The 137,830-nt window shown below is 46.5% G+C and overlaps 39 protein-coding genes across 39 annotated transcripts; 15 read left to right on the top strand and 24 right to left on the bottom strand.

Moving 5' to 3' along the window:
- Nucleotides 1-630: 630 nt before the first annotated feature.
- Nucleotides 631-4,052, bottom strand: LAJ45_04088 (uncharacterized protein; the record flags this gene model as incomplete). The annotated part of the gene is made up of 6 exons (XM_046113669.1): nt 631-1,949; nt 2,004-2,349; nt 2,415-3,182; nt 3,275-3,401; nt 3,519-3,712; nt 3,843-4,052. The coding sequence occupies 6 exons, from the start codon at nt 4,050-4,052 to the stop codon at nt 631-633; spliced, it is 2,964 nt and encodes a 987-aa protein (XP_045973398.1).
- A 519-nt stretch (nt 4,053-4,571) lies between these two features.
- Nucleotides 4,572-5,207, bottom strand: LAJ45_04087 (uncharacterized protein; the record flags this gene model as incomplete). The annotated part of the gene is made up of 2 exons (XM_046113668.1): nt 4,572-4,907; nt 5,016-5,207. The coding sequence occupies 2 exons, from the start codon at nt 5,205-5,207 to the stop codon at nt 4,572-4,574; spliced, it is 528 nt and encodes a 175-aa protein (XP_045973397.1).
- Nucleotides 5,208-8,545: 3,338 nt separating this feature from the next.
- LAJ45_04086 (uncharacterized protein) lies at nt 8,546-10,081 on the bottom strand (the record flags this gene model as incomplete). Its single annotated transcript, XM_046113667.1, has 1 exon — nt 8,546-10,081. The coding sequence occupies one exon, from the start codon at nt 10,079-10,081 to the stop codon at nt 8,546-8,548; it is 1,536 nt and encodes a 511-aa protein (XP_045973396.1).
- A 14,199-nt stretch (nt 10,082-24,280) lies between these two features.
- On the bottom strand, nt 24,281-25,919 carry LAJ45_04085 (uncharacterized protein; the record flags this gene model as incomplete). Its single annotated transcript, XM_046113666.1, has 9 exons — nt 24,281-24,292; nt 24,433-24,723; nt 24,811-24,951; nt 25,006-25,088; nt 25,143-25,215; nt 25,278-25,463; nt 25,522-25,589; nt 25,646-25,682; nt 25,746-25,919. 9 exons carry the CDS (start codon nt 25,917-25,919, stop codon nt 24,281-24,283), a joined length of 1,065 nt encoding a protein of 354 aa, XP_045973395.1.
- A 2,021-nt stretch (nt 25,920-27,940) lies between these two features.
- On the top strand, nt 27,941-30,017 carry LAJ45_04084 (uncharacterized protein; the record flags this gene model as incomplete). The annotated part of the gene is made up of 8 exons (XM_046113665.1): nt 27,941-28,192; nt 28,308-28,416; nt 28,479-28,652; nt 28,719-29,089; nt 29,169-29,444; nt 29,536-29,687; nt 29,751-29,920; nt 29,977-30,017. 8 exons carry the CDS (start codon nt 27,941-27,943, stop codon nt 30,015-30,017), a joined length of 1,545 nt encoding a protein of 514 aa, XP_045973394.1.
- Nucleotides 30,018-32,013: 1,996 nt separating this feature from the next.
- Nucleotides 32,014-33,717, bottom strand: LAJ45_04083 (uncharacterized protein; the record flags this gene model as incomplete). The annotated part of the gene is made up of 7 exons (XM_046113664.1): nt 32,014-32,174; nt 32,683-32,776; nt 32,826-32,981; nt 33,049-33,108; nt 33,155-33,169; nt 33,624-33,629; nt 33,691-33,717. 7 exons carry the CDS (start codon nt 33,715-33,717, stop codon nt 32,014-32,016), a joined length of 519 nt encoding a protein of 172 aa, XP_045973393.1.
- A 1,962-nt stretch (nt 33,718-35,679) lies between these two features.
- Nucleotides 35,680-38,324, bottom strand: LAJ45_04082 (uncharacterized protein; the record flags this gene model as incomplete). The annotated part of the gene is made up of 7 exons (XM_046113663.1): nt 35,680-35,879; nt 35,947-36,385; nt 36,444-37,268; nt 37,474-37,581; nt 37,639-37,743; nt 37,833-38,146; nt 38,228-38,324. 7 exons carry the CDS (start codon nt 38,322-38,324, stop codon nt 35,680-35,682), a joined length of 2,088 nt encoding a protein of 695 aa, XP_045973392.1.
- A 4,969-nt stretch (nt 38,325-43,293) lies between these two features.
- On the bottom strand, nt 43,294-44,710 carry LAJ45_04081 (uncharacterized protein; the record flags this gene model as incomplete). The annotated part of the gene is made up of 5 exons (XM_046113662.1): nt 43,294-43,424; nt 43,671-44,041; nt 44,109-44,271; nt 44,332-44,357; nt 44,433-44,710. The coding sequence occupies 5 exons, from the start codon at nt 44,708-44,710 to the stop codon at nt 43,294-43,296; spliced, it is 969 nt and encodes a 322-aa protein (XP_045973391.1).
- A 1,692-nt stretch (nt 44,711-46,402) lies between these two features.
- On the top strand, nt 46,403-46,875 carry LAJ45_04080 (uncharacterized protein; the record flags this gene model as incomplete). Its single annotated transcript, XM_046113661.1, has 5 exons — nt 46,403-46,470; nt 46,529-46,647; nt 46,702-46,722; nt 46,767-46,772; nt 46,865-46,875. The coding sequence occupies 5 exons, from the start codon at nt 46,403-46,405 to the stop codon at nt 46,873-46,875; spliced, it is 225 nt and encodes a 74-aa protein (XP_045973390.1).
- Nucleotides 46,876-54,153: 7,278 nt separating this feature from the next.
- Nucleotides 54,154-54,757, bottom strand: LAJ45_04079 (uncharacterized protein; the record flags this gene model as incomplete). Its single annotated transcript, XM_046113660.1, has 4 exons — nt 54,154-54,244; nt 54,328-54,368; nt 54,461-54,540; nt 54,685-54,757. 4 exons carry the CDS (start codon nt 54,755-54,757, stop codon nt 54,154-54,156), a joined length of 285 nt encoding a protein of 94 aa, XP_045973389.1.
- Nucleotides 54,758-56,427: 1,670 nt separating this feature from the next.
- On the top strand, nt 56,428-57,618 carry LAJ45_04078 (uncharacterized protein; the record flags this gene model as incomplete). Its single annotated transcript, XM_046113659.1, has 4 exons — nt 56,428-56,697; nt 56,804-57,006; nt 57,087-57,175; nt 57,245-57,618. The coding sequence occupies 4 exons, from the start codon at nt 56,428-56,430 to the stop codon at nt 57,616-57,618; spliced, it is 936 nt and encodes a 311-aa protein (XP_045973388.1).
- Nucleotides 57,619-60,440: 2,822 nt separating this feature from the next.
- On the top strand, nt 60,441-61,513 carry LAJ45_04077 (uncharacterized protein; the record flags this gene model as incomplete). Its single annotated transcript, XM_046113658.1, has 2 exons — nt 60,441-60,623; nt 60,695-61,513. The coding sequence occupies 2 exons, from the start codon at nt 60,441-60,443 to the stop codon at nt 61,511-61,513; spliced, it is 1,002 nt and encodes a 333-aa protein (XP_045973387.1).
- Nucleotides 61,514-62,160: 647 nt separating this feature from the next.
- On the top strand, nt 62,161-63,035 carry LAJ45_04076 (uncharacterized protein; the record flags this gene model as incomplete). The annotated part of the gene is made up of 4 exons (XM_046113657.1): nt 62,161-62,269; nt 62,334-62,352; nt 62,582-62,761; nt 62,948-63,035. The coding sequence occupies 4 exons, from the start codon at nt 62,161-62,163 to the stop codon at nt 63,033-63,035; spliced, it is 396 nt and encodes a 131-aa protein (XP_045973386.1).
- A 2,394-nt stretch (nt 63,036-65,429) lies between these two features.
- Nucleotides 65,430-65,767, top strand: LAJ45_04075 (uncharacterized protein; the record flags this gene model as incomplete). Its single annotated transcript, XM_046113656.1, has 2 exons — nt 65,430-65,605; nt 65,671-65,767. The coding sequence occupies 2 exons, from the start codon at nt 65,430-65,432 to the stop codon at nt 65,765-65,767; spliced, it is 273 nt and encodes a 90-aa protein (XP_045973385.1).
- Nucleotides 65,768-66,071: 304 nt separating this feature from the next.
- LAJ45_04074 (uncharacterized protein) lies at nt 66,072-66,637 on the bottom strand (the record flags this gene model as incomplete). Its single annotated transcript, XM_046113655.1, has 3 exons — nt 66,072-66,193; nt 66,396-66,417; nt 66,482-66,637. The coding sequence occupies 3 exons, from the start codon at nt 66,635-66,637 to the stop codon at nt 66,072-66,074; spliced, it is 300 nt and encodes a 99-aa protein (XP_045973384.1).
- A 1,880-nt stretch (nt 66,638-68,517) lies between these two features.
- On the top strand, nt 68,518-69,921 carry LAJ45_04073 (uncharacterized protein; the record flags this gene model as incomplete). The annotated part of the gene is made up of 5 exons (XM_046113654.1): nt 68,518-68,630; nt 68,682-69,080; nt 69,161-69,228; nt 69,281-69,347; nt 69,396-69,921. 5 exons carry the CDS (start codon nt 68,518-68,520, stop codon nt 69,919-69,921), a joined length of 1,173 nt encoding a protein of 390 aa, XP_045973383.1.
- A 1,006-nt stretch (nt 69,922-70,927) lies between these two features.
- On the bottom strand, nt 70,928-72,621 carry LAJ45_04072 (uncharacterized protein; the record flags this gene model as incomplete). Its single annotated transcript, XM_046113653.1, has 2 exons — nt 70,928-72,081; nt 72,138-72,621. The coding sequence occupies 2 exons, from the start codon at nt 72,619-72,621 to the stop codon at nt 70,928-70,930; spliced, it is 1,638 nt and encodes a 545-aa protein (XP_045973382.1).
- A 1,791-nt stretch (nt 72,622-74,412) lies between these two features.
- LAJ45_04071 (uncharacterized protein) lies at nt 74,413-75,416 on the bottom strand (the record flags this gene model as incomplete). Its single annotated transcript, XM_046113652.1, has 5 exons — nt 74,413-74,430; nt 74,498-75,125; nt 75,178-75,238; nt 75,293-75,344; nt 75,402-75,416. The coding sequence occupies 5 exons, from the start codon at nt 75,414-75,416 to the stop codon at nt 74,413-74,415; spliced, it is 774 nt and encodes a 257-aa protein (XP_045973381.1).
- A 771-nt stretch (nt 75,417-76,187) lies between these two features.
- On the bottom strand, nt 76,188-77,356 carry LAJ45_04070 (uncharacterized protein; the record flags this gene model as incomplete). The annotated part of the gene is made up of 6 exons (XM_046113651.1): nt 76,188-76,231; nt 76,299-76,552; nt 76,612-76,739; nt 76,875-76,914; nt 77,106-77,199; nt 77,317-77,356. The coding sequence occupies 6 exons, from the start codon at nt 77,354-77,356 to the stop codon at nt 76,188-76,190; spliced, it is 600 nt and encodes a 199-aa protein (XP_045973380.1).
- Nucleotides 77,357-78,360: 1,004 nt separating this feature from the next.
- On the top strand, nt 78,361-78,843 carry LAJ45_04069 (uncharacterized protein; the record flags this gene model as incomplete). The annotated part of the gene is made up of 1 exon (XM_046113650.1): nt 78,361-78,843. One exon carries the CDS (start codon nt 78,361-78,363, stop codon nt 78,841-78,843), a length of 483 nt encoding a protein of 160 aa, XP_045973379.1.
- Nucleotides 78,844-78,893: 50 nt separating this feature from the next.
- On the top strand, nt 78,894-79,424 carry LAJ45_04068 (uncharacterized protein; the record flags this gene model as incomplete). Its single annotated transcript, XM_046113649.1, has 1 exon — nt 78,894-79,424. The coding sequence occupies one exon, from the start codon at nt 78,894-78,896 to the stop codon at nt 79,422-79,424; it is 531 nt and encodes a 176-aa protein (XP_045973378.1).
- Nucleotides 79,425-80,752: 1,328 nt separating this feature from the next.
- Nucleotides 80,753-83,304, top strand: LAJ45_04067 (uncharacterized protein; the record flags this gene model as incomplete). Its single annotated transcript, XM_046113648.1, has 3 exons — nt 80,753-81,947; nt 82,116-83,056; nt 83,125-83,304. The coding sequence occupies 3 exons, from the start codon at nt 80,753-80,755 to the stop codon at nt 83,302-83,304; spliced, it is 2,316 nt and encodes a 771-aa protein (XP_045973377.1).
- A 2,076-nt stretch (nt 83,305-85,380) lies between these two features.
- Nucleotides 85,381-87,932, bottom strand: LAJ45_04066 (uncharacterized protein; the record flags this gene model as incomplete). The annotated part of the gene is made up of 5 exons (XM_046113647.1): nt 85,381-85,664; nt 85,736-86,257; nt 86,441-86,821; nt 86,895-87,033; nt 87,924-87,932. 5 exons carry the CDS (start codon nt 87,930-87,932, stop codon nt 85,381-85,383), a joined length of 1,335 nt encoding a protein of 444 aa, XP_045973376.1.
- A 332-nt stretch (nt 87,933-88,264) lies between these two features.
- LAJ45_04065 (uncharacterized protein) lies at nt 88,265-90,694 on the top strand (the record flags this gene model as incomplete). Its single annotated transcript, XM_046113646.1, has 1 exon — nt 88,265-90,694. One exon carries the CDS (start codon nt 88,265-88,267, stop codon nt 90,692-90,694), a length of 2,430 nt encoding a protein of 809 aa, XP_045973375.1.
- Nucleotides 90,695-91,777: 1,083 nt separating this feature from the next.
- LAJ45_04064 (uncharacterized protein) lies at nt 91,778-92,957 on the bottom strand (the record flags this gene model as incomplete). Its single annotated transcript, XM_046113645.1, has 2 exons — nt 91,778-91,944; nt 92,000-92,957. 2 exons carry the CDS (start codon nt 92,955-92,957, stop codon nt 91,778-91,780), a joined length of 1,125 nt encoding a protein of 374 aa, XP_045973374.1.
- A 2,341-nt stretch (nt 92,958-95,298) lies between these two features.
- LAJ45_04063 (uncharacterized protein) lies at nt 95,299-96,014 on the top strand (the record flags this gene model as incomplete). The annotated part of the gene is made up of 3 exons (XM_046113644.1): nt 95,299-95,429; nt 95,485-95,805; nt 95,876-96,014. The coding sequence occupies 3 exons, from the start codon at nt 95,299-95,301 to the stop codon at nt 96,012-96,014; spliced, it is 591 nt and encodes a 196-aa protein (XP_045973373.1).
- A 911-nt stretch (nt 96,015-96,925) lies between these two features.
- Nucleotides 96,926-97,670, bottom strand: LAJ45_04062 (uncharacterized protein; the record flags this gene model as incomplete). The annotated part of the gene is made up of 3 exons (XM_046113643.1): nt 96,926-97,022; nt 97,083-97,397; nt 97,468-97,670. 3 exons carry the CDS (start codon nt 97,668-97,670, stop codon nt 96,926-96,928), a joined length of 615 nt encoding a protein of 204 aa, XP_045973372.1.
- A 2,492-nt stretch (nt 97,671-100,162) lies between these two features.
- Nucleotides 100,163-101,781, bottom strand: LAJ45_04061 (uncharacterized protein; the record flags this gene model as incomplete). Its single annotated transcript, XM_046113642.1, has 2 exons — nt 100,163-101,445; nt 101,502-101,781. 2 exons carry the CDS (start codon nt 101,779-101,781, stop codon nt 100,163-100,165), a joined length of 1,563 nt encoding a protein of 520 aa, XP_045973371.1.
- Nucleotides 101,782-102,885: 1,104 nt separating this feature from the next.
- Nucleotides 102,886-103,989, bottom strand: LAJ45_04060 (uncharacterized protein; the record flags this gene model as incomplete). The annotated part of the gene is made up of 6 exons (XM_046113641.1): nt 102,886-103,006; nt 103,068-103,214; nt 103,347-103,358; nt 103,664-103,674; nt 103,751-103,831; nt 103,912-103,989. The coding sequence occupies 6 exons, from the start codon at nt 103,987-103,989 to the stop codon at nt 102,886-102,888; spliced, it is 450 nt and encodes a 149-aa protein (XP_045973370.1).
- A 385-nt stretch (nt 103,990-104,374) lies between these two features.
- LAJ45_04059 (uncharacterized protein) lies at nt 104,375-106,274 on the top strand (the record flags this gene model as incomplete). The annotated part of the gene is made up of 5 exons (XM_046113640.1): nt 104,375-104,398; nt 104,622-105,308; nt 105,371-105,984; nt 106,035-106,177; nt 106,243-106,274. 5 exons carry the CDS (start codon nt 104,375-104,377, stop codon nt 106,272-106,274), a joined length of 1,500 nt encoding a protein of 499 aa, XP_045973369.1.
- A 1,767-nt stretch (nt 106,275-108,041) lies between these two features.
- Nucleotides 108,042-109,336, bottom strand: LAJ45_04058 (uncharacterized protein; the record flags this gene model as incomplete). The annotated part of the gene is made up of 2 exons (XM_046113639.1): nt 108,042-108,500; nt 108,632-109,336. The coding sequence occupies 2 exons, from the start codon at nt 109,334-109,336 to the stop codon at nt 108,042-108,044; spliced, it is 1,164 nt and encodes a 387-aa protein (XP_045973368.1).
- A 357-nt stretch (nt 109,337-109,693) lies between these two features.
- LAJ45_04057 (uncharacterized protein) lies at nt 109,694-110,783 on the bottom strand (the record flags this gene model as incomplete). The annotated part of the gene is made up of 3 exons (XM_046113638.1): nt 109,694-109,961; nt 110,015-110,388; nt 110,451-110,783. 3 exons carry the CDS (start codon nt 110,781-110,783, stop codon nt 109,694-109,696), a joined length of 975 nt encoding a protein of 324 aa, XP_045973367.1.
- A 478-nt stretch (nt 110,784-111,261) lies between these two features.
- Nucleotides 111,262-111,895, top strand: LAJ45_04056 (uncharacterized protein; the record flags this gene model as incomplete). The annotated part of the gene is made up of 5 exons (XM_046113637.1): nt 111,262-111,308; nt 111,381-111,514; nt 111,565-111,578; nt 111,757-111,758; nt 111,820-111,895. 5 exons carry the CDS (start codon nt 111,262-111,264, stop codon nt 111,893-111,895), a joined length of 273 nt encoding a protein of 90 aa, XP_045973366.1.
- Nucleotides 111,896-113,198: 1,303 nt separating this feature from the next.
- LAJ45_04055 (uncharacterized protein) lies at nt 113,199-114,390 on the bottom strand (the record flags this gene model as incomplete). The annotated part of the gene is made up of 4 exons (XM_046113636.1): nt 113,199-113,323; nt 113,381-113,944; nt 114,011-114,280; nt 114,342-114,390. 4 exons carry the CDS (start codon nt 114,388-114,390, stop codon nt 113,199-113,201), a joined length of 1,008 nt encoding a protein of 335 aa, XP_045973365.1.
- A 1,199-nt stretch (nt 114,391-115,589) lies between these two features.
- Nucleotides 115,590-117,820, bottom strand: LAJ45_04054 (uncharacterized protein; the record flags this gene model as incomplete). The annotated part of the gene is made up of 6 exons (XM_046113635.1): nt 115,678-115,801; nt 116,004-116,215; nt 116,280-116,474; nt 116,529-117,190; nt 117,252-117,507; nt 117,575-117,820. The coding sequence occupies 6 exons, from the start codon at nt 117,818-117,820 to the stop codon at nt 115,678-115,680; spliced, it is 1,695 nt and encodes a 564-aa protein (XP_045973364.1).
- Nucleotides 117,821-122,752: 4,932 nt separating this feature from the next.
- On the bottom strand, nt 122,753-125,460 carry LAJ45_04053 (uncharacterized protein; the record flags this gene model as incomplete). The annotated part of the gene is made up of 4 exons (XM_046113634.1): nt 122,753-122,870; nt 122,924-123,408; nt 123,465-124,775; nt 124,831-125,460. The coding sequence occupies 4 exons, from the start codon at nt 125,458-125,460 to the stop codon at nt 122,753-122,755; spliced, it is 2,544 nt and encodes an 847-aa protein (XP_045973363.1).
- Nucleotides 125,461-127,259: 1,799 nt separating this feature from the next.
- LAJ45_04052 (uncharacterized protein) lies at nt 127,260-127,665 on the bottom strand (the record flags this gene model as incomplete). The annotated part of the gene is made up of 3 exons (XM_046113633.1): nt 127,260-127,283; nt 127,340-127,349; nt 127,454-127,665. 3 exons carry the CDS (start codon nt 127,663-127,665, stop codon nt 127,260-127,262), a joined length of 246 nt encoding a protein of 81 aa, XP_045973362.1.
- Nucleotides 127,666-129,888: 2,223 nt separating this feature from the next.
- Nucleotides 129,889-135,570, bottom strand: LAJ45_04051 (uncharacterized protein; the record flags this gene model as incomplete). The annotated part of the gene is made up of 10 exons (XM_046113632.1): nt 129,889-129,980; nt 130,036-131,427; nt 131,486-131,826; nt 131,887-134,115; nt 134,177-134,317; nt 134,385-134,745; nt 134,882-134,945; nt 135,136-135,204; nt 135,471-135,508; nt 135,561-135,570. 10 exons carry the CDS (start codon nt 135,568-135,570, stop codon nt 129,889-129,891), a joined length of 4,737 nt encoding a protein of 1,578 aa, XP_045973361.1.
- A 1,182-nt stretch (nt 135,571-136,752) lies between these two features.
- LAJ45_04050 (uncharacterized protein) lies at nt 136,753-137,113 on the top strand (the record flags this gene model as incomplete). Its single annotated transcript, XM_046113631.1, has 3 exons — nt 136,753-136,759; nt 136,828-136,872; nt 136,965-137,113. 3 exons carry the CDS (start codon nt 136,753-136,755, stop codon nt 137,111-137,113), a joined length of 201 nt encoding a protein of 66 aa, XP_045973360.1.
- Between the last annotated feature and the right edge of the window lie 717 nt (nt 137,114-137,830).

Raw genomic sequence — 137,830 nt, 5'->3', positions numbered from 1 at the left:
TAAAGTAGGACTGGAACCCCGGAAGAGGATGACGTTGGAATTCATGATTGGGAGAGGGCTCTCGTAGTGATTTTGCTCGCCCTCGGGCGTAGAAAGGTGGGTTTTTAAATATCTTTAGATGAATTTTCGTGGGAATGGTGCACGATGGGAAAGACGACTGCGCCATGCACTCTGATTATAATATATTCATTGGACTCGAATGGCGTTCATTTCATTATTTGCCCGGGGCAGACAGTACTCATCCCATCCCACTCGCAATTACAGCAGCAGACGCACACACACTCTCTCTCTCTCACACAGTGACATCTCCATCACAGCTCATCACTCACCGCACTGCTCTCTCTCTATCAACACCCCAACTTCACAAAATGACCCAAACGCAAACCATTCCAAACCAAAGCTAACTAGAAACGCCCAACGCCCCCACTCACTCACCCCCACTCACTCACCCCACCCTCTACAAAACCACCAAGTTCCCCACCACCCTCCCCTTCACAAACGCCCTCCACCTCCACCTCACCCCCACAGCTCCGACCCGTCCCTCCCTCACGGCACGCACCCCTCTCCCCGCCACCATCACCACCGGCAGCGCCCACCTTCTCCCTGCCTCTTCATCCAGCAGCGGCCGTATCAGCTCTTCCTCCCCCCCTGCCCCACATCCGCATCCGCATCCACAATAACCAACAGCTTCACCGCCCGCACATCCGGCACATTACGCACCTTCTGCGAGAACGTGCACCCGCCCCGCCGTACAAACACAATCTGCGCATTCGCCGGCAGCAGCGGGTCAGGCACACACCCCGTCCCGGGCGAGAAGTAGATATTCGTGAATGCCAGCTGTCGCGGGTTCGCTGAGCCTGAAGAAACCGGTGATGATGCTGGCGCAAAGGGCTTATCCGGCGGTGTGTAGGCACTCAGGCCAGTCGCCATGACGGCGGGGATGGTCTTGTGCTTCTTTTTGGGCGGCTTCGGGATATTTGACGCTGCGGCAATGGGGTCAATGACATGCGTCTTCTTCTGGCGCTCCTCCATCGCGGCCGTCGACTCTCCGCCCACCAGGGCTAGCAGATCACTAATCTGTAGATCTAGCCCCAGCTTCGCCAGCAGCTCCCCAAGCGTACCCTTATCCACCAGCGGTGCATTCCTACTATCCAGCTCCGGGAACTCATACCCGCCATACCCATACCCATACCCATGCCCCTCCATCTCCCCCGCCTCCGCCTCCACCGGCGCCTCAGCATCATCATCCACCTCAATGATCAGGTCCACAAACTCGTCGTCCGCAGCAACCTGGAAGTTTGCGTCGTTCTTGGTCCCCTTGTCGACGAGGCCGGGCTCGAGGTATACCGCTTCGCCGCGGCCGAGGGACGTGCCGCCGACACTGGTGACGCGCAGGGTGTCATCGGGCTCTTTGAGAAGGCCCATGCGGATGCCGCGGATGCTGCCGGTGACCATGACGCCGTTGACGACGCGCTTTACGATGCCGGCGGTGCCGTCGCCGGAGGTGGCGGAGGAGGAGGCAGAGGGGAAAATGAGCTCGAAGGACTCGCGGCCTGGGAGGGGTGCGCAGACGGAGTCCGGGTGGATTAGGTGCGGCGGGAGAGTCCATGGGTAAAAGGTTGAGTTCGTGGGTGACCAAAAGTAGGAGTTCTCAGCATGTATATCAAGATCCGACGGCTGCAAAGGAGACAGGCCAAGCGGCGGGGTTTTGGGCAACAAGTGCAGACGGGTAAACTGCGCAGCATGGAATGTGTCCGGACGAGACGCAGTGGGCGAAAAGAATGAGATATCACCACGCCGGGGGTTCTCGCATGTCAATGATAGCGATGACGGCAAAGGTTTATACACCGCCGGTTTATTAGTAGGCGGCGCAGACGACTTTGGAAAGATGAGCGGATGGCCCTCGGTGGTAAACACCCACGGATCATCGCCTTTATGCAGCGGGTGATCTGGGAAATGGTCAGTAAACCAAGAAAATTAGAAGACACGGAAGTTCAGCATACCTTCATCAAACAGCAAAAACAGATAACTCCAAGTCTCGCCCAGCCAAAAGCTCTCCATGCGGTCCTGCTTCTCGCCCGTCCTAACATCCTGCAGCCCCGCCCACCCACACTTACTCCAGCACCGTCTCTTCAGATCCCTCATGATCATCTCCCCCACATGCAGATACCACGGATCCTTCGTCGCGCGATACAGCAAATACGTGCTCTCGATAAACTCCGGCCTCCCCGGATACCACCCAAGCCCGCCCTCCACCGTGCCAGTCCTGACATTCCACCTCTCCGGCAGCGCCGAGAACCTGCTCCATAGCGCCGTGTAGAAGAGATTACTCTTCACCGCCTCCTCCACCTGCCCGCCGCCCACCAGCAGACCTGGCCAAAACGCACTCAACGAATCGATCCATGCGCTCGCACCCATGATGTTCGCGCCCGTAGCCAGATGCACATTCCCCACCAGTCCGCCGGCGTATCCATCTTCATATGTGCCGCCACCGCGGCACTACTCTCCTCCCACACGTTCCAGAACCACGCATCCTCTCCCTTCTCTCCTCCGCGTGCAAAGAGTACAAACGCCTTCTGCGCATACTCAAAGAAACTATCCATCCCCGCGCCAATACCCGCAATAGGGCTATTCCACAGCCCTGTCTCCGCGTCGACCCCTCCGCCAAACAAGCCCAGCACACTGCGCCGCTCCCACACGGCCTCAAACGCGCGCTTGGCCGCCTTCTCGTACTTCGGGTCGCCGGTGAGGCGCGAGAGCGCTGTGAACTCGAGCACGAGCGAGCCGGCGCCCGCCGTACACGTCTCTGTGATCTCCTCCGAGGGGCTCTCGCGCGTGGCGCTCTTGGGCACCTTCCAGTTCTTCTCGCTCTCGTGCTCGCCCTGCGGCGACCAGGGCATGGGGTGCGGGTGCGGCGCGCGCCGCGGGTACTTGTAGTACTTTGGGTTCTTTGACTTGTTTGCCAGGCCGTAGCGCAGGTTGATGCGCGGGTATGGCAGCCCCGTCGGGGACTCTGTCAGTGCGGGCAGCAGCCGGGACCCCAAGTCTTCCGCGAGCGACAGCAGCTCGTTGTTGTATCTTCGGCGCGGGCGGACACTCTCCGGAAGTGATGGCAGCGAGCGCACGGCGAACTGGTGGGCTGAGAGTAGACCCCCGAGCGTCCGAATCGTGGTCTCGAATATCTACAAAACACCGCCGCCCGTGCCTCTCTTGTGAACTTCCGTTCTCATAATCCCCTTATATAGACTACCGGCAGGGGCGTGGTGATAAATACCTGGACCTTCGCATCGATATCAAACCCCCTTGACTCCCGACTGCGGTTCTGGAAGCGGCCCCACGAGCTCGTCTTCTCGTCGCAGTCCTCGCCGGCGCCCGCATCACACTCCTTTGGCTCATTATACCTATCCAAACCAGCACACCGTACACATCAGCCACCCATTGTTCCTCTCCCATCCCTTCCCTTCACCGCACCTCCCCCTCCCGGCACCCCCGGTAACAACAACGTGGAACCAACCAACCAATAAATCCTCACAATCTCCTCCGTGGTCCTCCAGAAGCGCTCCGCGTCCTCGGCATTGCTCGCCGCCATCACCGCAAGACTGCTCAGCGTGTCGACGGCCGTCAGCGAGAAGTCGCCCATTGCGTCGTTGCGGCCAATGTTCTTTGGGTCCTCGCGGTCGCGGTGGTGGGGCGTGCACGTTATCGGCTTGATCTGCAGACACACACACAACACATTCTCCATCAGCCCCACTATCCTTCTCCATCATAGCTTTCCAAGACAATAGCTTTGGTGGTGGTGGGGGGAAAGGGGGGGGGGAGGGGGGTGGGGTGGGTGATGGTACTTCGTCCTCCGGGAAAGCCCGCTGCATATAGTTCTCCCACCCATGTCTAAACATAGCGCGGGCCTCCTCACGCAGCGCCATCTTCTGGGACGCCGTCATTGCAAGCGCGCCGCCAGCGCACTGCAGCACGCACAGGAGCACCAGGAGCGGCCATAGCATCGGTTTCGGCGAGCTGTGAGCTCTCAGATGTGATGCCGGGGGTGGTGCCATAGGTGGGTTTTCATGGATAGAAATATGTAATAATAGAAAAAATAAAAATAAAAAAGAAAGGAGAATATGTATATATTATGCAGGAGAGGAAGAAAGAAGGATAAAGAAAAGGAAATGAAGCTATATAGAGACGCGGGGATGGGGGGGGGGGGGAGGAGAGAAGAGAGAGCTGCTTGACCGGAGAGATCGAGAGAGAAGAGAAAGAGCAAGACAGTTGCAGATGCCAGGTATCAGAAGTGCATGATCGAGCTTGATCAGGAAGATGCGACGGTTGCAAGTTGCGGGTAATTAATAAGCCAGGGTTAGGGGTGGAGAGGCCGAGTGATGGCCTGTGCTTGGGACTTTGCGAATGATGGCCTGTGAATTTGCAGATATTTTATATTTACATCCTGCTAATCCTATACATCATAATAATAATCACAAAAAATAAAAACCCATAATAACGCCGTTTTACTCCAGATCCCCAGCCATATTTTACCCCAAGCCATGCAATTGTCCCTTTCAATCCCCCATCTTTCTCTACAAGATATGCCCCTCCAGCAGAACATCCACACCCCCCTCCTCCGCCGCAGAATCACACCCAAAATACACCTGCCACACCCCCTCCTCCCCCCTCCAAACGGCCTTCGCCTGGACATCCCCATCCAGCGCCAGGATCCAGTTCCCATCCATCTTTTCATACCCCCACGGCCCCGCCTTCCCCTTCACCTCAGGGCCATACATCAGCCCCCCATCTTCAGCCGACTGGAACATATAGACGACTTCATCCTCATCCCCACTCTCAGTCACATAGTCCATGACCTGCGCACCGACAACGCCGTCCGCGCCCAGCTTGAGCTCAAAGCGGAGGCGCGTCTGGGAGGGGCTGGAAGTGTGGTGTTGGAGATGTACAACTATATTCCAGCGAATTAGCCATTAATGTACAAAGTGGATTAATTGCAGTGGGTAGAAGGGAGAGCTTACCGAGCCGGCTGCGCCGAGGAGGACCGGTTTGCCGGTGAAGGCGGGCCCGTTGGCGAGTAGGCCCCAGCTGACTTGGTGCCTGTCGCTGGTGGCGACTTTGCTTGCAGGTGTGGGCTTGGGCGTGGGCGCCGCGAGGGAGATGCAGAGGAGGGAGAGGAGAGTAAGGAGAGTGAGTGTGATGGGGAGATGCATGTTGTGTAGGTTTAATTGGTTGTGATGCGTGTTGTGGAGATTGGGGTTAGAACTGGCTCTTTAGAATTGATGGCTTAATCAATTGATATCGTGATAGTTTTTAATTAATAAAGAATTGAGAGAGAAAGAGAGCAGTCTTTATAAATTCTCAATTCAACATGTCTCTACAGACTTGGAGACTTAAAATCTAAATAAACTCCAGCGGCTCTCCAGCTGTGTCGCTGACTTTCCCCCCAAACCGAGCTCAAACTCACTTCACGATGTTTTACAGACTCCTGAGTCCTGACGAGACGAGACGAGAACACTGAGTACTAGTTACACGGGGGTAGTCTAGCCAGCTATAACCAAGTCCTCTGCCAGTGTCAATTAGCTGCTGAGTTTATATTTAGGTCGGAGGCGCCGCCCTAATTCGTTAGCTAGCTAGCTGACCCAAACCGGAAGAGACGAAAACCACAGAACCAAAAGAGAGACGGCTCACGATAACTTCACTTCCTCAATTGACCAAATGGAGGAATCGCCACTATGGGCTGATTGACAGAAAACGCAATTCAAGGAACTGATAGGACGTGTTTACCCCCCCGTTCTGTGCCGGGCGTGTACCGCAAAACCCACAACCTTAATCCAGCCACGCCACACCCCCTGCTCTCTCTCTCTCTCTCTCTCTCTCATCACGCCACCCCTCAGCCTCATCCCTCCTCTCCCACAACCAAGCTCCCAAAAACCGCACCTGCTGCCTCCCTCCCCCCCGGGACCCCCGGGACTCCCCAAAACCCCTTCACTCAACCACCCCAACCCCCCTTCTCTCCTGCTAGTGACCTCTACGTCACATAAAAAGGAAAGAAAAAAGGTGCGACGGCTACCGGCATCCAATAAAAGCAGTAAAAAAAAAACCCAACCGTAATCTGCGCCCGGCGCTTAACTAGCTGTCCAAAAAGGAAATAAGAAGGGAAAAAAAGGTGTGTCACGTGACTTTGAGACTGCGGGAGTGGTTTGTGGGTGAGACATCTTAGGTTTCTCTTTTTTTTTTTTTTTTTGGTTTTGGTTTTTTGGGTTAGATTCGATTCGCGGTGGGGAGGGAGAGAGGGTTGAGCGCGGAGCGTTACGGTCCGGTGGTTTGTTTGTGTTTTTTGTTTTACTTTGTTTTGTTTTGGTGAGTGAGTGAGTGAGTGAGAGTGCGTGAGAGAGAGTTAGCGGCCGCCAAGTCGAGTGATGGGTTGTGATCGGCAGTACAGTTGGAGGGTGCTAACTACATGTACATGACTCTAGGAAGCAGGTTTTTGTATGTAGGTCGATACAACATTGGGATTGTGGATCGTGAGTTTTACATCATACTGAGGTAGGTCTTTGTAGAGTGTGCATGTGTTGGAAGAAGGCGCTTCACGATATCGATAATCACTCGAATCGTATCAACACATCAACACATCAACACAAACAACACTCTGAACATCAAACACAAACTCAACCTTCATCCCCCCTTCATGCTGTTCCAGCAGACCCGCAACACAAACAGGTTCGCAAAAGCTTACCTCCACACCGAGGGAGGGGTTTGTTTACCAGAAAGAAACAAAGCTCCACCGGTACCGTAGGCAGGAAAGAACCATACCCCCCCTCCTCACATTTCCCCATACCATCACCTCTGATCTCACAAAGTCCACCATACTCCATCAATTCATCGCAGGTCAGCTCCGCCCCCCCCCCCCCCCAGTAACACTCTATCTCTTTCTCCACAGGCCCTTTTGGCCGGACTGCAGCTGTGGAGATGAAGCTTTATCTAACCTGCATATGCCCAGAGCTTGCCCGGTCGGCGGCCGGCCGTGGAAAAATCTTGGCCAGCCAGCTCAAAGAGATCCGTTCGCGGAGCGGAAAGCACATTACGTCGACCTGTTCAGCCTATCAATGCGAGCTAAGCTATCGATTAATTGTCATGGCTTCGTGATCAACTATCAGCGGAGATGACACACGGCGACAAAGTACTTGTGTATTTAGAAAATGATACTCCTGTGGAGATCAACCTTCATACTAGCGATGACTCTGGCCGTTTTCTTTTTCTGTGCCGGGAAGGCGGAGGGAAATACAATAAAGTCATTTCCCATCATAATATTCATCGATATAACTACGTATTTCCCTACTCTACGGGCCGATCGCGAGGAAGCACGTTGAAGCTCACAACGTGCTCAGTTACCAAGCCCGCACCATGCAATACCGATACGTCACTCCTATCCCACTCCCTGCTCCAAGCACCAAGCTTTTTCAAAACCCAAAGCCCTACGGTTGCTATCGATAAACCTCATAGCTTACTCCACCACAGTGGGTACAACACAACATCACCACCTGCTGCATCACCGCGCACTCACCATCCCTGCACAACAACCACAAACCCAAACCAAATGAAAACCGAAAGCGCCACGGTCAAAATAATAGCGATTTACGTAAGCCCTTAAGGTGGCGTGGCCGAGTGGTCTAAGGCGCTACGTTTAGGACATTTGCCCAAAACCGTAGTTCGAAAGAGCGCGAGTTCGAATCTCGCCGCCATCAGTATACTCAACTTCTTAATCCTTTCCCTGGTCTCCCGGGTTCGGATGACGAAGAGAATTTTTTCTTTCTTCGAGATTTCATTCATATATACATATAGAGATTTCTTTTCCCAGACGAATCAGTGAATGAATGCTGTGTTTGTACAATGCAATGAAATAAAAAACTACATCTTGTACTAAGGCGTTTAGTGAAAAGTCGCCCCGTTGCAACGCTTATTTTCACGACCTTTTACTAAACGCCTTAGTACATGCTTTCCAAATGCCCTCAAATCCTATGCCATGCCATGCCATGCCATCCATCCATCCATCCATGCGTCCATCCAATGCTATAAACATGAAGGAAATAATAAAAAAAATATAACCGTCCCAAGCGATATATATATACAAAACGAGCCTGTGTATGTAATTTATACAAAAGAAGAAAGCAATATTAAGAAGAGAGAGTACCAGACATCCCATTAGAAAGGAATCAGTAAAACAAAGGGGAAAAATGCAGAAAACACCAACCGAGTACTCGCGTACTTGCCCCCGTATATAAGTCCAAAGAGAGAGATGAAAGAGACAAAAGAAAGAAAATAAAGAAAATAAAGAAATAAAGAAAATAGGAAAATATACTTATGAAAGATAAAAAGAAATCCCGGCCGTTATAAAATGTAACCCATGAAATAAAAAACTCCAGTCCCAAGTAAAGAAAATCGCAAAACCAAAGGAAAAATTCCCGCAACCCAAAAATCAAAAAACCACACATAGGAAATTAACCAGGAAAGAAAAGGAAAAGGAAAAGGAATAATGGGATAAAATGGATCAAGAATCCATTGATCCAAGTACGGGTCCCATGACTTGCGACTCCCTCAAATCCCACCAATTCGCATCCTCCTCATACCAGTAGCAACTGCCCCTCTCACTCCAACTCTCACAGCTAGCGTTACAATCATCCTCTTCGCACTCATATACATAGCAGCACTCGCTCTCAATCCCAGTATCTCTTCTCCTACTGCTCCTTCTTGTGTCAACCCCTCTGCTTCTACTTCTGCTCGCGTTCCGTCCCACGGCGCCCTGCACTACTGCCTGTTGTGGCTCGGCATCGATGAGGGTATGTGAGGAATTCCGGCTCTTTCTATGGTTTGCTACGATTGCTGCAGCGATTGCGGAAGCGGAGGTCATCTGCGATACGGAGGGCGTGGGTGACGATGCCGGTACAGCTGGTGTTGCGAGGGGCGTCACAGAGTAGTAAGACGAACTAGGAGGATGAGGAGGAGGAGGTGGTGGTGGTGGTGGTGGTGGTGGTGGCTGGAAGTATTTGTTGAAGTCGGATAGTTCAGGTGAAGGCATTGGCGATTCTCTTGGTGGGAAGTAAGTGTAACGACCTCTTCCACGGCTGGGAGGCGAGATCACGCTTTCGCTGTCACGGGAGTAGAACGAAGATGTGGATGTGGTGATCGCATGAGGTTCAAGGTCAAGATCGAAACTCTTGCGACTGGGAGAGAGGAAGATTGGAGGTGGGCTGGTAGGATGGCAGTATACAAAGCTTGTTGGAGACGGGCGAGGAAGTGGTGGTGGTGGTGGAGGATTCCAGATGGGACGTTTGGGTGGCTCACGGCGCCGTGTATAGTAGAGTATTGACATCGACAGTATTATTGAGAAGAGAGCCACTCCAGAGATTATGAGAGCCAATTGAACAGTGGTGAGGCCGGTTTTGAGCATTGTTGGACCAGCTGCAGTAGAGGGCAATGCGGTCACGTATGAGGATGCAGTTGCAGTTGCAGTAGAGACTGGGCTGGTAGTTATGTTACTGGTAGGCCTAACAATTGTTGTAAGGGTAGATGAAGGCAGGAGGTTTGTATAAATATCACTCCCAAATGGCGTTGAGGTCGAAGTCACAGTCTCAGTTGTTGTGGTCTGGATGTCTCGGGGACTCGCAGTCGGTGGTGGAATACCTCTTGTAGCCTCAGGCACAAAACCACCCTCCACGCTAGCAAATCTGGTTTGATAGTACTCCGTGAACTCCGTATCCGCTGAAGCAGTTGATGGCTCGCATACGAAATTTCGATATCTGAGTAGCTGATCTCGCTGTTCATCGATGTTGCTAACCGCTGGATCGCAAGTCCTCAAGCAGGCATCCATGCGAATTATGTATTCTGCTTCCTCGCACCAGCATGTTCGCATCTGAGCTTGGTCGTGCCCAACGGTGCAGAACGATACCATCTGTGTCTGGCAATTATCACCACATGCGTCGAATTTAGGACCATACCCAACCTCGGCAGCTGTAGTGAATGTAAGGTCGAGCAAGAGGCAAATTATGCCCAAGAAGGCAACGAGGGATGGGTAGTTGGTAAACATATTGAACTCTGCTGGTTGAGATATTAATTGGAAGGACCGGCCTTGCTGAAGATATAAGTCTATGTAAAGGCCCAGGCCAAAGTCTAGAGATGATGTCTAGATGCTGAGAAACGAAAAAAGCAAAGGAACAACAGAAAGAGTGCAAATAATAAAACGCCGCCGGGGCAATGAAACGACCAAGTGCATTACAGAATTAACGGTGAATAGATACGGAAGTGGAAAATTGAAGAAAAAAAAGTAAAGAATGAAAGTAGGCTAGAGGATTAAAAAAACATAAGAGAAAAGTGATATAGAAGAGTCTTGGAGGAAATGGACATTGGACCGAGAGACTGTTCAAGTCTGTGAAGTCTGGAGCGAGTAAATTTCACCAGGACGGGCATGCAACTATATACACTCCTATCGAATCGCGTAATATTAGGTTCAATTAGTAGGAATTAGTGAGTGGGGTTCTAACAGGCCATGAAGGGGATAGGACCCACCGTGTCCGTCATTATTGGCGTAGATCAAGCGAGCATGGCACCTGTTAAATCCTGCAGCTGGGGTCTTGGATGCGTAGACAATCACCAACATGTGGAGGACCCATGCAGGAACGCCATCCATAAAAAGCAAGTGTTAGTCGAGGACAGCTTCCCACCTCTCAACTTTGATTTCCCCAGAGCGCCACGACGAAGCGAGCGTAGATCGACCGGTAAATAGAGTTGTTTGAGCGCAATCATATTTCGGTGAGTATTGTAGATATGGTGTGTGTTCCAGCAAAACTTTGAACCCGTTCAACAATGTCTTGCTTAACGAATTCCACATATATTTTCTGGAATCTATTGCGTATATAACATAACTCCATGATCCAGTTCACGTCATGATCCTGTACCGCACACCATATCAATGTACTTAGAATCAGTAAAAATATAATGTTAAGAAGGGAAAAACCTCTTAAACGCCCTCCCTTTCAACTGTTGACCCTTTTCCTTCTTCAAGAATTTAACAAGTTACTAGGGGGGAGATGCGTAGCGCTGCCACTGTGAATCCGTTGGTTGGTATGTGCAGCGTTCGTTAATCTGGACCGTAGTGCCGTTAGAGCAGATGGTGCATACATGTAGGTATCTCTCTCGGCAGCAATCCCATGCAGCTAGCCTTCGAGCCTCTACCTGGCCTGTGCTTTCCTGCCCCTGTCAAATATGGGATTATCACCTCAATTCCCTCTCCTGGCCTAGCGCGGACTAGATCTATATCGAGAGAAAACCTACCCACGTTCTAAAAATAACCCAACCCTGTACCTGCAGATCCTTACCCTGTCCGAGGGACCCTCGCAACAATACGCCCACCAGGCCAAAAATAATATTTTGGGAGATAGAAAAGGATCCATCATCCAGGTTAGTGTTTTTTATTTTATTTTTCTATTTTATTTTATTTTTTTTGATTTCCCACCCACGGAGGATAGAGATGTTGCAAGAATCCGATCTTTCTCGGGCAACGCGAACTCTAAAGGAACAAGGCATCCAAGTCAGTTCAGTTCTTGGAATGTTGAAGCCGCCTACAGGTCTACCCCCGCATAACCTCTACCAGACTTGGATCTATGTTTTTCCCTGAAGCGCATTTCTGCCTCCAGTGTTCCTCCTTACTTTAGCGAGAGAACGAGCGAGACTCAAGGCCACCGGGTTCAAGATACGAACGTACCTGATTCCGTTACGGGGTCACGTCAACAACAGGATACCAACACCGGGCGTTTAAGGCTGAAAGAGCCACACAACCCATGCACATTACTTAGAGCCGCTCATCGGCTCATCAGGGGTAATGAATCTATACCGCAGGTATTAAGAGATCCATCTATCTTTCCGCCGGTTAATTAGGGGGTAACCTAGTCTAGGTGTGACTAACATACTCCAATTTCGCCGCCTCGAAGACTCCGGTCATATTGCAATATGATATAAATATTAGAGATATATATCCACCATAATCATGGAATTCCGCGATTTAATCGAGCACCCGCCCATCACCCATCGGTGACGGACGAACAAAGGTTGATCCTGGCCATCGTTCGTTGATCACGGCTCTCGGATGATAGTCTAGAGTAGACGGTGCGCGCGTGTAGTAGCGTGGTTATCTGCACATGAAGTCACTCGTGGTGCACCGACATGCGCGTAATTCACCATGCGCCATCTCCGTGTAATCTGCATCCCTAGACACGTACCTACCACCTGCCATCTTGTGATATGGAAACACAGTGTCCCGCACCTCCAACATCGCAGAAACAGCTCGGAATACTTAACATCTCGAGTGGACCATAAGGCTTCACATTCGTTATCCCATGGTACTTCCCCTTAACATGCACAGGGCCCGTGTTAGCAACCACCTATTCATAAGATACGAACTGGTAGTTCTCTCTCTAACTCAATTAATCATGAGCGCTTGTACCGATACACGGAATCTGGAAGGCCGTCACGCCAAACAAAAGGTGGGGTTTCTGAATCTATTTCTTATTAGCCAAGACTACATAAGACAAAACAAGACAAGACAAGACAAGGCGAAATTGGATGCCGGGTCGAGATCTCAACTCTCCACTGTCATTTTCTGTGTAAAGGTCCAGACAGCGAATTTACTATGCAGTGTGTGTTTAACACGTTTCGTTTTCTGGTTTTGGGAATATGTACCTGGTAAAAAGAAAAACCAAAGTTGTACCTGCCTTACATTACCGCAATAACTAGTTATTACTAGAAGTGACTTATTTCATGTTGATATAAAAATACCGAGGTTTTGTCGTATATATAGTGAGGTGGCCAGCTAACTGACTCGGGCGAATAGATTCGTAAAATTGACTAGATCAAAGATTCTCAGGATAGACAATCGGCCCTAGGGGGGATTTCGGTGTCCATTCTCCGAATACCCTGTCCCCGCCTCTGGGAATAGATATTACATTATCCGAGAGAAGTTTCGGCTAGTATCTATCTACATGTAGGCAAGAATAATCGATGTATTTCTGCTGAGTATCATTTGATTTACCCCATGTATCATTTAGACGTGATTGATTTTAGGTTGAAGCTTACGGGCCTCCTGCTAGAATGAGAGATCTATCGAAATAAACACGCCGTATTCACTGGGAAGAAGATATTCGAATTTACCAGTAAGACCACGAGTGTTTTCTAGCTATCATTAACCAACTGAACAGGACGTAATGACTAATGGGCCAATGGTCGCCAAGATATTCTTTTGGTAATACTACTAGAAGAAACAATTATAGAACGTTACTTACAGTAGTTAAATGGTAACTAGAGTAAATAATCTAAGTATCAAAGAAGAGTGATTAGTGGTCGTGGCTTGCAAAAAAGTATGTATGTAATTTACGTGCCAAGCTGGCGGCGCTGCGCAACCACCGGCTCATCAAGGCGGCAATTCTAAGGCCAACCAGCTCACGTGCATCCACACCTGTGTGGGGCTAGGGTTTTTCTGTGCCTCCTTTGAACGTCTAGATCTAGATCTTCAGGTTCTGGGACAGGAGGGAAAAGAAATACCTTATCCTGACATCGCTCAGCCTCTCTATGTGTCGAATAAGATGATTCTGGGCCAATTCATCAATGAGCCAAAACAAGGAAAGATAAATTAAAAAATTCAGCTCTAACCTTTAATCTCGGAATCATATATAAAAGCTTCTCCCGGCAATCGCAGCTGCCTGTACTACGTACCAACAGTAAAATGCCTTGCGTAAATAATGCGTAACCGGAGCATTCTGATTTGCTTGACGCCTGATCTCCTTGTAAATTTTCTTTTTATGATAGGTATGATTTATGTGATATATTTCTTCCTCTCCGAAATTCAACTGCTGGAGTGCAGTCTGGACCTTCTCATGTTCACCGAATCTCAGGGCCCGGGCTAGACCCGAACGCCCAGTCTCTGAGTTCGGTATGCGGTGAAGATTTTGCGAGGATGGCCGAAACACCGACTCACAAGACCCGGATTTCCACCTTACCTGGTACCTGGCGGAATATTGTTTTCTTTTGCTTTTTGTGCGGTAACAGGTAGAGAGGTTACACTCCACCGGCCGGATCTAGGGCAGTGTTTTCCGTCCTTGGCACGGTAACGTATCATGCTTTTAGTCAATCATTGAACTTTAAACATTGCAGAAAGTGATTTTCGGTATGAGTAGACATCTAGATTGCTATCCCGAAACAAGTGGCGCGGTTTGAAGCGGGGAAAGGAATGCCGATTGTTTGATTTAGTGGTTACTGAGATCAGACCAATGAATTGAGAAACCAGTGCTCCACCAAAGTAAAAGCCCCGCTAGTAGATCATACTCCCACTATCGTATGCTGTTAATCATATTTAAAAGACGTGTGGTGATTCTATTAGTCAAAGAATGATCGATAGGTGATGGTTCTCTTTGTCAAAATATCGTCAATGCGGATTCTAAAGATCTAGAATGCTACTAAATTTACTGACCAATTGGGAGTTGTAGATACAGGGCAGTATTCCTTCTTGTAGAAGTACTGGCGTCAGCCTCTTAATATGGACTTAATTTTGAGGCACTCTTTGAGAATGAGATCGGATGTAACATAAGGAAAAGAAGACCGGGAGCTCCGATGGGGATGGAAATTACAAAGCGGTAGTGATGAACCGCCCTTAACTGAGTCACATTGCATCAACGAAGTTTGAATTTTGAGAACTGACGGATGGGTGGAGAGAGAAACACGATGAGCCTATGGCTACGTTTCGCTGGATGTCGAGATGTTGCTAGATGTCAACAGCAGAAAATCTGTTCTCAATTGCAACCTAGCACTCAAACTTTATTATTCACTAACTACATCTACTCTCAAACTTTATTTTGTTATTAGAAAGAAAATCTTTCTCACAACCCTGGTGCGGCTCCTCATGCGCACACATATCCAGATCGATCTAGTATCTTACTCCACACATGTAGTTTCAAACCAACACAACGAGCCCCAATAGGATAATAAGCCAAGACTAGCAAGATTTTCTCTTGGGTAACTTACTAACCCCTTTTTTGTTCGTCTTGAGAGACATGGTTTCAACTCAATCTCTTGGCCCATTTTCATATTATGTCAATTTTGCGATAACTAAATTCGAAGTTGTGATTTATACTCGTAGATTTTAGAGCAGAATCTGCGCATACATAAAGAGTATGGGACTGGTTAAAAGTCTGTAAATACAAAAAATAATCGAGAGCACAGTTGGCCATGGTACTCGATCCCAAAATACCCTCACAGCTTTTTCTTAAGTATTTATGCTAAGTTTCTAGGCGCATTGATCACTTATATGGGGCTTGTCTACAGCTCTAATACATTAGACTTGGGCTCGAATTGGTACATTTATGTGGGAATCACCATGGTACTTCACGGGCTCACAAAGTACATGTACTTATATAATTAAATCTTTTTGAACGATTATGCATTTTCCAGAGGGATTCAAGGTCTCCCAATTCTCTTTATGTATGTATACGTATGCGCGCACCAATATATCGTAATTTTTTCCCTAATCGCATGCTCATTCAATGGGCATGACGTATCGTGGTATCCAACCCATTCTACACCCTCCCGACCCCCTCCGCAACTAAAGCTTAAACTACAAATCCCAAATAACCTCTGGATCACATACTGACTACTCCTGGATCATCTTACTTCATAACCTACTACGGAAGCTTACTTACGCGCGCGATGTCCTCCCGCCCACCTAAACTGTCCGCCGACGAGATCCGCAAAGCACAAGGCGAAACCGAACTTTTTCAGATCCTCCTTACACTCCTTGCGTCCATGCTCTCAATCGGAGTCGCTACTGTTATCGTCCTTTATGGGGACACAATACTCCACACTGTGCCCCTTGGGCTGTTTGCGTTTGCGGGAGGGTGTGGGATCACGAGGTCAGTACTAAAGTTAAGGAAGAGTAATCGAAACTGATGGAGGAGAGAGGGAGAAGGAAGGGGTTATGATAAGAGGTTCTTCAAAAAGAATTGAAGGCAAAATACGGACAGTTGCATGATCTATAAAGAAGGCATTGTGCATCCCACGGGTAGTTGATTATCACAACCTCGAGTAATATTTCCTGTATCAAGCCGTGGTTTTGCAAAGACGATGTTTGTATGCACAGATAAATATTAGCAAATGCCTACATCTGATCGTACCGCAATACTTTGATGTTCCAGTGCTAGATATCATCATCGAGTGATCTCTCGTGATGCTAAACTTTCGTCAAACCAACCACGACTACTACCACAACCGTAGAACCAACGGAAGTATACAATACCACCCTAACCCCAACTATCCATTCAAATTCCTCCTATATACCGCATAATCCATAACATCGTTGTTATTATCAACGAAACCCTGAAGACACCACAATCTTTCGGGTCAAGAGCGTACGTCAAGATAAACAGACGTCTCTACCAACCATCTTTGTCCCCTTCCATTTCCAATCTGCCTCTATATCAGCGCAGCGATACAGTGCTTTAGTCCCTTAACCTATCTCCGGTATCCGACCTTCAGTATCGCATTGATACTATTCGCCGCTTATCTCATCAAGCTAGCTATAGCACTGCATCTGTCCGAGCTCATGTGGCAATATATGGCGTTATGGACTCAAATCGGGTTGTTTTGTTGGCCTTGCAGTGGAGTAACCACGTACTAGTATCAATCATACGCACGTACAGCTATAGGGTACGCTGCGTCCTATTCATGAGCGAGACTATCAAACTTTGAGGCACTAGCTATTGGCTCGTGCACTTAGTGCTCTATGAAATACACTATCAGCAAATCCCTCACCCCCCGGAGCCCCTCAAATATGTTCACGTGCACCTACCGGGAAAGATCCCCTATCTTCGATCTCCAAAGAGCCCTCATATATCGCGCAGTAGCACCATCATGCGGTCAGATGAACTCTGAGCCTTGGTTGCTGTACTACTCCGGGGGTATTTGTTTCAGCTGAATGATAATCCACTCTCACTTAGTACGTGGGATAGGAAACGGCTGCCTAACACTGGTAATCCAATCCGTATGGTTGACCTTGATCTTATCCTGGTGTAAGACCATGTCTTCGGATTTTAGCCATGGCCGAAAGTATTTACGCGTTGCCTTTTTGTATTACAGCATATTCGAGGCTGACGACAAGAATTGGTAAAGATTTGCCCCTAGGTCTTACCGAAAGTATTCCAGCCTGGGCTGACAAGAAATAAAACTAGATCACATAGGTCGGCCTAGAAGTTGAAGAAGGAAGAAAATTTCACCTAAGGATATCGATTTCATCGGCCCCACGACTAGTGTCATAGGCTACCCTATATGTTGAGATAAATCTCCAGGGATGATTCTATTCATCGGTCAATCAGACTTCCTGTAGAAAAGGACTAAGAGACTACATGCATTTGTTTATTTTATCGAGGAAGAGACAGACATACAATCTCCACATAGAGGTCCCATATCCACAGAGCTTTCCCGCCAAGGGGTTATCTTATCGAATATGTGCATGTGAACTACCATCTTGTGGTTCACTGCTGACTGTGGCCAGTAGCATTCCATACGGTAGGATGATATGTGTTGAGCGGGGATGTGTAACAGTCTGAAAGATAATAATAACAATTGGTTAACCATTTGGAAGAAGGATCATGAAGTTGATTCCTTCTCTACCAATAATAGCTAGTGGACCCGATTCTTCTTTACTGATCATTGCATAGAGAACAACCAAGCCTTCACAGCAGCTCTTCACATGAAGCAAATCCACTTAAACCCCGCAGCCTGCAGTTGCCCCAACTTGACTTTACCTGTTAATAGAATCTTCAAGCTTAAATTTATGGAAGTAGAGATTTCTGCATGTGTCTCCGTGCAGCCAGTACTGCAGGAAACAAAGGAGGTGCTTGCAACACATATAAATAAGCTAAAGGTGATAATGCGAGGGGTATACTAGTGGGACATCGACACAAAACAACTAATATTGCTTCTGTACTAATAATTGAAGTATCCGATACTTGATAGAATCTAGCCGCCAAAGGGGAGAACAGATCTTCATCATTGTAGTTCAAAGCCAGAAATGGGCCTAAGGCTACCAGAGTTACGAGGTCAGATATTTTTAAGGTTCTTAACGCTTCGACCCCGCTTCAAACCATGCACACCTTCAGTGGCAGAAACGAGTGATGTTTGAAAGTAGGCTAGGATTAACATGTTGCCACTGGTCAGAATGGCCGTTTACTGGTGGATTTCCATATCTCAGCTGCACGTTCCAAGCTCGGATTACAACCAATCGCTTGAAATAACCCACTCTTGGGATATACATAATCCAGAATAGGAAGTCCTAATAATCTATATCTTGGAGATTTCGATGGTCCCCAGACTCTATTCAAGGATGAAACTCTTCTGGGACTACATGTGTATCTTTTTCCAAAGGATGTTGGTGCCTAGAACCGGTCGGAACGTTTCAAATAAGCATAACTAGCGCTCTCGCTTGTCCTTGCTCAGTGCGATGCACTAGCGTATGGTAAAAAGATACAAATGACCAAGGTGAGAAGAATTAAATCCGCACGAGCAGTAACCCAGCGACTCTCTAAACAACCTTGAAACTCTGGGTGGGGGTTGTGCGGCTCCTCGAGGTCTCTCTATGGAGCGGCCAGACAGAGGGTGAGGTTAAAAGTCATAGATAATCCAGAATTTTTCAGAGCCGCTTTCGCTCTGCTAATATTAGATGTAATATTAACCACCATTCGGGCTAGCCTATTCGTTTAATTAGCAGGTAAATTAATAGAGTAGTTAGAATGCTTGGCATTTCAAACACAGCACTAAGGTCAATACCGGACTGTAAAGATGCCGAATTACTCGACGTATGCTAATCAAATATGTGGAATTTCCGATTTTCATTACTTTTCAAGCAATTTCATCCACGTTCTAGGTACGTGGCTCTCATCAGAACTGCCGTGGTCGCACGTAAATTCCATGGTGTGATAAGTACTCTAATATTCAAGGCTATTGAGTACGTGTAATAAAGGCTCATTGAAGTTCTTCGGGCTTCCATAATTTTAGTGTCACCGTGCCGTCGTCCCGGTATCCCTTGGACCGATGTACTTCCGCAGGTCGGTAAACGTTTTTTTTTTTGGCTAAACATTTCCCGATCAAGACCCAGGTACTCGGGAAAGAATTAATTGCCAGTACCTCGGCGATACCCCTAATATGGGACATGGATTGCAATGAGCCGAATTTTAGTCACAACTTATCACTCGCCCATCATTGCACCACGTTGCGTGTGTAACCAATTGCGATCATTGAACTGTTACAACGATGTAGACATAATCTTTCTTAGCGGGAACCATAATTGTTAATGGCTTCTTAATTCTTGTTGGAGAGCCTGCGGGCGGGGGCTTTAGCCCTACTAGCCATATAGGTATCAAAGCCCTCCATATGTAGCACGTCATTTGTGACCGTGAATTGTGGTAAGATCCAGAGTATATATAATTCACCGGGATCTTATTTTCTAGACTGTATTCGAATCCTTGAAGTACGAAGATATTTGGTAAAAACCCCAGCCACCCGGTCTAGTCTGGAAATTCCGATAGACATTCACCCCTAGGAAATCTTTGGGCCATTTATGGCCAAAGTAGTCTGCAATTAGGTACTGTAAAATTTACTATCGTATATCGCCTTTCTCTGTCTTCGGAATTTCCAAGCGGCCTAGAGTTATTGGAAGATATGAGCGATACTAATGCAGATGCTCAAGGAGTACTCGTATGTGGTAGTATAATTGAGGCCCTTATAGTGCCCAACGCGAGGGCAAGTAATATATGTAGAATATCATGCGCCGTTGACGATTCTGCTTTGATATAGATACAATTTCCTTATCCTGTTGGATCAAACAGGCCTCAAGTCATGCAGTGACCGAGAAGATGCTTTTATTGGAATTTTTCGGGACCGGCCAGAATTTATCCTAGGTTGCTCGGTAAACTACGATAGGTTACTCGAAAACGACCTTATTAACTAGATTGATTTCCGTCTCTGTTCTTGCATAAATATGCCAAGTTTCGTATCTATTGGCTGTACGTGGGCTTTTTTGTGTATTCATTTTTTCTCATTTTTTCTTTCTTTTTTTTCTGGTCTCAATATAGCACCGCGGCGTTGATTATCGTGGCATTGATTTTCGGAAAATATAAAGAATTTTAACCCCATATAAGAGATGGATATTAAACGGCCTATAGACCATCTATCAGTAGTAGGTACACTACTAATGAGCGTGACACGTGTTGACTTCTATCTCAAAGACACGGCATTACTTTAACCCGACCAAACAAGTCGGTCGGGAAGCCGCACGGGAGGAAAGCCGATTCGGGGAAAAGGCACATATCGTGCCATATAGGCACATATTGTACCACATGCCTAAAACCTCGGGCTTAAAAAGGCTCGGCTTTATATCCGGCGCGCGGTTTTGCATGTGCATGTGTAGACGGATGTCCCAAGACCTAGTGAGAGGTAGTGAAGTTGTTCTAGCGGTAGTCCGGGGCCTAGTTTTTTAAGCGGTGACTTGGTCTCCAAGAACACTCAATTTGATGTGAAGCCTCAGCATCGGTCCAGCTGCCTTGTAAAACCCGATGCGCGTCCGACATCTTGGGTGATATCTGGCGACCGTTCAACTCCAGCCATTCTACAACTACAGTGACAGTAACGGTAACAGTAACATCTTAATGCGGTTCGTGAACCGGGCCAGCTCAAGCTTTAGACTCATGGCTCATTGAAAGCAAGCCTTGTCTCCCTGGGAGCCGAGCTGTCTCAAGTCACTTACTCAAATTCGTGATCTTAGTCTTGAGCCGTAAGTGTTATGTTGTATGTAATACAATGAGATATGATATAGACTTCATTTGGGTGATTTAATGCCGCTCGAGCTGTGCTATGCACCTGCCCTTATAGCTCGAGCTCTGCAAGCTCAAGTCTCCAAGAAGCGGAACCAGCTTGAATTTATGCTCAGCTTACGGGTCACACACTACTCCAGTAGGTAGCTTGGGATCTCGCCATGAAACCCGTGATCTCCAGCATCATCCTCCCTTGGCACTCATAATTTACTACTTGGGTTGATTGAGCGACTCCAAAAGAAGTAAGTATCCGGGAAGAAACCCGCATCTCCGTTCTTTATCTCGGTTAGTAAATGGAACCCGAGTGATTCTACATGACCCACATATTAGTCAAACCAGCTAGAAAGATAGAAAAAGAACACCTAATGACCAGAGTCAACTTTTCTTCTACTTCAAACAACCCATGGTTTTCTATTGTGACGAGATCCATCGCCACCAAGGCTGGTGAAGCGGAGTTATAAATATTTTCCTATCGGTGTGCGAAGCGTCTCTATTTTGTAACTTCGCCTATCCCATGGGAACCGTGATCAGAAGTAACGTCTGCTCGCTTGAAGGGCTCAACTATAGATAGTCAGTTGGTAGGAATATCGTCCCCAAGGGAATCTGTGTTTTGTACATTTACAACCCTACTTTGACATTGCCGCGCCCCCGAAAAGGTTTGTACGCCTTATATAAGGGGTACTATGAGCCCTTAAATACCATGATAATAGAAAATATCATGTATAGTTTTTACTGGACAGTAAATGACGGATTGACTGATGATGAAGTAGCGTGAGTTGATGGTGGCTTACGGCTTCTGCATGGGGAGGTGACGTTGGAGAAAACGACATGTTATGCCAAGCCCTGACTACGCAAGAAAGTACTGGTGACTGTGTCAGAAGAAATAAACTTTTTTGGCGCATCGATACATGTAGCTGCAATCGATGTCCAGTCCATACCTCAATGTATCAGCTTCTTGAGAACTCAACTGATAGGTGCCTGGTCGCTGAGAGAAATCAGAAAGGGCAATCAATTGGCCTTGAGAAAGGAACCTTCCTTGATGGTATCAACGATATAGCGCACACACCACAGAGTAAAGAAAAAACCTCTCATCACGCTAAGCGAAATCAAGAATACTTGGTCATAATATATCACTCGAGTACACATGTTGTTAGGCACCAGCCGTAGTGGGCTTAGCTAAGGTAACGGGGTAAATTTTACACCACGACCTTGATTTAAAGCCAGCCGGGTAATTTCTTGAGATACTCTCGTGTCCATCCCCTACAAGCAGTACAATTAAACCAGCAGGGCATGGATCGAGCTCATCCTCAAGATATCGACTCATCAGCTTCCATGCTGCCCCCCCCCCCCCCCCCCCCCTCTCTCTCTTCTAGAGTAACGCGGCCGAGAGATACATGCAAGATAAGGGGCCATCTACATTGTAACAGATCCAGTCCAAATATTCGGTTCACTGGACAGCAGCGAGCAAATTCGGGTAAGCGAAATTTCGAAGGCTTCCAGTATAACAAAATCAACTAATCAAAAACCAGTCCAGCTAATCAAGAGGCGCTCCAGACGAAGTTGCTAACGGTCACCCTATTGTGTTGAGATGAATCTTTGTCGACCTTAGAAGACCCAATGCTAGGACATCTACCTAGTAACTACATGTATATGCCCTGGCTACAAACAACTTGCATGTCAAGATCCCGAGAACCGAGTGACCAATGGTGAGTCTCGGAAAGCAACATCCGGACAGGGTGTCAAACCAAACAAGTCCAGGAAACCTAGTCGGTTGGAGGTGCAACCGCTAAAGCTTATGACGACGTAGGAAACATTCATCTCAAGCGAGAGACAAATCCAACTGGTCCCACCTGAAATCCCTCTAATTCTACAGCAGCGAGAGGATATCCTGTCGTTCAGTATCAACAGCACATGTTGTTTCCAAACACACTACTCTTATCCCACTTGATAGGTCGTGCGCAATATCCTAACAGTCAAGCAAGGGAGGAACAAACGACAAAGTCTCATTGGTTGCGCAACTCTCGCACAGACATTTCCTTCACCAGCGCGTATCTCCAATAGGTTACTTTTGGTTAATAAGCTCAGCTAGGACCGACTCTACCGATCGGTCTAGTTCGCCCAGTGCTTGTGAGAATCGTAAGACTCTCAGCAGCAGCTGCCTGTCTGGAAAGAAAAAAAAAGATGGGGGAAATGGGAAGGGGAAAAGGGTGACACCGGGGAAAATTTCCCTGCCAGATAACGGAAGGACGGCCAAGGTCGTTAACCCTATCCGGCTTCTTGCCGAGCCTCATGATTGGTCACTCGGTCATCAGATTTGGACTAGGATCGCCAGCTCGCTGTTCAACATAAAAACAGCATGTCTCCATAAGCTTTGGTGGTGGCGCTTCAGCTGACCAGGTTTCCTGGACGCCTCCCTTTTTAACGAGGCCTTGGAGCGGGAACGCCAGAATTTAGAAAAGGGAGGTTGCGACCGCAGACGCGCTGCACCCTAATATATATGAGCGGCTATTTCTGCAGCTTCCGCGGTTAAACTAATAGAGCAGAATAGCCGATTAAAGTGCGCTGCCGGAGAATTTTTTTTATCTCCGTCCAACTAGAACAAGATTCTGAATTTGGAATCCGCGCCTAGACACCCGACCAAGAAAGTATGTACCCGCGCAACTAGAATTGGAAAGCGTAGAGTTGTTTGCTTATTCGACATCGAAAATCGCTCTTGTCGTACTACATGCACTTACATACACCAATAGCCTGTCCTGGTGCAGAATTCGCCGAGCGTTTCAAATTCCGGACCCGTAGCAAGCTGTGCCCTCTGCCTTCTGGGGTCCGGCCGACGGGAGATCACTCCGCTCGGCAGGTGGTTAGCCCATGATCACCTTAATCTTAAATTCTACCCTGGACGATAAGTGCGATCATGGAAATCATAAGAGCAGCGAACTAAAACATTCGGTTCCGCTGTGTTCATCTCAGGTATGACGAGTGCTGCGCTTGCAACGAATGATGTCGATAGCCGATTTTTTGGGGGGACGTTGGTGGGAGTGGCTTGCTTTTTGCTAAAGATTAAAAAGATTAAACAACTTGACCAAGAAACAAATAAGCTGACAGCATGCACCCACTCAGTGAGATACCCAGTAGAGCGTTTGCCTACTCATCTAGGCAAATTAAGGAGGTAAGGAAGTAAGAGTGAGTTAGTGCAATTACCAAGTGCAGATTCCCAAGAATCGCACACTGAGAGGCGACACATATGCAGGTGGTACATACAGAGGGAACGAAGCCTTCAAGGTAGGAAGGAAGCCATGAACGAAAGAGCCTCGTGTCTTTATTGGAATACTGTCGCCACAGAAGGAAAGGCCTTTCCTGCACCCGTTCCGTTGATTCATACTCTACATAATAATCTGACAAAAGAACGGGGGGGTATTAATATACACTTTTGCCCGAGGGGCTAACAAAGTACAAAAGAAATCGCTAAATTGAGGGCACAACTGAGGCATGTGGTCGGTGGTCGTCATTAAGAATGCGCACTAGAAATTTCTACCTGGAAATCTTTCTTCATCTGAATCCCATCCAAGCGATGATGAGCCTCTGGGGCCACCGCCAGGATATTCTCCTCGCTGTCGCAGTCACGACTAGCGCTGCCCGTGTGGGCACAGTATGCTGAGGCTCCCGAGCGCTTTTGCTCGCGGATGAACGAGAGCTCCATGGTACGCTTCGAGCGACGAGAGTTGTTTGAAACATAGCCGAGCGATGAGGGCTTGTTCGAGTGCTGGCTTCGCTCAGAAAAATACTTAAAGAACGGGGCCAGCGTAGGAATGCAAGTTGTGGTAATCTATGTGTGAGGAACGGGATTAGTATTGGGCTTTGGATGAACCGTGCCTCATTGTGCCAGTAAGCAAGTGATTCAGATTGGACCTACCCCAACGTTCATCTCGATTGTGCCCCAGAGGACCAGCATTGTAGAGTTTCCATTCTTTGCGATGGTTATGATCTGAACCATCCGCATGACCGAACAGACTGTGGTAAAGCTGAAGAGGGCAAAGAGACCAATGAGAGCCACCTTGAATCGGCGTTAGTGAATGACTCTTCAGCATGCGTTGATAAGTTGTCTTACCTTCTTTCTATTCGCAATCTGTGTTCGGAGAAAAATAGGAATCGGCAGAATGATGACGCAGATGTCAAAGAAGATGGTGTTTGCTATACTTGTGTAAGAACCCAGGCCATATCACCATATGATGGCCGAATACATACCTGCAAGCACATAGAAAGTGATGTCGTTACGAAGACAAGATCCCTCTGTTGCAGGAGCCCATGATTTTTGGACCTAACAAGTCAGTCAGTAATCATCCGGGAAACGGGTTCGAACGATCCGCTGGCGTTACTCACGGGTTTGCATTGAAACATCAAGACAAGAATGCCACCGATATGGGACAGCACGCAACCCCAGAGAATACACCAGGTAATTTGCCTATACGTCTTCTGCTTGCTCACAAGTCTGATGTACGCCAGACATAGAGAGACTTTGAATCCCGTGATGCCTAGCATGTAGAACGGCCGCCCGGCAAAATTGACCTGGAAAATCTGTCAGCCCCGCTTCAGTGCATGCAGAACTATAGAGTATCAAACAAACCTCCGAATATCTGTTTGCATTCACTTTTGGTCTGTCCTTTAGATCAAGGCCTAGTCCCCATCGTGTCTCTACAAATTCTTGTCAGACCCGAGTGATCAACGATGAAGATTCTTCATATACGCACGTTCAATGGTAAGGGCATTGTAGATGATACTGCAAACCTGCATGAACAACCAGATTAGCTGACGTACAATTGAGTTGCGGCTATCAATCTGTTAACTAACCACCGAGAAAACGATGACCCAGTCATCAGCTCCAAAGGTCTTCAGCATAAAAAGCCTCACATAGCACCGCAGCAATGTTGCTGCGACGGCAAGAGCTGTAAGAACCACACAGACCGGAATAATCATGGGGGCTTGGGACACAATGCCCGGTGCCAGGTTGTGAACCCACTGCATGTTTGTTGAAGGAGTGACTAGATCTGACTGTGGGTTTTCAAGAAGGAAAGGAAACTCGTGGGCTTGCTATATATCAATGATGCTCTTTCTCTCTTTCAGTCTGACTTCGGATTATCTTGGAAAAAACTAGGAAACCCGTTGATCTTAAACTAGTGCGAGATAGTAATAGACTTAGACAAGACTAGGGGGTTAACGGTCGGTCTGAGATTATCGATCACTATACTGCATGATGCGAGTACTCCCGGGTGATTTTTGCTTGATCCGGGGTACGGTTCGACCAATATTTTTTCTCACTTTCTGAAATTTCTCACATCCAACAGCATACAGTCTAGAGAGGGAAAGAGATAGAGAAAAAATAAACTGCAACAAATTGCTAGGATAGGCGACCCGGCCCCCAGGAACAAGGCAGGAAGGTGCTTAATACTTCAAAAGTTGGGATCTCAAATATCCGAGTAGGAAACAACTGGGTTTGGGGACGAATGAAGTGTGACAAGTGCGCATCAAAAGAACATTCCAAACCCCAAACTGAACTGAACACCCTACTACATAACAAATATCTGTCCAGACGACTCCTTGCTCCACAGTCCCGGGGCAAGGGGAGCAGTAGGAGGGGAGATTCGAAGAGGAAGAGGAAGATCACAATGAAGCTGTATGGAGGGTGGGAGACGTATAAGAAATTCTTCTGGCATGACAGAAACCTATCCTCGGCTCGTTTCAAGGATTGATAGGAAGCTAATCAAACTTCTGATCAGCTCCTCTACTCCTTGCTCTATGGCATGCATGAATGATAGAATATATGTGGGTAGGCCAATAGAGCTAGCGCACGGCTTAACTTGTGGTCCTGAATGTGGCATCCCAAAAGGAAAAGGCGATGCTCATCGAGATATATCGATATCTTACGCCACCAAAGTTAACTCGCCCTGTCGGTCGGTGTATGTACCTAGGTACTAGTGGGCAGATACCCAGAGTAGATAGGCAGAAAACATGCAGCACATATCATCCCCCCCAATTTACTACAAAGGCTAGTATTACAAGGTTCTTAGTGTAAACTTGCGCTCCCATTCGGCAGATCGAAGATTTTTTGATCGTCGCACCGCCCCGGTCGCAAAAACCTGACAGCCTATCATTGGCGGATTAGCTCCATTTGTTAAAGGGTGCGTAAAAGCCAATTACACTTTTGACTTGCAGGGATCCCCATGGAATAGCCGGGGGATTTGATCCCAGCGCCATTTTTGGTGGATATCCAGTACATTACCCTCCACCGGCACCAGAACCAGCTCCTTCCTTCTCCAACTCCCAAACGTTTTTCATGTCTAGCAAGTTTGAGGTATGAAGGAACAAAAGTTAGGATGTTCTATCTATTCGTTGCCGTGCTTTAATAACGGCCCGTGCATGATATATCCTCTATCCTGCAGACACCCAGCCCCCCCCCCCCCTCTCCCCTAGCTATTATACTTCTATGGGCTGATACCTAAGAGGAAGTTCGTAATATGTAGCCTCGTGTCTCTTTGTGCCATCTTTGCGTTATTTTCCCAAACTGTGTTGTAGAGATATGCACCTCGCGGCCGTTTATGCTTGCCATTGTAAGCGAGCGAGCAAAGTCTAACTACTATGTACAACTCTCGTCCCTCCTGAGCCGCGTATAAACGCATGCGCAATGCCCTTAGTACTACTCTAGCGAGAAGTGTAATGAGTAATGATAATTACCCTTGAAAGTGTGATTGCCAGCGGGGGGCAGAAAGCAATTATAGGGAAAAAAATCCACAAAAAGACTTGGAGTCGTCTCGCTCCAATGGTTGAATAGAGTTGACCTCCTTCTACGCTTGCTTCTCCCCTAATATATTACTACCTACATATCTTCACTGCCTACATCCTTCCTCTCTTTTTTATACTTATCCTGTCCCCCTACACTTGTCTCTTCCTTATCACCCCCCAGTCAGCAAAGAAGTGAAGAAGAAGAGAAAGGAAGAATAACATTTCATTGCAGAAAAAATATCACCACGTTTTTTTCTGAATTGCCTATGGAGAAGGATACGCACTCAGTGGTAGTTGGAGATGCATCCAGCAGCAGCTCACCCTCACCGACCACCGTCAGCCAATCCAAACATGCGGGCATGGATTCTGCACTGGCATACATCCAGAATGCCGGAAGCAATGGAGACGAGGCAACGGGGGCGAGTGACAAGTCTCTGCTGAGGAAGATCGATTGGAGGATTGTTCCCATCATGTTTGCATGTTACACTATGCAGTTTGTTGACAAAGTACTCATCAATGTGAGTCCCTTTTTGTTCTTATTTTTATATCTTTTGAAAAATTGTCCCTTGCATTTAGATGGATCTGCAAGAGGGAGGTTTTTACTTAGAGCTAACAGGTGTTGCCTTCATGTAGTATGCGGCTGTCATGGGACTGCCAAAGGACCTGAAGCTAGTGGGTAATCAGTTTACGTGGGCTGCAACTTCTTTTTTCATTGCCTACTTGGTTGCGGAAATCCCCACCGGTACGTATCACTATCAATGTTGGTTCGGGGCCTGAAAGAAAAGTACTGATAGTGAGGTGCAGGATACTTTCTTCAGAGGGTGCCGGCGGCAAAGTATTTGGCCATCAATGTAGCACTTTGGGGCGTTGCTACTGGCTGCACCGCAGCTTGCAAGAGCTTCACAGGTCTTCTTGTTGCAAGAATCTTCCTAGGCATATTCGAGGCTGCAATTGCGCCTTGTCTCACCATTATCACTAGTGAGCCCTTCCCATCTGCATTGTGCCCGAGAAAGAAAGATAGAAAGTACTGATATCAAAATGCAGGTATGTGGTACACCAAGAAGGAGCAGCCCGCCCGCTTCGGGTTCTGGTACTGCGGACTCGGGCTCGGCCAGATCGTCGGCGGCATAATCTCCTACGGCTTTCAGCACGTCAAGAACGCCTCGCTCGAAGGCTGGCGAGTCATGTTTATTGTCCTTGGGCTCGTGACCGTACTCATCGGCGTTTGGACATTCTTCTGCCTCCCCGACACCCCTATGAGCGCAAACTTTCTCGAGGAGAGGGAGATCGTTCGGGTACTGGAGCGGGTCAGCGAGAACCAAACCGGCGTGGAAAATAAGAAGTTCAAGATGTCGCAGGCGGTAGAATTAGCAAAGGATCCGCAGATCTATCTTATGCTTATGATCACTGTTTTGGTAGGCTTCCCTTGCGTTGGACTTTCCACTAGTTGTTTTATGCATTGCATGCTGATGTCTCTGTTTTTGTTTTTACTAGTGTTCGGTTTCAAGTGGTGTTATCACAACTTACTCGGCAACCCTGATCAAGAACTTTGGCTACACGTCGCCCATTGCGGCCCTGCTCAACATGCCCTCTGGCATCATCAGCATCGGAGTCACCATCCTCTCCGGTATTGCAGTGGGTATGAGCTCAAACAGGTGGTTGTGGATCGCCGGCTTAGCTGTTCCGGGAGCTCTTGGTGGAGCCTTGATGTCGTTCCTGCCAAATAGTAACAAGGGTGGTCTTTTAGCGGGTATCTATTTGGTCAATTCGGTATGTCTCTGATTCTGATTCCGATATGTGGGGGGCGGGGAATGATCGACAGTAAGAAGATGCATGTCTGACTCGACTTTTTTTTCGGTAGATCGTCGCGGTATTGATCATTGTCTTTAACTGGGCCGCTTCAAACATTGCCGGACACACGAAGCGGTCTATCGCCACGTCTCTGATTGCGGGTGCTTTTTCAATTGGAAATATCATTGGCCCTCAGACTTTCCAGGCAAAGGACGCGCCAAAGTATGTTCACCTGATACAGCGTCTTCGAAAAGAAAAAAAATATTGATGCTAATATTGGTATAGCTTTTATCCTGCAAAGATTGCGGTTCTTGTTACCCAGGCCGGTGCAGCACTATTTGCGGTCCTGCTGAGGTTCTACTATAGCTACCAGAACAGCTTGAAGGAGAAGTGTTCGCAAGAGTTAAACGAGCAAACTGATGACACTATTTCTGAGGAATTCAAATGGGGAAACAGTAAGTTCCATTCCCTTGTACTACATGTACTCTCCAGTTTTCTAACAGATATACAGTGACTGATAGGGAGAACACCCGGTTCCGTTATGTCTACTAATCGGTTCTTCCAATTTTGTATTTTCCGTCTTTTTTTCCCCTTTTTTCAGCATCGAACTATATGTTATCACTTACCTCTCTCTGGTGGTCTTCTTGTTTTTTTTTTTTCTCTCCTTCGGTTTTGGGTGATTTGCATGATAAAGGCCCCTTGTTTCTGAGCGTATGTATGGTTGTTTGTGTATACGGCGCGGTATATATTAATATAGATGATGATAGATAAAAAACTACCATCAAAATACCATATAAACAAAACTCCCCATGCATGACCATACGTACCTGCGGCGAGGCCCTCTAAGTGAAAGAGCTTGGCCAAGTACATGTAAGTATGCATATAGGTAGCAGATATGTTTTATATCATTCGACACAGCGCTAGCCAGCATCCTCGGACCAGAACTACATTGGGAGCCTTGCTTTATTAAAGGGCTCATTTAAACCTCGAGGGATGGTTCTCGAACTATTGTCAGGCTACATAGTAAAAAAAAACCCACCGGGGGGGTAGCAGTGGTATTTACCCACAATTCAAGGCGTGCAGTTTGATTGATATCCGCGTATGCTATTCTTACGTATGCAGGTGACAATGACTTGCGGTGATGGGGGGAAGATGCTTACATACCCTCCTTGCGTATGTAATAAGGGATGGGATGGGACGGGATAGGGGTATAAATGACAGGAGGATGTACCTCGATTTAACGTTCCATGTCGGGAGTGCTTAATTAATCGACAATCGAGGCGAGCGAAAGCCTCACATATCCCGACCCGCAGTATTCCCCGCCTCATGTGCGTACATATACACAATGTCATGTACATCCCTGTACCAATCCCGTCCCTGTCAAGAATCCTGGATCTCATCCTAAAGATTCCCAGTACGTGGGGGGAAGGCGCCATGGTGGTTCGGGGACAATGCATTGACCACTGGAGGTGGTTCGTGGGCCAATACCAGTACGTGTTTTCAAAGCTGTCAAGAACCGTGCGCAGGTAACATATTACGAGTAGCTATGTACCTAGGCCGGCTCCATGGATTTCTGCTTGTGATAATGTTGGACGGCATTGATCTTCTTGAGTGAATGTAATGTTTGATCCGTGTGTGAAGTTCGAGGGGGGTACGTATGAATGCCAGCGAGTAGATGCCCCGACCATTGCATGACATGTCCTGTCCGGCAATTCGGAATTGAAAAATGTTTCCCAGGATACTTCGTGTTCCCTGCCAATAATTTTTCCATACAGAAGTGGCTAGGCGAAGCTGCATGATTATCTGGGAATGGCAATGGTATTTTCCATACCGTAATTTTTTGATTTAACCAGAAACGGATTATTACTATTGCGGTACTTGCCGTTAAACTATACAATTATACTAAGATAGTAAATCCAGCCCGTCTTCATAGCTGTTTCGGCCAGCCTTGATGTCAAACATGACGCTCAAATATCCTCGGGGTCAGGATGTAACATTAGTATCCCAAATATTCGATATTGCCATACACAGAACCACAAATGCTTTATCATCTAGGTCCAATAGTAGAACCGTAATTTGGAGATTTGGAATTGCATGTGCCCCTTTTTGTATGAAATTCTCCAGCAATTCCCCGTTAATCTTGTTTTGAGGCGTTTTTGAAGGTAGGGCTTTTGATAATAAAGCATTCACGGTGGTTTATCTTTTATGCGCATGTGTATGAAAATCTTAAATGCAATAGCTTATGGCGTCTCCGTAGCACCATAACGGCACGTCAGCATCTTTCTCCGCGCAATCTGAACCCGAACCATCGGTTCAATCTCGTACGACTTGTCCCGAGGTCGAGTGACTGTTTGAGATCGAGATGCCCCTGCAGCAAGCTGGTAATTTGGACACAGAGACTGATCCAGTGGGTAGGAGTCGCTAGTGCGCATATCTGGAACGCTCGGGCGGCAGAAGTAAACGCTGATGTGTTCGACAAATAGCCGCTCTGTCTATCGCAGCAGAATACCGAGCAATTATAATCACGCCACCGTGTAGATACGTGTACTTATTGAAGGGCTTTCTTGCGCGATGATAATCTAACCTCGTTCTGCTCAGTATCTGGTCTCTGGACAATGGTCTTATTAATTATGATGTGAGCTGCAGCGGTTGATTGGGAGTTCTGAACAGAGTATGAGTCCATGAGATCCGAGTATGATTGTGAACCAACTAGATAAGAATATTAGATAGGAGCTTTAGGCTCTATGTCGATAGCCGCGCGAATAGGAGGACTAGAATCTATCCTTTGACAATTTGATAAAACCCATTCCAATTGATGACTGAGGAGGTAGACCTGGCGGGGTTAGTAGTTAAAAAGAGTGAAAGGGGATGATGAGGGTTTTGAGAAGATTCCATCGAAGGGCATGACTGTGTATATTTCTTGTGAGCCCTTCGAGAAAAGTTGATAAGACCATCAATATTCCGAGCAGAGATGGTTGTGGATCTTGCGGGAGACCGCTGAACAAGATTGATTGATGAAGCTACCGACACGCATCTCAAACAGCCACTTTGAATCTAGCCGTCAACTCCAACTCGAACCTCTACTTCGCACATGGCCCCTCGCGAATCTCCTTCCTCATATCTTTACCTACAAAATCATTCTCAAATACAGGCCCACCGGCACCTCATATTCGCACAGACTGCCTAAAATGCCATCGTAGGAGCTTGTCAGACATACAATGAGGATCCGCCTCATCACAACACACTGGATCCAAAGTCCATCCATCCATTCCATCCAGGTCTACATCAAACACCACAATCTTGTAGTTATCCTATTTAATAATCAGCGTTATGAATAAAAACCCTAGAAATTTAACTCACATCCGGATTCACTGAGACCAAATACTGATCAAATAATGAATGAACATGCTCCCTTAGAAGGAATCCATTCTGAAGCGAATTAATTTTCGACACTCTAACAGTATCCTTGTCCGTAATCCATTTCCCGTAATTCCACTCGATCCACAGATTCTCTTTCTCCAAAGGAAAGATATGAGCTACATCAAAGCTAGACCATCTATAGGAGCCCTTTGGTTCACCACACCGGATATAACACATCTTCCGTCTCGATTACGTATTCCGTCACGAAAAGTGTCCTCTCGACCTGAAACATTAGAAATTATGCGTTTTATCCACTCCTCGTCACTGACCTCAATAGAACATGGCTAACTTTAGACAAATACTATGAGCCCTCCACTGGGTACTCACTATCGCAGTATATATCGTATGCTCCAGGCTGCAAAGAATTGTCACTCATCGACACAATGTGACCAGAAGCTCTTTCCTGAACACGTATCGGAGTCTCCGTAACAAGAATGATCCCTAGTAATGATGGGCACGAGACTCACAGTCCCGAGACCTAACGAGACGACCCTGGGACAAGACGAGATGTCTCGAGAGTTTTTTTCTAAATCTCGAGATAAGTCTCGAGACCTCCGAGTGATGTTAAATGATTCAAAGCGAGGTGCTTCCTGGTATTTAGGCCTCCTCATGCCCAGGCTTCCTCATGCACCTCTTTTGAAAAATCGAGTGTGTATTTCGGCCCCAAATTCTATCCATCATTTCTTGCCAAGAATATCTAGTCCCTGTTCCAAAATGAGCATTAGTGGATTCAGGTACAAATTCCTACCTCAAACCCAGATTGAGTTTAGCTTATATCAATCTCGAGATTCGTCTCGAGACTTACCTCAGGTCTCGAGACTTCCGAGACCATGATGGGACGAGACAAGATGCCCATCATTAATCCCTAGCATCTCGAGGAAACTTGATTCCGTAACCGAGCCATTCTGGATGAGTCCACCGAGGGCATCGCCAGCCTTAGTAGAGTCGTAGAAGTGTACGTTGCGAAAGTGTGACCGATTTGACGCCATGAATAGATAGAAGACTAAGAGATTCCGTCCACTGATGGGGGGAATCCCCATTATATACTCTAGATGTGGCTCGTTCCAACTTGGGAACGTTCCCAAGTATAAGAACTACATAGGCGGTATCAGATATTTCACATTACACTCATAAAACTTGTCCAAAATAGGTAGCGAAGCGTTCCCACCCTCTTTTCCACTTCTTATACCAAATACCAAATCCCCCACTAAGTGTTAACCAAAATAAACTATTCACAGAACTAAACGTTCTATCCCGAAATCGACAGCCACGACATGGCCGTTCCGCTGTATTGAAATCTCAAAACTTCCACTCCTCCCACCACCAGCCATCTACAGAACCAACCAACAACAGCCACAAGCCAACCTTACACACAAATATTCACAGCGCGAAACTCCATCCCTTCAACCCAAGTTTTCACCGCAGTCACCATGTAGGCTCCTCTCGTGAACAAAGAGAATCCACACATAATTCCAGCGAGATGGAACTCTGGCTGTGAGCCAAAGCTGCTGGACACCAACCCCAAAGATTTAACCACCAGGTCAATCAAAGTGGCAGCTATGAACGGAACACGGATACAACGCCTGCATACATGTTAGGGTGAAAACACGACATTTGTGAGACATGTGGATATCCCCCGCATTAATAGGATTGAGACTAGGACTAGGTTAGACACCGGTAAAGTCAATAGCACAATCATCACCTGCAGGTTCAGCGGGCCATACCTAGAGTTGAAACCAGAACGTTTGAGCGGCATGGCTAGTGCCGGATGAGGTGGAAATTCAAAATTATTTACTAAGTGAGTGGAAGTCGTACGAGTGATAATTTATGATGCAAAATTGCCCGCCAACCACATGTCTTGGGATTAATGCCCAGTTGGATATCGTGAATATTTATGTGCTTCAGGGATATCCTCACAAAGAGTTTCCGGAAATTCTCTGACAACGACGCTGCCTTACCATTATGCTTGAAGTCAGACGATCTATAGATCGTTTCTGGGTCAATTGCAGAACTAGTCCGATTGGTCATTACCTTTTTATCTACCTCATCAATGGCCCAGAAACCACCGTATTAAGCAGACTCCGACCTTGATATCAGTATATCGTCCTTAATACTGTCACCCGGCTACACTTAAGCACGACCAGCGCACTCCATATTTGGTTGGTCCATACCGCTATGAACAAATGACGTACTCTAGATACGTACTTCAATTCCAGAGACGAAAGATCAAGGGTTAAATGGACAGGGATTGTTGATGTAAATACGGGAAAGGTCCGCTCGTTGTCGCACGGACCAGGTACAGGTATGTATTTAGAGTAGTAACTTAGTACAAATCAAGTGCTGTAGTACTAAAAAAAACCTATCGTACGTCACTCACTACATTCTAAATACTCTTCATCGTGAAATCTCTGATTCGCAGTAATTCGGTGTAGGTACAAGATTAATAATGCAGCAAGACATTAAAACATGGCAGAGAGTAGATAGAAACGAAAGGGCCGTGTTTCTGTTCCACACTGTTAAGTACATTGCGTAACTGCCATGAAAACGTAGAAATAAAGTAAATGAAATTGGATATGACGCAAGTACGATAAAAGGGGGGAAGAAACGATGCCGGAACAACCAAGCACCGCAAAGAAAGAAAAAAACACAATCATGCTACCGTAATTCAGATCACACCGCCCCAAACACCACATTTTGCTTCTTCAAAAATCAACTATTTCATACCCAGGAACCAGTGTCCTTTAAATTTCTCTAAAGATATCCCCATAAACTCTAAACAAACACTGGCACTTGTCTATCTGAATTTGGCGACACATCTACCCATGACCTCTCCTTGGCATACAAGCTCGGCATTAAATTCAGACCCGTCAAGAGTGAGATAGATATCGAAGTAAACCCTGTAGAATGTTCCCTGGGGCGTATCCATGCGCTCAAAATCTTTCTCGAGGTTCTTCCGCGAGAGATCAGAGGTGAGGGTAACGACTTCCTTAATACCTATTTGAGCGAAGGTATGTCAGTAATTGCTACCAAGCATCACAAGAATTATTTCAAGGGGACTAACGTGGATCTTTAGTGTATTCTGGGCAAACATCGTCGTCGCAGGCGTACAAGATATCCTCGTACATAAGTGTTGCACCAGGAGCAACCTGTCTGAAGAACGAGACCTTCACGGGCTCGCCAATCTTGACACGCTGTCCTTTGGTCACAAAAATCTGGCGGGTGTATTTGCAGCGATCCTTCCCATCAAGACTGGGAACACGGTATTGCTCGGGGTGGTGGCCTTCCTTGAAAGGTTGCAGGGTAGCCATAAGGTAATGTCTACGGGCCACACGAGATGTTACGACCTTCTCGGTGATACCGGCAGTAACGGCACCCTTGACAATGGCAGCTACGGAGTCCATGGGACGAACAACCTTTGACTGGAACTGTGGGGGTACGTGAAGCTTGATCTGCTGGAACAGATATTCTGATGCACCGAAACCACCGACAACCAAAACATTCTGTGGTATAATATCAGTAATCCGTAATATAACGAGTGATCAGTGAGAACAAGCCTACCTGAAGCTGTCTGTTTTGCGCTTGGATGGCAATGATTTGATTTCTAACCAACTCCAAAATTCTGTTGACGACAGGCTCGAAGCACTGTAGAATTTCTTCATTGGTGAAAGTCATGTAACCCTCCTCAATCCCGGCTTCTGGGAACTCAGCCTCGATACCCACATCCACAGCCCATTTCTGTCCATTATTCCTGAAATCCGCCTTGATACGGTTCTCAAAGTCCATGATACACTTTGCGTAAACCTTCCCGGCAGTCCTAGATCCATCCGGAAGCTTCATCTTCCGAATCTTGGCACGAAGAATATTTGAGAAATTTCTGTTTAGTGCTGTCGAACCACAAGAATCACCAGATCCGGCAGTACATTCAGCCACTGTGAATGGGACTTCTTCCTCAACCTCGTATGCAATCAAATCGACAGTTCCACCACCACAATCGACAATCAAAACTGCGTCATGAACTTTAAGATTTAATAGACCGGTCTTTGAGCAGAACATAGCGGCAGCCTCAGGCTCAGTAATCAATGTCAACCTATTGTCATTTTCATCTCTGAGGAATCCGGCCTGGATAGCAGCGGCCCTAGTCGCAGCCTTTCCAGCATCGTTCCAAATAGCAGGCACAGTAAGGAAGTAACGGATGTTGCGCTCCTCACGATTGAAGACCTCTCCTAGTGTCTTTTGCAGCTGAGCACGCATGGCTTGGCGCAACTTGAAGAGGTAATCTGCCGCTACATCGATCTCGGACTTTCCAGGAGGAAGTGGGGGAAGGTTAATGGGATCGATATATGTGTTTCCGGAAAGCATGAGTTGAAGTTTAAACCATTCAACCTATAGAATATGTCAGTATCTCATTTGTACAAGCAAATACAACCCAAAATATTGTTCCAAATTTCTCCATATACGTAAAAAAAAAGCTTAACAATTTAAAACCCTTCATGTATATCAAGATATAAAGATGTAGATAATGCTTGATAAAGCAGGGTAGTTTTTTATAGATCACGATCATAGAGTGGCTGCTGTGGATGATATATACCTTTTGCACACCAGGTTTAGGATACCCAGTTGGAGCCAAGGCATCGGCGATATCAGGACCCCAACCAACCACCTTTTGGTATTGGTCGTAGTAAAGAACCGTTGGGATCTAAGATGACGGAATTTAGTACTCATTTACCAAGCTTTTTAGAGGCTTAGGACCAACCTTGTTCTTAGTTTGGTTACCTGCACCTGGCCACTCTGTAATGATGTCCTCCTTGGCCTCTTGGTCTGTTGCGAAAGCGAAAGCAACACCACTAAAGGTTGTTCCCTATCACCAAAATCTACTTGTTAGCTTGATTTTCTCCCCAGTTCCGCTAAGCCGAAACGATATAATCGAATATTAAGATTATCACTGACAAAATCAATCCCGACAATCAACTGCGCCTTGCTCCTGTTTGTGCCTTCAACCTCCGCAGCTCCTGGCCTATGGTTAGGGTGGCCCATTGTGTTGCCATGGCTATCTCTGTGGTTCATGTGCGGCTGTCCTGCATACTGTGGGGGGTGGCCATATTGTGCAACAGCTCCTGGGGGAGGATGCATCATCCCTGGTGGGGGCAGACTGGGAGGAATGCTTCCGATCTGGCCAGGGCCGTATGGACCTTGAGGTGGCATCGGGCTTGTAGGTCTATTTGCGCCTCCGGGACCGGGATGTGGTACTCCTGGGGAAGGACCTTGGTATGGAGGCGGATATGAGGACGGTCGAACTACCTGGCCAACCTGACCAACGTTTGGAGGTGGTACGGAAGACTGACCTTGGTTCGGTGGAGGCGACGGATTATTATTAGCGCTACTTGCCTTCCGACCGGGAAAGCCGAAACGATTAAGACGGCTACTGAGTGGAGTAGACATCGTGTAAGTACGAGAGGGAGACGATAGTGTTTATAGGGTAAGAAAGAGGCAGTGGTGTAGAGAAAGATAAGTTGACAGGAGATGAGGGCTGGATGGTAATGGGAGTCGTCGAGTGTGGAGGGAGGGTTGACAATGGTGAGGCTGAAAGTGAAAGTTTAGAGATCGGATCTCAAGTGCAGACTTCCTTCCACAACACAACAACTTCAAAAACGATGTACCAAATGAAGGATACGAGAGGATTCAACGCAGAGAATATCCGCAAAAACAAGAAACCAGCGGTTTCTGGTTAATTGGGGGGTTAAGGGAGCACCAGCCAGAAATGGCAGCAGTGTTAATAGTAACCTCAATCTCAAGATGGGGAGCGAAGGTGATGACGGATCAGCGAGATATGATAATTCAGAAGGGAAAGTGGATAGGAGGAGATTGAAAGAAAGAGGGAGAGAGTGAGAGAGATGTTAGCTTTTTTTTTCTTTTGGCTCTCTTTTTTTGCTAGAGTTCAGCCGTGCGGCTGGACGACCAACTCGGCGAAAAGAGGGGGTGGTGGAGGGGAGGTGTGGCAGAGGCGGAGCAGTAGCTTCCACTGAAGAGACGCACAAGCACAAAGCCGGATGAGACAACCACTACTTGTTCTCGTTTCACAGGCGATAATTGGGAGGTTACACACAGGAAGCGAGCGAGTACGATCGTGAAGAGAGAGACCTACATGTATGTACCTTCTCTACATACAAGTCACTCATCCTGTGGAGAAACCAGAAGGCACGATATCTCTCTTCATGAAGAGAATCTCGAGCAGATTGGTACTGCTGACTGAGAAACCCCTCCGAAACGTATCTGCAGTATCTATCTCACTTGTGCATGCCGTAATCTACCTACACACCGAAAGGGCGGGGGGAGTACGAGAGCAGTGAGCTCTCTGGCCTGCAGCTTCTCGGTTACTCTATCTTTGGCTGCTGCCTGCTGGCAACCCAGGAACTTCCCCCCCCAACAGTAAGCAGTTACCAGTCAAATCAGCATGCATGCCAGGTCTCAGGAATTTGTGGTGGCTGTGCGGTGCAGTCCTGCAGCGTGGAGGTGGGGGACTACCTACCCCTTTCTGGAAGTAGGGCTGAGCGAGTGGTGAGGGTGCATCGTGAGTTTGTGCTTCTACGACTTTTTCATAAAGCAGCTTTCGGACTCAGTTCCCGTAAAAAAGGATAAACTCCATATGACAGGCACTCTATTCAACCAGTACAGCAGTGCTCATGATGACAATCGTTCACCAGAACTCCCTTCCCCTCAAATTTCTACTATTTACTTAGCGAGAGGTAGAAAAGGGAGAAAGAGGCACATTCTTCTTTCGCCCCGGTGAGCCTTGAGGTGCCGCCTAGCAGCGTCTTTAAAAAGAAACTAACTGATCTAAACGGGCACCGAGCGACCCGCGTGGTCTCGCCAAGCCTTAGCCGCAAAGAGCCCCATTCACTAATATCTATCTAATCGTCCTTTTCTAATCGTAGCCTTCCTACTTTCCTTAATCGCGGTGAGATCATCGTATGGACTTACCAAAAGAATTAGCGTTGGGCTATGTTACGAGCTAGGTTAACCGTTTTTATCTAAGTGGCACCCTAAATAGGTGGATGATTTCAGAACTAAAATTCAAATTCCCAAAAAGGCTTTCTGGAACAAATAAGCTCTATTCTGCTGTGCTGATATCACAACGTTTCCAGATAACATGAACAATAACCTAAAGAGCAGCAGCAGCTTCCCATGAACATCACGACAATTGTACTAGAGAGTGCACATCGAATGATAAAACCAGCCCCTTCTTAATCAAAGAAACTCAAAAGATGCGTCACAGCCAAAAAGTGTCAGCAGATGGGAATTCCTTAGTCCTAGGCACGTACTTTTATTAACTGCCAAAGGGTTTCTGCATTCGGAAATTTCCGGTAACTATCGGTCCTGATCATTATCACTCACTCGCATTCTGCCACTGGTAGGGTCTAAAGTGAGCCCCTATCAAGAATCAAGAATCAAGCGTCGACCCTTCGATTGTCTCATTGATTCTTGCCCTCTTGCCGTTGGTATCCTTTATCATGCCATTATGTCATCCAACACAGAGTTTGTACAACCTTGCTGTGACCATGTACGACCGCACTGATTAATTCTGCGTGTTCATTTCTCCGAGTCTACTCTCTCCCCATGGCCACTCAAGCCTTGAATGTCAGAAGAGGGCAGGAAGGGTTTAAGAGGGCCCACACGTATCTAGTGACGGGTAAAAAACCGAACAAGCATTCCCCAGTATTAATATCTTAGCCCCTATCAAAGAAGGAACATAGATCGGTTAAGATAGAGGGATGTTCGCGCTACATTCTAGATTATTTTCTGACCGACCACGCCCTACCGCATTTTGGTTAGATCATTGCAGGTACTCTAGAGTACCTACATGTATGATAGTACTATCAGTGACAGATGATTGGTGGTATGTACAGTACCTACATAAGAGGAAATGTCTTCCTCGCTTTAAATTTCTGTGGCGCAGCACCCCAAGAAGTTCGTATTAAAGCAACTTAAGAGATATAAAAAAAGTCTCGGCTTGGATCGAGTGACATGTCTCGCCTTCTGAAACCTTTTACATTTGAGGTTTGAGATCTCTAGACCTGAAACATTGGTCGGCCAGTTTAAAAACTTCAATAAGTTTTAACTATCTGCAGCTAACCATACTTCCGAAGAGAAAACAAACCGCTCCGATACCGTGCTCACGCAAGTACAGTCTTCCTAAGGATATAGTCTATCATCGATTAATCAAATCCATCGAATTAATGATCCTCTTTAGAAACTATCCGAGGATTATGGCTAATCCCTTAAGATACGCCTAGAATGGCTACAGAAAGTTAAGCCTTACTATATACCATGGCAAGTCAGAAAAACATTCGTAGGTGTATGTTGAAAAAATAGTGTTTTGTTTTCATGGCTACCTTCTGATAATTCACCCTCACGTGACGAGAATTTATCTAAAGAAACGGATTGGCTACATACAATATGTAGGTACGTGATGCATCAATGATGTAATGAGGTAAGTTAAGTAGTCGCCCTTAAGCTTCTTGAGTGCTGCTTCCCACATGTGGCACCACGTGCAGTTATATATGCTTCTTAAGTTCCCGGATTCACAAGCCACCGCAACCGTTGTGCAGCATTCGATTATCAGCACTCTTCATACATGCAATTGTGTGTCATGAGGGCGCTTACAATTTTGACCCCTTCCCATATTATGAGTCTAAATTAGATACACCACACGTATGTGGTAAAAATGAAGTATAAAAAAAAAGTCGATTACCCTGCAGAAAACGCATTGATGCTTCACGTCCGCGCCGAACAACTGAGTAAGCGTCTCGATAACGGCAGGTTCGTATGTACGAGAAATTTAAGCGCCCTGTCCGTTAGATGTCAGTCGATTTGTCTATTTGAGCCTTGAGGCATGAGCTCCATTTTGTGCCCGAAGTGTTATGTATGTTTGTTGCTAGCTAGGAGTGCCTGTGCAAACAACTCTAATGAAATTTCAACTACAGATAACACCGCCACCCCCTGAAGAGATGAGGATATTGATTGATGGTCTAGAGACTAATCGAGATGCTTACACTTGAGCTAGTGCCCCGAATGTTGGGGACAGAGGAATCTGCCCTTGTAGAGTTGTATCAAGTTGCCTATACATAGGTCTAGTTCAATACAGCGACCAAGTACTGACCTACAACTATGAGTCATGTCATCTCATATTGGTGTGGGTCCTTGAGTATCTAATGCGTAGCCTTCAGAATGATAGGTGAAATACCCTATGGAGTTAATGTCGGCCTTACTTGTAATTCGGCATTACTTCATGGATTCTGATTCGATACTTCATGGAGCCTGATTCGGCACTACATGTAATCATGGAGAATGATTCGGTTAAAGGGTAGAGTATTATCCTACTGGTAGGAACATTCGGGTCCTGGCCAATTGCTGGCATAGCTGTTCGGATTACAGCAAGTTTCATAATACTAGGCTCAAATTACTTTCACACACATATAGTGTGATCCTTCAAACCTTAAAATAATAGCCTATTTAGGAAGCCCGAGCCCGATATCCTCCCGAAGAGGCACTTTCAACTGCCCAGAATAGCCTATATAGGCTATCTTTCGAGAATTGTACAATGAGTTGAGAACACTTTCTAGGCCTAGTATTATGAAACTTGCTGTAATACTCGTAGCTCATGTCATACTCTACGAGTGTACTAGCCTAGTTCGGACATTGCAACCAAGAAGAGCGAGTGATACCTTATGATAGAAATCTCCTAGAGAGAAATCTATTTTGCATTTACATGTATTTCAAGAGTAATTGGGTATCATTTATTTGTATTCTGTACATATTTTACTTACTAGAAATATAGAACAACCTTTTTTATAACTGGTAGTTTTATTCTATCAGTAATTTCTAACTACATACTTAAGTATGATAAACGTACCTCAAATATCCAGCTCCGTATGTATATATATGCTCATAGAAAAGACATCCCCTAACATAAATATGCTAAACAAAAGAAAACACTCAAAGAAAGAAGTTATGGACGTAGCCATGTAAAGAAACAGTATGAGAAACCCCAAACCCAAACGCCACAACCATGAAACCCAAAACAACAATAATAATAAAAAAAAACTAGGCCCTAGAACCAGCTAGAATATAGTATATCGCCTAGGCCTGATCTTCGGCCTCCAAGAAATATCGCCCCATTAATCCCATCGCAATCCAATGCAGGAAAACCAGCTCCGAGGACCAGCCTAGAAAATAAGGAATATCATGCGCCCCATTATGCAGAATCAAGTCAACTCCCAAAAATGAAGATGCAAACAAAAGAAAAGGTTAAGAAAATAGGAATTATGCGAGAAACTCGCTTTTGTTCCGCTCCTTCTTATGTCGGGTTTTTCTCTTTTTCTTTTTTTTCCTTTCCCCTCATCCGAGGCGTTTAAAACACTCTCAGTGTAATCCAACTAAATGCTAAGAAACCAAAGGCGATATTCATAAATGTGAATTTGCCTATCAGTGATGGCGAAGCATCACTGCAAACATAACCCTGTGTTCTCCAATATTCGCATCCTAGATTCGAACCGGCAGTCCCAGGAACAACGTTAGTTGCCGCGCTATCCCCAACACCACCACTGCCACCACCAATTGTCGCGGTCGGGTATGAGTAAATTATTGAGGTTTGGAGGCCACCTCCTACAACTACCGTAGATAAACGCGTATTAAGAGAGGAAGGATACAACGTAGTATAAGATCGAGGAGGAGAGTATGTAGTAGTAGTAGCGCTAGAACCATATGAAAATGAAATTACGGTCTCACCTTGTCCGTTTCCGGTATTCGTGCCTGTACCAGAGCTTGAAGAGCCACTGCCAGTACCACTGCCAGTACCGCTCCCAGAGCCGCTCCCTGAACTGCTTCCCGTACCACTACCAGAGCCTGAAGCGGTCCCAGTCCCGCCCGATCCACAGCTACCAGATGGCGGCGCCCGGTCACCCTCACTTCCTCCATACTCAACAGTATCTCCCGGGTTTGGGAAGACAACATCTGTGCCTGAAGCTGTAGTGCAGCCGTTGCCAATATTGGCAAGGAAGAGAGTCGGGCCACTAAGTGCGTTGCTTGAGCCACCGGTAATCGTGACAACTGCACAATTCATATACATTTCGCGATTTCCAACGTTATTAAACCATGTCCTATTATTGGCTCTATATTAGACCCGTTTTCGCCCGAAGAAGCCTGGCCCGCGCGGAAAAAAATTACCATGCAAAAAGAACTTTTTCACCGGCAGGTGCACTGCTGGGAATTGGGAACTTAAATGTCTGATCTCCGCCGGGAGTTGCGTGGGGACAGTTTCCTATCCAGGATTTGATGACAATCCATGTTGTCCCCTTGTCATACGAAAGAGCGGCTTGGCAAGATCCACCTATCAAAGCAATGTTAATCAACTGTTTCCAAAACAATTTTAAGAACAGATATTTATTACCTCCATGAACAGCTGAACCAGCAATTCTAAATTACATGAGAGTAGAAATTAGCATCTATAGCATTCAAAAATATATTCAATTATAAGAAAAATTGACTTACGTCAAGGTCTGCGTACTTCCAGCAGCCCAGGTTTTAACAGATCCTCCCTGAGGGGTATCCAAGTCATCTAAATGTCCCCTACAAGGATAATTGGAGCCAGAGGGTGAAATTGGAGCTGTATAATCGAAATCGCCTTTTGATTCTAGATAGAACGGGTTGTCTTTGTAGTTGATTGGGGGAGGGTCGGACATGACCATATGTGCTGATGAAGGTGCAATAAGGGATAGTAGTACAAAGCATAATAGGATAGCTGCCAGCAGCACTTTTGGGGTTGCCATTACTGAAGAGTTTGATGAGGTAAAGATAAAGAGCTTGTAGTTTCTTCCGGAGGATGGGAATATAATATACGGTAGAACTCGATGGTGTGCCGAGGTAGCTAAGAGATCTGAGGAATGAGAAGTTGAATTGTGTCGAGACCTGTGAACTTAAAGTAATGTTAGAGTATCTAAAGAAAAAAGGTCAGTTCAAATTCTCCTGTAATTGAGTCTTGTTGGCGTGTGTTGTGCGGGAGGATCCGATGGGTTCAATGGGATCCGGGTTCAAAATCTGGTTTCAATTGAAGCAGAAGAGATATTGGTGAATTCTGAATACGTGGAACTCGGCAAATGGAATTTGATAGATGATCAAGGGGATATAAGCATTGGAATATAGAGAAGATGAGAGGAAGAATGGAAAATTGGAAACAGAGTGCCGGCTTCTTTTAGTCAAACAAGATAGGAGTAGAGCGTTCGGGGAGAGCCCACGATATTTTTATAATGTCTTCACCAGTAAGATCGTCATTAGTTAGATTACATGTACAGGATTACGCATCAGAATCTTTGCTTTTCCTATTCTCGTTATTCCCGTTTCGTATGTTGAGGCCGCCCATTAGTCGATCGCCCCCATAAACATATGGTGAACCAATGCGAAAAACGGGGTACCGGGAAGAGGGGAAGGAATGAAGCTTTCCAACAGTCATTGATCAATCGGATAGTGACCAAGCGAATGAGGCAGCCGTTAGTAGCGAATGAATAGACCGAAGAGCGGGCCAGAAACTGACAGCGGAGTTCTGCAGACCAACAGAATTCGGGCTAAGGGGAAAGTTAAGACATAGCGGGAGAAAAAAACCTGAAGATTGAAGATCATTTGCACCGAATCTATGATGCGCTGGTTTCTCTCTGCACTGAAATTGCCTGCGCCTTCATGTTTGCCAACGATGCAGGTTGGAAACCTCCGGCTTGAGATATTGACCTAAGCATGAGATAGTTCACGGAAGCAGTTGAAGGCAACAAATTCTGTTGTTCACAAGGAACAACGTGTCCGGGGCGTGGGAGGCTTGCAGTTGCAGACCCTGCATAAATGTTTTGGGTTTTTACTCCCGGAATTGTGGTAAATGAATGGAACCGCTTCAACTCTACCCCTGTCATAGCTGTGAAAGAAATCAGCCTCAAGCATAGGGATGAGGCCATAGGAATGACCAGGCGGAGCCTCCGTGAGTTTCATCTATGGCAAGCTTTATTTTTTCCCGTCGCTCAGGTACCGATGACTACTCATACGGTTAGTCCCAAGACTAGAAACAGGTAAGTCGAGCGTTGGGTACGTGGAGGTAGAAGCCCCACACGTTGACCGCGGGGTTTGTCTTGGGTGGATAAGATAGGCCGATATGTCGGTCAACGTGTCAACCACAGAATCGCCGCCCAGGATTTCGCCGTTTTCTTGAGCGCCTGATTTTCCAATCAACGGCCAGTATCAAGGTTTTCGCAAAAGGTACAGATTGTAAAATAGGATTGTTCTCAAATATACCTTCTTCCCAAGTTTTGAATACTGCCAGGCCAGAAACCGACAAAACCCGCTTCTTCACGCACTTCTTTGATTTTCCTAAAAGTTTTGGCTCGAAACCGAAGCATTGTGTGCATAGATAAAAGCCCTTCCTTTTCTCAAAAAATCATCATTATGCAGAACTCGAGGGAGAACTTTCCCATTTGGATCGAATGAGGTCAACTGTCCACGTCAAGCCTTCACGCGCGGATCGCAAAGTGGTTGAGCATGTCGTGTCTCCGTACCCCTGATCTACCACCGAGTGTTTGGGGTGAAAATTTTCCTCTGACACAATGTAGGCACCATAAGTGCCGAGGATCAAAGTCCTTGGTTGGAAGTCATCAGATTCCGAGACCTCGCTTCAGTATTGCGGATGTTTTGGATTGGGAGAAGAGCAGAATAAGCTATAGAAGCAAGAGTAGATGCTACTGTTCCTGCATCATACGAGGCCGAATCTGAGCGAATGAGTTAGGCCATCGTGATGAGATACACTGTAGCCAAGCCAAGGCATTTTGGTGGACGAGCTTTACTCCATAGCTAACTGTCAGTCGCATTGTATAGGAAGAGTACCTGATTTGTTGTCGACGAAGAACCGTTGCTTAAACACTGTAGCTAACAGGTTCATGTTGGAGTAGGGAAGCCTTAGCACATGTTGCTAAGAAGAACCTGTGAGCTTATGACTTGGCATAATGTAGCGTGCGAGCGAATGATAGTAGAGCCCAACACTAAAGGCAAGTGGGCAGCAGTGTCTAAACGGAGGTTGTATCTACCAATCCTGTGGTGTTATTAATGCGGATGCTAGTGGTGATGGCCGTATACATCTGTCTGTATAAGTACTTAGTGACAGCTGTAGGGCTAGTATGACTTTGATTCATTAACTGCACTGGCGTACACCTCTTTGTCCGTGATGGCTTGTCGAAAGTTTGGAGGGGGTTTCGTATGTAAATATTTGACAACACAACTCGGTATCTATCACGAAGATTTTAGTTAGTGTTGAATAAATGCATGATATAGCTAGTATAATATCATTGAGGCGAGATCTGGTCATCCTGGCATCTCCTTACTATGAATGATGAGGCTTTTGTTGCTCTCATGAATTATGAGGCTTGACTCTGTAGGTGAATTGCGCTTTTTATCAACTCGATTGTTTTTACGTTCCCAAAAGCCATCTGGACCCGGCCTTCCGACTAGAGAAGAATCATCGTTTCTTGGACATTTGGTAGAACAAAGGTTTCTCGTGATGTAAAAGAGCTTGAATGATCAAAAAGTGCCAACCGGCCTAATTTTATGTTTAGAAAAAAGGAAATAAAAAAAAGGAGGGAAAGAGTATGGAACAAAGGTCATCTGAAGGACAGGGAGCGAACTCGGAGCAATTATACTGATTCGAATCCACTTAGTCGTTTTATCCAACCACCCTGCACCTAAACCCGATACCTTTCTTCCTTATCATTCCCACCTTCCCACAAAGACAAAACTTGATTCGATGGGACTTGAGTAGAAGGTTCTCCATGAAACTGACAGCCAGTCTTCTCATCTGCATGCACAAGGTGCTCTAGAGATGCTAGCTGATAGTGATGATATTATTAAACATATCGAAACACCTTCAAGAATCCGGAAATTGCTGGCCATCCAATATATTAGAACTGTCCAACCCCAGATATCTCTCGGTCTCCATTGTGTTTGAACTAGGAGTCCCATTTGATAAAGTACTCTAAGGTATACCTGCATGCGCATGTGCAGAAATGGCATGTACTGCTCTGAAAGTATCTTGGTCAAAGAAATGTACGGGTCGGCGATCCACCATTCGGGTCTACGGTCTGATAGATCGATATCAGTCTTCGGCTTAGACTACTTGGCCATGGAGACTCAATCAATATCCATGATATGAATGCTCATCGCAGGGTTGACTTATGTTCGTCGATAGATCGTGTTCTTTGCTTTTGAAGGGGAAGCCAAGACTCGCCTGTTGTAAGACGTGTCTTACCTCTTATATGTCCGTTTTCAGGCTGTAGTCTTGATATCTTGTTGGGCACAGTTAAGTGGGTTTAACAACACCTATTGGAATCACATCGCGCACATGTGGTATCACCTGGTCTTCTTCCTCCGACTGCATTTCTGACAGGAAAGCCCCAGAAAGTCTTTTTATTGTCCCGTCAGTTCGATTTTGTATCGCCCCAGAACCACCCGAGAATCCACGTGCCAAACCGTTAGGAAATCCGGGGAATATGTTTCGGTATCCTTGCCTCGAGGACTGCCACGTTTTAACGAAACAACCGAGAGTTATAGTTGATAACTGAGGGACAGTAGCCTGCCCCTTTGAAGGAGAGCCATTCGTCTTATTGTGCGGTACATGATTTATCCAGTCCGGGGATACAAGGTTATGATCCATAACTGCACACTCTACCCCGTAGGTGTTTGAGAGGTGTCTAAATTTGTGACCTAGCAAGGATGTTTATTCTTGCTATGTTTCGTATGTCCATAGGCCCAATCTCGAAATATCAAAGCCCAAGGAATTGGACTTAGTTCATACTATATGAGCAGAGGATTCAATGCAAGATAGAAGAAGGTATTGGTCCAAATATAAGGGATTGACGGAAGAAATCCCAGGTTTTGATTAGAACCATGTTCTTGCAGATCAATTGAATAAAGCACCGGGTTTCGACAATAAATGACGAAATGTAATTGACCAGCCAGACATCAATCCTGGGATCGATCGCCATTTTTTGGATACGGGAAAATTGTGGCCAGCAGCAGTTCGATATCTGCGGTATAGTGCACCAGCTGTGGAGATTTCCGGTGTTCTTCTCCCACATTAAGTTTATCGACCAAATCCAAATTATCAAGTTTTAGGACGACAATTTACTCCAGTAGGCATATACATTATCATCGGATGATAAAGTTTGAACCATTTGTGCAGCTTTTTCTGGGAATCTTATCAACCAATTTAGTCCGAATTCTGAAAGTGCATACGTACCTGACAGTTGTTATAAATGTTTCCAATTAGAAAAAGTGCAATTCTCCATATTGGTGCTTCTGATTTCTCTTCGAACGACAACCTTTAAATATATAAACCAAACCCGAAAAGAACCGTAAAACTATCACTGACAGACTTTGATCTGAAATGTATTTGTAAGGAAAGCAATTGGGTTTATAAGAGCAAACAACTTGATGGGTCTTAAAGTTCAATATTGAAGGAAAGAGGGAAGAAGAAAGGAAGAGGAGTAAAGCAACGGATGCCCCGCCAAGCTTACGCGTCGCATGGGCGCACAGACCCGTTATCCCTGTCCCGCTGATTGTGGCCAGGCCTCCACGTGGAGTGGAGTGGTGAAAGTCAAGACCATCCAAAACGGTTCATGGTACCATAATATTATATGAGTCCCTCTATTGGTACAAATCATTGAACTGGTTAATGGTTATTGGCCGCCACACACTGTCTTTAGATATGGCTCTTTACGTACATATACTCGCATATCAAGTATGTATTTGCGCAACCAGCAAAACACACACAGAATCCAGAGAGCTCTCCCACCTCCCCTGAAATTATGTGTCTTCTATCTAGACACCTGAAAGACTCTACAGGCCACTTTTAGGCCATATCTACAAAGAACAAGCCCTGAAGGTGAAATGTGTCTAAAAGGGTCCTTTTATGGCACCTTTACCAGTATCTCAATTGGGCCAAGAATTTGAAGCATGGACCTCCTTTATCAAAATTATACTATGCTTGGTCGTTGATATTTTGGTTTAGGTGTGGGGCTTTTTATGAGTTGTTGAAAACCTCGATTTTTGGTGTGTTTTGCTGGTTGGGCAAATACATAATTGACGTGCGAGATCAGGGCAACATATAGCTTATACATTTAATCATAGGAGTACATGACGCAAATAAATAGTTGGTATTGCACAAAATGGCAATATAATATTCATTAGTGAATTTACACCCACAGGAAAAAAGTGACGAAACAACAAGTGACCACAAACGCGGTTAAACAACCATGACTTTTGAAAGGAAGCCGTACAAGGCGTCAAACATACTTCAGAGGCCGTACTATATACACTCTTTCTCATTTTGTAGTTCAACTAATTCTCGTCATTGGGGTTGGTGTTAATTAAGTGCAGGCGTTATTTCCTCACTTTTTCCCGTGTGTGTACATGTATATATCTAATGTGCATCCCACCTGTTAATAAAGATACGTGACATTTGGAGATCACAGAAGTACCCTCAATGTGCTCTTGGCCTAGTGAGCATATATCGTTGTTTTCTAGGCACCACCAGCATCACATTGACCTTGCATATGTGGGGTCTTTGAGTAAACAGCTTGATTTGATTTTAATACACGTTGTCATCTCACATCCCCTGTGAACCTCAAGCTCAATGACATTAGACGTCGCCAGCAGGGATCAACACAATTGGCCATTTACCAGTTTATCCGAGGCGGTGACCCAAATTTCAATTTTACATAAAATCCATCTATAGATCTACAAGATAACTTAACGGCAGAGATATAGGAATACATGTATGTGCATCGACCAAACCCGATAGTATTACACTAGGATTGGATCAATTGATGGATCAAACTAGAGTAAATGAACCGGCTCACACGGAAGATAGGTCGATATGACAATATTAGTCCCGGTAACCTTGATTTAATCATTCTATTTACATATAGTTTTAAAGGGGGCCCTCTAGGATAACCTGCCGCGATCACATTCGGGATATATAAAACTTCAGTCAAGGCGAGCAAGTTTTATTTCTTATACTTTATCATGTTTATACCAGAAGTAGCAACGTTACCTATGGCCAGCAAACCAGCAATGGTCGACACTGCAAAAGGTACAAGTGTCGACTCTGAGAATGGGGAAATAGTATCCCCCCCCCCCCCCCCCAATACTCAGTACGCAGAAGTTGCCGCTGCAGATGTTAGGAGATTTGGTAAGACCTTCAGACAAAACGAGTTCAGGTTTGTAACCAAATTCCTCACCAGATATGCCGAAAATTTTGTTTTATGATTAATTAAATATTTTACCCCTCCTCCAGTTAATTACCATTGGCGTCTCAATTAATTGGCACGGGGCTTTTCGTCAGAATCAGTACACTAATCTGTAAGGGATTCATATGCATATAGTGGTGTCTTATTGACATCAAGCAGAGCTCTAGGGAGGGCTGACCGTTTCTTACGTCGCACGTTTCCGGGATACGCACTCGACCATTTAATATCCTTTACTAAAAATCTTCTTAGATTTGCCTCGTATTCTTTACTTGTGTCTTGGTCAGTATGCAGATAGGTCTGATAATAAGAGTATTTCTCGCGCGGCATATCGTTACGCAGAAATATGCTCCTGACTTCCAGTGAAGGGATCCATATTTTATGCCACTCAGGATTGAGTCGATATATTATAAAACTTTGGAGCTTTCATCAGCCTATTTGTTTCGGGTGAGTATGGCATTTGTGTTTTTTATGTCTGGAAAAAGGCTGACACCAATGGTAGTTATATGACGCTATCAAAATATCTATAACCTTTCTCAAATTCTTGGCTATATGGAAAAAATTTCCTTAGGTCACAGGAGTAGGTGTCATTTCGATCTAGCCAAATTTAAACCCTGGAATCTGAATTGCTATAGGCCCCTGTCTTTCGGTACTACTCGATACTACGAGTAATCAGGATTTATATTAATGAATTAAACCAAAAAAAAATCAGGATTTATTATCCTGACTTTCCTCACGAATTTTAAAGATAAAATATATGGGCTCAGACACTGGAAACCCAGGTCTAATGAAGATATCTAATTAATCCGATGCCGGAGTATTTGGAAGATATTTGGGTATTTGTCTGTATGGACTCATCTATGCTGCTTTTGCTTGCGGTGGTCAGTTCAATATTCATTTCTAATTACTTCAGGGGAGTTCCAAAACCCTCGTAAGGTAATTTTCCGAGCACCATCACTTCAAATGCCACTTGATCTGACGTATAAATTTGCAGGTTATCTGGCCCAATCACTGCCAAGAAATCATATATTCAAATATATCTCTTATACGTTATAGGTAGCCTGTATTTTTGTATCATATCTATCCTCAGATGGTCCAACGCTACTTGCAGCTCTCAGTATATAGTGATAAAGCAGTGAGCGCCGTTTGCCCAATGGATTATTGGTATAGAATAGCTCAATAGCACCTATGTTGTCAAATTTGCATCTTTTCTTGTTTGTTATAGCTAACCTTTTTGTGTTATTCTGCAGGTCGGTACCAAGATCGGGATCCCCCAAAACGATAGTTCTAAAGACTCCACTATCTGTGTTCCCCAGATCCCAAACCTGCAGGCAACTCTAATTTGCCACCAAAAAAAAAGTATCCATCAATTCCTAGGCAGGAACGTAAGTAGTGCTGACTAATCATTCTATCAAGGGTTCGACCTGTTCTGGCCTGCATGGGTCATTCACGACCTCAGGGTTCTTCACTTGCTATTTTGGCATATTCTTCATGATGATATTGTTTCTGCCCGGAAGATTATTCAAAGAAGAAAATTCCCGAGAGCCAGGGAGATCGGTTTGTTTTCTGTAAAACAGGAAATCGATGATGAACGATAATTTTTGGAGCAGAGGGCCCTGAGGTGGTGGCTTGGAAGACGAGATTTGCGACTTGTTTGTCCAGAAACTTTAGGTTTGAGCTTCATATAGATCGTTTGGGTGGTTGCTGGTAGTTCAGTTAGTAATTTTCCACCTTAGGCACAAATGCTGGCTGCAGTCATAGGAAATCACTCGCGCAACCGCAATCCACAAGCTGCACCAACTACATGTAGCTCATACATGTAGTACAAGCCTTAAACTTACGCACGACCTCTCGATAACGTTTTCTCCTAATAGCGTCCTGAACTGAGCCTCACACCTACAGACTTAACTCCCATTTCAACACAGGAAGGGGCGCATATGCACACTAGGAGCTTCTCGATCCCGTCTGGAATATTCTAGAGTACAATACAGGTACATGTATGCAAACATGACACCACTCTGTACTCTAGAGTACCGCAAAAACTCACGAACTTTGCTAGCGGATCTGACCAAAAACTAACTTGTAGAGGAAATATCTGAAGCTGATCTCTGCCTTTCAGCCAATCATCAATGAAGAAATCCCTGCACGGAGATAATCAAGTTGGCGAGTTTCTGCGGTACTGACATTTTTGAACTGGTTCACTATTGCATACACCAAAAATCTTCATGTATGGTGTGCAATTTTAGCCGTGTCCACAAACGTCAGAGTAGCCTCTGGTCGCCGATGTGACCCAGACCGGCAAGACCGCATGAACCTGCATGTTATGTCATGAACCGCTTAGCTGCCCTATACTCGTTTCATGATCTGGCGCCTTTGTTTGCTGCCGGAAAAATGTTGGACTCTCGGGCGGCGAATTATACTTCTAGACTTATAATTATTTGCATGGTGGCCTCATTAGGTTATTTCTGATGATTATATTATTGTCAACGTTACATTAAGTACATATATGTAGTTTGGATGAGCAAGCTGTTCTCTAAACTGTAAGTACATGTACTTACAAAGGGGAACCTTCTCCCCTGTCCTCTTCCTTTATTTTAACACCCAATAAACTATGTTCATCATGTTCATCGGCCCTCTATTTCTCTAAATATCACTCCCGATAAAAGCCCCGGAAGTGCGTGAGAGTGCTGGTATCTATAATCCTGCAGCGATGTAAAGTATATACTCTATGGCGGCCGGTACATTGCAGCTTTAATTCTTGCAATTAAGGGGCATGGTGAAAGAAACCTCTCCTTAATAGCGACAACTATTTAAAATCCTAGAGTAGGACGATAGTTTGGAATGTACTAGGGCGTACGACGAGGCAGTGAGTCAATATGGAACTATGACGTGAAAGGAGGCTGACAGCAATTCAGGCCATCCAGAAGCTCCTCCAACCGCCACTAAGCTCTCCGACCACCACTACCTGTGGCAAAGACTCGACCTCCCCTCTGGGTGTACGGGGCCGGGACATAGCAAAGGTATTGTACGTTACTGATATAATTGCACAGTCAGTGAACCACCCTATCGATTACGCGACCACTTTGTGACTAAAAAAAAAAAAAAAAGGGAATCACCCCATCGATGGAATCATAGAATAATCTAGCTTACGCCCGGCCTGGTGGGTAGTAAGGCTCTGTTAACCCGAGTGATCAAACATGATCGTAGATCGCTGCAGAGCCCTGCACTGCAGCTATTTTTGGAACATACCGGATTTTTCCCCGCGCCCAGGGCGGGTTTGTTTAATAAATCGTTTATTGGTTTCGGGCCATATGCGGGGTGTTTAATAACTCTCAATAATATGAGTTATCGACAATGATCTTCTGCTGCTGGTTTGCTGCGTTAGTCAGCCAATGCTCTGTCTCTGTCGCACAAGGCAGGTACGTGACACAGTGCATAACATAACTCTATTTGGCGAGCTGTGATCTGCAGACAGGGCTTATTCTGGAGCGAAGTGTTGAGGTCGCACAGTCCACCTACCTTCACACCCCGGCGGAGATTGCGCATTCACCAAGTGCAGCTAGAGTAGTCTACCACGAGAGTCCATTTGCTCCCCGAATCCACAGTTTAAGGATCGCGAATCAAAGGGAGCGAGAGAGAAAAAAAGGGGGGGAGGGGGGCGATAATTAACAGTCCAGTAATTTAAGTCCCAACGGTGCAGTCTTTTTGAACGAGCAACGGTGCAGTCTTTTTGAACGAGCAACGTCACCAGGTCCAAGTTTCATCTCGATTCCCCCAATTTCTCAAAAATAATCCCGGGCCCTCCATCACGTATCTGCTTGTGACAGAAAACAAGCGCAGCAGCCCAGGGCGCGCGAAAATAGTAAGCAAAGAAAAACCTGATATAAGAAATTTAATTCCGATTTCGATTTTTTTTTCCGAGCTGAAAAAAATGTATCAGAAGTCGCATCTTTCGACAGGTGGGGTGCGGATTCCGGAGTGAATTAACTCAGCTAAATAGGCCAGCTCAATCAACAGCTATGTAGCTACTAGTACATAACTGACACCAGACCTTCCCCCTCTCCGTCGACCGCGAGGGCAACAACCCACGGCAGCTAGCTACACTAACAATAGAATTCCGTCAACAATGTTGACAACGTGCCCAACTACCGAAGTTAAAAACCGATACTGTTGATCGTTATTCACTTCCCTTCTCCCCGAATTAATCATCCCGTGACTTGCGGGGGATTGCAAAGAAGCAATTAACCCATACATGTAACTCTACATGATACCTACTTAGATACCTAGCACTGCCAGGCTTGGATCGATCCGTGAAGAAAGAATGCGCATATGCACCTACCGGGACGAAAGCCGCAGCACCAGGTGAATCCAGAGTTGATCAACTCTCTTTTGGGTAGAGTACCCAGCTACCTATAACTCGGGATTTATGCATACATGTAGTCTGTATTAGCTATAGTAGCTGTGGTGCTACACAACTCTACTCTACTCTGGGTACTCTAGCGAAAAACACGCATTTCTCCCTATCCTATCTGGAGTAGCTATTCTCGATCTCTGCTGTGTGTGATAGGTAAATAACCCGAGGTACAGTTCAGGAACCTGTTTGGACCTGAGCTGCCAAAATGTGCTCTTCTGCTCTATATCGTAGTTTTATGTGGTTTATTGCCCCCATATGCAGCTGATTGATTCAGCAAGCAGGATTCCTCCGTCCAGTAAGCATAAGATTCCGCTTTCTGAACTACTTTCGACATGCTCGTCAGCGTGCATGATTGGACCGTGCTCCCTTCGTGCTACCACCGCTCGCCCCCTCCCCAAATCCCAATACCAATATCATATCATATCCACTTCTTTAGCCGTCCCTTATCCCAAGAATCTGGGTCGCGAGTTGTTGCTGCTCCACGTAAGCATAAAAAGAGGACAGCCCACCACCCATCACTCCAGAACGGGTTGGTTGGTTGGTTAATTGGGTTGGTTGGTTAGAACGTTAGCTGGGGTCAATGTATGGGGAAGAAGGCTTATAAAAAATCTTATATTTCCCCGAGAGCCATCCATCTCATTTATCCAACTCTGACTTGATTTCTCTCGAGGGTCGGGATGTGCTTCCACCCTTCTACTTCTTCAGCGCCGACGAAAACAAAAACCAAAAACAACAATAACATTACTACCCAGATATAAAATTCAACATACACGACAACAAAAACAACAAAAATAAAAATAAGATGGGCAATCGGGTTGAGGCATTCATTGCACTTGTGGTGGTTCTGGTGGCGGTTGTGCTGGTGGGTACTGTAGGTAGACTATGGATTCTCCGACACCGGCCCAGGACGTTTGCAGTCAATTTAAGTGACTGTGCGTTCCTGCTGTTCGGTGTGCTCATGATGATGGCGGCCGGAATGGCCTTCGATGGTGTGGACAAGGAGTTGAAGATTGAGAGGGCGTATGGCGTGAAGGGAATCGAGGGGAGGCTGTTGACGCCGAAGTATCTCAAGGTTGGTAACATTGGCTTTGGAAGTTTTTCTTCTTCTTTCTAGTAAGAATGCTATGGGGGGGGGAGCTTGTGTGATTCTGGTTACTCATTCTGATTATGATGTGTAGGAGTTTTTCGTGATTTCGCTGTTCTGCACGACGCAGGTGTGGCTGCTGAAGGCAGCATTTTTGGGGTATTATTGGAGTCTAAGGGAAACGTTGAGTACGAAGGTGCGGATGCTGCTCTATGTGGTTTCGGTGTATGCTACTGTGACGTATCTGGGCGTCATATCGATACAATTGGGCTACTGTAGGCCTATGTCAAGGAATTGGTATGTTTGAGATCTGATCAAGCATCTTCAGTACACATTTGTAGAAAGATTGAGAGCTAACAGAAAGAAAAAAAACGCAGGTCGACTGGATCGGATCAGTGTATCTCAGTACAGACAATTCCAGGGATGGTTGCGCAGCAGGGTACAAACATCTCCAGCGACATCCTGAGTAAGTTTCACCCCATCTACAGAACTACAAAATCTTGTATTTATCAACATTGACACTAACAAACGCCAGTCTTGCTCATCCCCCTCCTCACAATCGGCTCCTTCCGGTCAAACTACGGTCTCACGCGCAAAGACCTGTACGCTCTCGCCTTCGTCTTTGGCGTCGGCATCGTCTCAATCATAGCCTCAGTAGTGCGCTTCACGCAGGTGTACAATGTCGTTGTACACTCGAACAGCTCGCTGCTCGCCATTCGCCAGACGATCGTGTGGGCGCTCGTCGAGAAGCTGTTTGCCTTTACGGCTTTCTGTCTGCCATGTTTGAGGGTGTTCTATAGGAAGAGGCATAGCGCGGCATATATGGATAAGGAGAGCTCAGGGTCACAAGTCACGTCGATTTCGAGTGGAGGGTCGAGGTCAGGGTCGGGGTTGGAGTCGGAGTTGTAAATGGGATTTTGGCTGTTAGTTTTTGGGCTTTTTCTGGTTTTGATTTGGGGATTTGGACTCTGGTTTTTGGTTTTGTTTGGGCTGGGAATTGGCAATTGGTATTGCTTTAGCGCGCGGGGGGGCATTGAGGTTACGATAAACTTCTGCTCTGTTGTGTTTTTTTTTATCCTATTTATTTTATTTCTGGTAATTGGCGTACTTATTTCTCTATTATTATTTTTTCTTTTATCTATTTTTCCTTTTCTTTTTATCTTTTATTTAATTTATTGTAACATAGGATCGAAGTGCTGCGGTATAGGCTGGAGCATGACTGCATAAACCCCAAAAACAAAGGCTTTAATTTCCAATACATATATTACACTTAAAGAAGCATTCTCCGCCTCGCACATCGAACCACCTCCCTCCCACCACCACTCCACGTACCATCTCGCGCAACCACTCACCACAACAGCAAGGCTAGCACATCCCATGGTCATCGGCCATCAGTCAATCAACCCCTAGGCGACATCCACCTGTAGTATGATTTCATACAAAGGTAAATAAGGTTTTGACTCACGGCGACGACGAAGCCTTGGTTTCTTACTTGTCCGCCTTATGGCACGTGTATGACGCGGTTCCTTGCATGCAGAGCTGTTGTGTTCTGCCCTTTCTCTCTCTCTTACCCCCCTCTCTCTCCCCCTGCCCCAATTTTTACTCTCTTACAGCAAAGTGAAGTGAAGTGAGCCTTGATGATATATGCACGCCGGGAATCACCGGGAATCACCGCCGAAGGTGTGTGTGTGTGCAGTGTGTTTGAGCGACACCGAAACATGACCGAGTGAGTAGTAGTTACTCTGTTAACTATGTAGCTAGGCCGGGCGGAGAAGGTAGAAGAGGTTTTTTTGTGGGTGCTAGCTGCCAAGATGGTCACTCTGGTGGTGGTGGGTACGTACTACGACTGTGCAGAGCGAAAGCGAGAGGAGGGAGGAGGGAGGAGGGAGGAGGGAGGTAGTAGCACATCCGCAGCACAGACAGGAAGTCAATCGCGTGTTTGTGACAGCTCTGCCATGTCTCAGTGCATCACCATCCGCCACCACCGAACACCCTCCACTGATCCCGATCACTTGAAGGGTGGGGAGGGCGGCGATCTGATAAGATTACTATGCGTCCCCAGCCGATCCCCCAGTTGCGTACAACTTTAACCGATCACGCTAGCACTGTCCGGTTTCACTTGTTGGAACATTGACATTGGCCCCTTTGAGTATTTTGGGTCACTGTAGCTAACTAACTACATCATGTATGTTACAGTATGTAGCACAACTCCAACTACAAGTAGAGTAGGTAGGTACTGACTGGTTGGGGGAATTAAGGCGGGCCTAACCCAGGATCCTTTACTCTAGCAGGTACATGTAGATAGAGTAGGTACCTAGACCGGTTGCGAATGATCTAGAGAAGCCATTTCATTCAACCGTTGGGATACATGCAGTAGTCCCGTAGCACCCCACCACCCAGACCGTATTTGAAGCTTGGGTGGTTCGGACCGATTATTCAAGTAGTGTCGCGGCCGGGCTTGTGAAGGAGACGGCACCGGCCGGCCGGGTGCGGATATCATTTCTAGATGGACATCACGGTCGGGCAATGTCGGTGATGTGGTGGTATTTTAAGCGCTACGGCCTTGTTTAATGATGAATACGACTGTGTGGTCTCGGCGTGGTGTTTTAACCAGACTAGGCTTTTGGTTCCTGGTTCTAGAAGCCTTCAACACCCCCACTTATTAAGTTGACCCTCATCCCCCGGCCGGAATCATAGTAACGATCCCCCAGAAATTGAGATTGATCTGATCGGCACATTCTATAGAAGGTCGCTCCAATCGACAGGTATCTTTTTGGAATTGCTAGCACGTGGTGCAGTACCTGAGACTGCTCCCCCCAACCTCGACGTGGGGGTTCACACAAAGACCTAGATCACGTATGGGCGGCTTAAGAAATATTCGCAATCTAAAGCTCCACGTTTGTGATTCTTGATGACAAGGTGGGTTGTTGTCCTTGATAGCTTCCGGGCGTGGTATATATATGCCCCGAGATTTCACAGTGTCCGGCTCTTAATGAATTAAACAAAAAAAAAAAAAAAACAGTGTCCGGCTCCCCGAAGACAAAAACCGAGTGATATGTGGTGATTCTAAGTGCACATTTCGCAAGACACCTGCTATAAACTCCACATACGATTCACTTAGACTCATATAGTAGCCAGCTAATATTTCCCTGCAACATGATCAAAGGTCAGAGAGATATCAACCCAAACATCATGGAATATCACTCGGGTACTTTCCAAGTGCCAAACGCATTCTGCGATGCCCCCCGCATCTGCCCCGCCCCAGTAATCCGACGATTAGGCCAGTCAAGGCCAATCCGATAAATACCCAAGGCCCTGTTCGGTAACATCTGTATCTCACATTCCTCTGCGGGTTAATATAGATCCGCGCTTGGGCTTATCCGCGATAGATGCAAGCACATGCTCAGACAGCATCAAAAGACACCAGGCAGGGGATATATCGATGTTCGACGTCATTCATTACCACCACCAGGACAGAATACTACCATGACTCCTTTCACACGTCCCAATAGTAAGAAATCGGCGTTAAGCCGCGGCTCACGTGATGCGCCAATGAACCTCGGCCCAGCATTCCAACTACCCCAGACCCGGCATGACTCCCGATGAGTGAACAATTAATTGCAACAAAACCCGGTTCTCTCTGTCCCTGATCTGAACATCTGCGTTCAACCTTACTTCCATATCAGTAAAATAAACAAAGAATTACTCCGAACCTACACCCGCATACAACCATGACTGCTTCCACCGCAACCCCGAGACCGACGCTCAAGACGATCCCACCAATGAACCCGGAGCTGTCGTTACTCGAGAACAACCTAGAGCTCTCGGCACTAGAGGAGATGGGCGACGGCGTGTTTACAAACAGCAGGCCCTTATGGAAGCCTGATGATGCCCGGGGGATCTATGGCGGCTGCGTGAGTGTTTCCAGACGACAGCTAGCTAGCTGTGTAGTACGTAGAATAGCTAACAAGGTGCCCATCTATAGATCATTGCGCAATGCCTCAAAGCAGCCCAAGGCACAGTACCAAAGGATCTCAAAGTCCACAGCATGCACTGCTACTTCATCCTCGCCGGAAACCCCACCATTCCTGTCGTATACCACGTCGAGCGCGTACGGTCTGGGCGCTCTTTCGCCACACGGACGGTTCAGGCGCGGCAGCGCGGCCAGTGCATCTTCACCACCACCTGCTCGTTTATGCGGGCGCCGGTGAAGGAACAGTCGAAGATTGAGCATTCGATGCCGATACCGGCAGGGATTCCGCTACCGGAGGAGTGCGTTACAGACGACGCGCAGCTGCTGGACTGGTACGAGAAGGGCAGAATCGATGAGGCGGGACTCGAGAAATACCGCCGCCGGAGGGAGAAGGACCCGATTGAGTACCGGCAGCTGGGGATCGCGGAGCAGACACGGGATGCAAAGCCAACGGAGAAGCGTTTGAGACAGTGGGTGAGAATTAAGGGTGCGATTAAGGATGATGAGGCGCATCTGCCGGCGCTGGCGTATTACTCGGATGCATTTTTTTTGGTGACAGCCGCGAAGGTGAATCCGCTGAGGATGGATGATATTGGCATGATGGTGAGCCTGGACCATACAATATATTTTCACCATGCAGCAGAGATCAAGGCGGATGAGTGGGTGTTTATGGAGCTGGAATCGTCGTGGGCGGGGGAGGAGAGGGCGTTGGTGACGCAGAGGATATGGAATCGGGATGGGCTGCTGCTGGCGTCGTGTTATCAAGAGGGCTTGATTAGACTCAAAAAGGATGAGGGGAAGGGAGTGGTGGATTTACTTAGCAAGCTTTAGACTTTTTCTTTTCTTTTTCGGCTTTTTCCTTGACTTTTTCTTTGGCTTTTCTTTAAGTTTATAGATTTCAGCTATATATAGCGATTACTGTATTGTACTTAATTTCTATCCACAATATATATGGCGGACGTCCGCCATTAGCTTACCGAGCCTTTATTTCATTTTATTAGAGAAAAGAATATCCATGGAGTGAACTTTGATTGACAATATCCTCGAGATATCCAAGAAGTAGTTAGAAGTTGAAACCTCAGTCTTTTCTCGAACGCAGCCATCGGGCTGGTTGTTGCTGTTTTGTGAAGATAAAGGTGCAGAACAAAGCCAGAGCTATCATAGTTTGACCAAAAACCATTTTAAACAAACAACATTAATACATGACAGATACCTATATGATATGTCGACTGTTGTTCTCCTTGTCGAGATGTCATTTATAAACAATAAATGAATAAATTATCCTTGACGTGTCATACAGAATCACTCACTCAAAGGTGCGCAGGATGTTAGGGTTAGGGCTAGAGCTAGCTAGCTAGGGTTAAGCCCTTGACCCGCTGCCCTGACCCCTGTCACAGTTCCACAGTCCTGTCGGAGAAACTTTTCCTTGGGAACATTTCTCTCTAACCCAACCCAACCCATCACTTCAGCCAACCACCATGCATATCATCTCTCCATTCCCCAGTATCCAATACCCAAGAACTCACTGCCATCGATCGATTGATGCAGCCACTGATCTGATTCCGCCGCCAACGGGCTTCTCCCCAGGTTTCAACCATCAACATGCACCCCACGAACATCATCGGTGATGTCGCGATCTAACAACTGAGAGAGCAGCATGAATTGATACTGTAAGCAAACCATAAACCCACTTCATTTTTTTTTCACGTTCCACTTGCCCTGCAAATTTGCTTTTATTATGATGAAAGAAATTAAACACAGACCTGTTCTGAACAATTATGCGGACAAAATACAATTTCTTGGAGACCTTCTGAATAACTTTTCCAACCCTCTCTGTTTTTGATTACTCGCTCTGCTTTAATTGACCTGCTGAGAGCCATTGGCTAACGAGTTGTAAAGAAATTTTTGTAGAAATAAATTGCTTGCGACAATGGTATTTTGTGTATCCCAACCAGGTGTGTGCCCTGCTTGGGCTTCGCGGTCGGCTTACGCAAAATGCCATTGTATGCTACATAGTCAAGTAAGCAGACTCAAAAAAAGGCAGAGGCCAGCTGCTGGAGTCCCAGGCTTCTCGTACGGGTAATTTTATTTCGTTTTTTCGTTTTCTGCTCCGTATCACCTTATTATGATGATAAAACAATTTACACAGACCTGTTCTGAACAATTATGTGGACTTTGAAACGTTTTCTGAATACCAACCCTTATCTTTTTACTTTTTATCCAGTCAATTTCTTGATTGGTTCTTTGACTAACGGAAGATTAAAGGTTTAATAAGGTTGTCACGCGATTAATACCGCAATACTTCCAGGGCTTGTCACATTCCCGGGGCGGTGATCCTCTCATCATTCCTTAAAATGGCGTATTCGACATGTACATGTACTTTCTGTCCCCCATGAGGTCGATCCGGGAGCCAGTTACTAGTTCAAGGTAGAAACGATTTGTGCTGAAGCGGCCTGCCTAGTCCAATTGATATCCCGAAGTTGGGATAAAAAAACCTAGAATAGATTTCGAAAAAATTAAAATTAAAAAATAAAAAATAAAAACCTTTGTTCTCCCAATGTGTTTATCCAAGTCATCGAGATTCGAAATGCGTCTATTCCCGGTTAACCAGGTTCAGGCAAGGGGATCTTCGCATCTTTCTCCAGTTTTGCATCTTATTTATGTGACTCGATGCGCCATACCCGAGGCGCTCGTTCGCTCGCTCGCTCGCTCCAGACTCCAAACATCGGGTTCGTTTCCCCTCATTATAATACCGCCGGGTTAATTTCTCGGAAAGTGCGGGGAAGGGAAAAAACGCAACCCCATGTCTTTCGCTTCGGATGGACTGGTCTTCCCTTCTAGAAACGTAAAAATAGTGGACGCCGCGATTTCTTCACCGCGATTGAAGCGCTGCTGGGGTTCGTAGATACCTGGTATTTCCACTCCTGTAGAGTAAACAGCCGGCGGCCGCCTAGAGTGGGTATGTACAATAGATGTATGTATGTATGGATGTATGTATGTATGTATGTATGTATGTATGTATGTATGTATGTATGTATGTATACAGGCGGTACCGGTACCAGCAGCTTTGTCCTCGCGCATACTCTCTCGTGGCTCTTTGGATGAAGTTTGTTGTCTGCATGGCATGGCTCGCTGCTAGATCGTCCTTCCGCAAGTCGGCCATGATTTACAGCTAGGGGTAATGTAAGGGAAAAATGGGTCTAAAGTACATGCTCCTGGTGGTGAGATTTCTGGTTAGACTAGCGATAGGTGGAACGATTGTCGTTAAGGAAAAGAAGGGAAAGAAGGAAATTCCCTCGTCTCGCCAGCAGCTGGCTGGTTGGCTGGGCCTTCATCTTCTCACTCAGTGAACAGGATTTATGGTCCCTTACTGTTAGTTAGACAGTTAGAGTAGCAGTTAGCGGGGGCAATGGGCGCTCCGAATTAATTGCCACAAGGGCAAAGTACTCACAGTGGCACCGTATTAACACGCATGGGGAATTTACTGTGAGAAATCCGGGGAGTTGGAAGTACCGTTGACTTCATTGAACACAGAGCGGGAAAAATACTTGGAATTTATGTACTCACGATGCCTTAGGCCATTTTGCTTATTACCCAACAGCGCTGTCCCTACATGATCTACAGTCTCTTGGCTGTTAGGAACGTTAAAGATCTACTATTAGTACTGGCTTGGTGCCGCGATCTACTAGAACCACACCCACATTCAAACTACTCTGCTGCTGCACATGCTTCTCAAACCCAGTCTGAATCATATAAAGTACCACCCTAGGTAACTCTGTATCTAGTTACAATCGGCTGAGATCCGAACCTTAGTTTTATACTGTGAGGGGGATGTTGGAATCGGGGGCAGTTCTTTTTGCAAGACTCAGGAACCAGTAGGAGGTACAAAGGACGTCATTCATTCCCCTCCCTTACCCCCCTCCATACATAGGTATTACAGGAGTTTTTATTGTCTCATAATCTCTAGAGTAAGATGTCTCGGACGGGAGGCTTCCGAATTGTACATGTTTCTAGGAACATTTTCTGTGATTCTTGGAAGGGAGCCCACCTCCACAAGACCCTGAAGATCCCCTACCGGGGCCGGAGGGTACGGGCAGAGAAAGGGTGTGTAACGAACGTGGTAGCGAGAGTCGGCAAAAAAAGAGTGGAGGATAAACAAATCCTGTCCAGCGCCATATGAAGTGGAGGGTGAAGAAAGCAGAAAGATCGCCAGAGCCTCAGGAGAGGAGAGAGTGAGCGAGTGAGCATTCTCCAAGAGACCCTTCAAGGTTGATTGTGTCTCGGATTGGGCGGCGCATTGACGACATCGTACAGTACCGTGCGGCGAGTCTCGACGGTTGAACAACCCCAAATTGGGAAATTTATGGATATCTCTTTCTGTTTCTGTCATTTTAGTTCGGCCGTGGGTTGCAAACACCGCACGGATATTGCTGATTCGATTTTTTCTGGAACTCATAGGATGTTCGCAACCCACAGGCAACACCAAGGAGAGGCGGTCTAGCTAGCTAGCCTCTCAGGAAATTAAACGTTTAATGGGTGTCCTCACTCATGCACCTTCTGCAGCCTGCCTCGAGGGGGTGTAGTGATTTGGCTATAAAGTTCTTCCTTTCCCTCCTTCATTGTCGAAAAGCTCTCCATTCCAAAAAGCCAGTCCCTCAATTCATCCTATAATCACTACTACTACTCAACTTCCATTAAATACCTATCCCTACCAATTCACCTTCCAACTCCTAAAAAAAAAATCAAAATGTGCAACTTCAAGAACACCGTATTCACCTGTGGATGTGAGATCGAGGAGAACACCTCTGTTTGCGGATGGGTCAACGACGATATGTCAGAGTGCATGGCGAGCTCTCAGTCAGTTGACGTGCGTTCATCACGGACCTGCGGTACCAAGAAGTGCAAAAACGGCGGACTAGCTCTGTAAGTCACTTCTAATTGAGGACCCTTTCTGCTCTCACGACCATTATACTAATTGAGTATTGTAGCCACCCCGTCAAGACTGTAGATCTTGCACGTTCAAACAGCAATAGCAGCAGCAGCGGAGACGAGTGGGCCGACGAGACCCCATCACCAGAGCTATAAGCAACTCGAAAATAATAATTGGCCGCTGTGGAGGTGGAGGAGATGAGCAAGGACGATTTTAAATCGTACGGATTTGGGAGGAAAGGGTGCAGTTGGGTGACTTTGCTCTGGGAGCTGGAGTTTCTTTTGGGTACCTCTCATTTCGGATTTCTGTCTTTATTTTGGTGTTCTTTTTTGGTTACTGGTCCCATCACGAATTTCCTCGGATTGTATTTGTACTATTTTCTGTTCATTATCTAGGAGCGCTGCATTGGGAGAAAGGGATTTGATTTATTATCACCCTAACTTTGAATACCATATTATTTCAAAAGTTGACTATTTTTCCCTCTCTACTTTCGGTCTTCTCACCGGCAAATGGATCGTGCTGTGGTCCGAAAACCTGAGGAGTCAAGCATTTCTCTAATGGCGGTAGGGTACACGAGTCTACTGTATGAAATCTGTCAGTACTGCGCTGCCGTCCACTTGAAAGCGGGAAGAGTTGCTGGCAGCTGGACCCTGTCTGTGTGCAACCACCCTTGACGGTTAAGTGTGCATACACCACCCACATTGCACACCACACCACCACCATTTCAGTTTTTCGGTATCCATTTTCCTGGGGAGATTCTGTCGAAAACAGTGGGATGCGTACCGTTAATTTGTTTTTGCCATTGCTTTTACCGCCAACCCCGCAAAATGCAGTTCCTCGAGATGTTTAGGTACATATGTGGAGAGTACTTTGGGACGTTTCGCATTCTCTTTTTCTCGGCGAGGGGCGGGATTGGGTTTCCTCTTGAAAATATTACCATAAAACGAAATCTTGAGACCGATCGTTGCGATCCTAGTCCTTGATCCTCGATACGGAGAGGAGTCACACTTGCTTCTTTTCTTCATGGTGTTTGCTACAAACCGTACAGTTTATTAATTTTCTGGTGGTTGATTCCGGGGCAAGGCGCAAATATCCAGAGACAGAAGGCGTGTACGACCATCGTGAAAAGAAATTTAGAAAATCATTTCAAGTTACCGGCTCACAGGACCGATCCACCACCTCCGGGCCCATCATTTCCAATATACTGCTTTCTTACGCTTCAGCTCCTCTGCAGTAGTTCAATACGTGCTACAAGTCCTTTTTGCCGCTTCTGATGATATTACCGTTAGAAAGCGCGAGAGAGAAAGAGAGAAAAAAAAAAAAGACCTTCCACAGTGAGTGGGTGGCGTTATCAATTTTTTCAACTCTTTTTGCCGGTTTAGGTTTTGCCAATCGTCCGCGGGGCCTTGCTTCTTTCTTATCATGAGGCGAGGAGTCAATGAGTATGTAGGTAAGTAGCCTCCTGACACAACCGGAGCTGGATTCGCTGGGGCCTTGTGTTTTCTTTTCTTCGACGTCGCAGGCAGGAGGGTACAGCGAGAGGGAAAATTATTGTAGAAACAGGGGTCTAAAAACAGGGTTTCTATGGCTGGGCAAGCCAATAGGGCTCTTCCCATACTTCTACAATAATTTTACCTCACGCTGTATTGTCGGTGCTGTCGGATCCGGACAGGGCCGGCGGCGGGCGGCGGAGTGGGTAATGCTATGAGTTGAGTATTTATCTACTGGATAAGTATGTGCTGGATGTTTGAACTAAGATTTCCCGGGCTTGCTTTTTCTTGGTAGACGTACATATGGAGGTTGAGATTGTACTCTAGAGTAGATAGATCTACACTGTATAATTGAGGAACTATTGGTCGGGAAACTCCGTGTGTGCAGTACTCTGCTGTGTTTGGAATTGGAGCGTTTATTCAATTCCAGGAGAGGTCAATAGTTGTACAAAATAAGACCGTACTGTGTCTGCACTGAACGATCATTGGATCAGTTTTTTCCTTGGAACATAAATTTGATGCTAACGCAATGCTTCGCTGGCTAGCTAGGTGGGGACAAAACAATACATACTTCTCGTCTCTGTACCTCCTCACACAATTCGCACACTCCCCGTCAAATGAGCAATGCCAGAAACAAGCGCCATCAATCAATAAGCACCTATATATTAGGGCTGGCTACTAGTAGGCCACCACCCACCCACAAACTTCGGTTACCGCTGGCCATTCACAGCCTGTTTATCACCTCCCAACATAATTTCGCCGTATTCTGTCGATCGTTTACTCCTCCTCCTCCTCCTCTTCCTCCTCATCCTCCTCCGGTCATAGGCTCACGGAGAAGGTGAATTGTTGAAAACTAATTTTCTTGCTTCGAGGAGTGATGGAGGGAGGTATAATGGCTGAGTGATATATGCCTGCAGAACTGTGATCGGTGGGACGAGTGGTTCTCTGTGTGATGCTGAGAGAGTGGTGAAAAAGACTGATTATCACGACAGAGCAAGATGTTGTGGGAATTTTATAGATAGAAAAGAGTGCGGCATATTTCCCCATCAATATGATGAACGTCGATCACGAGGGTGGCTAACCGAAGGATCGTCACTGGCAGATCTTACACACCTGTCGTGAACAAATATATCTAAGTGTTCCAAAATCACATTACCGTTGCCTCAGTACAATGTATCACAGTGAAGTTAGTTACATGATGGGAAGACAAGTTACCAAATCCTCGCCAAGCGTCACAGGAGATCAATCGGAAACTGCCAAGGCCAGCCCCACTAACTACCCCACGTCACGTCGTCCAATCCCCCGTAAAGGATACTGCCACTAACGCTCCATCCACATCTCGTCCATCACATCGTGCCACCCAGTAGATTCTTGAAGCGATCTATTGGCGGTGATATCATAGTAATCAATTCACGATGTCTCAGATGGAACTAGATGTTGGCCATCAACACGAGCTCGACCATGGAATAAACCCATACGAGGATCCTGAAGAGCACCAGGCTGCGGTTTCTTCTTTATACTCGTATCTGTAAGTAAACCCTCACCTATAAAGGACTATCTTAGCTAACGCCGCTGTCAGTCTCTACCGTCGCGCTGCCCACCGTAATTTAACACACCGCCGGCGAAATGCCTTCTATAACCTTCCATGTGCACACCAAGATCTTCTTCAAAAGCTCCCCATCTCGTATCTTAAGAAATTGGATATGGTAGACGATGCGATCGAGCACAATGCACTCCTCTCTGAAGCGATATTCCGTACAGCTGGTGAATCGTTTGGCATTGATATCCCATCGGACAAGGAGGGTAAGAAGGCACTGGAGAAGATGGTGACGCCTGAAGACCTGGATAAGGTTAGGAGCACTATCAAGCAATTCTATCGAGATTGGAGTGCGGAAGGAGCAGTGGAAAGGGATGTGTGTTACGGCCCAGTTATGAAAGAACTGGAAGAGAGATATGGTGCATTGGGAAGTGGGGAAAAGTAAGCCTTTTTTTTTTTTTTTTAGGAAAGCAAGATCCAGGAAATTCTTCCGGAAATTAGTTCTGATGGTTGTTGGATAGAGCAGGTATCAGGGTCTTGGTTCCCGGGGCTGGGCTAGGCAGGCTGGCATTTGATATTGCAATAGCAGGTAAGGAAACGATTTTCCGTCTTGTTTTTGGCCTCAGCTTACGTCAAATCAGGTTTTAGTGCTCAGGGAAATGAATTCTCTTATCATCAGCTTATGGCCTCCAACTTTATCCTCAACCAGTTAGTTCTCCCACATACATACACTTACACGTCACTAACACCCTCCAGCTCCAGTAAAGCCAATGAGTTCGTTCTCCACCCCTTTATTAACACCTTCTCCAACCACAAGTCTGTTACCAACCAACTACGGCCCGTCCTCATCCCAGACGTCCACCCAGCGTCTCTTCTTGCCACGACGGATGACCGCTTCTCCATGAGCGCCAGCGACTTCATATCCGGCTACAGAGGCCCCGAGTCGGCCGGAACATTCGAAGTATGTGCCACCGTGTTTTTCATCGACACAGCTCCCAATTTATGTGCATACCTCGAAACAATTCGGAATCTCCTCGTCCCAGGCGGCGTGTGGATCAACTTTGGCCCGCTCCTATGGCACTACGAGGACCACCGTCCGCCAAAAAGGGAAGAAGGAGATGGCAGCTTCGAGATATCTCTTGAGGAAGTGCTGGAGCTGATTCCCGCTTACGGATTCAAGATTGTCAAGAGAGGCAAGGGGAATACCGCGTATGTGGGTGACGGTATGAGCATGCTGACTCACTCCTACGAGGCTGAGTTTTGGGTTGCGGAGAAAATTTAGCGTATAATTCTAGAGCTATAAAAGATTTCCCTTCTTTTTTTCTTTCTATTTTCCTCATTGCTCATGACGAGGGTGGATATTTAGCATGGCCTTTAAGTACATATCTACCTTTTTTTTTTTTTTATTTTATTTAGATTCCTGGCGTATATACACTGCATGATATCCCTCCCTCTATTTCCACTTCACATTTTAGCAGGTTTGAACGAAAAATTTAAGAAGTTCCCGGAATGGCACCTTTAGAATAAAAGATTCCAACTAGAGAAGCATGTGGTAGTGACGTTTTTATGTGCACCAAAAGGATGGAGTTTAGAAGGCTTTCAACCATTATCAAATACAGTAACTATAGTGTAGCACTTAAAGAATGATCAACTCGCAGATACCCGCGTCGCCGGATTGAAGCTGCTCAGATAAAAAAGGTAATTGATCTGAATACTACAAAAAGGTGAACTCTTATTGGCTGCCAGATCACCGGCTGCGAGTATGTTTGTCAGATTGTCCCAAATTCAATTCTCTCGGCCTTGTGAACTTTTAATACCCTTACTATTTTCTGCCTACTCTAATTGCGAACGCCAAGGCGTCTTAAACAGCGAATTATGGGGGGAGTGGAGATGCCGTTGCCCTAACAGCGCGCCTACAGCTTACAGCTCGTGGTAAGGAACATACACTAGACACGGTGTGTGTTGATTTCAAGGAATTGCCTATCAAAGGCGTATTCATCACTAACGAATAATCACGTATTGCACACAAGACTCAGTAAACTCAAGACAAGATTGGGTTTAACTTATTCACTAAATAAAACCAAAAGGCTTAATTACTAAAATGCAATAATGATGACCCTACAATACAGAGAAACCCATGGGATCCGCCCATAAAACCAAAGCAAAAAAAAAAAAAAAAAAAAAGAGGAAAAAAAAGTAGAAACACCGCGTATTTATCGTATCATGTCACCAGCATACCCTTCATCCCGAGATAACCCACATTAACCCTTGTTACATTCGTATATCATCTACGCCCAGTATTCACCAAACAACCACCTGTTGAGAAGCTCCAAAGAGGCCTCGGGCTGGTTGTAGGGCATCATGTGTCCGGCCTGGTAGACTCTGGCGAAAGTGAAGTTGTTGGAAGACTTCATCTGACCCTTCTCCTCGTAACCGACCATAAAGGGTGCAAGGGGCTCCTTGTTGAACTGCTTCTTTCCGTGCCACTCAAGAGCCTCAGTCCAGGCGTGGTTTCCGAGCCAGTTGCAAATGAAATCGGCGTCACCAGCGTAGATCAAGACAGGGATCTTCTCAAGGAGAGGAGGAATGAATGTGTGGAATGGCTTCATCCAATCACCACCGAGGAGGAAGTTACGATTGATGTTGAAGTTGCAAGACTCGTATGAGGAAACCTCGGCACCGAGAGAAGACATGACTTCCTCCTTGTTCAAGTACTTTTGAATCCAGCCCATCTCAGAGTAACAAAGGTTGTCGGTGTCCTCGCACTTGCCACGGATGTCGTAGACGTTTCTTCCGGTGTTCTGGTAAGATCGCATCATGGCGTTGTTGCAGTAGATAGAGGCAGGGACACAAGACCAAACAGAGCCAGACTTGTAGCAGTTGTCAATCATGGAAGCACAGCGGGGGTAGGCATCATCCATAGCCTGGCACTCAGACTCGCTGAGGACAGACGGGTATCCACCCTCACCGCAAGCCATGGGGCGGTAGTAGTTGTACTGTGTCTTTCCATCGGTAAGACCGTTACCAATCAGGACAGACTTGAGGTTGATGTTGCGGTCCTCGTGTTCGAGGATCTCAGTCGCAAACTGGGGAATGTAATGTCCGGCATAAGATTCACCAGCAATGTGGAAGTCCTGAGCGGAGTACTCGGGGAATTGGTTGAAGAACATGGTCAAGAACGCGTAAACGTCCTTTCCAGCGGCCTGGGTGCTGGAAACCTCACTGGAAGAGTAAGAGTATCCAACATTAACGGGCTGGTCAAGGAAGATAACCGACGCGTTAGAGTTCCATGAGTATGGGTTGTCAACGGTGTGGATCTTCGCGTTGATCGACGCAGGGCCAAGCTCCATGAAGAGCCCAGTAAGCGACGAACATCCAGGGCCACCGTTGAGCCACAAGACTACGGGGTCGTTCTTGGGGTCATTGCGAGACTCAAAGAACCCTGTGTTATAAACGTAAGCGATTGCTCGGTAAATATTCGCAGAAAGTGGTACTTACAAAAGAAGAAATGCTTGTCGTCATCGTCGACATCAAGGTACCCAGAGTACTGCTTAATGTCTTCGTCGATTCCAAGACCATTAGGCTTCTTGATCCTCAACTTCGTCCCCTTGAGTTTCTCGTGGCCACCGATCTTGCTTCCAAGGGCGGACACAACATCGTTGCCCTCGACAACGTAATCCCACTTGTTGTCGGGGATCTTCTTGACGCCAGACTTTGGCTTACTCTTGTTGAGCAACGCCTGCACCGCGGAGATGGTGTCCTCGGGATACAACTCAGCGATACGGTTCCATGCCGTAATGGCCTCGGCAGTGTGCTCCCCACCAAGGGCAGAAAGCTGCTCCTGGATCTGGGCAATGGATGGAGAGAGAGCAGAGGAAGACTTGGAAGAGGCAATGAGGGGGTTCTGCTCAGTGTTGGGGAAGAAGGCGTATGCCCCACCGGCTAAGGAGAGGGCCGCAACGGAAGCTACCGAAAGCTTCATGATGTGTTTATGCAAAGAGTGGATGGGGTTCTTTGGTAGTTGATGGTGATGTTATTGGGGGGGGGAGATGAACCAACAAAGAGTTCTTCTACTATGGGGGGGGAAGGTTGGATGATGTGTGCAGACGAAGGTTTTCGAGCAGAGCTGGAGAAGAAAGCGAAGAGGAGGAGGGAACGACGCGGGTTTTGTGTCTCGACCTACGCGGCGGATGACTGATGCGAACGAGCCCACGATCGCTGCCAAACCTGGGGACATGGGCACTGATTGGGTTTGGGGGTTTGGGGGGGGGGGAACAGGATTAACCTCGTCCCGTAGAAGGCTACAGCTAGGGGGGGAGGTGTGTGGCTAGAAAGAAAGGCTCCCAGATAATGACGCATGATATCCAGTAACATCGAGCCAATCAGCACTCAGATGGAAGATGTGGGTGCCCAGCCTCCGGGTCTGAGATGTTCCCCAGATAACGGTGCGCAGGATAACGCAGGTCCCGGCTGGGCTACGACAGCGCTCGGGCCGACCACACACACAGCACGGTGCCTATCATAATCAGGCTGCTATCAGCCGAGAGAACCCTTCCGGGCAGATTTCCGTGCAGCTTGCATGCTTGTGGTTCCTTTCACAAAGTAAAGTACTCCACTCTACCTACTCTGGAGTGAGTACCCACGAGCCTCTCTTCTCTCTCTTTCTCTCTCTTTTCATGAGCTGGAGTCACCGTATGGCTAGGGTAAAACCCAGACTTCACCCCCAGGGTTGGTTGAGACAGCAGGGTTTCCAGTTTCACGCGGAGTCTTGTGATCATGGGATGTCGTGGCTCGTTATCAGCCCCCTAATCCGGTTCGCGTTGTTGTTTGCGCCACAGACAGCCCCGGTCGCGAGCTGCCTAACGCGGATCTCTAGCGCTAGCTATTCCCAGTTGAGACCGAGACCAGGAATCAAGGTTTAGGACATCCGTCTGGATTGGATGGGATTCAAAACAAGCCGAAGCCCTCAACCCTAAGTAAGCTGTGCCCAAGGCCTGTCCTGTCTCCCAGGTTGCGGATAACAAGCCAATCGGAAACAATTACTCATTCGACGAGTACGTGTTGAGGCCTGAGCCATTGTATTTACGTTGGCTACGTAGGTGCTCTACTTACGGTACTTTACGAGTCTATGTTGGGGAGGAGGCACATACTCCGGTTATGTATATACCCACATACATAGACCGGGAGCTGGATCGAGATCACTGGATGCGGTAGTAGGCACGACGTTCCTGGGCTCAGGGGAAGCCCAATATCGATTGGCTGGATATATATGAAGGCATATTCGAGAAGTCCCCGATAGAACATCCGAGATAAGGGGAAGGCACGCGACCAGCAGAGTGGTGGGCGCTTTATGTGCGTACCTACATTGACATAGTCTATCGGTTTTAGGGTAGCATGTACCTACTCTACTATAGGTAAGGGTTTGATTGGAATCAAGGGAGTACCTACTCCAGCCCGTAAGGTCTGCATGTGGGTGCTAACCTGTTAAGCTGCCAGATCCAAATAGAGTATCTTACCTAAATGATCTAGCTATGTAGCTAAGTCCACAATACTTGAAGGGATCTGAATGCTGAATGCAGCTTTATCAACGCGTCAACACTACTAGGACCCAGGGACGATATTGAAGAAGGACCAGATGCCCATTAATTTGTTTGAGCAGATGCAATGAATTATGGAGACCGATATAAAACAAAGAATCAAAAGAAACTCCGGTTCGCATTTTATTTATCCACCATGGAATACCTAAGAAAACAAAAAACAAGAAACCCAAAATCTATCCCTCATGCACAACCTATCACCAAACAGTCAGTCAAGCTCTCAAAATCAACACCAGGAAATAATCAAGGTCCACAACTCACCGCAGTGTCCAACACTTCGACTCTTCCTTTTCCTTTCGTCTCCTGCCCAACCAGGTCAACCAGTCCCTTATATCTCCCAGGCTCCACAAAGCCAACACACTCCCAGTTACCACCCTCATACCCCTCCTCCTCGACCTCCTCCACAAACTCCTCAACCTTCTCCTTAACCCTCTTAACACAGACAATTCTCAACCTCATGCGCGCCCTCGCAATCCTCACCGGCTGGTGATACACAAGCGCCTTGATGGCCTCCAGCGCCTGCGCCTTACTGCTCTTCTTATCCGTGACGCCATGCCACGCCGGCACGCCCTCCTCATCGCTCTTCCGCGAACTCAGCTCCTGCAGCGCCTTCTCGACCATGGTCCCCGTGTAGACGCGCTTCGTCTCCGGGTCGACACACATGTTTGCGACCAGCGATATGACCTCGTTGTGGACCATCTCGAGCTTCGCATTGCGCTCCTTCTCGCCGACTTGCAGCTCGCCCTTCTGCAGGATCTCGAGGATGATGTCGGAGAGCTGTGTGGAGGCGCCAAAGGACTTTTGTAGGTCGGCGTGCGGTGCGACGGCGCCCTTGGAGACGTTTGTGAAGACTTGGTGGATCTGAAGGACTTCGTCGAGGTCGGTTTCGCTAGTAGGTGGGTTAGTAGGTAGGGGGTGGTAGGTGGGGAGAGGATACTTACACGCCGGAACGGTACTCGAGGACTTTATTCTTGTAGCAGGCGATTTCGTAGCGCTTTTTGCCTATGGGTTGTTAGTTATTGGGCGAAACCGATAGTGCGGGGGGGTCGCGGGTACCTTTTTTCATTTTGACGACAGCAACATTCGTCAGTTTGATCTGGTTTGAGGGCTGCTATGGCGTTAATACTGATTTTTAGGGCTGGCCTGACTGAGAGAGAGCGCTTACTTGGTTAATCGGCATCGTGCTTGTTTCCGGTGTGTATATTCTCGTGGGAAACAGTTATGGTGGGGGGAGTGAAGTGTTTGTAGCGGGGTTGGTGTTGAAATGTCGAAGAGAAAGAAAATGGGCTGTCGGAGGTGCGTCAGTGCCAAGAGTTGGTAAGCGTCTATGCCCTGGACGGAAAGTTCTACGGGGTGAGAAGTTATGATTACTATCGATACATGACGGTTATGGCTCATAGTGCACCATGGTACTCATCCAGCCCAGACATAAAGCCCAAAAACCCCAGCCTAATCATCGATACGGGACACCTCTATAGCCCTCATGTCTACATGACCTTATATAGACTTTACCGACTGACTAACCAGCCTTGTTGGGAAATATGATCCAGAATTCAATTGTCAACTGTCAATCTTATGTTTCTGTTTTCCCGCTAGACGATAAGGGCTTTTATCAACACTTTGCCAAATTAGTCCCCTAAAAGATACACCTTACTACGACAGTCCAAAGCGAAATCACAATGCATCACCCACACCCGTCACAAAATATCACTGAATATAAATCCTTCATCTGAACTTTGGAGCACTCGCTATTTTGAAACCCAGAACCGTAAAATTTATACACAGAAAAACCCGCGCTGAACTTTTGCTTCCCTTCTTTGTTCGCACATAGGGACCACACAACAATCATATAGCGCTCAACATCTTTGATTTGTGTACACTATATAATTTTTTTTATTCCCACTACCATGCGCACACAACCCAAAGAAAAGAAAGAAGAAATAGAAATCGTTTAACCCTTCTTCTTGGACACACCAACGGTGCGACCACGACGGCCTGTTCACAAACTTCATGTCAGCCAATCTTCCTCCCCATAGAACCACGCTCAGCGGGGAGAACGTACCGGTAGTCTTGGTGTGTTGACCCCTGACACGGAGACCCCAGTAGTGTCTGAGACCTCTGTGGGCACGGATCTTCTTCAGCCTCTCCAAGTCCTCACGCATCTTGTTGTCGAGGGCGTTGGCAAGGATCTGGGTGTCCTTTCCGTCGACGATGTCACGCTGCCTGTTCAAGAACCAGGTGGGGATCTTGTACTGGGTGGGGTTCTGGATGATCGTCACGATACGCTCGAGCTCTTCGGTGGTGAGCTCACCGGCACTGGAGAAGAGGAAATGTTAGATATGGTGCAGATATGAAAAGGCAAAGGAAGCTATTACCGCTTGTTGAGATCAACATCGGCCTTCTTGCAGACCAAGTTGGAGTATCTACGACCGACACCCTTTATCTTGGTGAGGGCGTACATAACCTTCTGCTTTCCGTCAACATTGGTGTTGAGAAGACGGAGCTATTGAAAATGCTGTTAGCTTCTGTATCGCCCAAACTTCTCGATCCGTTCCATATTCTCCGTTTATTTGCCGTAGCGAGATGCGGAGGTGTCGGAATCTCCAGAATGAGGCTGGGGCTGTAAGAGGCGACTTACAATGAACTGGAAGTTCGACTTCTCGCCGGCGACGAGAGACCTATTAATACCACCAGTATCGTTAGCACGCCATTTCCCCAATCCGTTGTTTTTCGTTTCCTCATGTCCCCCCTTCCACCTCAATCAACCCGCTGCAACCACCACAAAGCACTTCCCCATCCCATCGTCTCTCTCCCAGACCAATTCCATCCCATCCCAGCCGAACCAGAAAACACGGAGAGAAATCCTTACATATTGGGCGAGCTGTTTTGGTAATTCGGCGTCGGGCCCTTTAGGTTGGTGTGGTGGGTTGTCGAGTCGTTTGTAGATTGAAATTTTGGAGTAACTGGGAGTCGCTGTTGTTACGGTTGTGTGGTTGCAGTTGACGGAGTGTGGAATGGGACTGTTGCGGGGTTGGTGCCCTTATCGCATCTAATCTAATCTGATGATCAACCAGTCATACTTGGCGGCCTGAACTTTCCCCTGGTTTTGAGAGCAATCATTATAGCGACATTGCTTCCAACCATATCTTCCTACGAATTATGAGATGTGAAATGTTCCCTTTGTTTCAGCTGAAAGAACCTAGAATAGGTAACGGGCACTGGCTGCCTTACGCTGGTACCAGCCGGGGTCAATGATCACATTAGCTGCAATTATGCCTATTAACTACATGTAATATCCTCTTGAATCATCGCTAAACGATCTCGTTAAGATTAAAGCTATCTGCATGAAGATACATTCCACCGCCCTATTTATTTATTTACTTATTTACCATCTGTTCGATTGCCTGATATTGTATGAGTGGCTGTGTACAGCCGCATTCGAAAAGTATTGGCACCCTACTATATTGAGTCGTTCATGAATTGTGGCCCACCAAAAACCATGGCACTCGCGCATACTCAACTTATTGATAGGTATGACCGCAATAGAGACATTGCAGCTCTCTCTGGCAATTGTCTCGAATATGAGAATTGAAAAGCAGAAAGGACTGCCTCGTGAGTTTGGCTCGGAGGTGCCAATACTTTTCAAATGCGGCTGTACATACATGTATGTAGGTACATGTAGCTACGGAAGGTGTTGTCAGTTCCGCGATTTGGAGGATATCAGCTCAAAGGGATATAAATACGGTACTGTACCAAGTACTGATCCAGATAATCTTCTAAGTCATACAAGATGCCGCAACAAAAGCAAATACTCCTTCTCGACCTCCCTAACGAGCTCCTTTATGAGATCGTCCGCTATGTTAAAAACCCAAAGGATCTCCTGATGACTTGTCATCAATTCTACAGCATCGTTTACCCGCGCTTTCCCGAATTATTCTCCGCAAATTGCATATACCCTACGTTAATGCTTCATTGGGCCATCGTTGCCCGCAACGAAGCTCTCTTCCGCCGCTTGTTTACCCATATTCCTTATCCTGTCACCTTTTTCGACCCCCCCCCCCCCGGACAACCATGGCAAGATATTACCCACTGTAGATGACGTTGATGAAATTACGGCCCTTGTTATGGCGAGACCTACGACGATAAGACTAGAACAACGCATTCCCCGCGGGAGCCAGCCTTATCCCTTTTATCGTTGGAGATTCAGGGGCGAGCACGTCGATACTGCGCTCATGCATGCTGTACGTATCGAAAATGTGAAGATGGTTAAACATTTTACCGAGACGTTGAATCCTGCGGCGATGTTCCGTTCCCGAAGCTCGGACCTTCCATTTGATACCGCCATGTCTAAGTTCGAAAACAACAAAACCGATACCAACTACATCGCGATCTTAAAGATATTATTCAAGACTGTCCATATAAAGCACTACGTGCGTTGCCAGGGACGCTTCTGTACACCACTGTCTTGTGCGGTGCTGCACAATTTCGAGGATGAAGTGAGAGAATTGGTGTCGAGGAAGGCCTCGTTCGAAGACACGGACGGCTGGGGGCTCACGCCCTTGACGACGGCAATTTTGGCAAATAATGATGAGATGCAAAGCTTTTGATTGAGCTCAATCCTATGTCTTTTTTGAAGAAGACAAGATGCACGGTGGCAATGGCAAGGGAAAATGGCAACGAGAGTCTGGCTAGATATATGATAGCTGAGTCGTTTCGTCTGACTGGTGTTGACAGGGTGTATGGGTGGGGTGCACTTCATATGGCAGTAAAGGATAAGGACGAGGGGCTAGTGGGAGAGCTATTGGGGAAAGGTGTGGACGTTAATGCGCAGGACAACAACGGTAGAACTCCACTTCATCTGGCGGTAAACGATGAGGAAGTATCCACTGTCATAGTGATGCTTCTGATCAAGAACAGTGCCAAAGTCTCTGCGAAGGATTATCGCGGTAAAACACCCCTCCATCTTGCGACACACCAGTTTTCTCTCTCGGCCGTGAGGATCTTACTACATGCAGGGGCAGATGTCAACGCGAAGGATAGACATGGGAATGGGCCTTTGGAAATTGCGCAAAAACTGGCGTATACGGATCCGGAGAATTATCAGGATATTTCTTCGATATTGACCTATGGTGGTGCTATTCCAAGCAGAGATGGACATTATGTGTCTTCAGTCGGGGTTATTCCATGATCCAGGAACAGGCGGCTGGAAGCCCTAGGACGGCAATAGATTACATGTAGTTCATTCTGGAGGAGATATCTTACACACTTAATCTAATCTCACTCAAAGACTCTTTATCAGTACAAATTAAGGTTAGATTGAAAATGAATAAATCAGTCGAGAAACATCTGCTGTATATACATCGAGTGAGGATGGGTGACGATAGCAACAACCCTAACCCTATCGCCCTGATAAGGCCTCGCTAAAGAAATTAAGTCTAACTTAGTTTATGTTCAGCCGCACCTACATCTTATGACCCTTACAGCCAGACAGAGAGGTTCCTACAGCTTCAGCTTATGTTTTCACTCAATATCCATATCTATCACACGGTACTGTAGGTGATACATATCTCACAGCTTACCGAGTCAAAAAAAGGCAAGAATAGCGGGGTTGCACTCGAACACCGCCCCGCCGGCCGCCAAAAATAGCCACATGGAACAAGCGGACAGCCAAGACTAAGGCTGAAACGGTAACGACAGGGACCGGGGAGAGGTTTGCTACTCCAAAGTCGGAGAGGGGCGTCGTTCAGCCGGTGGGTGGGGGAAGAACCTGCAGGGCAACGAGCAAAAGGCAACGAGCAACGAGCAACGAGCAACTGAGAGACTTGGAATAATTAACGTTGTGCTCTTGGATCAGATAGCGTGCAGAAATGGAAAAGAAGAGCTCTTTCGGCTTCCGATTCTGACCCCATGCCCATCCATCCATCCCCACCAATCCATCGCTCTGGTTCGTGAACGTAAATTATACTAACTTACATACATCTTCGTTCGGAATTGGCAACACTTTTTAGAGCAGTGTGCCCTGCCTTAGTGCATACATGAGGAATTGAATAGCTACGGCACTGTATTTACACCGCATACCGAGTACGAAGAAGCAATCTAGAGACCCTGGGGAGCCTGGGAGAGGAGGACATTCACCTCTGACTTCCGCGCCATCCAGCATTGAAGCGCCCCCCCCCCCCCTTCCCAATCACTCATTCGCGCTCGCCTTCACTCCTTCTTCCTCCCTCTTCTCTTCGTCTTCCCGTCCGCTTCTTCGCTTCCCTTCCCCCTCACGTATCCTTTTAGGAGAGGGTGTGTCTTTCCTCCTTCCATCTCTTATTGCTCTAGGGCGCTTCAGCCTCTCTCCCCGTTCCATCAGAGTGCATAGTACATTGCATAGTATTATAGTATCAAACTCGCTCTGTGTGTGCGTTTCTTCTTCTTCTCCATCGGCCCAGGTCCTTATTTAGTTTTCACTTTTCTTCTACGCACTCCCCCTCCCTCCCACCACCCCTTAAATAGTTCTGCCCTTTCACCATGCCTATGCCTTCTTTCTTCGGTAGTGGTAAAGGGCACTCCCAAAACCGCCTTTCTTCATTATCCCCTGCGCAAAACTCTTCAGCCACCCCCGGCCGCCCAACTATATCTGCCCCTCTCTCCAGTCAGTCGGTCTTGGACAGTTATTCTGGCAAACACCCTAGTACGACCGTTCAACTTGTACCCATTGACAAAGGTGCGGCTGAACTGAGTAATAACAACAACCACTACCATCACAGCGACAACCCCTCACCCCCCTCCACCTCCTCTTCTCACACCACTTCAACAAGAAAGCTTCTCCACCGAGAACGAAATCCTGGCCCCCCCTCTCCTCAGCCAGAGAGTACAGCATCAAGTATCTCTAGGCGTATCTCGTTGCGCCATCACAAGCCTGCGCCTATTCAGCATTATCAGCAGCAGCAGCACTCTGATAACGGTAGCTTAGACCCTTATCTTCAACACTCGCCTATACGAGTCTCTCACTCGGCCGGAGGTTCAAGTAGACCTCAGTCTATGCTCCCGTCTCCACTCGAGACTGACACAGACACACAGCACTCATTTGAGTCTGACCATTTGGCCCAGCAGCAACAGCATTATAACCAACAGCAACAGCAACAACAGTACCAAGAGGGGTATCAGCAAAACCACCAAGGCACTGTTGAGCACCAGCAGCAGCAGCAACAACAACACCAGCAACATCATCAGCAGCATCATCAGCAGCATCAACATCAGCAGCCGCCTCCACAACAGCAAGAGTATTACGAACAACCGCACCCACAGCAATATCAGCAAGACTATCAACAAACAAACTCCCAACAGCAGCAGGACCAAAGAGGTGCCCTGATGACTCCAGTTCAACAAAATAATGCGCCGCGTCGGTCAACGGATGCTCCCCATCAGACAGGCCCTCCCTCCCGCGAGGTATCTGGTTTAGGACAGCAGGGCTACTCTGGGCAAGGAGCACATCAAAACAACAGAGGGACTGAGCAACAATCCTACCAGAATCAAGGCGGGGCTTCCGGAGCGGGTAATAATGGTCAATCACAACTGCCCTATGACCCAGCAAAGTTCGAGGGACAACAGGGAAGAATGACACCAGAGAAATCTGGAGCTGATGCCCGATCCGATGCTCGAGCAGCACAAGCTCCAGAAGCTATAAATATTCCACAATTAGTCCAGGAACATGAAACTTTGCGTACGTGCATTTTATACTATCACCAGTGACTCATTCTTAATCTATCTCTCCCCGGACTTTAAAGCCCTTTCATATCTCGTTTTTAGTCGTGAATCCGAGTGGACTTGAGGATGGTAAATATGTTTCTTGAGTAGTGGCATGAGGATGCTAACAACCATGAGTATGTAGAGACCAAGTACCGCAAGGTTAAAAACCTTTACTTCGAGAGCAAGTCCGAGATCGAGCGTCTCCAAAATACCCTCGCCCACCAGCGTCTTTCTCAATCACGTACTTCACTAGATGACAACGAGTATGTCTCACGTTTCGAACGCCTCGATGGCGCCATCAAAAACGTTGCGTTTGAGATTCGTCAGTCCTGGAAGACGATTCCAGGATGGCTCGTAGGTGTCATAAATACTGGTGCTGAGCTGAAGGGCGGTCGCGAAATGACTGTTGTCGGACGAGCTAGTATCTCCAGATGGGTTGTTGATGAAATTCTCGAAGAGTTCTTTCATCCTGCCCTAGATATCAATTTGAGCACTCAGTTGAAAATTATTGAGCAAGGCATCAGGAAAAACACACCACTACCACAATCCATTGAGGAAGACGATGCGTTAAGTTCACGCGTGTGCAATTGGAGGCTCACTACTCTGGATGCGCTTCAAGGTGTTATCAATGGCAAACAAGCTGCGGATGTCAAAACCCGTTTGGCCGAGCATTTGGTCAAGAAATTAGTCGAAAGTTTACAACAGCACCTCCATGAGCCGGCGCCAATGGGCTTGCTTGGGGGCGTGCAGATGATTGTAGATATTGCTATAGGGCTTGCAGCAAATCTTCCTCTTGAGTCTAGAGAAGTGAAGGTCTGGTACCCTCATCCGGGAGAAAAATTCGATACAAAGTTCATGAGGCCCGAGACGGGCATCCCACCCCTGGTCGCGTCAACTACCCAAAGGCCTACCGGTGACGGTGAAGGCAAGGAAGATGCACCGCCAGACGGAGAAACTCAGGTACCACCGCTCCTACCGGCCAAGGACGATCCGAAACCCATGCCATCATCAAGGGCCGGAATCGGGGGTCTTCCACCACAAACACCGCCCCAACAGAACCCCAAAGAACCTCCCGGGAAGAAGGTCGGTGGTTTCTCTCGAGTGAAAAAGGCACTCCAGGGAGGTGGGATTACTTCCCCACCGCCCTCAAGTCCAAATATGCCCCCCAGGTACAGCAAAATGGGCCGGGAGCTGCTGGAAGCCAAGTTTCACTTGCCCAGACACCCAGCGCACCAGAGGCACCGAAGAACGAGAAGGTTAGAGTTGCTGGATTCATGGCGGTAGAAGTTAGAGGAAGAAGTATTCTCGTCAAGGCGCCGGTATGGATTTAAACGGGTTCCATGATACTGCTTGTTTTTGCAATATTTTTTCTTTTGATTGGGAGGAGTATAGTGAATATTAGCCCCTTGCCTTGTTTTTACTTTGGCGTGAATTTTCTTTGTCACGATACCTATGAATTGAGAGGAACCAAAATAATCCGAAGGGATATGTACTTGAGGATTCAGTTCGGAGCGTAGGGTTGGGGAATGGTTGTCATTTTTCGAGGGCTTGTAGTATGGTGTAAGAATAAAAAAAGATGCGCCATAATCTGATCCCGATCTTTGACTCTATCATACGAGTTCATGCTGCATAGAATATCACTCGGAGATAGGGCTAGGGGTTATGATGTGCATGTCTCAGATCCTAAACATCGACATATGTACCCAAGATAAATAGATGTGTCTTGACAAATACCCAGATTGTTTATCTTTATCGTTTGGAAAACTTAAACTAGTGCCATACCGATTTGTGTTGGATCATGAAATATCACTCGCATATAAAGAGAGGGCTGTGAACCGTAAATATAGTTGTGAGCGTATACCACCAAGCTATATTCGAAGCTCAAGTTGCTGGCTTTTAAAGGAAAATACTATGTTTCATACGAAGTAGCGAATCAAGCGTGGCTGTTGGGGGGGTTTTGGGGTCCTTTTGACCGACTTAACATTACTTAGTTGATTCTGCTACCTGTAAGGATGGAAAAGAAGGATGTGAAGAGGAGAAATATAGAAAAGTATCTTGTTTGTAGCTGCTAGGCATAACCTTCACATCTCACTGCTTGAATGTAGAGGAAGAGGTATGGTTTTGGGATAGGTATAACTATTGAATGCGCTCCTGCGTAGTAATGAATATTTAGCAATATTCAGCTTTCCATCCACATCTATCCGGGTATATAGCAAATCTAAGAATTCATACCTGCCACAGAAATCCGGAAAGTTCCCGTAAATCGTTACAAAACCAATTTCGCCTTAAATCACTGCCGAGTGATATTCTATGATCAATCACAAACTATCACTCGGTCTCCCAGCCTCATGTCGGGTCACCGCCCCACATCTCCATACCGGATGACATGCCCCCTCCCCAGCCCCATCATCACATCACATCGCATGAATGACTGGTACGTACATTACATTACATGATGTACCCAGTAAGCCTCTGCCAATCCCCGGCCCTGTCGCGAACCACGCGCGTAGGAAAGGAGGGGAAAAGGGCAGTTGAACTAATTTAGTTGCTCTAGCGCTAGCCCATCGCGTTCCGAGATAGGAAAAACACGACTTCAACCTCAACCTCATTAAACGCGAACTTCTCCGCACTTACGTGAACGTGAAGGTAAACGAACATCTCGGCCAACTCGATTATGAATTTTTTATGCAGTCTATGGCAGCCTGTTTTTAGTATCTAAGGTCGTGAAGTTTTCATAAAGTCCAAACTCAAGGAAAATAACAAAGAAAAGAAAAGAACGCCCCGCCTCTGGGTCTGTGAATGTAAGACAGCAAGCCTCTAGAGGCAGCATAGAATAGTTTGTTGTGCTCGTTGCCCTAGCAATGCTTTCTCCCCCATTCCCTCCAAACCAAAAACACGCAAACACCCCGCGCCGCAGTGCAATCTGAAGAAAAATAAAAATAGGATCCGATAAATAAATAAAATAAAAAAAAAACGCCAGCGCCCAATAAAACAATTTTTCTCCATCCTTTTTTTCTCTTCAGGATTTCAGATTTTTCATTCCCCAAGTTATACCTATACGAGAAACATTACCATTTCTCCGAAAAAAAAAAGAAAAAAAAGAAACGACACAAAACAACATGATAAAAGAAGTACACAAACGTATCGTAGCTAATAATGGACACCCGCAAACACGCATATAGGATAAACGTAGACGCAATCCATATGACCTACACTAAAGCCACCAAAGAACACTAACATGAAGAACCTAAAAGAGGAAGTTAACTCCGTTGCCGCAGCCACCACATGAACATGCCAGAACTACTGGGTACAATACAGTATAAAAATCACTGTATCGTGATCGAACAACCAATTGACGCTTACACAATTGTGGTCGTTCCAATAAACCACCGTCTCTGTAACAAGCATCATCGCATATTGCGCATTCCTTCCAGTCCCATAACCCTCCCTCCAGTGAGAGCCAAAGGAGGCCTAGAGGGATCTCTTGCTGAGGTCGAGGTCGTGGCACCGCCAGCAGCTCTCCTTAAGGAACTAGTTCCAACCTTCCTCGTCGTACTGGACTTCTTCTTCAATGCACCGCTTGTGGCAGCAGAAGTGGTGATGATAACCTTCTTCGTTTTCTCACCCTCCTTGCCCGCTACAGTGGCAACCAATTTCTTTTCCGCCAAAAGTTTGTTGACAGCCTTTGTACCTAAGCCAATTCTTTGAGAACGTCGAATAGGGGAGGGGAGGCCTTTCTCGGTGATGGAGAGCGGTAAATACGAAGGGGAGAATCAACCTGAGACTTTACGGGGGACGAAGGAGCAGAGGCCTCAGAGCGGTACGGCGATAAAGCTGGTGACATCTGACGAACAGCTGGGTGAACGGACCTTTGGCGAATGGCCTTTGTTATAATCTTGCCTTTGCCCTTAGAGTCACCGGAAGTAGAGGCTAGAATAACATCAAGTTTAGTGCGAATTTCTTGCTCGCGCTCATCAGCGGAATCATCCTGGTAGTATCCAGTCGCTGTAGTGGTCACAGTGACACCTGTAGCCGAATATTTACTCGATGACGCACGAGCAGTAGTAGCATTAGCCGTGTTCGGAGAGGGGTACGCAAGGACCGATTCGACTTCGATCATGGCGCCACTGTGTTCGCCAGATCTACGACGGCGAAGATCTCCAAGAACTGCTTCATCTCTCTCAAAGACCTCTTGGGTATCAAGTTCACGAAGGGGAATACGATTATAACCGAAAGTCTTTTTCTTGTGGGTTGATTTCTGGGAGATGTTCTTGGAAATACCAGCTGATATGATAGACGCGTTAGTGTCATTGGAAGGATATAGAACAAAAAATAAATCATGCAAAATCAAGCATTCACTGGGAAGTCATCGATATTCAACTCCAAGACGGGAGGTATGCGTCACAAGTCTTCAATGGCTGATTGCATAAAGAGAGAGAAAAGGGAGTACAATGATGAGATACTCACACCGTAGCCTTATTGGAGATCCTCCATTATTGTTAGCACGATTAACGCTTGATCTTAACGGCCCACATGGCATGTTTTCCTTATTGGCCTCCGCAATGTTGGAAAATAATGACACGGTTGACGTCGGGGCAAGAGTTGTAGTCTTATCCGAGAATATAGAAAGTGTCTTGGTATTGGAACTCTTGATGTTGGAAGTTTTGACAGGAACCTTCTTTTTCAAAGGGTCCGTTGTACTAGATGAAGAAGTTATCGATTTGGTTGATATTTTGGATGTTGTCTTGACACGGCGGGGAATAAACGACCCAGTTGTTGGCATTTTTCTAACGGGAGCCGAGACAGGTTTTGTTGGCGACATTATCACTTTTGGATCAAATAGAAAATCTGATAGAGAATTAGTATATGATATATATGAATGAAAATTAAATGTAGCTGGGGGGGTAATTGGAGTATCTACCTTTTTTTTTTCTTTCAAGAAATGTGGAAACGGAAAGTGGATGCAAGGAGTTTACGAGAATATTCAAATGAACCGAGATGTTGAAAGTCTGATGCACAAAACACTCCTTCACAAAGGGGACGGACTCCTTCGTGTACGTCTGGGAGTGGGCGGTTAGAGAAGAGCCCTCTGCATAGCCACGTCCAGCGGATCACGGTAAAATGAGTTGAAAAGTATAGGGCAGTGGTGGTGACAGAATATGAAGCAACGGGAGGGTTGTTAACGGACAGAAATTGAGGCAACGGATAAACGCGTTGAAGTAGAAGATGGGTCGGCTGAATGTCGGGGTTGGTCGAGGAAGGAATGGAGGTTGAGGAAACTCAGGAAGGAGTGTGTGGGAAGTGTTGTGAGTGGTGAGTAAGTGAGTGGTGAGTGACCGAGTGCGAAACCGAAGGGCGCCGGCACAGACAGTGGACACTAACTAGCACGTTTGGGGTTGGGAGAAGGAGGAGTAGGAGTTCGTGTCCTGGATTGATGAAGAGTATGCTGGTCGTATGTAGGTACCAATATGCAGCACAGAAGGGGGGGTATATACTGAAAGGGCTAGCTAAGAGAGAATGTGGGAGAGAAAGGCGAAAGAATCAACGGAGATGTAGGAAGTGTAGTAAAGAGTTATGACGGAAGAAAAAGGCAGGCACTTCACAGCCAGGAAAAGAGAGTCAGAAAACGGAATTGTGAACACTATAGAGGCTAATAATGGCTATGTAGCGAGGAGGCTACAGTTGAGAGGAAGTGTGATGGGATGGATGAGATGTGCGAGTAGGCAATATTCACAAGTTACAAAAATATATACTTTAGATATTAGAACTCTGCCCAATCCGCAGGGAAGATATTGGGTCGAAGAATATAATAAACCGACTCCTAGAGAGAGAAAATGCAAAATGGCGCCGGTGCCGATACCTTCGAAAGATGTATGTGCGTTACAAAGTCGCTGCCGGAGAAAGATTTGTTGAACAGGTATATCTTTTGTTTATCCCTGCGTTGCCCTACCGTTGCCATAGCGACACCGCACAAAGCTGGCAAAACACCATCAAAAACAATAATTTTCTTTGTTAATACACTTGCCCCTTGTTTAACTTTGCATAGTCCTCTTCCTCACTCCCTCCTGCCCTCCCCTCCCCTCCCCTCCCCTCCCCTCCCCTCCCCCGCCATCAATAACAAACCATCCCCTCTATATACACCATCTGCTTCAGCTTAGACAAAGTGTCTATACTTCCTCCTTGCATACGCGAGATATCGTGCATTCCTCTTTCAACACATCCATCCATCTTTCATCGACGTCCACCTCCACCTCCACCTCCCCTCCACCAACCTGTTACAAACCACCAGCCATGACCTCACCTTCAGACGCAGCTTCTGTCCCGCTACCAGCCGGAGATGACACTGCCTATTTCAACACACCTCAGTCTTCGGTGCTTGCTCCCTCACCCCGTACTCGCAACCGCAACGTTCACGGATCAGATAATGACGAATCTACACCAAAAACAACGCGCACGCAACTTGAAGGTGCATATTCAAATATGGATACACCCACTCCACTAAATATGCTTGGCCCCCAGGAACTAGAAACACCAAGGGGAAGGCCTCAACAAAGAGGTGGGAAGTACCATCCCGGGCAATCCAGCGCTGCTCGACGGAGTAAGAACCTTAACTCATCTATCCGTCAAGAATCTCGATCGTCGGGCCCAGATTCAGGCTCGGATGAGGAGGTTGACGAGGAGGTAGTGAATGAGGATGCAGTGGACGAGGAGATAGTGGACGAGGAGGCAGTGGGCAAGGAGGCAGTGGACAAGGAGGCGGTGGGCAAGGAAGTGAGTGAGGAGGAGGTGGATTCGTCAGAAGATGACTTTGAGCAGGCCGAATATGCAGATCTCGATAAAACTGCCGCGGTAGGCTTGAACCCAAGCAGCAATCCTCTCAATATGAGCACTCCTCTTCAGCGCCAATTCCCGGGCTTGCATTACTCAGCAAAATCACATACAACGCCTGCTAGGAGACTCTTGGCGAATAGCAAGAACTTTTTTGGGACGCCTAGCGCGTCGCTGGGCCCTTCAACATTCATGAATCCCGATATTCTACCCTCGGCATTTTCAGAAGATAATATAAACAACTTCTCTCTCTCGTCTGCAACTCCTCATAGACTAAACACTATTCAAGGGTCGCCTGCCGGTATAGAAGCATATGGATTGAGTGTTGAAGGCCAGTTAAGCACTCAATTACGGGAGAAGGAAGCCAAGATTCGGCATTTGGAGGGTATGCTATCTGCCCAGACCCCTGGACAGCCGCAGGTCAACTTCGACGATTTTTTCGACTTGTCGCCCGAAAAAAAGATAAAGTTTAATCCACAGGCCGAAGATACTCCAATCACAGTCAAGAAGCGCCGCCGATCACCAGCAAAAGAAACGCCTAAGACGGCTAGGAAGACTCGAGTAAGTTCTCGCACCGGCTCGAAATCGCCTGTAAAGGCGTTTCTTGGCCTTTTCGAAAGCATTACACCCATAAGATTGACCGCGGAGGAGAGAAAGGAGGAGAGAAGAAGAAGAGAGACTCAAGAGTTTAGGCAGTTTAGTTCCGTGGATTTAGAGGCTTTGAAAGGATACCTTCCACCTGTTGTAGACGAGAAAACGGAGGACGCCACTGAACCGGCCCCTACAACTACCAGAAAATCTAAGAGCCCAGCAAAAAGTCCCGCCAAGAATTCTGCAAAGAGTCCAGCTAAAAGCCCAGCTAAAAATTCGGCAAAAATTATCGAGACTGGCACTGAACACCCAGAGACAATTGCTGAAGAGGTTTCCCAGCCGGAAGTGACTATCGCCCCACCCCCTCCTCGTGGCCGAAAATATCGATCTAGCTCTGCCCCACCAGCGCGAACACTCCTCGATGCAAAAACAGAAAAGATCCCCCCCATTCAAAGTAGCCTTCCAGACAACAATCCAATTAGCATTCTACAAGCTCGTGTTGCCCAACTGGAGGAGGAACTTGAGAATGCAACAGTTAGCCTTCAAAGTGCCATTGCAGCGTTGAATGGAGAACGCCGTGCACGTATAGCAGCAGAGGAGACGTGGTGCTTCCTCGAGATGGAACGGAAGTTTGGCGCCTGCTGTAAATTTGCGCATGCCGCAGGAAAAGAAACAACTGAAGTTGCAGCAACAGTGCCGCTACCGAAAAGTCCCGTCGAAAACAATCCAAAAGCAGCTCCAGTACCAGATGAGCTTCCTCTGGAAAACAGCAGATACGGCGCAAGTACAAGACCGGCGAGCAGAATGGATCGGGCACCTTCGGAGGGCAGGACCATAGCAAAGCCAGTGAGTAGAATGGATCGAGCGACATCTGAAAGTAGGACGATGGACAGACCTAGTAGTCGAATGGATAGACCTAGTAGTCGAATGGATAGACCTAGTAGTCGAATGGCGATCGACAGGCCAGCAAGTAGAATGGAGCGTGGAAGAGGGGCTGGACAATCGACATCGACATCAAAAATTGGAAATATTCAAACTGCTCCACCACAAAATGCGGGAAAGAAACGGCCTAGAGATGAGTCTGCGAACTCGGGGATCTCAATGAGGAAGGCACCGATCCCAAGACAACAAGCTGAGAAGAAAGTCCTCGGTGGTCTTACTGGTGCGGCGAATGTTCCGCTTGGTGGGGGTGCAACTTCAGGTTTAAAGAAGCCCACACTTGGAGCAGGAGCCGTCAGGGCCCCTACGGGTGCAGCAGCAGGCACGAGGAGCGCATTGGCCCGACAACAGGCAAGGAGATGAGCGCAACCGATGCGACCTGGAGAAGGTTTTAATGCCGTATGATACGTGTTTTCCGATTCTTGTTCTGTCTGTCTCTATTGCATTGCGGGGAAGCGGTGGGGGTGTTTTTTTCCTTCTTTTCCTTTCTTTTTCTGTTATTTCAAGTTTTGCTGCTAATGATGTTTACCAATTGTGTATGTGTGTTACGCGCGAGATTGTGTGTAAAAAAAGAAAGGGTCTTGTATCTCGAAGCCTCTTACTAAAATTGAAGGGGCTTGAGAAATTTGTTCTTTGGGCGGATGTGATGGACATTCTTTTCTGACAAGATGGTTTTTTGTTCAAATTCTACTTCTGCTTGTGATTCCTCTTTATTCTTTAATTTTAACCATCTTAAGTTTTTTTTTATACTAGATTATGCGATGTTTATTGACGGCACGAAATGCAGTGTAGCGAGTGATAGGTTGTGATGCGTCATGTAGTCCATTTAACGATAACAATCACATCTAGCATCTACCCCGTTACAATATTGAATTTTTTTCTCAAGCGCTATTAAAATAACGGATAATCCAAAGTTTGATTTACGGTGTGGGATCTCAGGTAAAGAAGAAAAGAAAAAAGAAAAAAATATGCCCGAGAGGGGATTTGAACTAGCAACACCCCGTTTCGATCGGGGGACCTCCGGGTTATGAGCCCGGCGCGCTTCCGCTGCGCCATGTTGCTGTGGTGTTACTAGCGTCTTTTTTCTATATCAACCCTCTTTCAGTGCTTACTAGACTAGTGGGTTGACTAGTTCCATAGTGAATACATGTAGACACTCGACAAATAGAAGGCATAAGAATAACGATGTAGCTACGTTACATATAATCGCAGTCAACTGTACCTTCGAGTGATCTGTTGTGGAGTACCCTGAACATGCACATACAATTGCCGGAGAGATTTGACCTCGTCTGGGAAAAAATGTGCATACGGTTTTAACATATGCCAGCACAACAATCTTCTTAGCACAAAATGGAATACAAATAGTTTATAATGCTAATAATAATATCAATCCCATAGCGCCGGCTATTAAGTTACAAAAAAAAAAAAAGATAATAAATACTAAGTTTAATCCATCCGTTTCCCGATTTCAGACCTCCAACCCTCTGCTCTCTCGAAGCCATTCTGGTAACCGTGGTAGTCCCTCATGGCTTCATACACCTGTTCCTTGGTATTCAGCACAAATGGGCCGTGCTGAACCACAGGCTGGTCTAGAGGTTGTCCTGCGATAATAACTATATCTATGGTTAGTATATGAAACCTTTCAGTGGGAGTTTAAAAGCAACATACCAAATCTTGCATCTGTCTTTCCTTCAACGACAACACCGTCGCCCTCTTTCTCAAAAACCACATTATGGAATGTCGGGACATCCTTTCCTTCGACAATGATGCTGCCTTCCAGGATATAGAGGAATGCATTCCACGCTTTTGGCAGGATCTGCTTCAAGGTCCCCCCAGCCTTGACCGTGACGTCAAAGATCCAAACAGGTGTATACGCAAGCTCCCTAACGCCCTCTACGCCCTGAGACTCCCCGGAAATAATCTTGATGCTCACCTTCCCGTCGTCTGCCTCCACGACGGGGATCTCATCGCCTCTCAGATCGCGATATCTAGGTTCACAAAACTTGAGAGCCGTAGGAAGATCTACCCAGAGCTGGAGGCCGACGTTAGGGGTGGTGGATGCAAGTCCGGGCATCTCTGCGTGCATAATGCCTTTACCGGCTGTCATGAATTGAAGATCACCGGGGCCGATAGTACCCTTGTTTCCAGCGAAGTCTTCGTGGTCGACGGAGCCAGAGAGGAGGTAGGTTATCGTTTCCTGGCCACGGTGCGGGTGGTCGGGGAAGCCAGCGCCAGGGCCAATTGTGAAGTGATCTAACATAAGGAACGGGCTGAAGTTCCTGAGCTGCGCGGTACCAACAGAACGGCGGACACGCGCCCCAGCACCTTCAGATTGCTCAATTGCCTCAAAGGCCTTTGCGACCCGGCGGGGGGTGGTGAGTGTTGACGGTGTATCTGGGACCACAGTGGCTGCTTCGAAGAGAGTGCTTGCTGTCGGCGTTCCTGTAGCGGTCGCAGGGAGGAGTACTTCCTTAATTGAGGCCATGATATCTGATTTCTGGATATTCTCGAAAATGGGTGTTACAGCTTCAAGGATCTCTTCGGAGGTGGACGAGTAGTGGCGACGGCAGTAATAGGTGAGGTAGAGCGCGAAGAGACAGACAACTATACTTTCGAAAGTTCGCATTTTGAAAAGAATTGAGTTGGTCGTCGGTCCTGGCAGCTGTTCTTATGGCGGTGGTGATATGTGGCGAATTCGATGGAAGTGTAAGGTGTTCATTATTGATGCCCTCGTAAGAATTTGTGATGATTGATGATCATGGTGGTGATTCGTAGGAGCCGCATGTGCAGGGTTGACTGTGCATAGCGTAATCGAGAATAAGCTGTGACAAAGGCGTTTGGGGCGCCATGCACACTTAATTACACCTCCACAATACAGGTCGTCCTGTGTTATGAAATACCGACTATTTGACTAACTAGATGCTCTGCAGATCACTGGATGACAATTATTTGATGTTGCCTACTGTGGCTAGTCGAAGATCTCTTGTACTGGAAATACTCATTCTAGGAAGCATTCTGATTGGAGGGAATATTTCTGCAACTCTCTATAGACAACAAGTATCCAGGCGTATTTATCATTGATTGCGAACATATGTTTTGTTGTGCGTAAGTGCTCTTAAGAGTATTCCATAGTGACAGTGAGTGTTCGCGAACGGTATGTCGCAACCCTAACCCTATAGATCACATCACGGGGTATCACTCGTACTTAGCTGCATCTCGTAGTTCGCGGCTAGAACGGCATCTAGGGAGAAGGAAGATGAAACAAAGCTCATGAGATCTTTATGGGGACACGAGTGAAACTCATCAACATGTAGTCGCCCTTACACGGGGGTGAATGCTCTAGGGGAAAGATCAAAGCCTCAATCTTTTTTTTGATTTTTATAAGTATATATACGCACATGTACTACATGTAGTATGTGCGTTTAGTACTGTATCTACCCGCTAGACCACAGCGAGCGGTGGGGCTGGCGTATACTCCGTGGGGCTAGGCTACAAGCGGAAATAAAGTTTGAAGTGGACACCTAAGACAGTCAGTTCTACCATCGCAAGTCAATGTCCATCATGACAACCGTCGATGCATCCCGAGCAGTCGATTCCACCTCTGTTAACCATTTAACATCAACTACACAGTGTACACCAGTCCCCCCACGATTTCCAGCGTCCTAGTCGTTGATCCCTCGACACGGTGACCTCTGAATCACACACTGGTTCGATCTCCCATAATCCGTTGTTGCAGATAAACCAAATTGATTCCAAATGACGTCAGTGCACGTATATTATCCCCCCAGTGGTTATGTGATGAAATACTAACGGTAATGGTATATCTGTAGATACAGTGTCGTTCCCATGTGTAGAAAATCGTTCACATAGGCTAGGTACGAGGTTAGCAAATATAGTATAATATGTAAATATACATTCGCATAAAGCTTATCCGGGTTGACAGGAGCTTGTAATAGAATTTTGGGTTTTGGGTTTTTAATCGGTTTCAACCCCGGCTTTTGAGGCCGTTACAGGGGTTCTCGGATTCGGGGATTTGAGGGCTCGGGACTCGGGATCTCATGGTATATTTCTAGCGATCGATCCTTTCTTTATTTCCCGGCCCTGCTACCCAGGATCTGCGACCGCTCAGGGCTATGCTATCTAAATGGAGCACAACCTAGTCCTAGGTCCTGTGCCGTATTTTACCGGGGAAACCCCGACCTTCATATTCTTGCGCATGGTGGGACTGGGAAGAAGTGCATTTGCATTTCTACACTTAGGTACATACGGCTGGAGGAAATCGAAAGGTTGAAAGGGAAATCGGTCGTTGAATTTGATTTGCTCTGGATCACGGCTCTTATCCGCTGGTTAGCCTTTAAAAACTCGTAGGGAGGAATAGCTCGACTCAACGCCCTCACCGGACGGACAGCGATTGGCGGTTTTCAAGGATTTGAGACAACCTATCGCTTACAATTTTAGTATGTAAAATGCGTGCTAAACAACCTTACTAAACCTGATTTGAAGGGGAAATTACGCCTCATGGATTTTCGTAGACAGCAGCTTTAGGCCCGAGCCTACGCGTGCACTTAAGTAAAGTCACACATGGACGTGTACATCTTCAAAGTGAAAGAAAGAAAGAAAGAAAAAAAAAACGCGGCTGGAACTGATGGGAGGATTGGGGTAGGTGAGTTTCTTATAGGGATTTCGGCCCTATTATGCAAAGCCTCGTATAGCTATGACCTTCCACACTAACTAAAACCTTGGTGTTCCAGCTTTATGACTATTGGGGTTTTGAGAATTACTCGTTCACGTAGCCCGCTGTAAGAATAGGTGAGGATAAATATTACTAAGCTGCCTGCTTACTTGGTTGATTAGTTGGTAAAATTGATTTAAAAAAGGTCGTCTACAGCTTCTTCTGCCCTAGAATACTTTGCAACCTCAAGCTCAATTTTAAGTTTGATAGGTAGCTCGCTTCGAATAACATAAAAATGGGAGACGAAAGACCAAGCCTAGACATGTGGCCCTCAAAGCTATTCACAATAGTTCGCACCCTTCAGTTAATCGTCAGCTTAGCGGTAATAGCCGTAAGTGTGTTGATGGTTAACAATGAGTCTTGGCCGTTAGTCCCCATCATCTCTCAATACTATTGATAATTGTAAGCTTATACAATATAGGTATATCATACTCACAATCCTTGTCGGATGCCTCATGGCCATCTATAATCTCTTTCACTTCTACAATCACTGCCGGCGAAGGCCCTTTCACCCACTCACAGGCATTACTGTCGACCTGCTGTTCTTCATTATGTGGTCCGCCATAATAGTGATATTCTTAATATTAGCGGGAGGGGCAATACAGTATCGCTGTGCCAGTTTGGCGAAGACACCTTATATCAAGCCAGCCGGGACAGATACGAGTGGGTGGGACCAGTATCTTGTTACGGAAACTAGGTGTGATATATTGAAATGGGGATTTTCATTAGTTGTCGTCGAAGCGTTTGTTTCCCCTTATACTACTAGTCAAGCGGGCTTGAGTAAGAGGCTGACTGAGATGTGGAATATTTAGGGTATTGGTCACAATATCAACTATATTGGCTGCGGGGGCGCAGGTCAGTAAGGACAGGAACAAAAATGGCCATTGCAGATGTTGCAAATATAAAGCTCTCGGAGATGCGGAGTCGTGTGAGTCGACGCCGAGGACTTAGGCTTTTCTCCTTTTCTGGGCTATTGAATTAATGACGTTAAATTACGGTGTTATGATGGTTAAATACATGTATATAGAGCACATAGACAATAAACTTTCCTAGAACTATATGTTATGGTTTATAGTGGTATCCATGTTTATAGATTTGTAACGGACTCACTTTATGAAAACAATCATATAATTTGCCCTGTAGGTTTGGCCTTTAGGCCAAGAAATGGGGCTAAAGGGAAACTTGAAAAAATTTACCTCCCCGTTCTGAACTAAGGACACCGGGTATATTTGACCATACATGTAAGAAATCAACTATCAGCATTTGGTAACTACATATCTACTTGTCTCTAAAGGATAAGAGTATCAACAAAGTCATCCTAATACCGCTAGGATTCACCAAAATATAAAAGTGCAAATATAAAAGCATTTTTGTTCTAGGAATGTGGGTGCGAGACCGGGTCGTGGTCTTGTGTGCGGTGCCTTCATATAATCTCACTCGAGGGATTGGTATAATTGTGGGTTAGCGTGCTTAGGTTTCTAGGGAGCTATGTACATCTGTTGAATGTATACGTAGGAATATGTTTTGGATGCCTTCTTCTGTTCTCCAGAGCCATGGTTCGGGATTAACTACATGTACTATGACGATTTACCGAGCATATTGGAAACGACGTCGTAATATGTGAGACCATCCCTGGCCATAGTTTTTAGATTCTATGCTACGTACACATACTAGGGCGAGAAATTAGAAGCACATTATTTCTCTAATTTTGATATCTATAACTACAGGAATTCTATAGATCTACGTAATTAAACAGAAAAGCTGCATAAACATATTAAATTCATTCTAAAGGCTTAGCAGCGACACCCGCAGTTATAGCAGTTTTCATCCACCTTCTCCCACTCTGGCCTAGTCCCTTAGGATTAAACGATTGTACCATTAACCTGTACACTGCGCCTCGGACATCCATTACCGCTCACACCCTCATAAACCATCTTCATAGTTGGCACCCAAAAGAATCTATACCAAGAGAACTTAGTATATCTAACAGCATACAGCAAATCTAGAGAAATCACATACGTAGTCAAGCTCAAAATCATCAACTCGGCCTTCAACAGTCCACAGATCTCATCCGGTCGATCTACAATCATCCCGCTCTCCGGCTCGCACAGATCACCAATCGCCTTGATGTGCACCATGCCCACGCATATCAACAGGATGATGTACGACAAGAAGAAGTGGATCTCGAGCAGGATCGCGGCGCCGGGAGAATAGAGACTGGGCTTCTTGTAGTATCGACGGTACACATCGGTGATTGTATGTGGGAGAGTCAATGCGATTATTATGAGAGTGAGGAAAAGCGTTCCCTTCAGGGCTGGTATAACACCCATGGAACTATTCATGAAGACATCTAATTAGCACCATATCGTAGGATATGGAGGGGTACGGGTCCACAAGGAAGTACCTGTTGAAGACACGGGTCAGGACATAGACATCGATCACAGCAATCGTCAAAAACAACACTAGTTGTATAATGCGGGCGGCCAGAAAGCTACAACGAGAACTATTATCGGATGGAGATAGTCCATTACTAGCTGGGCAGCTTGTAATGATGGTGATCGAGACTTTCGAGTCCGTGTAGACAACGTCTGTTGGCTTCGAATTCATTGTCGACGACGGCGGTAGCTAGTGGGTTGGCAAACAAAGTAAAGGTCTACTACAAGCTGACAAGGGATATATAGATATATATATAAAAGCGTGTAGCTTGTAGCTTCAGCCTACTCTAGTTAACAGGGCTAGAGTAAATGATCTTAGTCGAGGTATGCAGCGCAAGGCGGTGCAATGTTGAATTAAGGCTCCGGAGCTCAGAGACGTGCCAGCCGGGAGGGTCACGCAACGGACGCAGAGGAGGATAGCAAGTAGATATGTCCATTGGGCGAATTAAGGGTTCGCACGAATGACCAGTTTATGGAACAACAGCGCTGCACACGCTACTGGCAATGATCTGGATGCGAACTCACCCAGCCTCGTCTACTGGAACATCGAGACGGGTAATAGTCAAGCTAGTTCTAATCGGGGCTGAACACGGAGGCCTTAGACTCATGCATAATGCGACATGTCATATTGTTCTAATGTGCTTTTTTGAGCCCAGCCTTGTGCCATAAACTTGTCACGAGAAGCGTATTTTGAGGAACGACCATATGTATATAGGTTAATATTTGACTACAAAATTACATGTAGTTACCTCAGGAGTTACCATGCACTTAATTAATATATTTCTGTTTACAGATGTTTAGATGAGTTCTTATCTACACATATCAAGGTCTTGGATGCAAGTAATATGTTTGTATTAGAAATATAACAGGTATCCTTAATTAATTAATTCCGCTGCAGGTTAAGATCTAGAATACATATATGGACCAGCGAAAAAGAACATCTAATTAGTTTATACTCAGCCTTGATCTGCTACACTCAAAAACTGGTAATTGCCCCGAGTGACACGTAGATCAACGGCTTTTCCGCAATTCTGCCTTTCGACTCCGGCTCTAGCACCAACGGGAAAGATTCGGCAGCTCGAAGAGGAAGAGCTCGAAATGACGTTGGAACCTGAAGAGTAGGCTTGAGCGCAGGATCAAGCCAATTGGAAACTCAAACTTATACAAGGTGCCGAAATTCGAATATTGTCAGTTTAAATTTCTCTGATAGTCATTGCAGGGTACATGCAGATAATACTTGAGTACTCTATCGATTTATGCCGGTCACGATAGCGTTGAACTGGGCTCGAACCTAAAGCGGGCTCGTGCCCATCACTACGGGTCTATAGGCCAAGTGAGGCTGGGTTGAACGAATGTTTGAGCTTTTTTAAATCATAGTTTCATTGATTTCTGGGTACAACAAAACCCCGTCGAATGTTTGAGCTTCAGCCATAAATATTATATTATGTATATTGTATAGTTCTCGTTCAAAAATCATGGGACAACGCAACCGCGAGTTGCTACATGGAGTTATACATGAACTTATATAGGGCTTAATAGTGCAAACTATTTTAATAATCCATTAAAGTACCGTGCGTGACGTTAATGGGCAGCCGACTACCAATGGGATGTGCAGATGAACAGGAGGCAGTGCTGGAAGTACTACATGTGCTATTGTGCTGGTAGGTACCACTAGTGGTGTGCAGTGGTGTGCGCTAGTGGTGTGTTTGTGCACCCCGCGAATTCAGTGAAAGTTTCACTCGACTCTGGGCATATTCCAATGTGGATCCACCGCCAAAGCTCGAAAAATTGGCTATCTCCGTCCAGGGATTACCGCTTGAATAATTGGTTGAATGGCATCGATCTGCATCAGAAGTTTCCCATACAAGTAATTCTGATCTAGCCAATTTTTCGAGTTATGGCGGCACTTTGAATTTATTGCCTTGTGATATATATTCCAATGAGCTTTTTACCTATCGGACTTGAGACCGAATTCGAAGCTCAAAACGCGCGTGCGCAAAACAAAATACGGCTATAATTGGGCCAAGCTTATCTGGTGAGGCATTTTGGCATTTCTTTTTTGCAATTTGCAAGAGTTTAAACATTTGGTTCGACATAAATACATATATTGACATCTCTATTCTCCAAATGTGATTTGTGCGTTCATTCGTTAGCCTCTGACAGCTGCACCTCAATAATTGTGCCTCTGCGGAGGCATTCGGGGGGTAACCCCGGGTGTCATACGTAGTTCTCAGGTGTACGGAGTCTGCGTTTCCTACATACTTGATAAATCGAAATCTTACACTAAACTTTCTTATCGATAAGAATTAAACTAGTGCACTACGCGTGTCTTGGTTGCTAGTGGGCTCGAGTGAGTTTTCATGAAGGAGAGATTAGACTAAAATAGAGCCTTAATTTAAAGGGAAAAACCTTATATAAGAGTACAGTCAGTAAATCCTTCCAACAAATATTTTTAATAAGTCTCATTAATGAAATCCCTGGTAAAGGGTGCTAAAGTATCAAATCTCGAAGGCTGGAACAAAAACAAAGGAGGGTGGCAGTAAGCTGGCTGCCCAAAACCCAATAAAAGAGAAATTAGGCTCCTCAGATAAAACGGAATGAAATACACGATCGATACCTAGGCTCTCGAAGCCTAGACTTGATATATAGTCCCAAACATCCAAATCAAACATTGGCCTTCGGATCAATCAAGACCCTAAACTCCTTCCACGCACCAGCAAATATCTTTCCAAAAGATACTACTATATTCTTAAGCTTTTTAGGGAACCACAGAATCATCTTGATGATCGCTAGGAATAAGCACGAGAAACATCCAAATATACCCTCGAGCAAATGTTCGAGCCCGGAATAAACCATCCGCATGGCATTCCATAGCCCAACTGGTATATCGACAAAGAAGAACTTCAGCGTTAACTTCAGTCCTTCCATGACGTTCTGCCACGTACAATTGCGCACAATCCACTCAAAGAATGTGTGCAGTAGACTTGCAAAGGAGGCAAGTAGATCCAGGAGCCATTTTCCGAGGTTTTTGATTTGGTTGAAAATTGCTACAAATCCCTCAAATATCAACTCCGGGATTCGAATGAAGATCGTTTTGAGTAGCCACTTTGTGAAAAACCACGAGCACTTCCCAATAGCCACTACAATATCACGCGATACCTCAAATAGCGCTTTGATGATCCTTGGTAGTGTAGACATGAAGAACGTCTTCAAAACCCCTGGGGCCGCCTTAACACCCCTCCAGATGACTCCTGGGATACTGATCAAGAGCTTGTAGATCCTAACAGGCAGTTTGACGGCCCAGCTTCCGATTTCTTTTGCACAGCTCCAGAGAAGGCGTGCGAAATATTTGCCCACAACGTAGACCGCATATGGAAGTTTACATACGACAAACTTGGGTACGTCGAAAACAATAAATTTGCAAGTTTCGTAAACGACCTGTGCTGTCTTCTTGATCTTGGCTATGTGCGGCTTGCTGCGGTACTTCAGGCGCTTCCAGCCACCTGCGCGGAGCGAGGGCAATAACTTGACAATCTCCCGACTACCAGAGGTTGATGCCAGGCGCAGTGCATGCTGACCATCCTCGGCGACCAATCCGGGGTCTGCGTTGTAAGGAGGTTCCAATAAGAGCCGTGCGATGGGAAGATGATTGCGCTGGCATGCGGCCATGAGTGGTGTACGCTGTGTCTTATGCCAACCTTTGTTATTGGGGCTCGCTGGGTGGGGCGGTGGCCGTGGCGGCCAGCCTTTTCTCTTTTTCTGTGGTGGGAGTAATTCGCGGCTCCAGTCATTTACATTCGCTCCACCTTCCAAAAGACATCTGACTATATTTATGTTGCTTTTGTATGCGACAACAGCACAATAGAGTGGCGTTCTGTCACCGTCATCCCGTGTGTTTACAATTTTAGAGTCGCTGGCCATGAGCCCTTCAAGTCTATGTTGGTTTTCTTGAAATATTGCTAAGAAGAACGGTGCAATGGTGTATTTTTCATCCGAGCCATACCAAGCCGGAGGCGGCGAAACATCATCGTCTGCCCCAGGGGGCCAGGGGCAACGGTTTGTGGGTTTATAACGGAGTCGTATGCTGGGGCAGCTTCAGTAGTTGAGGAAGCTCGGGGCGACCCCGGAGTAGGACGACGTGTAGCGGTTATAGGATGAGGAGAAGATTCAAGAGAAGTTCTGCTGGAGGTAGAACTAGCTTTAGGCATTTTGATCGGGTTGTGGTCCACTTTCGCTCTGAATAGGTTCTTGTGCGCGGGGATAGTCTCGATCTTATACTCCATCTGAAACTCAAGCTGGCTTAGCTTATTCAGAGCGAGCCTTATCGGTCAACGAGCGGGCTGGAGCTTATTTTTCGAGTGGATAATATGATATTTGGTCACAGTATGGATCCGGGTTATTAGACTTGTTCTTTAAAACATCTAGTAGTCCAGCCGCGTTTCTCATTGATATGGTTGTTATTTTCTCGAGATCTCACATAAACACCTGGAAGGAAAATATCAAATTGCTTGGGTGGAATATTATCTCCAACATTATGGGATGTATGTGTGACGCGTGTACGAGATTAATGGTGGAGCGGCAGTTCTTTACAGTACGGCAAACTTGAGCTGCTGTAAAGGTTACTGACAGGACTGAGTCTTGCTCTTAATAACATGATCCTCTCGATTGAAGCCTTGATCAATCAATCCAGGTCGCGATATTGAATTCTATTCATTCAGAATTTTCATGCTGTTCAATGCAAGATCGAGGTTCTGTTGAGTGCCCGTTACGTTAATGGTCGATCTCATGATCACTTTGAAAGTCTTTCACGTAAAATTAAATAGTTGTTTTTCCTGCTAAGTTAGGTAAGGTACATAGAACAACAAAGCATCGAACAAATCAGGGATACATACATATCGTTATATCATTTCTTTGTTTGTCGCAAGAGCCCGAAAGCTGGCTGTGCAAAAGTGCACTATTCAAGGGCGGACACTTGACAGACCTTTATCTAGATAATTATGCATCTACACCATGTAGAGTAGTACATCTCATTTATGACTTGTTGGTTGTCAAGGTCGCCTGTCAAAACTGCGAACTTTCTGTCCAACAAAGTCGGTTGAAGTGTTCTCCAGCTGCAATAAGTCCTCTCTGAATCAACCAATGAAAAAGTGGAATCATCCTTGTTACACAAGAACTCAGAGCTGTCGGAGCCTAAACAGAGCCTTGCAGGAACAATGAAAATCTCGGGAACCCGATAACTGGCGGCATAGGTCATGTACCCCACAATCAACGACTAAGGCCGAGCTATCTCAGGTACCCGTGATTCTAGGTACCTACATGTGAAAATCGTTTCAACCTTCAAAACCTAGCCTTTGCGGGAAAAAAGGCTTGTTTCAACGTCCATAACCCTACTTTTTCTCCTCGAATTTGAACTCCTCGAGTTGGTCCATTCTAATACCTCCTTCGAGCGCCCTGATATGCGTGGAGCCTAGTACAACCCTCGGGACTGTGTCCATAGAAACCTCGCCCCTACATTTATCTACTTTAGCAATGCCTATCTTGGAGAAGGGGGTGGAGGCCTTCTAATTACCTCCTGTAAGCATCGAATGCCTCCTTCCATCTATTCACACATAGGCACCACTTGCACCCATCCCTTAGCCCAACCGGGCGGAGGTTATTACCCTTTGCGGCGGAATAGTCGAGGAACTTGTCTGAGACGACGCTGGCGATAGTGTGGCTTGAGGAGTTAGGCTGCTAGTTAGCTGTTTTGTAGAATGCATGAGCAGGACGCACTCAGGGTTTTCGGCAGAGGGGACGCTGTGTTTATCTTATAGCATAGTGTCAAGGCCTCGGTCGAGGATGTACTCACTTTCCAGAGTCACTGTTGTGGGGTGTATTGTCAGTAACTGGTTGCTTAGATTTCTGGGACGCCTAGGGGATTTATAGCCTTCTCCTGCGGAGCATGCACAGGGTCGACAGGGCAAAGAGATCTGACTAAGTAGCTAGACTACGTATCAGTGAATGCACGCTGCAGGCCTGCATAGAGATAACTCCAATGGTTGCAAATGATCTGTACTGTACCTGCAGTTTTCGCGCCTGTCTGCATTGGAATCCCACGAGACCCCTGAGACCAGTGGACCCTGTACCTACTCCGTGGGAAAAGGCTCTACCTAGTTGGGATCGAACCTTGCGTTGGTCTGCACAAATCCAATTGGTTACCTATCGGCGCGCGCCAGGCTGCGAGTTGCGCCGGAAGAAAGGAGAATTGCATACATCACAGTATCCATTCCGAAAGAATCCCGTCATCGGATCCTCCGAATGGATCAGTAAGGGTCTCCCGAATACGTTTACACGCTGCCAGCCTCGTTATCATTACCATATCAAATATCTTAAAGAGATAAATAATTCACACAAATAGGGGTTCAAAGACTTACTTTTTCACTCAAAGAAGTACTTGAAGCCATATTTCTCGTAGTTTTTACTCTAGTCAGCAGACGTGATATCCTCTGCATTGCTGAAATAATCTATCTACCAGGGGGACCAGGGGAGAGGAATATCGTAGGCTTTATGAACGTTGACTCAAGCTTTGTTCTGGAAGACGCGGCAGTACTGGTGATGTCACCAACTAGTAGCCGTTAACTGTCCCTTTCGCATTAGCGGGGCGTTGCTTATCGATAAGGACACTCACACCTAACCCTAACCCTCGGAAAAGATGCGGAAACGGTTCTGGAAAGACCATGGACATCCTACGTCACAGCAGTATATTGGATGACGTTGATTGAATTAAATACTGAGAAGTAATGGTGGTGGTAGGAGGATATATATAATAATGTGGGTTTCTGGGCCATGCCTTCTCACATAGCATATCGAATTCCAGCACCGCAATTCGACGCAGAAATGTCTAAAACTACATTTTCCAAGGTATTCTCTCGGAATGAGACTAACAGATTAATTAAGGGCTCTTGGCTGCGTGGACTGGTCAGAAGTTTGAGTATGTTGGACAGAGACTAGTTATATGTCTCATTGAATTCATAAATTGTGGATTTCTAGCTGTCTAAATTACTCAAATTTCTGCCCAGTCAATCGGTCCAACAGGCTGATACGGCAAAATAAAAATAATAACCATTGATCTGACTTCATATAGATCGGCATAGTCGGCGCCGGCTCCATGGGTAGTAACATGGCGCTCCTCTTTGCCGACCATGACTTTCAGGTTTCAATCTTCGACGTCAACTCCTCCAACATTGACGAAACTCTCCCACATCTCAAAAAACAGAAGAACAGTCAAAATATTTCCGGCTACAAAGACTACGACAAATTCGTGTCCTCCCTTGGTAGCAACAACGAACCCAAGCTGTTCCTTTTCAGCATCACTCACGGCTCCCCGGCCGACGAGGTCCTCAAGTCCCTCTCGCCATACCTGAAAAAGGGAGATATCATACTTGATGGCGGTAACGAGTGGTATCTCAACTCTGAACGCCGTCAGAGAGAGATGAAGGAGAAAGGGGTGGGTTATATCGGCATGGGCGTGTCTGGGGGCTACCAGTCTGCGAGACGTGGACCAAGTATCAGCCCAGGTGGTGAAGAGGATGTACTGGAGAAGGTCATGCCGGTACTAGAGAAGGTTGCAGCACAGTGGAAGGGCAAGCCATGTGTTACGAGGATCGGCCCTGGAGGAAGTGGGCATTACGTCAAGATGGTTCATAATGGCATTGAGCAAGGGATGCTAGGCGTACTGAATGAGGCATGGGAGTTACTGTTCAAATGTTTATCTACGAACCTGGACGAGCTCGCAAAGATATTTGAGGGATGGAATGAGGCGGGTGAGCTGGTATGATCCTGGGGCTATTACCATCTATAATTAATTTTCAAGGGCATACTAACGAGTGATAGAAAAACACCTTCCTCGTCCGAATCGGCGCTGAGATCTGCGCCCGTAAGAAGCCCACAGGCACCGGCCACCTCCTCAACGACATTCAAGACAAGGTCGTCCAAGATGCCGACAACAGCGAAGGCACCGGTGTTTGGAGCGTGCAAGAGGCTGCACTTCGCCACGTTTCCGCACCCACCATCACATCCGCTCACTTCTACCGGATTGCATCCGCAGCACGCGGGGAACGGCTCCAGTTCTTCGACATGATTGGCGGTGCAGCTGCGGCAAAGAAGCAGCATTTGGAGAAGAATGAGGAGCGGGCTGAGTTTATTGAGGATCTGAGGGAGGCGGTGTATTGTGCGTTCCTGGCGAGTTATTGCCAGGGGATGAATCTGATCGCGAGGACGAGCAAGGATGAGGGCTGGGGTGTGAAGCTGAAGGAGTGTATTAGGATCTGGAGAGCTGGTTGTATCATTGAGAGCGAGTATATCGCCGATCTTCTCGAGGATGTGTTTGAAAAAGACAAAGGGATCATGAATGTGCTGTTGGCCGAGAAGATTGCGTCAGAGATCCAAAGGACCATGCCGGCGTTGAAAAAGGTTGTCTTGAGAGCCACTGAATGGGACGCACATATGTAAGTGGCCTTGCCCTTGAAAGTGGGTGCTTGGTGCTGATAAGTGGTAGCCCGTGCATGAGTGCTAGTTTGGAGTATTTCAAGTACTGTGCGGGGAAACACTTACCAGCGATGTTTATGGAGGCCCAGTTGGATTATTTTGGTGCTCACTCGTATGACTTGAAGTCTGAAGGGGCTGGAGAGGTAAAGAAAGGTAATGCCTACGATCATTCCTAATATTGTCATTAAAATTGAATAACTTACACGACTTGTATACAGGTTCCCACCACACTGAATGGCAGCCTGCCTAAGTACACTTAGCGGAGGGGTTTGGTTAAGTTATTGTTGTGTATGTAAAATTCCGAATACATAACGGTAACAGGTGCAAATGATGTAAGAAGCCCAAAACCATACAAATGTAGCCAATGCGAAGTTTAGCCAACCCCAATACAAAAGGCTATCACCACGTCCTCATGTGCTTATTCACAAAACGTAGATTCCTACGCTTCCGACCAGATCGTGAGGCAAGCGCAACCACAAAAAGTATCACGAAATGACCCCATACGTCTATGACTTTAGGCATTTTGTAGAATGCGAGAGAAAGACCCGAATCTGTGTGTGCTTCTTAGCGCAGGAAAAGAGGGAGGTTTATGTATGCAAGGGTTTTCAAGTTTTGATGTGTGTGTGTGTGTGTTGAAAGGTCGAGAAGGTTGTAGGTTACCTTTGTGGATCACATATGATCACTCGGATATTGGAGTAATACATGTATCCCTTGGCATTATCTCCTATTGTATAAAACCTGGCAAATGGCGGGATCGAGAATTAATTCTAAAGGTCTCCATTAGATCCTCTCTGGGATTCTGATGTAGTGCAGTCGGCTCTTTATCGATACGGCATAATGATACTCTCGTTATAAGGGTAGCATTCGGTGGCCGCGGCCCCAAAGTGCTGGTTTACCTCCCCGCTTGAGATTTTTTTAAAGCGGGAACGGTTGCGGCTTTCTTTGGTGGGTTAGGGTTTCTTTTTTGCGGTATGTACTTGTAGTTTTTATTTCTGTGTACTTGTACTGTTCGTATATAGTTAATTATGAACCATTCTCTCCCGCTGCCGTGTGAGTCGTAATTTGAACATTTCAAATCATAGGGGATCCGGAACTTGACTTGAGTGCGCAAGGTGAGGCGGTAGTGGTAGAGACTTGACACTGTATACTGAGCCATGAATGCTAGAGATAGAGCTACTTCTTGTAAGATGACCCATTGCGGAGCGACAAAGGGGGATATTCTAGACCCTTATATATAGAATCAGTAGGGGACATGACCCCCCGGGTTCCCGATCATGATATATCACTCGATCAAGTACCGGACCTACCTTTTGTGGCTAAACCGCGCATTCCCTTGGACGCCACAAAATAATAATTTGGGGCCCATAGTATGGGCACTAACAGTACTACCCTGGCGAACCCCATTCATGCAAGGCCCCTATGTGCTGGATATTACAGCCATTCTAAAGACTTCGAGGCTTCCCGGATACATACAAGTATCCATAGGGTAGTAGCACTGTGCATGTACTAGATGGCACTGAATATTCTTGGGAGGATTTGTCCAGAGTACCGACCGGATAGTAACTATGGGAATCTTGGCCTTTAGACGAGGGAGACCTCATTCATGGAGTATCACTCGACGTCACTTTGCTCCATTTTTTTTTTTTTTTTTGCTCTAGTGGCTACTAGCTGGGGTGATGTCTACCACAGATACCGGTTGGTCTCGGGTCTTGTGGTTTATTTTCTGGGTAGAGAGGCCGACTCTCTCTAATCAGAGTGCCAAAAAAAAAACCCTCTTTTCGTCAAGAAGTAGATTTTTTTATTGGTTGGGTGGGTGGGTTGGGTATTGAGGGTGCTCCTGCCGCTCTTGATTCGTTTCGCTGGCGCATCAATCATTGACTGGCTCGTCCTATATTTTCACTTTGTTCTCAAGCACCGCAAAAGCCCCAAAATCAGAGGGAGAAGTAAAAAGAAGCCATTGGGACCCATATTTACATCTAACCCCCCCCCCCACATACCCCCGGGGATCCACTCCACCCTAAGCCTCCCAGTCATCCCCATCCTGACTCATAAACAGCCCCGCCGACTCCCACTCACTCCCCGCCCACCTCCTCCTCCACTTCTCGGCATGGCTCATGCCCTCCGTCGTGTCGCTCTCCCACGCCTCGCGCACCTCGCGCTCCGACTCGCTCTCGTGCTCCTCGTCGCGCATCATCTTGATCTGCAGATCCATGTTCCCCGCCGGCGTCCACGAGGTCATGCGCACCTCGGAGAAGTGCGGCATGCCCCCCCGGTTGATAAACACCTTGGCCGACCGCGTGCGCCAGTCGACCGTCTGGTAGGCGTTGTACTGCCGCATGAAGCCCGTGCCGAGGATGTTGAGCTCCTCGAAGCCCGAGTTGGGCGGCGAGGGGTAGACGACTTGGTCGTAGCCGGAGATGGTGACGTGGGCGCGGGAGCCGTCGAGGCAGATGGGGATGTTGAGCTTTTCCATGGCCTAGGGGGGGGGGGGGGTTATATATCAGTACTCTCTCTCTCTCTCCCGCCTTCTCACCGGGCACAGAAAGGAAAGAGAGGAAGAACGAAAGAGGAGAATGAAGGAAAAAGAGAAGAGGAAGATTCCCATACCTGCTTCGACAAAAACGTCCACGGCGTCATACTATCCAGCACAAAAAACAGCCACCGCGGCACCCCGCCCGCGCCCGAGATCACCACCGCCGGCACAATAATCCGCGGCCTCCTCACACCATGCACCAGCCCGTCCAGCAGCCGCTCGCGCTTGTGCGCCACCTTGTGCACCGCGGGCGACAGATACTCGACGCCGAGCTTGAAGGCCACGTCGTGGCGCAGCACGTGGTGGTCCAGGTCGCGGATGTCCATCTTGTGGCCCAGCGCATAGCTCAGCCTCTCTGGGGGCTCGCGGCTGAAGTGGTGCTCGCTGAGCTTGGGGCCGAAGGCGCGCGTGATGATGGGGAGCTTGTGCGCCGGGTTGCGGCACGGCACGGGGGGCAAGGGGCCGGGCGTCTTTTGGTTGGGGTCGTAGAAGTGGTTGCCGCGGCGGATGGCGAAGCTGCGGCCGGGGAAGACGGTGACGGAGTTCTTTGGCGGTGAGGAGCCGGGGATGTTTGTGGTGGAGTCTTCCGGTGTCTGTGGCGGGGGGGAGTCGGGCGGGGGGCGGCTGGGGACGGTCTCGCGGGTGATGCGAATGCTGCGGAGTTGCTGGTGGTGCTGTGGCTGGTGGCGGCGGTGGTGGAATTGAGGAGCGGCGGGGCGGCGGTGGCAGCAGCGGAGGGCCGGGGCGAGGCTGGAGAGGAGGAGGTTTGGCTTGGGCATTGTGCGGGTGTTGGATGTGGTTGTGTGTGTGTGTGTGCGTGCGTGTGTGCGCGCGGGTGACAATGATCAGGTTTGCATCTCATGCCCGTCGCTGCCAAGACTGAAAAAAGGTACGGCGGGGGCTTGGCTGGCTCATGCGGGAATCCGACACATCTATCACTGACACTGGCACTTCGATATACAACAAACCTGGGAGATCAAGCAGTTACGGTTACATACAGCTGCAGGCAAACAGTGCTGATTCGGGTGTTTAATTACAAGTAGGTGCAGAAATCAGGAATCGAAAAGACACCCCACCGCCAAAGGAGAAGAAAGCGCCCCCCCAAAAAAATTACATGTAACAAACTACATGTAGCTTTAAATCAGATTGCCCAATCCAGCTCTAACATTCCCCCACCATCCCGTGCTGGCCTTACCCATAGCCCTCTTCTTCAGCTCCTGCCCGCTCGCAGCATACCCACCCACCCAGTCCTCCCCCTCCGCCGCCTCCACCGTCGCCGCCCTCTCGCCCTCCTCCAGCCCCGCCCTCCCCGTCACAATCATATTCAAATACCCCGCCAGCCTCCACCCCGCCTTCGCCACCAACACATCCACAATCTCTATCGCGCCCTCATAGTACTCCCCACTGATATCCACCCCCTCGAATCCCCCCCCGGGTACGTCACCGGGAGCACATACTCACACATCCACCTATTCGCCTCCCCCGCCCAGACCAGCGCACACTCCTCCGCGCGCGCCGGATCCACACACGCGCTCCACTCGCCACGCACACCACTATACTTGCCGCCCTCAATCTCGCCGTGCAGCGTGTCGGCCCAGCCGACGGCGTGCCGCACCGCGCTGCCGCCTTGGTGCTTCTCGGCGATGCTCGAGTCCCACACGTGGTGCAGGTTCGTGTGCTGCTTGCCCCACAGCACGGGGATCTGGTTGCCGCCGCGCAGGAGATCCTCCGTGTGCAGCGGCTGGTGGATGTCGCCGAGGAAGTGGATGATGAACTTGAGCGCCATCTGGCGCTCGTAGAACGAGAGCTCCTCGTTTGTGACTCTTGCCGTCTGCACTCAAAATTCTCCATTAGCACAATAACCCTAACCCTGAGATCGGGGAGGGGACTGACCATGTTGACGATGGCGCTGACGATGCAGCCCTCCTGGCCGCCGCAGTCGCGGTGGTAGTTGACCTCGCAGGTGTGCGGCGGGTTGTCGTGCGAGTCGATCCAGTGCCAGGGCGCGGAGTAGCGGCCGTCGGGCGTGTGCGCGTAGTAGTCGGGCCAGGTGGAGGCCGAGACCATGGACTGGGGCTTGGGCAGGAGGGACTTGACAAAGATGGCCGTGTCGGGGAGGAGGTAGCGCGTCGAGAGGAGGGCGACGGTGCGGTGGCCGAGCATGCCCCAGGCCGAGGCCGAGGCGGCGAAGAGCGCGGTGGGGAGGAGGAGGGTGGTGGGGTGCATGGTGGTGGTATTCAGTCTATATTGTATTCAATGGGTCTCTTGGGTATCTGTCTATGTATCTGGGGAGAGAGGTAGAGAAAGGGGGTGGGGGGGAAGGGAAGGGGAGAGTGGAGAAGGAGAGAAGGAGGTGAGTGAGAACGGGCCCCGGGAGATGTCAATGAGAGATAACGCGGGTTCACTGGGTTAGCCCGGTTGTAACTGGGTTAGCCCGGTTGTAACTTGTTGCTGCCAGCTCAGCCACACGCGAGGCCCTGAACCTTGCAGCTACGAGGAGACACGAACCCCGGCGCGGGAATGCGGTGCACGACGCCGTGCAGGTACAATGCTAGAGTAGATGCTCGTGATGTGATATGAGCCTCTTGTTTGAAGCATCCTCTTATCAAGGGAGACGTTTGATTCGCTGGAATCGGGGGGCTAGCAACCATAGTATCTACAGTACATAATTTAGGTGATGCCTATACACAAAACGAATAATTACATGAATGTAGCAGAGTTCAAGCGGGCGGTCCCAAGTATACCGAGCAGGTCTGACACTAGTGCAGTTCTCAGAACAGCGGGTAGCGCGTGTAGTTCTGATAACGACTAGTGTAATACTAGTACGTATCCCTCGGCCAGGAAGAAGACTCTTCTTCCCTCGCTCCTACCGTCATCAATAGAAAGTACCAACTACTTCCACTTCATCGATTACTTCAAAACCAACGTCTTCAACCCCCTTTACGTTGCTGAATCTGGTACACAAGACAAGCTGATTTGACCATCATCTATTCTGACGATACTATAGTACGCACTTGGCGGGTTAATTCAGCTCCATTTGCAACGTTATCGAATTTCACCGGATAAGGCTACTCCATATTCTCACCCGGTCGGTCGGTTGGTTGGTGTTTCCCATCTCACGACCGATCATGATGGTAGCAGTCTCTACGTGTCTCGGCTGGCATGAAACCATCCGCCGAGAATAGCAAACATCACCTAGACGTAGGCCTAAGCTTCCACAGTCTAGATGGCTCCTAGGATAACTCTGGTTGCTACCTTATAGCTACACCACTAGGACGCGCCCACCATTCAATTCAACACTCACCCCCCAGACGGTAGAGTCGAGTGAGCGCTCGTGATTCTCTATTCGTCCGAGCGGACTCTTACAAGTTCCGCATTAGAAACTCTTGTACTTCTGAGCTTTGGCCATCACCGCAAACCCTGAATAAACATAGCTTCTAGTCCATCCAGCCAGCTTAGCGCAACGAGTGATAATCTGTGATTGTGCACCTCCGCGGTTCGGTCCTCGCTCGTGGAGTCTTGGTTTTGATCCATTATCTACGGAGCTCAATTGGCTGTAATAGGAGCGCTGAGCTGCCCTCTCAAGATCTCAGAGTCGAGTGTGATAACATCTATGACTTTATATAAAACTTTATGTTGCACGAGCGAGTTATAAACTAAATAACTACTTGTAAGCTTCCCCTCTGCAAATTAAACAAGATGAGAGACATAACTATAATACACCGCTCTATCTTCTATACCAATACATGGAAGTATTGAGCACACACGGGAGTTAATTGTCGCTTCTAGTCCGTAGCTATAAAAGCCCAGTAGTTACCAGGCACACCTACCAAAATTATCTAGTATGTAAGCCAAGTGCTGATACCGTAACGGGGAATGAAGTTGTGAGGAAGAGGCGGACATTGCAGTTGGGTCATAACTATTAGCGGAGCTACACTAAAATAGACCGAGGTGGCCATAGAATGCGTGTTTGCGATGGTGCGAACTTGTGCGGAATGCCTTACATTGTAGCCTGTCATCTTAATTCTCTCTAGTAATATCTTGGTCTGAGGCGGCTTTCGCCCGCCCTGTACACGAAAAAATCACTAGATCATGAGTAATTGTGGTGCGCTGTGGTGGGAAACCTTCCTACTATCCACTTGTCAAATCTAGCTTCAACATTTACCGGTCGACAGCCGCGCATTTAATTGAGGCAACCACTGATCGATGACAGCAAAAGTCCCAACTCTAATAGGACTAGCAGTGGCATTGAGGCCTCGAGAGTTTAATAGGTCGGCCGGAAATATCTATGGACCATCGGTAGCTGGGCTAGGGCCGCCCCTTAAGTGTGCATTCGCCTCTTTTTGCTACATTCGGGCTTGGGGTCAATGACTGAAATGTGCTTTGTTCTTGTCTCTTGGCGCTGTTTTTCGGAGTTAGTATTGCATCTCTTACTACTCATAACGAAATAACTTAAAGCATGGCCTATATACAAAACGCGGCCCGGACCAATTCAGCTATTTTCTAAATGTATATTTTTGCGCATGCACTATCTTATCGGCCAGTGAAGCCTGGTATTCTAAAAAGAGTTGTAATAAAAAAATTAACTTCATCAAGAAAAATTACATGGAATCATGAGTCCATTCTAAATCCTCGTAGGAATTACTCATTAGTAGCAGCAGCAGTAGTACCTTCCCACGACTCCTCTTCCTCTTTTAGTCTCTTCTGAACAAACTTAATAGTCCACACCGCCATGCCCACAGCCCACAAAAACGGAAAAGTCCAACCTATCACCTGTTAGTAACTATACCCCATAAACATCGCTTAATAAAAGAGAAACCCACCAAACCCATACGCTGCATCTTTCTGTATCGTAAACACCACCGCACACGTAACCCCCGCCGTCAGAACCGCCGCCACTCCCCAAATCAACGACAAAACCCACAACATCTCCCTAAACTTCTCACTGACCTCATAACGCTTCTTCAGCGCCGCCCTATACTCCAGGCCGCCGCCACCCTCAACCGCAACGATATCCTCAATGATCGTAAGCAGCGCTACCGTTACCTTCTCTCCCTTCTCGGTCGAGGACATCCTAAACGGAGCTCTCCACCCCTTGCGGACAGCATAGCAGGAGATGACGAGCTGAGGCCCGCACTGGATGAGTAGCGCGGTGGGCGGCATGGCGAGGAGTCGTAGGAGAGGCGGATCCACCGCTGTGCCGATGCTTATGATGACGCTAATGACGATGAAGCCGAAAAAGAACTGAATCTGGTAGAAGTCGAGGGCGAAGCGGGAGGTTGTGCCGACGGGCCTGTAGCGGGGTGATTTTAGGAGGAGGCGCCAGAGGCGGAAAAGGAATTGGAAAAGACTGAAGAAGCCGAATACGGAGTTTGTAATTCCAAGATCTGCGAGCAGGAGAAATTTAGTAGTTATTCGAAAAAGTACCAAAAGGGGAAAAGTCAAGTATTTACTTCGTGTGTCGTCGAGCTTGGCGCCAAATTTGAGGATATAGAATAACCCTACAGGGAGGAAACAGGCATCCAGCAAAAGAAGGGACCACGAAATTGCGATCGCGCGCTTCCGAGTCCGCAATGAGTATGGGAGCTCGGGCAGTGGCTCCTTAGCTTGAGAGGCGGCTTCAGGTAACAATTCCACCGTGGGTTTTTCAGTTACTGTCTCAATTGTAGATAAAGACGGTGATGCTGGAGCAGCCTTCTCGTTGGGGTTTTCGTTAACAGCCCCTGAAAAGGTTAATTGTATTAGCTCTGTCTGTTTGTAGCTTATCGTGAGATATAGACTTACTATTTCCATCATCGGGAACAGGGATGGGGACAACCTGAGGGCCCTCCATATATGACTTGCCCTGAAATGGGTATTAAGTTATCGTCAACAACACTGCAGATGAGATCTCAAACAAAACCCGCTGCTGCCAAGTGTCTTAAGTGTTATGACTACGCGCTTTCCACTTATCAAAGAAGAATATATAAAGAACAGAAAGAAAAAAAAATATCGCGGAATTCCCCCAAGTTTATAACAATCCGCACAGACAGGTACAGTCAAGCATCTCAAAGCTAGGGGGTGGATTTTCAAAGAAAACTGATTAAGCAAGTCAATGACATACTTAATAGCAGAGTCTCCCTAAGGCCTTTGTCTGAGCTCTAACACAGCCAAAGGGGAGATAATCCGACTCGCGTCGCACAAAAATCGCCAAAAACCCCCGTACATTCCCCGATCTCCCCGAGTCCGATTCGCGTATGAGCTTGGTGATGTCAAAGCTACTGGCCTACCACTGTTACTACTTTAGCAGCTGTGCACTTGTCATCGTGGTTGCCTTGTGGTTCATGGCGCATGTCAGATCCCCTCCACCAGATCTCACAGCCGCAGTTAACTCTCCTGGTTGCAGATCGTAGCCGTAGGATCACCGATTGGCCGTTTTAAACCTTCGGAAATAAGACCCGTTGTTGTGATATTGGGGCAGGATGATCGGGCCAGAGGGCAGAGTGCATACTTGCATGGATATGAAGCAAATACTTCGGATGTAGAGGCAACTCTATCACCCAACCAACAGCCTAGGTGCTACGAAAGCGTAAAGGAAGATCTCGAATGGTACAGGCTAGGCTATGCTTATGCAAAGATTGCTATCCAAAAGGCACATGCTACCATACATGTAGCTTATACAGCATCTAGGATACTGTATCTAATGGCCCTCACTGCCCAGAGATCAGAGATGATACGAGTGGCATCACGAGAAGAGTATAAATATGCAGGCACATGAAGCCAGTTACACATGATAAAGAGCCTGCAGCTGGGCCATGAGACATCTTGCTGGTCCACGACATAAACCGCTAGCACCCTCAGGGACAAGTTAACCGCATGGACAAACTCTACAACGTTACTACCAAGAGATTCTGTACAGATTCGTCTGTTAGTTATTTCAGGGGTATATAAGTAACTTAATTTTTAATGAAACATAATAAAAGTGAAATAAACATCCTCAAAGAAAACATCTTTTTTTTCTTTCATGAAACGCTTCCGCAATATATAAACCTTTTACTCCACGAACAGCAATTCAACAATCATCCCGCACCATAAATCATAGCCATCATCATTATTATCGTCATCATAATCATATAAACCATCATAGAGAGATGACAGCTTGCGCAGCTTGTGCGGCTTGTGCGGCTTGCGCATCCTCTTGGGCATTGCGTCTCTCAGCTTCAAAGATCGCGAGTTGATTTTGTAATTGACGGCGTTTCGCAGCCCTTTAGATTCAACGCATAAAAGTTAATATAAGTCCCCCCAATGCAATGCAACCGAATATAATAAAGTAGATAACCCCCAAAAGAAAATAAAATACATGAATAAAAGCCATGGCAGGGTGGTGAAGACCCAGTCACAGGCCACTGCACAAGGAAGTACGAAAATCTAAAAGCACAAATACAGCAATGAAAAGTAGACCTTTACTCAAGATTTCGGTTTGGCTTATCGCCGCACTCCTCGATGACGCGTCTCTTTTCAATTCTATCCCAGATAAACCAGATACTTAGTGTGATACACATCAGTGGACCGGTTATCGCAGCGAACAGGATCAGATCTTTCGAGACCGCCATTCGTGATATAATCCGTCCGTTTACGGTTTCTTCAACGAACTTTACACAATTTGCTGATAGAAAAGTCTACCGCAGAAGGAATGTCATTACACTAGTTGCAAGACCATTGCCAGGAGTAGAGGAAACAAACTGCAACGAATGTGGCCGGAAGGTAGAATAGTGTGACGAAGGTCACAATCTTTACGGCCACGGCTTCTCGGGTAGTACGTTTTGTCATCTTCATCATTAGGTCGGTATCGCGGCGGCCGAGTTCGGCGAAATCGACGTTTTTTTGGCCATGACGGTGGGCGGTTTCGGCATTTCGGTAGTCAAGGATGTTGTAGAGCTACAGAAATTGTTAGCAGTGTACCATGGTGACTGTTAGTGAGGGTTTAAATACCAATCTTGATCGTCCACGAATGCGTTGGAGTAGGGCTTCAACGTTTCGTTTGTAGATTGCGAGTTCGGTAAGGTATGTATCTAGCGAATCGTCTACTGCTGTGAAGTGGTGTTCTTCCAGCCCCAAACCACATTTCCTCAACTGATCGTTATGTTTTTGTAATGTTGTGATGGTATCCCTGTTTGTCTCCAGAGCCAAAAGTAGGCTCTGAACCTTCTCCTCAAACCTCTGGAGTTCCTGTACATCCTTGAATTCGACCTCAAAGTCGAGGTGCTGGTTGTAGTTTCCAAAGGTCACCGTTTTCCCCCTTCGTCCAACGGCTGAGCTCAAGGCTCCCGTCGTCGTTTCATATAATTTGTTCTCAAGGTAGTTGTAGTACCACCTCCAGTTCTCAGCTGCGCCTGAGAGGAACACCAAGTGAATATCCATAGGATTGTGCATAGTGTCCTCGATGTATTCCTCTGCTCTGGCCTTGAAGACCTCGTTCAGTCTGGTTGTAGCCTTGTCTGAGGGCTGCACCATGATCCATGTGCTTGATTTCTTCTCATATTCGAATTTCTGGTAGATGCATGTTTGTCGTATTGACCAAGGGTCTTTTGGTGGCTCATCCTCTTTTTCTTTTCGTCCGTGCTCTTCAGCAAATTTGATATTGTAACATATTTCTGAAGTATAGCCGTTAGTCCCGTTGTAATGGACATCCTCCACTCGAAATGATCCACATACCATATGATTTCATGTTTCTCTGCTTGCTGCTGTTTGGTGCATATTCAATGCGTCTTTTGCAACCCCCAAAGCCAGTATCGCTAGAGCTAGCCCTTCTTCCAAATGCCTGAAGAAAGTCGATAAACCCCGGCATAACTTGATGCACAGTCAAGAGCTTCCTCAGAGTGTCCTCTGGGATAGCTACACGACTTCTTGATATCACTTTTGGGTTCGCTGGTTTCAATGTATAAAATCTGAACTCCCTATTGGGTGGTGACTATTTTGCAGATATTAGTAATTGCTTCGCTTCGTAGTTGCCATGTGGTTGTGATAGTAGAACTCACGCTAGTAAGGCACTCCTCAAAAGCATCTGTATCCTGGTATGTAGTAGGCTTCTTGTTATCCGCGACAAACTCGTCGCGAAAGATATCGAGAACATCCACGTTGATATTTCCCTTTTCGGTAAATAGACGTTTGTTATCCTTGGCTAGTCGCGCATCATAGGATACTCCATCCTCGCGCAGTGGGTCATAGTTGAGTAAACGCTTTGGGTAGCTCTCCCATCCCTTGTCTGCTGCTGCTGTTGCCATATTGATAGAAGTGGTAATTAAAGTTGGATGTTTGGTTGTAAGGTAAGGTGTATACGCGGTAAATTAAAGATCCACCGGTGTATGTGGTAGTAGATATATGTGTATTAGATAATAGAATATAGCCTGTATATCGACTTTTCGCTTGAATGACCCGCTTGAGTAGACTGGAGATCTGAATTCAAAAATTGTGCAGAGAGGGCCCGTTTTATCAAAACACGATCCGAGTGTTGTCGCTGAGCCCTGGCAGCTAGATTCGTGGCGCAGAGCCTCGTCGAGTAGGACAGGGGATCGTGGAACCTTCCTACCCCGCCCCTTTCAGCTCGCCACTGCCCCAATCAACGAATCGCAACGGCTGTCCCCATACAAAAGGTCGAGGCGCAAGGAAGTGGCAACGACGGGATAACTCCTGCGGCGGGTGATGGTCCGCAGTTAAAGGCGCGAGATGAGAGGGCAGAAAAATTATTTTCTCTGGGCTCTAGCTAGCTATGAGATCATTGCGAACATATGGACTGGTCACTGAGAGGTGGGAGATCCAACATTGAACACTAAGTGGCCCGTGCATGGATTTTGTTGTACGTGTAGAGACGTATTCATATTTCTCATAGTAACTAACCTCCCGATCTCCCTATGAATCTACCATACTAATCCCTTGTGACTATATCCCTCAGGCGACAACACCGAAGGCAGTGCTGCTGGATCGACCCTCTGACAGACCCACATCTGACGGTATCATCATTCCGAATAACTCAAATTTTTAGAGGACAAAACGTCTGTAACTAGCGCCATGGAAAGAAAGAAGGGAAAAGGAAAGAACGTCAGCCTGAACCTTGGTATCGGTAAAACATCAGACGGAGAAGCTCAGGGGAGAGAACAAAGGGTATGAGCATTAACGGACCTGCATACCTATTTCATGTGCCTATTGCCGCGCCGCCTAGTGCCCATCAACGTTCCTGCGCTGCCCAGATCTCCTCCTGCAATGTAGGTAACTCATTAGCCATCTACCCGTGCTCCAGCCCCCCAGCCAACCCAATGGACAGCTTGGTACCTACCTCCGTGATTTTACGAGGGACTTGACATTTCCACTCCCCGCTTTGAAGCTAGAGAAAAGTCAGCCCTATTTGTACAGTCCAAATCACAGCCCCCCCATCTCTCCACTGTACCCATCATGTGGGGGAAATGGCGGACGAGGATGGTTGATACGAGAACGTACCTCAGCAGCAAAATTTCCCGCGCCAAATAACCGTACCAAGAGCCATCTTAGTTGATCCGCCGTTAGATATCGACTACTTATTGTTTGCGGAATACGTTGTCCCATCGTTGCTTGTTTGGATTAAGGCCGGCTAGGGAGGCGTGTCTTCTTTTTTTATAGGTATGTTTCGGTGGGGCTCTTCATGTATGACACATGTCAATTTCATCCCGTTGTGGAAAAATTGAGGGGCTTCATGCACGATCATGCAGATTAACCCTAACCCTACGAGTGAGGGTACATGATTGGACCAAGGTGCGCGCGCGGCTATTTTACTTCTCAAAACGAAACGTTTTTAGACGGGGCAACCGACCGTGTTTGAAGAGTACCTTAGCGTCGAACCGCATACAATTATAAGCCTTATTCAGCCGGCTTATCCAGAACGTAGGCTCACAATAGCCTTATCAGTACAAAAAGGTTCAGGTAAGTGCTATTTAAGCATGAAATAAGGCTTAAAAAAGGGTTTTTGTACTGATAAGGCTATTGTGAGCCTACGTTCTGGATAAGCCGACTGAATAAGGCTTATAATTGTATGCGGTTCGACGCTAAGGTAGGATCTACAAAAACACATTTCCATAGCTTGTGGGACAAGGCTCTGATTCTGCTACTGGCCAGCTAGGCAAACTCACTACTTGACTCATTAACAGAATATTTTCATCCTTGCACGGCAGTTGTATATCTGTTTCGCTCAGCCCATATGTATCCACCGAAGGCTGATACTAAGCTCTCTTATAGTACCAAATAATCTTTTATCAGTATCGCATCTCTAGAATCTCTCTTCACTAGGAAATCCATACCCCGGAAAACCCTATATTTCCCCAAAGAACGAGTACCACCCCGTCCACAGCTTCAGCAACACCTGCAGCCTGCTCAGGTAAGAAACGGATAGCGGGCTGCACGGTATCCGGAGTAGAAGGATAAACAAGAATATCAGGATAGATACAATCCATGAAAATCTTCTTAAAGTATCTTCACTTTGACATGATTCAAGATCGCGTTTGAGGTTACAGAAGCAGAAATCTTGTTGCCACTTGGAGAAACGGATGGCTGTGCAGATAATGGTTGTGGGGGTTAGTTTTGAGCGGTGTCTGCCTTAGAAGCTGGGGCAAAATTTTAGACCCATGCTATCCGCAATGATTCCAGCAAGAATTGGAGCGCGGCCCGTGGACCGCTGGATATCCAGCTCCTCTACAGCTTTGGTTTTGATAAGGTACCCACTAGTATCGCTACCTTTACTTTACAGATATGGGTTAATTGGCTCAAAAACAGATCATTTCATGTTATTTGAGGATAAGTGGGAATAATTACGAGTCATAAGGAAGGCTATAATGCATAGAAGATATGGAAGCCTTTATCGTCATGGGAATCTGCAGAATGTACCAGTAGATATTACATTAGCTACCAGCCTTGACAATTGAGCTTTGTGAAGCAGTGAATATGGGCTACCTAATCTGCGAGTAAGAAAGCAGAAAGATAAAAATCAGATAGAATTGCGTTTCATTTTTGGGTTGCATTTGAAAGATAGAGAGCGCTTAAGATTTTCAATATAAGAGAGATCAATTGATTGAATTGATAGATTTAGATCGATCTATGTGACAGCCGGATTCTCTCTATGTGTTAGAAATAATTCTACAAGATTAATCCAGCTGTGGTTTTCCTAGTCGTGTGTTTCTCTCCTTAGAGAGTATTGAAAGCTTTACCTGATTGGTGTGTTGGACTACGATCGAAGCTTTACCTGTCAATTAGCCAGTGCCCCATATTTGCGCAGCCTATAAGCGTTACACTAAAGCATTAATCGTGCAATGCACAATTATTCAATCGATGCCAATAGTAAGCGAGGCTGTATCTGCGAAGATACCGAAATGCGCATTCCCTGCGCGCGGCTGAAGGAATACCCTAACCAAACAAACGTATACGGCCAGAGACTGCATTGATTAAGACATAGAGCCTAAAACTTTACATCAGTAGATTGGAGTTAAGCGATTGAAGATACTGTTCGATGCTGGACCGGTCATGCTTAGCAAAGAAGACACATCCCTTACCATTCTGTAAGTTCCACAATTTTGTGATTGCGTAATGAATATGATAATATCATATATAGCGGCTGTTCTATTAATTGTGAACAACGGCCCGAGACATATAATTAATGGTCGCGGGGGTATTCATGCAGACAAATAGGCTTTGTATTTTAAAAACGTTTAGTGTTCATTTTTTGTGGTTTACCTTTTCTTTCCTCCTGAAGGGGATGACACAGCTACAGTGAGCCGGGATAGAACAGGATACGAAGGTTCCAGATAAGATATTTTTAAACTTGACTCATTTTCTTTCAATCAGATGGAGTCGAAGAGGGGCTTGATCGTGACTGTTCAGGCCAGTGCGCAGCATATAATGGGGTGTCATCAAAGTCTGGCCTGATTAACTTAGAGTGTGGTGTTAGTGCTAAGACTACGGTTCCCTTTGACTACATGTAAGCTATATAACATACTGTATTTTCAAACGTCTTAATATCTTTGGTCGTATACACCACAGTACATGTCTAATGTTAGTAGTACGTACGCACCTACTGACCGTAGATGTTTTCACATTTAACATCTAGGACGACATTTAACATCTAGTAACCAGCATAACGTCGCGTATAAGAACTCAGGCAACGTAACGATCTTGGTGCTATAATAGCTGCCTATTATTCTTGCTAACTACATGCATACAGTAATAATTAGTATGACTGAATATCGGTCGCGGTTGATCTGCGTCGTATAATCAGTTATGAAATCCAGAAAGTAATAATAGGAAAAATATCTGAGCGGCTTTTCGTAGAGGGGCAATTCTCATATTGGAAATTATCTAGGCAGTAATGAGATGTTGCTTAATTACGTGTAGTTCTAGTTCTGAGGTACTCTATATAGCCCACAGTATATAAGGGGCGCAGAGCTTAATACTGTCCACCACTCACTCGGATACCCACAGGAGTAGATCATGATTAATTAGCTCAAGACTTCCATAAACCAGTCTTCATTTTTTGCCTAGATCTCTATGGATCACATCCTATCACTCGTCACGCTACTCGTTCGGCCATCATCTAGCCGACCGAGGCTTAGACACCGCGGCCGCCGCTAGTGCACAACCACCACCACTCCGACCACCACCACCACGCGCACATACGTACACCGACGCGACACCACAAAAAGAAAGAAGAAAAAAGAAAACACAAACACAAAGCTCCGGTTCCGGAGAGACTAGCACAGGGCGTATCAGTAAGGCACAACTGATTCTACATCCCATGTAACTGTATACTAACTGCCCATGAGCCTGAGTATATAGCCCTTTAAATTTTGCGCGTGTGGAATATATATACTCCCAAGCTATCCTGAAAATGTAGGCCGTGCCAGATTCGATATCGGTTGCTCGACTTAGCCTAGGCATAACAAAGGTTTATAATGACAGATATAAGAAGCAGGGCGTTCTGTATCACGTATGATATCAAATAGTTACCTACAAAAATTGGCAAAATCACTAACAACATCTTGAGATTACATAGATTCGGCAATATTTGAGACACAAATTTCCAAAATAAATAGCTAAAAATTATTTGCCCAAGGTTTAATCCAAGGATCTTTTTTAAAAAGAAAATCACCCAACCTAAACACCAAACCCATAGACAAACAAAAATTCTGTGATGTGCTTCATCAACTCTGATTATGATGGTCTAGCAATCTATTGACTGCACCGCACATGATCTTCAACAATGTTTCGTCATCTCTACCATCCTTATACGGGTCGTAAGGTGTTGTATCCACCATATCCCTGAAATTTTATTTAGCTTGCAGTAACATAACTTTGGGAAAGATCTATCATACCTCACTCCATGTTTTCTCCAAAGATCATCATCAAGCTCCCCGAATACTTCCCGAGCTTGCTCGTCACTTCCAATCAGGGCAAACTGAACGCCAACCTGACGTGCAGGCGCCATGATATCGTCTAGCTTCCGGGCACAATTGATAATAGGATCATTAGGGCTTTCGATAGCTGTCATGTCTCCATTCGTGATAACGATGAGGTTGAGTCGTTTAGTTGTTCGGTCGGTATTGAATTGAGCAATGTAATTCAAGAGAATTGTTTCGAGACGAAGGGTTAAGGGCGATGACCCGATAGGTTTGACCGATTGAAACGTTTCATATACTTTTTTCGTTTTGGCTTTAGTGACGGAGACTGCAGAGTCGGTAAAATAAAGATCTACGCCATCAGTGTCGTAGTGGGATGCAAGGTCAATGAATCGGTAAAGGGCGAGCGCAACATCATCCCAGTGGTTACTCATGGACTCGGAGTTGTCGATCAAAAATACCTACATACTGTAAGTTATCTCTAAATGGACAAGGATTTGAGGGGTGTTAAACTTACTGTATCGAATTCTTTCAAGTAACCGAAAGGGTTTTTCCCTTTGAGACTCTTTTTAACGAACCCAGGTACTTTATAGAGAAGCGGTGGTGGCCCAGTGGTCTTCGGTTGGTCCCTGTATCTAGAGTCTTGTGTGTCAAGATTGCAAATGCAGAGACCTTGAGGTGTCGATGAACGCTCCTCCCCCAAGTCTGACCCATCAATTCGCGGGCCATTCACCATGAGGGTGTGTTTTCTCTCTGGGCTTTGGCTTTGATTCCCCTGACTTAAATTTCTCAGCATGGGACTCACTATCGGCTGGACAGGACTTGGTTGATCTGGTGGTGTTGGTGGAAGATAACCTTGGATCTGCTCCGGAGTCTCGGTGATATCACGGCTAATGACAAATTCTTTGCGAGGGCTCCGGAGTTCTCGTGAATCTCGCGGGTCTCCGGGGTCAGTGAAGACTGCCCTAGGGGTGGGTTCTTCGTAACCCTTTCTCCTCCTTTCTCTTTCTAAGATACGTGAGAACTTTTCATCCACGGCATTGGCGCGTGGGCGTCGTTGGGCCGGGGTTAACATCTCTTCAATAAGACCCAATATTTCGACAATAAATGGGTCGTGCTCCGCGTGTAGCCTTAACTCATCGAACCATTCTAGGACACCTTTGCAGACTGTATCATCTTTATAAAAATAATCCAAGCTGATGCCATCGACGTAAGACTGTTTTCTCTTCTTCCAAAATTCGTGGATACCTGTTGCCCCACGAAGTGCAAATGTTACCACTTCACCGAATATACAGCCCAGTGACCAGATATCCGATAAACGCCCAGCTTTACCATTTGCCTTGCACTCTGGTGCGTAATATGTAGACTCTCCCAATATCCATTCGGTATTTGAGACAGGGCCCTGTTCCTTGAATATAGCTAAGCCGAGATCTGAGATCATGAAGATATCTCCCATTTTCAAAATATTCTTTGGCTTGAGATCTCTATGATATCCAATCTGGGAAACATCATAGCCCTCGTCCAAGTCAAAAGTAATTTTACAATCGTGGATTGTATCTAAAGCCGATACGAGCTTTGATATCTCTGTAAAAAGGTCGTACATCTCTCTAGGCGTTTGTGGAGGAATTCCGCATTGAAAATACATATCCAGATCGCAATCAGCTCGAGGAAATATAAAGTTGTATTTATCTTTGTATTTGTAGCTTCCCAATAAGGGTACGATATTTGGATGTCTTGAGTGGAGAATCTTCAACGCATTCTTTTCAAGTTCGAATAACATACTGTCCGTGGTGTCATCAATCACTAGCTCTTTGCGAGCGAAAATAGGCTATCCTCAGACATAAGCTCCTCAATCCTTTGCATGTGAAAGAATATACCATTACCTTTTCGCCTCTCCAGAAGGAAACCATGTCGGAGTCATAATAGTCCGAGTGGATCTCGACTTCGTATATTTTTCCAAATGCGCCCTTCGCTTTATTTATCGGCTGGTCTTTGATGAATGGTAGTATCCACTGGTCACCAAACTCCTTTTCTACCCCCTTATAGAATCGGATCGCGAGAAAAGAATATTGCTTATCCAAGAAATCAGAGTTCTCGAGGTGGGGATCGATATTCCTCAGCTGGCTTGGAGAGAGCGGGAGGCTCATATCTCCACGTCCGCGGTTCAGGAAGCTCATGATATATTTCTCCCTCCCAATAAACACCAAAAGTGCAAGAATTTTCCGGTTATCATAGACATCTGGAAGCCTCTTATAGTCGATGAAATGAAACGAACTTCGCTTCCGGCCTTCCGGCCGGTGTGGCGGGCTAGAGAGTCGTATTGGTTCTGGATCTGACTGCTCACGGTTGGGCTGTAAGTTATCATGAACAATCTCGTTAAATACGCGCTTTATAGTCTCCGGTGTCATCAACTTGTTGAATTCCCCCTCGGGTATGAACTCTCGCCATGCAGCGTTCTTGACGACGATGTTTCGTAGCGCATCATGAAGTTGCCTTACATGAAAACCGGTCATAGGTGCGTGCGGGAAGGAGGAATCCTATCTTTCTATTTTCTGTGGTGGTAAACGTTGAGGGGACGTAGTGAAGGTAAGTTAGAATTTGCGAATCAGTGGGTTCAATCTTATAAAATTGAATCTCGAATAATTGCCTAAGGTAGCTGTGTTGGATAAGATGGAAGCGGGGCTGCTCCGTCGCCAGTTGCGCGACATGCATGGGCCTTGCTTCTAAGCCTCTTTCAGCGCCGCAAAGCCATGAAACCTTGAGATTCTTGGTATGGATTTATATAATTATGAAAATGGATACATAAGCAGTTGTCAAAAAATTCCGTTTCTTGGATAAGTACCTTCTGCATCCATATACTCTACATATGTGCTTGTAGAATACAAGACGGGGCTGAGCCCGCGCCGCCCAGCCCAGGCCTCACGATTTAAACCTCATGTACCTAAATACATTTAATTTTACTTCAAACAATTATTCATTTGTATCTTCACGGGCTTCAACCTTAAAAGCCTGTGCTTACTGGTGATCAGCAATGCCGTTTTATAGAATATCATGAGCGTAGCCAACTAAGTCTCACTCTTCATCTCGCCTGAAACCCTTAAATGCCATTTTCTCAAGCAGACCCTCAAGCCACTGTATTCGGGCGCTTATTGCTCTCGTCCTTATCTTTGATAATGAGACCTTAGGTAATGTTAACGTTATGCCTGTATTAGCGTATTGGTAGAAGACATGAAGCGCCGAGCCTCGTTTGATCGTGAATCTGTAAGGCGCCTAGACCCGGATCCTCGGTTGTATCCGCCAAGATTTAATGCATACAAGGAAATATCCTAGATCATACAAAACCTATATATTATTATAGTACAGTACGAAAAATGGGAATTTAGTGAATAGTACAGATCAGAAAAAACAATGCTACCGCGCGCTATTGCTATGTGTAGAAACAAAACGAATGGATGATAATCCTATTTCACCCCTGGTCTTCGCAGATCAGAGGCAAAAAGCTTCAATTCCAAGCTTCAGCCGGCAATCTCTTTGCGGTTCTTGGCAATGCTAATGCTTGATTTCACCAACATTCGGCATCTTTTGTCGAGTGATAGTCTATGATCACACTCACCAGCCCGCGGCCATAAATATGGGTATATGTAACATCACATTTGTTGCATATGGCCGGCCAGTTTATACTTTGGACATAAACACATGTATGTACACAACAGAATTCTGGATTCAGGCGGGAGCTCTATGCAGATTTGCTATCACATGTATGTAGGTGTATTGCATTTGCAGCACCGGAATCGAAATTCGAAAGATAGATGACATTGCCCCGGAATGTACTACATGTGACATCATACTGTTTTACTACGCTATTGCTAAACAGTACTACATGTGTTAACACGATTAACTTTGCTAAATGAAGGTTTTGAAATCCTCACAAATCCCCTCCTCCACTTCCCAACTCTCACTACTGTAGCTCTCTCAACTTTTTACCACAACCATCCTGGGAAGTTATAGTCCTACTGGAGTCTCACATGGATTTGTTCAATTTATGACCCACAAAAATAGCTCGACCCTGGGTGCCTAGCTAACTAACACTCCAGCTTGAATATCACCGTGCGAGATGAAAGAGATTCTAAGAAGTGGATTCCATTCTATGCACTCAAGGGAGAAGGGCTGATTGAGACTGAGTTACACATTCATGTCAAATTCATTTCGTTTTATTTAGTTTCTATTTACCACCACAGTAATTGACTTGATACTCGAATGCGCCAACAAGAAAGTCTCGGACCAAAACCAAAGAGCTCACTCAACCAGTGTGTCACAGGAGGTTTCCATATTCGTCCTATCAAATCATCAGCAAATATCCAAGGTCTGACTGGACTGATTCTATAATCTTACCTTGATAGTCCTTTAAGTGCTCATGCCAGTGTTGTAGTTACAGAAGTTGGCTCAACAGTAGCAGCTGTGACTGGGCAATTCGGTGGGTGGAATACCGGGACTGTGCCTCCGCACTGTGGATCGAGGAAACACCCGCCGTAGGTGTGGCCACAGGCATCGATGTAATCAACACAGCGACTAAAGCTGCAAGTGGCGGTGGAGGTGAAGGTGGTGGTGCTGGGAGGGCTGGTGATTGTAGGGGAGGGTGCTTCGGTAGGGGCCGGGGCTGCTTGAGCAGTTTGAATATAGAAAGCACCCAGGGCGAGAGCGAGAGAGAGGAACTGCATTCTGAATATATGGCTTGGTTGAGTATATGGCTTGGTTGAATGTATAGCTTGGTTGAGACTTGAAGCTGTAGTGATGGGGATAGGATATGGGGGAAGGTACGGAATATATAACCTTTCGGACTGATGGGTTGAGCTATGTACTTGCCGATTAGCCTGATATTTCTACACTCTTTCGTTTGACAGCTGAGGTACCATGAATGAGTAGGCCAGGATTACACCATGTACGCATCGACCATACTTACAAGCGGAACTTCTGCGGTCCTGCGCTCCGAGCTGCGGGCGTTTGGATAACGGCAACCTCATATCGAAGGATCGTCGCTTTCTCTCTAAGGGGACTAATATCGGTACGGTTTGAAGCGAAGGTGGTACAAATGTTTACTATGTGATAGTCGTTTCATATATTAACTATATAAAACATCTACGACAGCGGGTATCTATCGCCTCTGCAGAGACTGCTAAACTTGCGCCAGGTTACATGTATCCAAGGTAAAAGCTCTGTATTCCCCTATCTTTTCATCTGGTGACTTACTGGTATTTACAAAACCAATTACTTGCACACCAGAAAGCCAGATGGCTCGGGTTTGAATAGATGTTGGTACACCTGCTTATTACGGCTATAATACAAGCATTGCAAAAAGCTTAACCATGCCAAGAAGTAGATAACTACACCCCATGAAATTCCCAATCAGGCCACCACCTCACTTGGCCCCCAAAGCCCCACGGGCATGTAATCCAGGGACCGACTGCAGATACGGGGCGCAAGCACGTCCCACCACCATGTTTTGTCAACACACCTCCTTGCGAACGGTGGAGTATGCAGAATTTACCCCCATGATTTCAAGGTCTATCGTCCTATGCTATCTAGCCGATAGCATGATGGATACCTTCCCGGACTCCGGAGTGCCTACTGGTGATTAGTTTTTGAAACCCGGATATCCGATTGTACGTACGCGCGTATCAGGTGATAGTGTTGGTTTTAACATGGGGGATTCTAAAGATTATCAAGTACACGTATTATGTTCATCAGTTGATGAATTTCCCGTCATGTCGAAAGCTGCAATTCTGTTGCGTGGCCGGCAGGGGATCCAAGCCATGGATTATCACTCGTCAGATATTTTGGTCTGCGACTTGCCGCATTGCCGCCTCGCCTCCATGGTATCAATAAAGACGGGAGAGATAATAACTACATCATAACACTGAAATACCCATATACGCATAAGATAAACATCTACTTATTATAAACTCGAGGCAGTTCTACGCGAGGAAGAGCGTCTTTCCTACTTCTCCTCACCACAAAAGTAACCGTGGATTAATTAGAACAAGCTTTACTAGCGCGGCCGAATTATCTTCCCACTCCATATCGAAATATGACTACATGTATTCTTATGGCGCCGGTCGACGTTAACATACCTTTGCGGCCATTCAAGGTCAACCCTAACCCTTGATTTCTCCTTTTCATACCTACAGTACGATTTAGACCTATTCTCGCCCCACCTAACCCTGGAATTCTACTGCATTTTGGGATCGGCCATTCTGGTTAAATCCTACCAGTTTTGAGGAGCTATCTCGCTCAGCGAGGGAATGATTGGGAGTAGATAGAGGCAGACGGTTGGTGGGTAATCACTAGCTTTAGCTCTTCTACGTGTTAGAATTTTTATCAATTGCGTTGTGTGGTTGAGGATAGATTTTCTGTGGAGCATGAGATTTTCGTGACCGCGCCATACGTCTGACGCCTAATCCTAACTGCGTGACTTGGCCGGATACGGAAATCGTGGTGTAAAAACCGACAAAAGTGACCATGGCTAGTTGACCTGCCACGGATCACATCTCGAATTAGTGGAAGGTCAGGAGGAGTGATCCAATCCTATAAACCCCATGTCAAGACTTCTGTATCCGGCTTAAATATTATTCAGACCTAATGGCCTAAGGGGTAAGAGATAAAACAAACGGTTCGCATGAACAAATATAACGGCGAAATCTTTACTCAAAGCATAACCTTCAAATATAGGAGTGAATTCGTCTATATAGGCATATACCTCATTCATATATCGTCCCCATGAATACGTCTATAACATTTCATAATTACCAGAAGCTGAAACAATAGGTATGTCCGCTCAATAAGCTCATTCCACATAAGAAATGGGAAACAAACTATAAAGACACAAAATCGTAAAAAGAAATTAACTACAAAGGAAATAAAAGGGAGCGACCTAAGCTAGTAACTTAAGAGCGTTTCCACCACCTCTTCTTCTCCGGCTTTCCGTAACCCTCTTCTGAAACGTTCGCATTACCAACAATTGTCAAAAATACTTGGTCTAGAATATTCATTAGCTGTCATATTCATCAACTGGGAAAGAAGAAGAAACATACCAAGTGTACTCTGACTGACGCTATAAAATTCCAGCCCTAATCCTTCCTTGCCCTTCTCCAACGCCTTAAAGACCCTATTAACTCCCCTAGAGTTTCCTTTCCTCGCCATTTCCTCAACTCCCTCATCATCAACCTCCGCCTCATCCTCCGCGTCAATTGGCACAGAGAACCTCATCTGCCCATGGAAACTCCTATCCTCAACCCTAGCGCCTTTAAATCTTGTCAAAACCCAACCCTTAAGCCTCTCCATTTCCTCGGGTGTGCTCGCGGGGGCGGATCTTAGGACAAGGTGAACGTGATATCCATCACCCCATCTTCGGCGCAGCTGATCTCCAGTTCCCATGGCAAGCATGCTCTTTGCAAGGATACCGGCTCGAGAGGCGAGGGCATCGGCTTCTTCCATGGAGTGGGTAGTGAGTACAAGAGACCGGCCGCGAGTTACACCAGCGAGTGTCTTCCACATTATACGTTTGCTAGCGGCGTCCATACCGGAAGAGGGTTCATCAAGAAGAAGAACAGTTGGATTGCCCATCAACGCGATACCAAGAGAGAGTTTCCGCTTATTACCACCAGACAGGTTTTCTGCCATTCGTTTCTTAAATGCCTCGAGTCCAACAGCCTTTATAACCTGTGCAACGTTATGCTCAACATCCTCAACACCGCGAACACGTGCATAGAAGCGGAGATGCTCTTCGACAGTCATACGGTCCATAGCATCGAATTGCGGACACACACCGAGATGTGACCTAGCAGCGGGACGATTTCCGGTGACAGAGATATTCTCAACAAAGATATCACCAGTGTTAGGGGCCATGTCGCCACGAATCATGTTGATAGTAGTGGTTTTCCCTGCGCCATTGGGCCCAAGGAGCGCAAATACCTCTCCTCGGGGTACACCGAAAGTAACATCGTCGACAGCAGTTACTTTCCTCCCAAACGTTTTGGTAATATGCATAACACGTAGTCCATCATTTGACGAGTCCACTCGTCTCATTTCATCACCAATGAACTTCTTTTCACCTCCAAGAGTACCTACTTCTTGTTCTTCCTCGTTGGCACCTTTTGTTTTGACTATACGTGATCCAAATCGGAGTCTAAAACGGCCACTATCCCACCAGAGAAGTGTGCAAAAGAGGAAGATAGACTGTAAGATGAGATAGGTAATTGGGCCACCATAGAGTGTCATTCCGCCAGGGTTGCCTGCATACTGCTCTCCACGGCAGGAGATAGAGAAGATGTTCAGCGCAACAAAAACCGCACGGGTAAAGTTTGAAATTGGTGAGATAGCTGCAATCGCAAAGTGCACAATGTTCAACTGCTCATCGATTTTTGAGGTCGGCGCATAGGTGAAAACTGACATCACCGCAATGAAGTAGAGCAAGAACACCACCGCTACGAGTATCACGAGTTAAAAACCATCGCCCGTTGTCGTATAGGTGGGAACACTAACCTTGACCACCGGCAACAAATGCGAACGCACTCAACTGACTCTTCGCCACCAAAGACACATTATATGCCAAGAGTATACTTGCAATCCCATACAACACAATCACCAAAAATAGATATCCGAAGTTACCATACCAAATATCCCCGGTAGAAGTTACCATAATGATACTTGCGATAACGCTTACGATGAGAATAGAGATGGAATCAAAGAGGAGATATGCAAGCCACAATGGTAAAGCCCTGACACCATTGGAATAATGCAATGCGCGAACATTTCGAATACGTTCGAGGGTGGGGTAAAGCGCGAAAAATGCTGGAAATACGGAAAAAACAAGGCCGGTATAACTGTAAAGTTACTCTAAGTTAGCATAGGCACTTGAATCTAGGTATAAAAGAGGAAATTACACTAGAAATTGGAGTGTCAAGCCCTGTTCCGGTCTCCACGGAATATCAAACTCTGCGTAGCTAGCCGAAACTCGCTGTCCAAATACCAGATTGTTCACAACGTTTTGTACAATCATAGAATTTCTAATGCCTCTGTTCCCCAGGTAAGCGTAGGTAGCCTGTGTATCACTGTTGTTGTTTATGAAAAAACCTCCAGGGCTAACATCCGAATAATTGGCCCGAATATACTGGGTAAAGTCGGGAAATGTATTGACAAAGCTGATATTTGCATCGTTAAAAGTTATGGTTATCCCGTTAGATGAGGAGGAATCCCCCTCGATATAATTTGATATGTTGAAACCCGAGATTGCTTCACGGGGGCCTAGAACGATATTGAGATCGACATCAAAGGTCAGGCTGTAGGTATCACCGCGGGAAATAGTATCCGCATTTGAGCAAGTGGCCCGATCATAATTCTTCAGAAAGATCATAGTCACCCCAACCGCTATGATTGGTATCACCGTTGCTGCAAGAATCGGAAAATAATTTCTCCGAAGAATAGTGAGTCTTTTGCGGAACATAACGAGGGTTTGTTTGACAATGCCAAGTCTCTTCCCAGGGAACAGCTCCACTCCATCATCTCCCTCGCCTTGAGCTTCTTTTGCGTCTTTTTGAAGTCCACTTGTTTCCTCTGCAACTTTCAAGAAGACATCTTCGATTGTTGGCCCATTGACGGTATAATCTACTGTCCCTTGAGCTTCGAGTGCATCCACAACTCTACCAGCTGCAGAAGAATCGGGAACGTTGTAGACAGTTTGGTCGTATAATCTTTTTGTTGGAACGCCTTCTAGTTCTGGACCATCGCGAGTCGGAAGATGAACTCTATATCCACCCCCAAGACGATTTTTAAGCTCCACAGCACTACCGCGGCATTTTAATGTCCCACGACTCAGTACCGCAATGTCATCAGCCAACAGATCAGCCTCGTCCAAAAAGTGCGTAGTAAGAATAATTGTCCTCTCGCCCCGTGCACGAAGAATGATATCCCAAATCTTCCTCCTACTCAGAGGATCAAGACCGGATGACACTTCATCAATAGCGCAGATGTTTGAGCCACCAGTGAACATAATCGCGAGTTGCAATTTCCTTTTCTGGCCGCCCGACAGGTTTCGACTGTAGGCTCGCTTCTTTGGTGTTAGGTCACATTCAGCAATAAGGCGTGCAAGTTCCTCTTTCGTGTCGCCTGGTGATTTAAGTTTGTTCCAGTATCGCACATGCTCTTCAACTGTAAGTTCGTCCCAGAACACGTTCTTCTGAGGACAGATTCCTATATGACCATTGCCACCGGCATTAATCAAGATTTCACCTTCCGTGACCTTGGATAAACCGGAAATGGCCTCAAGAGTGGTGGTCTTCCCAGATCCATTGGCACCAAGGAGCACGAGAACTTGTCCTTGGCGGATATTCAGGTCAAGTCTATCAACCGCTGTAACGGTCTCCTTTTTCCCACCCGAGAGGATGTTACCGATGAAACTTGGGACATATCGTTTTGTGAACCCTCTCAACTCGACAGCATTAGCTGGATCAGTTGTAGGCTTATGGTCGCTACTGCCAGTGCCATAGAGTGATTTCTCAACCAGAGCTCCAAGGATTATATAGCCAATGCCTTGAACGATCAGAAATACAAACAGGGCAATACCGGGCAGGTTTGATTCCTGGTTAGGTGGTGACCGAAGCAACGATGCTCCCTGACGCTCTTTCTCAAATCGACCCAGTAGGACAGACATGAACACGAAATTGCATGAAGGAAACAGCAAACCAAGCACCGCAACAGCCCCAGTAGAAGACTTGTTAAGAACTTGTGCGATGATACCAAAGATAAGAGTTACGATGGTCGTTGATATTCCCGAGAGTTGAGCGCGCTTGAAGAACGATGAAGCGAATATCGACCATGATGCGCAAGCCCATCCCGTGAGGAGGTACCATACAATAATTATTCCAATACTTGTATTCGCAAACACACCATTTCCGATTGTAAGTCCCATGACTACCCAACCAGCAATATAGAGCGATGAAAACGACAGATGGTAGGATATCAGACGGGCAGCTTTGGAAACACCCATTGCTTCGAGAAGGGTAGAAATACCGCGTTCCCGTTCCGTGGCCTGGAATCCGGTATGGTGATAAATGATACCAACATGACTGAGAAAAATGGCGATTGAAATATAGTCGGTGATAGCAGTCATGTAACTAAGGCATGGTCAACTTTATCCGTAATATATATAGCATGCGCAGTACAAATAATCCTTACCGGACACGAATTTGCTCATCTCGCTCCTCAGAAGTCATGTCGGTATACATGTACTCATCTATTTGCACATTATCAGTGCTCCCTGAGTTGGCCCGACTGGCAATAGTTTTATCAAGCGCTAGCTGAAGCGGGAGTAGAAATCTATTCCAAATCGTTAGCATATTCTATCAACCCTAACCCTGTCCACACCTCCGAGGAGGAAACCTACTCTTGCGCAGGATTATCATGGTTCTCAGTATTAATCCTCCCATAGTCGAAGGATGAGTCCCCTCTAAGGGTATAATTCCAAATTCCACCTCGCTCCGGAGATCCATTGAAAACCACAGCAGCAAAACAGTCTGAGGAACCGCGGAGACTTTGTTTGCACTCCTGTTGGAGACCTCTCAATGGATCACTGATCGTTACAACATTTCTTCCCGCACTTTTAAGTGGAGTAAGTAATCCATCAACTAGGTCTTGAACCTCACCTCCGAGATCGTTGGTGACAAAGACAAGCTTGAGATCCGGGTGGGCCGAGAGAGCGTTGCTCAAGTCTCTCACATGTGCAGGCGTCCCGACACCGTAAGTAGCTGGTGGAATGAATAAATTACGAGCATAGGAGATGAATGCGGTGAAGATGACCGGGAGGAGAAATGCACGAAAGAAGGTTGAGAACCATCGGCGAAGGAGTGTGATTCGAAGGGTCTTTTTGTGCAAGGTGAGTACCTGTCGAACCAACATGGTGACCGGTGGCGATCAAGGAGATCTGAAGGGTTTCGACAATAAATAGCTATTTAATTGTTTGTTGTTAGTCTTTGAAAAACGAGTGATATCAAACTTTGGTTGCTAGCCAGGTCCAGAAGTCAAAAACGAATGTTGGGAGCCAGGATTGATATATATATGTTAAGCACGAATCTCAGAAAGTTGCACACGATAGAAGCCTTGCTATCCCAAGGCGTAGAGATTGGGTAGGCACTGACCTGCTGACGCAGCTCTTTTGCAGTATCTGATTGGACAATAGGCCGGTAATATGGCAATCCTATCCTCCTCTGGTGGGGGCGGAGAATGAAAGTAGTGGGAGGAAGAGAGGAAGAAGTTTAAGAACAACGAGCGTATGAAATGAACTGTGTCCTTGAAGATCAATCAATCACAGCATTGGCATCCAACGGAAGTGGTTCCGTAACAAGCCCTGCTAGGCTTGGGTGTCAAGGGACGAAGAGGCGTGTATGTAATGGATGATGCTATGGTTGAAATGAGTGACCAGGAATTTGATGCTACGTTAAGTGATTCTCGTAGGCTGTGATCCCTATGATACTGCTTGAATATTGTCTGTGTGCTTATCGTAGATATGATCTAGATATAAACGGTCAGGCTTAACTTAACTAGCTGTTACAGAGTAACTTACAGATATACATCGTTCCTTTTAATTTTCTAAAGTAAAGTAAAAGGTGAAGGAAGAGAGAGATGGTGACTCTCTTGACGATGCACCCTGACAATAAACTACTAGCAGGATCGCGGCTCAGATAACCCGCGTGAATCCCAGTACATCTCCCTGTTAGGAAACTCAGACGTCCCGAAACACCACCCATCTCTTTTAACCTTCGTTTAACCGAGAAGTTTGGATTGAGGGCTACATACGCCGTCGTACAGGGCTGTGTTTAATCGTGACAGGTTACACAGCACCACTTTCTTTGTTCGGTAGAGCAAGGGCAATTTAGAGCGTCTTGGTGCGTATCATGCTTAAAGCACTGGAGCAAGGATGACGCGTTCATTTATTAGATAGCGGAGCCCGGGCACCGCAGTACCGTTTTTTTACGAAAAAAATCTCTCCTCGCAGTTTCGAGAAGCATGCAAAGCATCTGTGTATCTTCTTGGCGTCATAGGAGAATTAAGGTTAATCTTACGGGAGTAAATTCTCCCGGGTTAAGGGGAAGAAAGAAGAAAAAAAGGTCTAACTTAGCGCAAGCATACTAACGTGGTGAGGCTTGTTGGTCGGACTCCGAGTGGCCGGACTCCATCTTGGCGTTGTTCGTACTCGCTAAGGTTTTCTATTTTATTTCTGTGCACATTCTCAAGACGAACCTATCCTATCGCCTACATACCAATCCTCACGCCAGGAGAGAATAGTGGCGTAGCGCTTGCTTTACGCAGTTGCACATTTGCATGTACCCACCTAGGTACAGAGAATCTTCGATAGAATCACTGTGCTGCATATTTCAGTATCCTCGATCTTGCACCTCAAAACGATGAGCGGACACTGCTTTACAGACTGCGATATGCTATAGGAATTAATGCATGTTATCACATCCTCAAATAACTCGTTTTCCAATATATTCGTAGATGCACGCATAACTAACGGTGACAAAAAGCAGACCTATCAAACAACCGTATTTATAAAATACCTCGATAAAGAAAAGGCATTGCGCATATCCGAATCCCCATGAGTCAACCAACGGTTTTTGACGTACGTATACAGCATCAAGTTATAAAAAGAATGGGAAAATAGCTGTTTTTGAAAAGTGTGCACATCCTAGACTGATTAACCATCAGGGGCTAAAGTACTCAGTCTGCCTTGGTCTATTTCACCGAATTCGAGTATGGTAGGTAGGTATGCGGTAGAAACAAGCTTTGATGAACGAGGGGCAGTTACATTGTAGTTAATTGTGGGTTAGGTGAGCTTAGTTCTCACGCCGAATTTGGACAAGTAACCTCAGCAGGTAAGGCGTTCTAAGGAGAGCATGGTAAGCTCTTTCTTATTTGCTTTTTGTCGCCCTGCAACAAATTGAGGTTGGCAACTGACGAAAAGTAGATTTGTTCCCATTTTACTGCGTATGTACCGTCAAGGTTACCGGAGCACCTCCCGTGGATCATCGACGCGGCTATTTGTTGCAGGCAATCTTCTTTCTAGGATGTCTCATAACATCAGAATCCCACTCCCAGTCTCATTGCCGCCATTAGGGTTCCTCTGAAATGGATGCCGACAATTCACTGCGCCACGAGTGATTCAACTAATTGCTTATATCCTCTTACTGCTCTGCCCATTAAATACGAGCTACAAATTTTGGCCGTAGTAACAGTACGAACAATATTGTTTGTACTGACGATGTCATAGCGCACTCGCAATGGAGATCCTAGTTTGAAAAGCTATACGCTTTTAGGTTTCCCTGAACGATCCATTCATATCTGGCGCCGGTTAAAGCAATTTTTGATGTGGGCTTATTGACTACATGTATCATTTAGGGTCCATTTAAAAAGATATCTGGTGTCCCTATATATAAAGTCCCCATTCTGCGCGTGCGTTTATTTAAAGGCACGTAGACATAGCTATCGATGAATACCGGTAGATCTAAACCGAGTGATTTTACATGATTGAGTACCTAGACTAGGGATACAGGTACTCTAACTCTGACGGAGTTGATACCTTGCGGCATCACCCCCTTAAATCGTACAAGGGCATATCAAAATTTTGGTCAAATACGAAAGAACAATCTGAGGAGTGCCACATGTGTGGTTGATTTTCATGGACACGTCAGCCTTGCTGGTCGATAGCGTTATACCAAGAACTCCCTCCACTTTTATATGATATGATCATGATCATATGACTGGTTTGGTGGTACTGCTTGGGCTTTATTGTTTACTCACCCAGAGTCTTGTTCGAATTCAGACAGGAGTTAG

Source organism: Morchella importuna (genome assembly GCF_003444635.1).
Source record: "Morchella importuna strain M04M26 chromosome Unknown Morimp01GS009, whole genome shotgun sequence".
NCBI lineage: Eukaryota > Fungi > Ascomycota > Pezizomycetes > Pezizales > Morchellaceae > Morchella > Morchella importuna.
This window is presented reverse-complemented; position numbering and strand designations above follow the sequence as displayed.